General features: G+C 42.3%; 5 protein-coding genes across 5 annotated transcripts; 1 reads left to right on the top strand and 4 right to left on the bottom strand.

Annotated features, from left to right (window-relative positions):
* Nucleotides 1-13,981: 13,981 nt before the first annotated feature.
* On the bottom strand, nucleotides 13,982-24,695 carry LOC117509751 (hibernation-specific plasma protein HP-55-like). The gene is made up of 5 exons (XM_034169447.1): nucleotides 24,047-24,695; nucleotides 23,872-23,942; nucleotides 14,688-14,881; nucleotides 14,340-14,484; nucleotides 13,982-14,250 (listed from the first exon to the last, which is right to left on the bottom strand). The coding sequence occupies exons 1-5, from the start codon at nucleotides 24,657-24,659 to the stop codon at nucleotides 14,056-14,058; spliced, it is 1,218 nt and encodes a 405-aa protein (XP_034025338.1). The 5' UTR covers nucleotides 24,660-24,695; the 3' UTR covers nucleotides 13,982-14,055.
* A 22,621-nt stretch (nucleotides 24,696-47,316) lies between these two features.
* Nucleotides 47,317-66,462, bottom strand: LOC117510174 (alpha-1-antitrypsin-like protein CM55-ST). Its single transcript, XM_034169795.1, has 6 exons — nucleotides 66,386-66,462; nucleotides 57,205-57,835; nucleotides 57,028-57,098; nucleotides 52,755-52,951; nucleotides 47,648-47,795; nucleotides 47,317-47,562 (listed from the first exon to the last, which is right to left on the bottom strand). Exons 2-6 carry the CDS (start codon nucleotides 57,827-57,829, stop codon nucleotides 47,377-47,379), a joined length of 1,227 nt encoding a protein of 408 aa, XP_034025686.1. The 5' UTR covers nucleotides 57,830-57,835; nucleotides 66,386-66,462; the 3' UTR covers nucleotides 47,317-47,376.
* Nucleotides 66,463-72,087: 5,625 nt separating this feature from the next.
* LOC117509925 (alpha-1-antitrypsin-like protein CM55-ST) lies at nucleotides 72,088-102,350 on the top strand. The gene is given in 7 exon segments (XM_034169540.1): nucleotides 72,088-72,240; nucleotides 88,120-88,188; nucleotides 88,191-88,265; nucleotides 88,267-88,717; nucleotides 88,840-88,910; nucleotides 89,039-89,232; nucleotides 101,735-102,350. Coding segments are annotated over 7 exon segments (1,629 nt in total).
* Nucleotides 102,351-114,166: 11,816 nt separating this feature from the next.
* LOC117510173 (alpha-1-antitrypsin-like protein GS55-MS) lies at nucleotides 114,167-122,307 on the bottom strand. The gene is made up of 6 exons (XM_034169794.1): nucleotides 122,268-122,307; nucleotides 118,123-118,753; nucleotides 117,946-118,016; nucleotides 116,041-116,237; nucleotides 114,499-114,646; nucleotides 114,167-114,413 (listed from the first exon to the last, which is right to left on the bottom strand). Exons 1-6 carry the CDS (start codon nucleotides 122,301-122,303, stop codon nucleotides 114,219-114,221), a joined length of 1,278 nt encoding a protein of 425 aa, XP_034025685.1. The 5' UTR covers nucleotides 122,304-122,307; the 3' UTR covers nucleotides 114,167-114,218.
* Nucleotides 122,308-137,031: 14,724 nt separating this feature from the next.
* Nucleotides 137,032-143,816, bottom strand: LOC117510171 (serpin A3-5-like). Its single transcript, XM_034169793.1, has 5 exons — nucleotides 143,198-143,816; nucleotides 143,004-143,074; nucleotides 142,670-142,863; nucleotides 137,370-137,535; nucleotides 137,032-137,288 (listed from the first exon to the last, which is right to left on the bottom strand). Exons 1-5 carry the CDS (start codon nucleotides 143,808-143,810, stop codon nucleotides 137,049-137,051), a joined length of 1,284 nt encoding a protein of 427 aa, XP_034025684.1. The 5' UTR covers nucleotides 143,811-143,816; the 3' UTR covers nucleotides 137,032-137,048.
* Nucleotides 143,817-144,179: the final 363 nt, after the last annotated feature.

Below are 144,179 nucleotides of genomic sequence, written 5' to 3'. Positions count from 1 at the left end.
ACTCATCACAGTTAAAATTTTAAACAAATCACACAATGCATGAAGGAGTTATGACATGTTGATGGTTCATCCACTAGTGGGCGCTCAGTGTACAAACAGAGGGGCCAGGTGTGTTCAGGGGCCAACTGTCATCACACGTGAAGCTTCAACTCAGTCAGGCAAAGCATGAAGGAGTTATCATGACTTGATGTTCCATGGTGAAGGGTCAAAATGGCGGCGCCATAGCGACCACACCCTTCAACATAGAGAAAAGCTTTCGATAACTTTTGGTCAGTATCATCTCTGGATGCTGTGAAACAAATTAAGTGCATTGGACAAAATCCCTAGGAGGAGTTCGTTCAAACACAACATGTGGAAATCACGCCAAAATGACAAGAAAATTCAAAATGGCTGACTTCCTGTTTGGAGTAGACCCATGGTGCAAGAGACTTTTTGTACATCTATGCAAGACGTGTACCAATTGTCATCACCCTACTCCAAAAAAAAAAAACCCCTATGAGGAGGGTTTTTTGAAAGTTTCAAGGGGGTGCTATTGAGGCATTTTGCCACGCCCATGGCTGACGCCCCTATGAATTGTAAGAGGTTGTCGTGCTTGACCTGTGTATCAATTGTCATGATGATGTGACAAAATTAAAGCCGTCAAAATGAAGAACGTAATTTCATGGCGAATGGTCAATATTCGGCATGCCGCCACACAGACGCCGTTACTCATAAGTTCACGGCGATCATCGCCTATGTTCACCAAGTTGTTCTGCATGTTTTAGAAGTGGAAGGAAGTTGATGGTGTTAAGTATGTGAAATCAGTACCTGTTTAAGTATAATGTTCCATGGCGAACGGTCAAAATGGCGTTGCCATAGCGGCCACACCCTTCGGCATAAAGAAAAGCTTTCGATAACTTTTGGTCAGTATCGTCTGTGGGTGATGTGGAAGAAATTTGAAGTGCATTGGACAAAATCCCTAGGAGGAGTTTGTTCAAATACAACATGTGGAAATCACACCAAAATGAGAAGAAAATTCAAAATGGCCGACTTCCTGTTTAGAGTAGACCCATGGTGCAAGAGACTTTTTTGTACGTCTATGCAAGTCACACGTGTACCAATTTTCATCTCCCTACTCCAAAAAAACCCCTATGGGAAGGGGTTTTTGAAAGTTTCAAGAGGGCGCTATTGAGGCATTTTGCCCCGCCCATGGGCGAAGCCCCTATGAATTGTAAGAGGTTGTCGTGCTCGACCTGTGTATCAATTTTCATGATGATGTGACAAAATTAAAGCCGTCAAAAGGAAGAACGTAATTTCATGGCGAATGGGCAATATTCGTCATGCCGCCACACGGACGCAGTTACTCGTAACTTCACGGCGTTCATCACCTACGTTCACCAATTTGTTCTGCATGTTTTAGAAGTGGAATGAAGTTGATTGGGTTAAGTATGTGACATCAGGACCTCTTAAAGTAAAAATAGGACATTTCCTGCCACCACCGGGGGGCGCTATGGCGCAGGTGGGAACTTAAGATATGTAGACGTTCAGGGCGGAGCCCTCATCATGTCCAGCAAGTTTGAAGGATCTACGATGAAGTATGTGGGCGTGACAGCCGTTCGAAGTGAAATGGCGTGCTCCGAAAAGCTCGCCAAAGTTTGACGACCCCTAGCAGCCACGCCTTTTGACTTAATTAGAATCTTTTGATAACTTTTGATCACCTTTGTGTTGTTATGATTTTGACCAAATTTGAAGACAATCGGATGAAATCCCTAGGACGAGTTCGTTGAAATGTAAGTAGTGGAAATGGCCAAAAATGGCAAAAATTTGCTCAAAATCGAAACTTAAAATCAAAATGGCCGTCTTCCTGTCGATATTTCACCATGACAGTAAGAGACTTTTTCGTGCGTCCTGGCATGGTAAATATGTGTACCGAATTTCGTGAGGCTACGACGAAAAAGCCCAATGCGGAGGGGTTTTTGAAAATTTCTAGGGGGCGCTATTTCACAATTTATCTGCGACCATGTGCGAGGCCCCCAAAATATCGAATTTCGGATCCGGCCGGACGACTTTGGAAAGTTTGGTGAGTTTTTGAGGATGGGAAGAGGCCGAAATTTCGATTTCAAGAGTGGCAAGAATAATAATAATAATAACTATGACTGCAAGCAGTCATATACGGGTCCTCGTTCCGCGCAACCGTCTACCCAGGCCAGTGGGTGCCCTTGTGAGCACATGTGGGCATGTGCATGCAGGGTCAACCACTCATCACATAGTTAAAGTTTAAACAAATCACACAGTGCATCAAGGAGTTATGACATGTTGATTTTTCATCCACTAGGGGGTGCTCAGTGTACAAACAGAGGGGCCGGGTGTGTTCAGGGGCCAACCGTCATCATACATGTGAAGTTTCAAGTCAATCAGGCAAAGCATGAAGGAGTTATTATGACTTGATGTTCCATGGCAAAGGGTCAAAATGGTGGCACCATAGCGGCCAAACCCTTCAACATAGAGAAAAGCTTACGATAACTTTTGGTCAGTATCAACTTTGGATGTTGTCAAAGAAATTTGAAGTGCATTGGACAAAATCCCTAGGAGGAGTTCATTCAAATACAACGTGAGGAAATGATGGCAAAATGACAAGAAAATTAAAAATGGCCGACTTCCTGTTTGGAGTAGACAAATGGTGCATGAGACTTTTTTGTACGTCTATGCAAGTCAGACATGTACCAATTTTCATCTCCCTAGTACAAAAAACCCCTATGGGGAGGGGTTTTTGAAAGTTTCAAGGGGCGCTATTGAGCCATTTTGCTCTGCCCACGGGCAACGCCCCTATGAATTGTAAGAGGTTGTCATGCTTGACCTGTGTATCAATTTTCATGATGATATGACAAAATTAAAGCCGTCAAAAGGAAGAACGTAATTTCATGGCGAAAGGGCGATATTCGGTACGCCACCACACAGAAGCCGTTACTCGTAAGTTCATGGCGATCATCGCTTATGTTCACTGTTGTTCAGCATCTTTTAGAAGTGGAAGGAAGTTGATGGTGTTAAGTATGTGATATCAGGACCTGTTTAAGTATAATGTTCCATGGCGAAGGGTCAAAATGGCGGCGCCATACCGGCCACACCCTTCGACATAAAGAAAAGCTTTCGATAGCTTTTGGTCAGTATCGTCTGTGGGTGATGTGGAAGAAATTTAAAGTGCATTGGACAAAATCCCTAGGAGGAGTTCGTTCAAATACAACATGTGGAAATCATTTCAAAATGAGAAGAAAATGCAAAATGGCCGACTTCCTGTTTGGAGTAGACTCATGGTGCAAGAGACTTTTTTGTACGTTTATGCAAGTCACACATGTGTACCAATTTTCATCTCCGTATTCCAAAAAAAACCCTATGGGGAGGGGTTTTTGAAATTTTCAAGGGGGTGCTATTGAGGCATTTTGCCCCGCCAATGGGCGACGCCCCTATGAATTGTAACAGGTTGTCGTGCTCGAACTGTGTATCAGTTTTCATGATGATGTGACAAAATTAAAGCCTTCAAATTGAAGAACGTAATTTCATGGCGAATGGGCAATATTCGGCACGCCGCCACACGGATGCCGTTACTTGTAACTTCACGGCGTTCATTGCCTACGTTCACCAATTTGTTCTGCATGTTTTAGAAGTGGAATGAAGTTGATTGGGTTAAGTATGTGACATCAGGACCTCTTAAAGTAAAAATAGGACATTACCCGCCACCACCGGGAGGCGCTATGGCGCAGGTGGGAACTTAAGATATATAGACGTTCAGGGCGGCGCCCTCATCATGTCCAGCAAGTTTGAAGGATCTACAATGAAGCATGTGGGCGTGACAGCCGTTCGAAGTGAAATGGCGTGCTCCGAAAAGCTTGCCAAAGTTTGACGACCCCTAGCAGCCATGCCTTTTGACTTAATTAGAATGTTTTGATAACTTTTGATCACCATTGTGTTGTGATGATTTTGACCAAATTTCAAGACGATCGGATAAAATCCCTAGGACGAGTTTGTTCAAATGTAAGTAGTGGAAAAGGCCAAAAATGGCAAAAATTTGCTCAAAATCGAAACTTAAAATGAAAATGGCCGACTTCCTGTCGATATTTCACCATGACAGTAAGAGACTTTTTCGTGCATCCTGGCATGGTAAATATGTGTACCGAATTTCATGAGGCTACGATGAAAAAAGCCCAATGCGGAGGGGTTTTTGAAAATTTCTAGGGGGCGTTATTTCGTGATTTTTCTGCGACCATGTGCGACGCCCCCAAAATATCGAATTTCGGATCTGGCCGGATGAGTTTAGAAAGTTTGGTGAGTTTTTGAGGATGGGAAGAGGCCGAAATTTCGATTTCAAGAGTGAGAATAATAATAATAATAATAAACAGCGCAATTACAATAGGGTCCTCGTAGGACGTTGCATACTCGGGCCCTAATAAACAGCGCAATTACAATAGGGTCCTCGTAGGACGTTACCTACTCGGGCCCTAATAATAATAATAATAATAATAATAATAAATAACTATGACTGCAAGCAGTCATATACGGGCCCTCGTTCCGCGCAACCGCCTACCCAGGCCAGTGGGTGCCCTTGTGACCACATGTGGGCATGTGCATGCAGGGGCAACCACTCATCACACAGTTAAAATTTTAAACAAATCACACAATGCATCAAGGAGTTATGACATGTTGATTGTTCATCCACTAGGGGGCGCTCAGTGTACAAACAGAGGGGCTGGGTGTGTTCAGGGGCCAACCGTCATACATGTGAAGTTTCAAGTCAATCAGGCAAAGCATGAAGGAGTTATCATGACTTGATGTGCCATGGCAAAGGGTCAAAATGGCGGCACCATAGCGGCCACACCCTTCAACATAGAGAAAAGCTTTCGATAACTTTTGGTCAGTATCAACTTTGGATGCTGTCAAAGAAATTTGAAGTGCATTGGACAAAATCCCTAGGAGGAGTTCGTTCAAATACAACATGTGGAAATCATTTCAAAATGAGAAGAAAATGCAAAATGGCCGACTTCCTGTTTGGAGTAGACTCATGGTGCAAGAGACTTTTTTGTACGTCTATGCAAGACACGTGTACCAATTTTCATCTCCCTACTCCAAAAAAACCCCTATGGGGAGGGGGTTTTGAAAGTTTCAAGGGGGCGCTATTGAGGCATTTTGCTCCGCCCATGGGTGACGCCCCTATGAATTGTAAGAGGTTGTCGTGCTCGACCTGTGTATCAATTTTCATGATGATATGACAAAATTAAATCCGTCAAAAGGAAGAACGTAATTTCATGGCGAAAGGGCGATATTCGGTACGCCACCACACAGAAGCCGTTACTCGTAAGTTCATGGCGATCATCGCTTATGTTCACCAAGTTGTTCAGCATGTTTTAGAAGTGGAAGGTAGTTGATGGTGTTAAGTATGTGACATCAGGACCTGTTTAAGTATAATGTTCCATGGCGAAGGGTTAAAATGGCGGCGCCATACCGGCCACACCCTTCGACATAAAGAAAAGCTTTCGATAACTTTTGGTCAGTGTCGTCTGTGGGTGATGTGGAAGAAATTTGAAGTGCATTGGACAAAATCCCTAGGAGGAGTTCGTTCAAATACAACATGTGGAAATCACGCCAAAATGAGAAGAAAATTCAAAATGGCCGACTTCCTGTTTAGACTAGACCCATGGTGCAAGAGACTTTTTTGTACGTCTATGCAAGTCACACGTGTACCAATTTTCATCTCCCTACTCCAAAAAAAACCCTATGGGGAGGGGTTTTTGAAAGATTCAAGGGGGCGCTATTGAGGCATTTTGCCCCGCCCATGGGGGACGCCCCTATGAATTGTAAGAGGTTGTCGTGCTCGACCTGTGTATCAATTTTCATGATGATGTGACTAAATTAAAGCCATCAAAAGGAAGAACGTAATTTCATGGCGAATGGGCAATATTCGGCACGCCGCCACACGGACGCCGTTACTCGTAACTTCACAGCGTTCATCGCCTACGTTCACCAATTTGTTCTGCATGTTTTAGAAGTGGAATGAAGTTGATTGGGTTAAGCATGTGACATCAGGACCTCTTAAAGTAAAAATAGGACATTTCCCGCCACCACCGGGGGGCGTTATGGCGCAGGTGGGAACTTAAGATATGTAGACGTTCAGGGCGGAGCCCTCATCATGTTCAGCCAGTTTGAAGGATCTACAATGAAGTATGTGGGCGTGACAGCCGTTCGAAGTGAAATGGCGTGCTCCGAAAAGCTCGCCAAAGTTTGACGACCCCTAGCAACCACGCCTTTTGACTTAATTAGAATCTTTTGATAACTTTTGATCACCATTGTGTTGTGATGATTTTGACCAAATTTGAAGACAATCGGATGAAATCCCTAGGACGAGTTCGTTCAAATTTAAGTAGTGGAAATGGCCAAAAATGGCAAAAATTTGCTCAAAATCGAAACTTAAAATCAAAATGGCCGACTTCCTGTCAGTATTTCACCATGACAGTAAGAGACTTTTTCGTGCATCCTGGCATGGTAAATATGTGTACCGAATTTCGTGAGGCTATGATGAAAAAGCCCAATAATGAGGGGTTTTTAAAAATTTCTAGGGGGCGCTATTTCGTGATTTTTCTGCGACCATGTGCGACGCCCACAAAATATAGAATTTCGGATCCGGCCGGACAACTTTGGAAAGTTTGGTGAGTTTTTGAGCATGGGAAGAGGCCGAAATTTCAATTTCAAAAGTGAGAATAATAATAATAATAACTAGGACTGCAAGCAGTCATATACAGGCCCTCGGTCCGCGCAACCGCCTACCCAGGCCAGTGGGTGCCCTTGTGACCACATGTGGGCATGTGCATGCAGGGGCAACCACTCATCACACAGTTAAAATTTTAAACAAATCACACAATGCATCAAGGAGTTATGACATGTTGTTTGTTCATCCACTAGGGGGCGCTCAGTGTACAAACAGAGGGGCTGGGTGTGTTCAGGGGCCAACCGTCATCATACATGTGAAGTTTCAAGTCAATCAGGCAAAGCATGAAGGAGTTATCATGACTTGATGTTCCATGGCAAAGGGTCAAAATGACGGCACCATAGCAGCCACACCTTTCAACATAGAGAAAAGCTTTCGATAAGTTTTGGTCAGTATCATCTTTGGATGTTGTCAAAGAAATTTGAAGTGCATTGGACAAAATCCCTAGGAGGAGTTCGTTCAAATACAACGTGGAAATCACGCCAAAATGAGAAGAAAATTCAAAATGGCCGACTTCCTGTTTGGAGTAGACCCATTGTTTCAAGAGACTTTTTTGTACGTCTATGCAGGTCACACGTGTACCAATTTTCATCTCCCTACTCCCAAAAAACCCCTATGTGGAGGGGTTTTTGAAAGTTTCAAGGGGGCGCTATTGAGGCATTTTGCTCCACCCATGCGTGAGGCCCCTATGAATTGTAAGAGGTTGTCGTGCTCGACCTGTGTGTCAATTTTCATGATGATGTGACAAAATTAAAGCCATCAAAAGGAAGAACGTAATTTCATGGCAAATGGAGCCCTCATCATGTCCAGCAAGTTTGAAGGATCTATGATGACGTATGTGGGCGTGACAGCCGTTCGAAGTGAAATGGCGTGCTCGGAAAAGCTCGCCAAAGTTTGACGACCCCTAGCAGCCACGCCTTTTGACTTAATTAGAATCTTTTGATAACTTTTGATCACCATTGTGTTGTGATGATTTTGATCAAATTTGAAGACGATCGGATGAAATCCCTAGGACGAGTTTGTTCAAATGTAAGTAGTGGAAATGACTAAAAATGGCAAAAATTTGCTCAAAATCGAAACTTAAAATCAAAATGGCTGACTTCCTGTCGATATTTCACCATGACAGTAAGAGACTTTTTCGTGCGTCCTGGCATGGTAAATATGTGTACCGAATTTCGTGAGGCTACGACGAAAAAAGCCCAATGCGGAGGGGTTTTTGAAAATTTCTAGGGGGCGCTATTTCGCGATTTTTCTGCGACCATGTGCGACGCCCCAAAAATATCGAATTTCAGATCCGGCCGGACGACTTTGGAAAGTTTGGTGAGTTTTTGAGCATGGGAAGAGGCCGAAATTTCGATTTCAAGAGTGAGAATAATAATAAATAATAATAATAATAAACAGCCCTAATGATTTGCAAATCCTCTTCAACCTATATTTAATTGAATACACCACAAAGACAAGATATTTAATGTTCAAACTGATAAACTTTATTGTTTTTGTGCAAATATTTGCTCATTTTGAAATGGATGCCTGCAACATGTTTCAAAGAAGTTGGGACAGGGCAACAAAAGACTGGGAAAGTTGATGAATGCTTAAAGAACACATAATTGGAAACAGGTGAGTGTCATGATTGGGTATAAAAAGAGCATCCCCAAAAGGCTCAGCCATTCACAAGCGAAGATGGGGCGAGTATCACCACTTTGTGAACAACTGCGTGACAAAATAGTCCAGCAGTTTAAGAACAATGTTTCTCTACATTCAATTGCAAGGAATTTAGGGATTCCATCATCTCCAGTCCATAATATAATCAGAAGATTCAGAGAATCTGGAGAACTTTCTAAACGTAAGCAGCAAGGCCACAAACCAATATGGAATGCCCATGACCTTCGATCCCTCATGTGGCACTGCATTAAAAACCAACATCATTGTGTAAAGGATCTTACCACCTGGGCTCAGGAACATTGTCAGTTAACACAGTTCGTCGCTACATCTACAAGTGCAAGTTAAAACTCTAAAGTGAAAGCCATACATCAACAACATCCAGAAACGCCGCCGCCTTCTCTGGGTCCAAGCTCGTTTGAAATGGACAGACACAAAGTGAAAAACTGTGCTGTGGTCTAATGAGGAGTACATGTTTCAAATTGTTTTTTGAAATCATGACGGTGTGTCCTCCAGACAAAAGAGGAAAAAGACCATTCAGATTGTTACCAGTGCAAAGTTCAAAAGCCAGCATCTGTGATGGTATGGGGTGTGTTAGTGCCCATGGCATGAGCAACTTACACATCTGTGATGGCACCATCAATGCTGAAAGGTACATCCAGGTTTTGGAGCAACACATGCTGCCATCCAAGCAAAGTCTTTTTCAGGGACATCCCTGCTTATTTCAGCAAGACAATGCCAAGCCATATTCTGCATGTGTTACAACAGTGTGGCTTCGTAGTAAAAGAGTGCAGGTACTAGACTGGCCTGCCTGCAGTCCAGACCTGTCACCCAATGTGTGGCACATTATGAAGCGCAAAATATGACAACGGAGACCCCGGACTGTTGAACAACTGAAGTTGTACAACAAGCAAGAACGGGAAAGAATTCCACCTACAAAGCTTCAACAATTAGTGTCCTCAGTTCCCAAAAGCTTATTGAGTGTTGTTAGAAGGAAAGGTGATGTAACACAGTGGTAAACATACCACTGTCCCAGCTTTTTTGAAATGTGTTGCAGGCATCCATTTTAAAATGAGCAAATATTTGCACAAAAACAATAAAGTTTATCAGTTTGAACTAGAGCCCGACCGAGATGGATTTTTTTGTGGCCGATTCCAATAACGATATTTGGATGAAAAAATGCCGATAATCAATAAATCGGCTGATTTGCCGATAGCCGATAAATCAGCCGATCAGTTGAATGTTTCAACCTCTTAGCAGTAAACAAAAGTTTTTCATGCTAGAAATAAGGTCTACACAACATGGGCTTAATAGAAAGTGTGACCGATGCAATGAAGCACATTTGACACATTACTACATAAACTGAGTTAATCAAACTGAGTTGAACTGAAACGGGAGAAATGTGGGGTGAATGTAATCAAAAAGTTATTACATGGTAACAGGAGTTGATTCCAAAAAGCTCTATTCTGGTCTTATCTGACCACATGACCTTCTCCCATGCCTCCTCTGGATCATCCAGTTGGTCACTGGTGAACTTCAAACAGGCCTGGACATGTGCTGGCTTGAGCAGGGGGACCTTGCTGCCCTGCAGGATTTTAATCCATGACAACATCATGTGTTACTAATGTAATCTTTGTGACTGTGGTCCCAGCTCTCTTCAGGTCATTGACCAGGTTCTCCTGTGTAGTTCTGAGCTTTCTCAGAATCATCCTTACCCCACAAAGTGAGATCTTGCATGGAATCCCAGACCGAGGGAGATTGACAGTCATGTTGTGTTTCCTCCACTTTCTAATAAATAATCATAACAGTTGTTGTCTTCGACCAAGCTGCTTGCCTGTTGTCCTGTAGTCCATCCCAGCCTTGTGCAGGTCTACAGTTTTGTCCCTGGTCCCCTTAGACAGCTTTTTGGTCTTGGCTATGGTGGACAGGTTGGAGTGTGATTGATTGTGTGAACAGGTGTCTTTTATACAGGTAACAAGTTCAAACAGGTGCAGTTAATACAGGTAAAGAGTGCAGAATAAGAGGGCTTCTTAAAGAAAAATTAACAGGTCTGTGTGAGCCAGAATTCTTGGTGGTTGGTAGGGGGTCAAATACTTATTTGCAGCAGTAACATACAAATAAATTATTTAAAAAAAATCATACATTGTGATTTCCGGATTTTTTTTTTTTTTTAGATTATGTCGCTCACAGTGGACATGCACCTCAGATGAAAATTTCAGACCCCTCCATGATTTCTAAGTGGGAGAACTTCCAAAATAGCAGGGTGTTCAAATACTTATTTTCCTCACTGTGTGTGTATATATATATATATATATATATATATATATATATATATATATATATATATATATATATATATATATATATACTAAAAACTAAAAAGTCACGTGTACATAAGTATTCACAGCCTTTGCCATGAACCTGTTGGGGAAAGTGTAGTGACACGGACCCACAACAGGGGGCGCAAATGAACGGTCAATAGATGAGCCAAAAGGTAACAATTTAATGTTGTGAATGTGCACGACGATTATACAGACAATCACAGAATCTGATAACAGTCAATACACAAAGGTGACATGTGAGCAGGCTCGAGGATAGAAGACGTCTGTCCTGAGAAGAGCCGGAACCACACGACTTCCACCGCCACAGAACCCGGTGAATACTGGAGCCGCCAAGTTCCGAATTCCCAGGTGATTACCGTCCCCGACCTTCGGATCTGGTACTGCTGGCGAGGAGCACAAACAGTGAGATGTGGGTGTGTGCATACCCAGTAACAAAACAGTCAGAAGCTGGAAAGTCACCTCCACCTCTAATCACACACTCGTGCAGCTCCTGTTAAACCACTTATCTGGATTGGGTGTGAAGCGTAGCCGTCGCTGATCACACCAAACGCCAATCCCACAAATAAGGCAACACCACAGGAAAACGGCTGCAACGAAGTTCAGACTATTAGTCAGCGTTAAATACAGCAGAGAAATTACCTTCACAGGTAGATGATATCTCGGCAGCGAGGTGGAGATGACGTCCGGCTTTTATGGAGTGGATTGATGAAGTGGAGATGGGTGACAGCTGTCATGAGTTGATGAGTGACAGCTGTCAACCCCGGCTGTGTCCATGGCGGCAGCACCCTCTCGTGCCTGAAGCCCGCACTTCAGGCAGGGCGCCCTCTGGTGGTGGGCCAGCAGTACCTCCTCTTCTGGCGGCCCACACAACAGAACCTCCTCTTTCCACTGATCATCCTTGATGTTTCTACAGCTTACAGTCCATCTGGGGTAAATTCAGGTGATTTGACACGTCTACATATAAGGTCCCACACCTGGCAGTGCATGCCAGAGCACAAACCAAGCATGAAGTCAAATGAACTGTCTGTACACCTCTGAGATGGGATCATTTTGAGGCACAAAGCTGGGTAAGGGTACAGAAACATTTCTGCTGCTTTGAAGGTCCCAGTGAGCACAGTGGCCCCCACCATCCCTAAATGGAAGAAGTTCAGATCCACCAGGACTCTTTCTAGAACTGGCCAACCATCTAAACTGAGCAGTCGGAGGAGAGGGCCCTTAGTCAGGGAGGTGACCAAGAACCTAATGGTCACTCTGTCAGAGCTCCAGCATTCCTCTGTGGAGAGAGGAGATGTTTCTAGAAGGACAACCATCTGTTCAGCAATCCATCAATCAGGCCTGTATGGTAGAGTGGCCAGATGGGAGCCACTTCTTGGTAAATGGCACATGGCAGCTCACCTGGAGTTTGCCAAAAGGCCTTTGAAGGACTCCCAGACCATGAGAAACAAAATTTGCTGGTCTGAATGCCAAGCATCATGTTTGGAGGAAACCAGGCACCATCCCTACCGTGAAGCATGGTGGTGGCATCATCATGCCGTGGGGATGTTTCTCAGTGGCAGCAACTGGGAGACTAGTCAGGATTGAGGGAAAGATGAATGTGGCAATGTACAGAGACATCCTGGGTGAAAACCTGCTCCAGAACGCTCTTGACCTCAGACTGTCAGCAGGACAATGACCTTAAAGCCTAGGTTACACATAGACGGTTTTGTCGGCAGGTAGTATGTAGACCGAAGTTCGCGGTAGTTCCAGCTGTTTTCGCGGTGGAAAGGGGTGGAGCATTTCGCCAGCGTTTCGAGCGCCGTACTAGCCGCAAATACACGGATAAAACGCCACTAAATCTGCAGAATAAAGCAGTGTTTTGACGTCGTAGCATCCGGCACACGTCAGGCAACGGGGGTTAATACCCAGTTCTATCCTTTACAATCGCAGGTTAAGACGCACGTGAGAACGGCGGTGTTCTGCTGCCGCCGATAATGCCCTGTGTACCGCTGGATTTATCCAGGCAAATCCTGCATTACTCCAGGAACTTTTGCATATAGGCACCGCCCCCAAAGTATAATAGCCTGAAGCAGCTGTCACTGCAGGGGGAGGGAGCTCATCTCTCAGCCTTTTCTTCTCCTTCCTTTTTCCACTCCTCAACGTGTTGCTCGTCTCCACCACAGGGCTACCCTCTGCTTCTGAACCAGACCTCTTGGTAAGTCCTTGCTGCTGCCAATTTGCTTTTAGGAGGCATACTGGAGCTTCTCTGCAAAAATATCTGGAGCTGGCCGTGAGTGAGAGGCCTGCATGCAGCGCGCTAGCATTTTTATACTGACAGCCGCCTATCGGCCATTTGGAACGTCGTTAACTGGGAGGTGGTGTTTAGAATGGCGTACTGTCCGCTAGCGCCGCTGTTTTGTCTGCCTCTGTTGCCGGTTAAAACACCTTTGAGGATGCCGATGTGGGCTCTTTCGCCGTTTTACACGCCATTGGTTAGGGATACAATGCCGGCCGCCAATTACGGCGGTGTAAACTGCGGCACTACAGAAAGGGGCAGGATGAAACGCCGATTAAAAAGTATCAAACACCGTTGTTCGCGTTGTCTCCGTCATCACGCGAATTCTCCGGGAGCGCTCCCGGAATTATTCGACATGTTGAATAATTTTTTTGACGATTCCCGGTAAAGCCGGAACTAAGCCACGCCCCCTAGTGCCGGCGTTGACAACGGCGTTTGATCCTTAAGACGGCCAAAAACTCTTCCGGGACGCTTCCGGGAGCTCTTACCGTCTATGTGTAAACGGGGCTTAAGCACACAGCCAAGATATCAAAGGAGTGGCTTCAGGACAACTCTGTGAATGTCCTTGAGTGACCCAGCCAGAGTCTAGACCTGAATCCAAATATAGGTGCACTAAGCTTGTGGCATCATATTCAAGAAGACTTGACGCTGTAATTGCTGCTAAAGGTGCATCAACAAAGTATTGAGCAAAGGGTGTGAATACTTATGTACGCGTGATTTCTTAGTTTTTTTTTATTTTTAATAAATTCGCAACAATTTACAAAAAAAAAAAAGCAAAAAACATAAAAAAAAACAAATAAAAAAAAATACATTTTTCATCTTGGCATCGGGTGTTGAGTCGAATTTTGAGGGAAAAAATTTTATTTATTCCATTTTGGAATAAGGCTGTAACATAAAATGTGGAAAAAGTGAAATACTGTGAATACTTTCTGGATGCACTGCATTGAACAAAGTGTTTTGATTGACTTATAATATCAACACACACACAGATTTGATTGGATTTAATGTCTTGTGAATGTTGTGCTTGAATGAACACAATGTTTCATCTTTCAGATGGTTGGGTTGACAATCTTGCCCATGAAAAGGATTTTTCCTGTGGATTGTTCAGTGATCAGGGCAATGAATGGTTGATTGAATTTCAGTACTGGGACAATGCGTAAGGACAGAAGCATTATGTTAACGCCTGTGGCAGCTGCTGCTGTGGCTCCTCCCTCATCCACATCCAGAGTGGCTTGATGCACAATCTACAGTCAAATATAAATGCAGGAGATGAAAGGGATTCAAACATGAAACTGTTATTCAACCATAGCTGAAGCTGTAGATCCATCCTTACGTCGGACACAACCAGTTTCTTCCCCTCTGAAATGCCACTCAAATCTGCGTCACCAAACATGTCTGTCATTCCCATTTCCTTCAACACATTGTTCAGCTCATAGCGAGTCTTAATGGAGAACTTGGGAACAAATACATCGTATTCACTAAAAATAAAAGGATAAAACACAGAGGGACTTTAACATGGATTATTCATTTACAAATGATCAGTTATTATTACTATTAATATTACGGATGTACTTATGTTGCTTCCTTTCCTTTCCATCTTTTGTTATCCTTTTTCATTCATTTCTAGCTCAAAATCATAAAACAAATAAACCATAATTTAAAAATTCAGTTATTCTACAACCTGGGTTTCATCCATTTTAGCCATTTGGTGACGTATCTTGCGGAAATGACGTCCTCCACTGCAGCCAAATTATCAGACAGCAGCAGCAGCATGGAGTAGGAGTTACTGAAGGGAAGGCGTAGCACCGACGTGTTAATTTGCCTGTCGATATAGACGTCAAAGTCCCCTTCGCTATTCATCATCGGAACTGGAACCTGTCAGAGAAAAGGAATGTATTTTAATGGCACAATATGTCTTAAGGATGTGTGATAAGGAGTGATGTTAATATATGACTCCATAATCAGAATATAACAAATGTGACTGTTATTTCAGTTATTAAGATATAATTGTAGTCGCAGGTTTGTAAAAATGGAAAATATAGTTTTTAAAACGAGCAATTGGAGATTTCTGACGTCACCTCCAAAATTCAGTGGAGTCTTCCATGCACTAATATCTATCTGTGGTGCAAAGTTGGTGAGAATCCTTGAAGTTTTGAAGTAATCCTTCAAAGACTATATAAAAGGAAATCTTGATCTGTATTCTGTATCCATATCTGGATAACCTCCAAAATTCAGTGGAGTCTTCCATGCACTAATATCTATCTATGGTGCAAATTTCATGAGAATCCGTGAAGTAGTTTTGATGTAATCCTTCAAAGCCTATATAAAGTGAAATCTTGATCGAGAATCTGGATCCAGATCACCTCCAAAATTTAATGGAGTCTTTCATGGCCTAATATGTATCTGTGGTGCAAGTTTTGTCAAAATCCATGCAGTAGTTTTGACATAACCCTGCTAGTCAGTTGTCTTCCGGGGGCCAGAGCAGGCGACATTGAAGGAAATTTGAAACTGCTGGCTAAGGCTAAGCGTAAATTTGGTAAGATTGTAATTCACGTCGGCAGTAATGACACCCGGTTACGCCAATCGGAGGTCACTAAAATTAACATTGAATCGGTGTGTAACTTTGCAAAAACAATGTCGGACTCTGTAGTTTTCTCTGGGCCCCTCCCCAATCGGACCGGGAGTGACATGTTTAGCCGCATGTTCTCCTTGAATTGCTGGCTGTCTGAGTGGTGTCCAAAAAATGAGGTGGGCTTCATAGATAATTGGCAAAGCTTGTGGGGAAAACCTGGTCTTGTTAGGAGAGACAGCATCCATCCCACTTTGGATGGAGCAGCTCTCATTTCTAGAAATCTGGCCAATTTTCTTAAATCCTCCAAACCGTGACTATCCAGGGTTGGGACCAGGAAGCAGAGTTGTAGTCTTACACACCTCTCTGCAGCTTCTCTCCCCCTGCCATCCCCTCATTACCCCATCCCCGTAGAGACGGTGCCTGCTCCCAGACCACCAATAACCAGCAAAAATCTATTTAAGCATAAAAATTCAAACAGAAAAAATAATATAGCACCTTCAACTGCACCACAGACTAAAACAGTTAAATGTGGTCTATTAAACATTAGGTCTCTCTCTTTTAAGTCCCTGTTAGTAAATGATATAATAATTGATCAACATATTGATTTATTCTGCCTTACAGAAACCTGGTTACAGCAGGATGAATATGTTAGTTTAAATGAGTCGACACCCCCGAGTCACACTAACTGCCAGAATGCTCGTAGCACGGGCCGAGGCGGAGGATTAGCAGCAATCTTCCATTCCAGCTTATTAATTAATCCAAAACCCAGACAGAGCTTTAATTCATTTGAAAGCTTGACTCTTAGTCTTGTCCATCCAAATTGGAAGTCCCAAAAACCAGTTTTATTTGTTATTATCTATCGTCCACCTGGTCGTTCCTGTGAGTTTCTCTGTGAATTTTCAGACCTTTTGTCTGACGTAGTGCTTAGCTCAGATAAGATAATTATAGTGGGCAATTTTAACATCCACACAGATGCTGAGAATGACAGCCTCAACACTGCATTTAATCTATTATTAGACTCAATTGGCTTTGCTCAAAATGTAAATGAGTCCACCCACCACTTTAATCATATCTTAGATCTTGTTCTGACTTATGGTATGGAAATTGAAGAATTAACAGTATTCCCTGAAAACTCCCTTCTGTCTGATCATTTCTTAATAACATTTACATTTACTCTGATGGACTACCCAGCAGTGGGGAATACGTTTCATTACACTAGAAGTCTTTCAGAAAGCACTGTAACTAGGTTTAAGGATATGATTCCTTCTTTATGTTCTCTAATGCCATATACCAACACAGTGCAGAGTAGCTACCTAAACTCTGTAAGTGAGATAGAGTATCTCATCAGTAGTTTTACATCCTCATTGAAGACAACTTTGGACGCTGTAGCTCCTCTGAAAAAGAGAGCTTTAAATCAGAAGTGCCTGAGTCTGTGGTATAACTCACAAACTCGCAGCTTAAAGCAGATAACCCGTAAGTTGGAGAGGAAATGGCGTCTCACTAATTTAGAAGATCTTCACTTAGCGTGGAAAAAGAGTCTGTTGCTCTATAAAAAAAAAGCCCTCCGTAAAGCTAGGACATCTTACTACTCATCACTAATTGAAGAAAATAAGAACAACCCCAGGTTTCTTTTCAGCACTGTAGCCAGGCTGACAAAGAGTCAGAGATCTATTGAGCCGAGTATTCCTTTAACTTTAACTAGTAATGACTTCATGACTTTCTTTGCTAATAAAATTCTAACTATTAGAGAAAAAATTACTCATAACCATCCCAAAGACGTATCGTTATCTTTGGCTGCTTTCAGTGATTCCGGTATTTGGTTAGACTCTTTCTCTCCGATTGTTCTGTCTGAGTTATTTTCATTAGTTACTTCATCCAAACCATCAACATGTCTATTAGACCCCATTCCTACCAGGCTGCTCAAGGAAGCCCTACCATTATTTAATGCTTCGATCTTAAATATGATCAATCTATCTTTATTAGTTGGCTATGTACCACAGGCTTTTAAGGTGGCAGTAATTAAACCATTACTTAAAAAGCCATCACTTGACCCAGCTATCTTAGCTAATTATAGGCCAATCTCCAACCTTCCTTTTCTCTCAAAAATTCTTGAAAGGGTAGTTGTAAAACAGCTAACTGATCATCTGCAGAGGAATAGTCTATTTGAAGAGTTTCAGTCAGGATTTAGAATTCATCATAGTACAGAAACAGCATTAGTGAAGGTTACAAATGATCTTCTTATGGCCTCAGACAGTGGACTCATCTCTGTGCTTGTTCTGTTAGACCTCAGTGCTGCTTTTGATACTGTTGACCATAAAATTTTATTACAGAGATTAGAGCATGCCATAGGTATTAAAGGCACTGCGCTGTGGTGGTTTGAATCATATTTATCTAATAGATTACAATTTGTTCATGTAAATGGGGAATCTTCTTCACAGACTAAGGTTAATTATGGAGTTCCACAAGGTTCTGTGCTAGGACCAATTTTATTCACTTTATACATGCTTCCCTTAGGCAGTATTATTAGATGGCATTGATTAAATTTTCATTGTTACGCAGATGATACCCAGCTTTATCTATCCATGAAGCCAGAGGACACACACCAATTAGCTAAACTGCAGGATTGTCTTACAGACATAAAGACATGGATGACCTCTAATTTCCTGCTTTTAAACTCAGATAAAACTGAAGTTATTGTACTTGGCCCCACAAATCTTAGAAACATGGTGTCTAACCAGAGCCTTACTCTGGATGGCATTACCCTGACCTCTAGTAATACTGTGAGAAATCTTGGAGTCATTTTTGATCAGGATATGTCATTCAATGCGCATATTAAACAAATATGTAGGACTGCTTTTTTGCATTTATGCAATATCTCTAAAATTAGAAAGGTCTTGTCTCAGAGTGATGCTGAAAAACTAATTCATGCATTTATTTCCTCTAGGCTGGACTATTGTGATTCATTATTATCAGGTTGTCCTAAAAGTTCCCTGAAAAGCCTTCAGTTAATTCAAAATGCTGCAGCTAGAGTACTAACGGGGACTAGAAGCAGAGAGCATATCTCACCCATATTGGCCTCTCTTCATTGGCTTCCTGTTAATTCTAGAATAGAATTTAAAATTCTTCTTCTTACTTATAAGGTTTTGAATAATCAGGTCCCATCTTATCTTAGGGACCTCATAGTACCATATCACCCCAATAGAGCGCTTCGCTCTCAGACTGCAGGCTTACTTGTAGTTCCTAGGGTTTGTAAGAGTAGAATGGGAGGCAGAGCCTTCAGCTTTCAGGCTCCTCTCCTGTGGAACCAGCTCCCAATTCAGATCAGGGAGACAGACACCCTCTCTACTTTTAAGATTAGGCTTAAAACTTTCCTTTTTGCTAAAGCTTATAGTTAGGGCTGGATCAGGTGACCCTGAACCATCCCTTAGTTATGCTGCTATAGACTTAGACTGCTGGGGGGTTCCCATGATGCACTGAGTGTTTCTTTCTCCTTTTGCTCTGTATGCACCACTCTGCATTTAATCATTAGTGATTGATCTCTGCTCCCCTCCACAGCATGTCTTTTTCCTGGTTCTCTCCCTCAGCCCCAACCAGTCCCAGCGGAGGACTGCCCCTCCCTGGGCCTGGTTCTGCTGGAGGTTTCTTCCTGTTAAGAGGGGTTTTTTCCTTTCCGCTGTCGCCAAGTGCTTGCTCACAGGGGGTCGTTTTGACCGTTGGGGTTTTTACGTAATTATTGTATGGCCTTGCCTTACAATATAAAGCGCCTTGGGGCAACTGTTTGTTGTGATTTGGCGCTATATAAATAAAATTGATTGATTGATTGATTGATTGATTTGATTGATATGCTTTAGATCTTCCATGTTGAGATATCCAAAAAAGGTGTTTTCGACCCAGATCCTTGACCTTTGACCAAACTACTCAAAAATCTAATCACCTCTAGATATTTATCCATGTAATATTCCCACTAGGTTCTTTATCCATCCATTCATTTTCTATATCCGCTTCTCCAATTAAGTGTCATGGGGGCTGTCTTCATGCCCACGGGTATTATTACCAATTTCTTTTAAGTTGAGTAACCTCACAAAATGTACATAAGCCATGTCTACATTAATACAGTAATTTCTACTCTGTTTCTATGGAACTGTGGAAGTACACACAAAAGTGCAAGGACAGAGAATAACATTCAGGATAATGTAAAGGCCAGTGAAGTATTCTGTCATTTTAGGGCTACATTTATAAAACTGAAATTAACTCAGCCACATGGGGTGTGCAGCCAGTACATTCTGAGTGCCGGTCCCAAGCCCGGATAAATGAGGAGGGTTGCGTCAGGAAGGGCATCCGGCGTAAAACAAGCCAATCCAACTATGCAGACTAAGAATCGAATTTCCATACCGGATTGGTCGCGTCCGGGTTAACAATGTCCGCCACCAGTCCTGTTGCCCAACAGGGTGCCGGTGGAAATTGGGCTACTGCTGGGCAAAGACGACGAAGAAGAGGAGGAGAACGTTTCCACAAACAGTGGGAGAAGAAGAAAACTAGAAGGGTGGAAATGAGAGTGGGGACTTTGAATGTTGGTAGTATGACTGGTAAAGGGAGAGAGATGGCTGATATGATGGCGAGGAGAATGGTAGACATATTGTGTGTGCAAGAGACCAAGTGGAAGGGAAGTAAGATCAGGAGCATCGGCGGTGGGTACAAGTTGTTGTACCATGGTGAGGACAGGAAGAGAAATGGTGTTGGGGTCATTTTAAAGGAAGAGTACATTAAGTGTGTTGGAGGTCAAGCGAGTGTCTGACAGGGTGATGAGTGTGAAGTTGGAAATTGAAGGGGTGATGATGAATATCATCAGTGCATATGCCCCACAGGTAGGTTGTGAGATGAAGGAGAAAGAAGATATCTGGAGTGTGTTAGATCAGGTGGTGGAGAGTGTTCCCAAGCATGAAAGAGTGGTGATAGGAGCGGACTTCAATGGGCATGTTGGTGAAGGGAACAGAGGTGATGAGGAAGTAATGGGTAGATGTGGTATCAAGGATAGGAAAGGGGAAGGACAGATGGTAGTTGATTTTGCAAAAAGGATGGAAATTGCTGTGGTGAATGCCTACTTTAAGATAAGGGAGGAGCACAGGGTAACATAAGAGTGGAGGAAGGTGCACACAGGTGGACTACATTCTTTATAGGAGATGGAAGCTAAAAGAAATCAGAGACTGTAAAGTGGTGGCAGGAGAGAGTGTCGTTAGACAGCAGAGGGTGGTTGTTTGTAGGATGACTTTAGAGGTAAAGAAGAAGAGACTGAGAGGTCAACAAAGGATCAGATGGTGGAAGCTGAAGGAGGAAGACTTGTGTAAAATTTAGTGAGCAGGTGAGAGAAGCACTGGTTGGAGAGGAAGCAGTTTTGGACAACTGGAAAAGTACTGCAAATGTGGAGACAGCTAGGACAGTACGGGGTATGACATCTGGACAGTGGAAGGAAGACAAGGAGACTTGGTGGTGGAATGAAGAGGTCCAGGAAAGCATAAGGAGAAAGAGGTTGGTGAAAAAGTTTTGGGATAGTCAGAGAGATGAAGAAAGTAGACAGGAGTACAAGGAGATGCAGTAAGGCCAAAAGAGAAGTGGCAAAAGCAAAGGAAAAGGCATATTACAAGCTGTACAAGAGGTTGAATAGTAAGGAAGGAGAACAGGACTTGTACTGATTGCCCAGAGAAAGGGACAGAGCTGGAAAGGATGTGCAGCAGGTTAGGGTGGTAAAAGATGTACATGATAATGTGCTGACAAGTGAGGAGTGTGTGCTGAGAAGGTGGAGGGAATATTTTGAAGAGCTGATGAATAAAGAAAATGAGTGAGAGAAAAGGCTGGATGTGGTGAGAGTAAATCAGGAAGTACAAGAGATTAGTAAGGAAGAATTGAGGGCTGCTATGAAGAGGATGAAGAGTGGAAAGGCAGTTGGTCCAGATGACATTCCAGTGGAGACATGGAAATATCTAGGAGAGATGGCAGTAGAGTTTCTAACCAGATTGTTTAATAAAATCTTGGAAAGTGAGAGAATGCCTGAGGAGTGGAGACGAAGTGTGCTGGTTCCTATTTTCAAGAACAAGCGTGATGTGCAGAGCTGCAGTAACTACAGAGGCATAAAGCTGATCAGCCACAGCATGAAGTTATGGGAAAGTACAGAGAAGGCCAGAAAGAGTTACATTGTGTGTTTGTGGACTTAGAAAAAGTGTTGTGAAAGTGTAGGAACACGGACCCACAACAGGGGGCGCAATGAACGGACAATGGAGAAGGTAAATAACAAGGTTTACTATTGTGAAACGAGCACAATAAATACAACAATCACAATTTGGGGTCGAATCCGCTGGTGTCGTGTGGGCAGGCTCGAAGGTAGGAGACGTCCGTCTCCGTCGAACCGGAACCACCCAGATCTCCTCTGCCACCGAACCCTGGAAATACTGGAACCACCAAGTCCCGAATTCCCAGGTGGCCACTGCCTCCGCTCGTCGGATCCGGTACTGCTGGCGGGAGAGAGCAACAACACACAGGTGTGGATGCGACCGCACCCAGTAACGGAGAGGGGAGAAGCCGCCTCCACCTCTTGTCAAAGTACAGCAGGAAGGTGAGTACTTATCCAAGCAATGAAGCTATCAGTAGTCAACAGTCCTGAAAAGGTTTAACAAGTTTAGCTGGTTTGTTCAGAATATAAATGCAGAGAATATTACCTCAGTCTTAGGCGATATCTCGGCACTGAGGTGGAGACGCCGTCCTCCAGATATACCTCTGTGCTGAGTGGAACAGCTGTGTCTGGTGATGGGTGACAGCTGTCACCCAGGCTACTCCCATAAGGCGGCAGCGCCCTCTGGTGCCTGGAGCCCGCACTCCAGGCAGGGCGCCCTCTGGTGGTGGTGGGCCAGCAGTACCTCCTCTTCAGCGGCCCACACAACAAAAAGCTTAAGATAGGGTGCCAAGAGAAGAGCTGTGGTATTGTATGAGGAAGTCTGGAGTGGCAGAGAAGTATGTTAGGGTAGTGCAGGACATGTACAAGAATAGTGTGACAGCGGTGAGATGCACAGTCGGAATGACAGACCCATTCAAGGTGGAGGTGGGATTACACCAAGGATCAGCTCTGAGTCCTTTCTTGTTTGTAGTGGTTATGGACAGGTTGACGGATGAGATCAGACAGGAGTCCCCATGGACTATGATGTTTGCAGATGACATTGTGATCTGTAGTGAGAGTAGAGAGCAAGTTGAGTCTAGTCTGGAGAGGTGGAGATATGCTTTGGAGAGAAGGGGAATGAAAGTCAGTAGAAGCAAGACTGAGTACATGTGTGTGAATGGGAGGGAGCCCAGTGGAATAGTGCAGTTACAAGGAGTTGAAGTGGTGAAAGTAGATGAGTTTAAATATTTGGAGAGTGTGGTAAAGAGGTGAAGAAGAGAATGCAGGCAGGGTGGAGTGGGTGGAGAAAGGTGGCAGGAGTGATTTGTGACCGAAGAATATCAGCAAGAGTGAAGGGGAAAGTTTACAAGACAGTAGTGAGCTATGTTGTACGGTTTAGAGACGGTGGCACTAACAAAAAGACAGGAGGCAGAGCTGAAGGTGGCAGAGCTGAAGATGTTGAGATTCTCTTTGGGAGTGACAAGAATGGACAAGATTAGGAATGAACATATCAGAGGGACAGCTCAGGTGGGACGGTTTGGAGACAAAGTCAGAGAGGCGAGATTGAGACGGTTTGGACGTGCAGAGGAGGGACCCAGGGTATGTAGGGAGAAGGATGCTGAGGATGGAGCCACCAGGCAGAAGAAGAGGGAGGCCAAAGAAGAGGTTTATGGATGTGCTGAGGGAGGACATGCAGGTGGTTGGTGTGACAGAAGAAGATACAGAGGACAGGGTGAGATGGAAACGATTGATCTGCTGTGGCGACCCCTAACGGAACAGCCAAAAGACAAAGAAGATTTATAAAACTGAAATTAACTCTGGCATTCTTCCTTTTATTTTGAGACATTTAAAACTGGTGAAATAAAAGCTGACTTTAGTTAAATGTTGAACATAATATAAATAATTTTTTAAAAAGGTGAAATCATTTTTTTTTCACACTAGTATAAAATAAGATCAGCTCAAATTGAAAAACAGGTGAAAACCTTCACACTTGGGAACACAGGCAAAATTAGGCTTTTCTTCTTTCTTAATTTGGTTAAATATTGTTTTATGTTGATTAAATACTACCATCATTGAAGGTGGCTAATTACAGTCATTTTTATTACATGAATAATTCACTGTTAAAACATTAACTGAAGAACTGTGAACCTTAGTGTTGGCATCAACATGGAATATCTCTTCTTTGGTGAGTTTTGGGTCAAACGGCGTTTCCCATTTTCCTATTTGACAGTGATGAACAGAGGAAAAAAAAACTGTAAAATTCTTAGGTGATTGATTGATTAATAACAAGAGAATCAAAGAAGATCTGGTGTCAGCCTCTTACCTTTGTAGTAAATGTAGCTGAGGAGATACATGACCGTTAATGGATCCAGGTCTTCAACCAGGTTGTCTATCTTCCCGTTGGTCTTCTCCTCCACATATTTGTTGATTTTGTTTGCACTGTCTTTTGTTTCAGTAAAGTTGACAGTGAACCCATCTGCCAAGTAAAACTTCTTGAGGTTCTCCAGGAACTCAGGCTTCACCTTGAAGTGGTCATCAACAAACACAGCAGTTCCTTCACTGACGTCTTCATGGCACGTCTTATTTTCTTTAACAAGAAGGCTGTGGAAGCTCTGATCTATATCTGCCTGTGTCAGCACAGAGTCATTGTATCCCAGACCACTGAAGATCTGATGGTGGGTCTGTCCCTTTGCTCCTGTAGCCAAAGCAGCCAGGGCCATGGACACACTTGCTGGGGAGAAGAAGACATTTTTGCCCTCTGACCCAGGCTGAGCAACCAATTTCCTGTACAGCTGGAAGGTAAACTCTTTGTTTGCCTCGTTGACTAGCGACAAACTGTTGGCACTGCTGTCAGGTGCAGTGTCTTGGTTTATTTGACCTCTGCCCACACAGATCACTGCAGAGAAGATCCAGACACTCAGACCTGTGTGCTTCATGGTGACCTGAGAGTAAAAAGGTACAACAGTACGGATCGTCAAGTAACATGTTTGCTTCATCACAACTTGTTGAGATTCAGAAGTCAGTTATGTTGTTACTTATGCAAAATAGTTTTTTTCTGTTTTTTTTTTTTGTTTGTTTGTTTTGGGTTTTTTTTTTTTTGGTGTTTTGATGACTCAGAATCTAACAAAATACTTTTCACAAAATTTTCTCAAAAAGGTTGAGTGGGCTGGATAAGAGGTGAATTCAGAAAATTTAAAAAAAATGTGATGTTTCTACATAACTTTATAAGTGTTGAATGCAGACTGGAACAGATACATCACATCTTTGCATATGTTCCTAAAAAGTACAAGTCAGGGCAATGGTACAATAATTACATTTCCTTACTCACCATGCTTCAGCTACAGAGAAACAAGGAAATGCAAGAAAAAAAACACCAGTATTCACAACATTTAGAATTACAGAATTCAATAGATTGTACATACCCTCCAAAAATAATGACAAAGTAGTGCATGACAACATAACAGTTCAACTCACATATTACATATCACACTACTTACCTATGTGTTTGTCTCCTCGGCTACAGACCAAGAAACACAGTCGACAGAAAGACAGAGGGACTTAAAAGCTTGATCAAAGTGCCTGAACTTTGGCTTGTTTATTCACTAAATCTCTTATGTTCTTGCAATATTTGTTTTGTGTAATCATTACTGACTAACCACAAGGCTTTAGGGGTGACTGTAACTCAGGTGGGAGAACTGACTAAGGGCTGTTTAATTCCTGTTTATTCCTGACTATGGGGCTCATTTAGTAAGATCCCAGATAACGAGTGCTGAATTACATACGTAATCCAAACTTTTGGGTGTTGGGTTGGAAACAGTTTTACGAGTGATTTACTAAAACTAAATGTGTAATTGATGGTCACATTGCATCTTTTTTGTTTTAAAGGTGGCAACATTCGTTCTTTTAGCTAATGCGCATCCAGTTCACCAGTGATTTTAAATTTATAAAGGCTTACATTGTCAGGACTCATTGCGTGGAATGAACCGAGTGCTGGACACAATATGTAGACTCACAGACTCAGGTGGTGAAGTAATAAAAAGGTTTTATCCAAAAATAACAGGCAAAAGTACAGTACACAGGTAGGCAGTCAGTGAGGCAGAAGTACAGATGATCGGCAGACAGAAGCGAAGTCATACATACAACAAGCTGGGTTCAAAATCACAGGTTGGCAGAGTTCATCGGCAGAGACAACAGCAAGGTCCAAAAAGCAAAGCGGGGTCAAACACGGGCAGGCAGTAAAACAAATACTAAACAAGGCTGTGGTAAGAGGCTGGAATGAAGACATAAAGTGCAAACTAACTGGCAGAGAAAATCATCTTTTTTGGATTTTGTTGGCAGTTTGCAAACCATTACTGTGCATTACATGTGACATGTTTAGCCGCATGTTCTCCCTGAATTGCTGTCTGTCTGAGTGGTGTCCAAAAAATGAGGTGGGCTTCATAGATAATTGGCAAAGTTTCTGGGGAAAACCTGGTCTTGTTAGGAGAGACAGCATCCATCTCACTTTGGATGGAGCAGCTCTCATTTCTAGAAATCTGGCCAATTTTCATAAATCCTCCAAATCGTGACTATCCAGGGTTGGGACCAGGAAGCAGAGTTGTAGTCTTACACACCTCTCTGCAGCTTCTCTCCCCCTGCCATCCCCTCATTACCCCATCCCCGTAGAGATGGTGCCTGCTCCCAGACCACCAATAACCAGCAAAAATCTATTTAAGCATAAAAATTCAAAAAGAAAAAATAATATAGCACCTTCAACTGCACCACAGACTAAGACAGTTAAATGTGGTCTATTCAATCAATCAATCAATTTTTTTTTATATAGCGCCAAATCACAACAAACAGTTGCCCCAAGGCGCTTTATATTGTAAGGCAAGGCCATACAATAATTATGTAAAACCCCAACGGTCAAAACGACCCCCTGTGAGCAAGCACTTGGCTACAGTGGGAAGGAAAAACTCCCTTTTAACAGGAAGAAACCTCCAGCAGAACCAGGCTCAGGGAGGGGCAGTCTTCTGCTGGGACTGGTTGGGGCTGAGGGAGAGAACCAGGAAAAAGACATGCTGTGGAGGGAAGCAGAGATCGATCACTAATGATTAAATGCAGAGTGGTGCATATTAAACATTAGGTCTCTCTCTTCTAAGTCCCTGTTAGTAAATGATATGTTGTGTGGGCCGCTGAAGAGGAGGTACTGCTGGCCCACCACCACCAGATGGCGCCCTGCTTGGAGTGCGGGCTCCAAGCAGGAGAGGGCGTTGGAGCCGCTGGAGGTGACAGCTGTCATCAATCAACCCAGCTGTCACCCATCACCACCACTATAAAGACCGGACTGCAACTCCACCTCCTCGCCGAGAAATCGTCTACCATACAGGTAATTTTCTCTGCTGACTTAAACTTTGAGTAATAGTCTGATCTCTTTTTGCAGCCGTTTTCCTGTGGTGTGCCTTATCTGCGGAGTTGGCGTTTGGTGTGGACTGCGACGGCTTCGCCTCACACCCCACTCAGATAAGTGGTTAATTCAGGAGCTGCACGAGTGTGTGATTGGAGGTGGAGGTTCCCCCTCCTTAACTGAACACAGACTGTGGGATTACTGAGTGTGCGGACTCACACTCATCCAGAACTGTTTCTGTTTTCTGCCAGCAGTACCGGGTCTGACTGCTGAAGACAGTGGCCACCTGGGGCGCAGGGCTTGGCGGCTCCGGTGTTCTTCAGGTCCGTTGGTGGTGAGGCTTGTGTGGGTTCCGGCTTCTCTCTCACCGGACGTCTCCTATCTTCGAGTCTGCCACACATCACCTTTTGTTGGATTGATATAACACATATTTGTATCTGTCTGTATCATGTTGTGCACCTTCTCAACATTAAATTGTTACTTTTTGGCTATTCCATTGTCCCTTCATTAACGCCCCCTGTTGTGGGTCCGTGTCACGACACTTCCCCAACATGATATAATAATTGATCAACATATTGATTTATTCTGCCTTACAGAAACCTGGTTACAGCAGGATGAATATGTTAGTTTAAATGAGTCAACACCCCCGAGTCACACTAACTGCCAGAACGCTCGTAGCACGGGCCGAGGCGGAGAATTAGCAGCAATCTTCCATTCCATCTTATTAATTAATCCAAAACCCAGACAGAGCTTTAATTCATTTGAAAGCTTGACTCTTAGTCTTGTCCATCCAAATTGGAAGTCCCAAAAACCAGTTTTGTTATTATCTATCGTCCACCTGGTCGTTACTGTGAGTTTCTCTGTGAATTTTCAGACCTTTTGTCTGACTTAGTGCTTAGCTCAGATGAGATAATTATAGTGGGCGATTTTAACATCCACACAGATGCTGAGAATGACAGCCTCAACACTGCATTTAATCTATTATTAGACTCAATTGGCTTTGCTCAAAATGTAAATGAGTCCACTCACCACTTTAATCATATCTTAGATCTTGTTCTGACTTATGGTATGGAAATTGAAGACTTAACAGGATTCCCTGAAAACTCCCTTCTGTCTGATCATTTCTTAATAACATTTACGTTTACTCTGATGGACTACCCAGCAGTGGGGAATAAGTTTCATTACACTAGAAGTCTTTCATTAAGCGCTGTAACTAGGTTTAAGGATATGATTCCTTCTTTATGTTCTCTAATGCCATATACCAACACAGGGCAGAGTAGCTACCTAAACTCTGTAAGTGAGATAGAGTATCTCGTCAATAGTTTTACATCCTCATTGAAGACAACTTTGGATGCTGTAGCTCCTCTGAAAAAGAGAACCTTAAATCAGAAGTGCCTGACTCCATGGTATAACTCACAAACTCGCAGCTTAAAGCAGATAACCCATAAGTTGGAGAGGAAATGGCGTCTCACTAATTTAGAAGATCTTCACTTAGCCTGGAAAAAGAGTCTGTCTGGCACTGTAGCCAGGCTGACAAAGAGTCAGAGCTCTATTGAGCCGAGTATTCCTTTAACTTTAACTAGTAATGACTTCATGACTTTCTTTGCTAATAAAATTCTAACTATTAGAGAAAAAATTACTCATAACCATCCCAAAGACATATCATTATCTTTGGCTGCTTTCAGTGATGCCGGTATTTGGTTAGACTCTTTCTCTCCAATTGTTCTGTCTGAGTTATTTTCATTAGTTACTTCCTCCAAACCATCAACATGTCTATTAGACCCCATTCCTACCAGGCTGCTCAAGGAAGCCCTACCATTAATTAATGCTTCGATCTTAAATATGATCAATCTATCTTTATTAGTTGGCTATGTACCACAGGCTTTTAAGGTGGCAGTAATTAAACCATTACTTAAAAAGCCATCACTTGACCCAGCTATCTTAGCTAATTATAGGCCAATCTCCAACCTTCCTTTTCTCTCAAAAATTCTTGAAAGGGTAGTTGTAAAACAGCTAACTGATCATCTGCAGAGGAATGGTCTATTTGAAGAGTTTCAGTCAGGATTTAGAATCCATCATAGTACAGAAACAGCATTAGTGAAGGTTACAAATGATCTTCTTTTGGCCTCAGACAGTGGACTCATCTCTGTGCTTGTTCTGTTAGACCTCAGTGCTGCTTTTGATACTGTTGACCATAAAATTTTATTACAGAGATTAGAGCATGCCATAGGTATTAAAGGCACTGCGCTGCGGTGGTTTGAATCATATTTATCTAATAGATTACAATTTGTTCATGTAAATGGGGAATCTTCTTCACAGACTAAGGTTAATTATGGAGTTCCACAAGGTTCTGTGCTAGGACCAATTTTATTCATTTTATACATGTTTCCCTTAGGCAGTATTATTAGACAGCGTTGCTTAAATTTTCATTGTTACGCAGATGATACCCAGCTTTATCTATCCATGAAGCCAGAGGACACACACCAATTAGCTAAACTGCAGAATTGTCTTACAGACATAAAGACATGGATGACCTCTAATTTCCTGCTTTTAACTGAAGTTATTGTACTTGGCCCCACAAATCTTAGAAACATGGTGTCTAACCAGATCCTTACTCTGGATGGCATTACCCTGACCTCTAGTATTACTGTGAGAAATCTTGGAGTCATTTTTGATCAGGATATGTCATTCAATGCGCATATTAAACAAATATGTAGGACTGCTTTTTTGCATTTGCGCAGTATCTCTAAAATTAGAAAGGTCTTGTCTCAGAGTGATGCTGAAAAACTAATTCATGCATTTATTTCCTCTAGGCTGGACTATTGTAATTCATTATTATCAGGTTGTCCTAAAAGTTCCCTGAAAAGCCTTCAGTTAATTCAAAATGCTGCAGCTAGAGTACTGACAGGGACTAGAAGCAGAGAGCATATCTCACCCATATTGGCCTCTCTTCATTGGCTTCCTGTTAATTCTAGAATAGAATTTAAAATTCTTCTTCTTACTTATAAGGTTTTGAATAATCAGGTCCCATCTTATGTTTGGGACCTCATAGTACCATATCACCCCAATAGAGCGCTTCGCTCTCAGACTGCAGGCTTACTTGTAGTTCCTAGGGTTTGTAAGAGTAGAATGGGAGGCAGAGCCTTCAGCTTTCAGGCTCCTCTCCTCTGGAACCAGCTCCCAATTCAGATCAGGGAGACAGACATCCTCTCTACTTTTAAGATTAGGCTTAAAACTTTCCTTTTTGCTAAAGCTTATAGTTAGGGCTGGATCAGGTGACCCTGAACCATCCCTTAGTTATGCTGCTATAGACTTAGACTGCTGGGGGGTTCCCATGATGCACTGAGTGTTTCTTTCTCTTGTTGCTCTGTATGCACCACTCTGCATTTAATCATTAGTGATTGATCTCTGCTCTCTTCCACAGCATGTCTTTTTCCTGGTTCTCTCCTTCAGCCCCAACCAGTCCCAGCAGAAGTCTGCCCCTCCCTGAGCCTGGTTCTGCTGGAGGTTTCTTCCTGTTAAAAGGGAGTTTTTCCTTCCCACTGTCGCCAAGTGCTTGCTCACAGGGGGTCGTTTTGACCGTTGGGGTTTTTCCCTAATTATTGTATGGCCTTGCCTTACAATATAAAGCGCCTTGGGGTAACTGTTTGTTGTGATTTGGTGCTATATAAATAAAATTGATTTGATTTGATTACTGCCACCAACTGGTTAGGAGTGGAGCATTACTGAATTCTGATGTACATTATCCTCTTAAGGAATTGTGAAGATGAGGGAGGGGAGGGGAAAAAAATCCGGTACTAAATTCTCTTTAATAACCCTGTTTCCTTTAGGGCCCCTTCACACACAGTACGAATGTGGTCAAATTGTGCATGAAGCAGGAATCGTATGCAATACGTGTAAAATCGAAGCTGCCTCCAATGCCTCATACACCTGTTGCTACAACTGTTTGCACACACCAGTGACTGAAAGACAGAGTGTACCCTGTGAGATCCCATTTGAACTGTCTCGCGGTAGGTGTTGGCCAAATTCCAGGTGACACACACAAACATCTTAGATCACTCACTTGGCAGTTAGAAAATGTGTGGCCATTCACACTATTAATACAAAAACAGTCAGTAGATGATCACTTTCGCTGCTCCTGGATGTCCCAGCTGGAGAACAGGTGCTGTGTTTTGAAGGACATGAACTTACAAGATTCCTCTGTGAGGCAGGTGTTTCTACCTGCTGTCCTCACGAGGAAATACATAAAACATCTTTCGCCTTTGTGCTGGGCTGCAGTGGCCACACACAGCACACCTTGTCCATGTCCTTGTTGATTTCAGGCATTTTTCTACACCATTTACAGGCCAGTGATGATAGCACAGTGGTAAAGTTTCTGGCTGGCAGTCAGAGCTTTTGTAAATTGCAGGTTCGAATCCCGTGGGTGGCATGTATTTTTTTTTTTTTCACAGCAGCTGGCGATGTGGTTACATACACTCAACAAAAATATAAATGCAACACTTTTGGTTTTGCTCCCATTTTGTATGAGATGAACTCAAAGATCTAAAACTTTTTCCCCATACACAATATCACCATTTCCCTCAAATATTGTTCACAAACCAGTCTAAATCTGTGATAGTGAGCACTTCTCCTTTGCTGAGATAATCCATCCCACCTCACAGGTGTGCCATATCAAGATGCTGATTAGACACCATGATTAGTGCACAGATCAAGATGCTGATTAGACACCATGATTAGTGCACAGGTGTGCCTTAGACTGTCCACAATAAAAGGCCACTCTGAAAGGTGCAGTTTTATCACACAGCACAATGCCAAAGATGTCCCAAGTTTTGAGGGAGCGTGCAATTGGCATACTGACAGCAGGAATGTCAACCAGAGCTGTTGCTCGTGTATTGAATGTTCATTTCTCTATCATAAGCCGTCTCCAAAGGCGTTTCAGAGAATTTGGCAGTACATCCAACCAGCCTCACAACCACAGACCACGTGTAACCACACCAGCCCAGGACCTCCACATCGAGCATGTTCACCTCCAAGATCGTCTGAGACCAGCCACTCGGACAGCTGCTGAAACAATCGGTTTGCATAACCAAAGAATTTCTGCACAAACTGTCAGAAACCGTCTCAGGGAAGCTCATCTGCATGCTCGTCATCCTCATCGGGGTCTCGACCTGACTCCAGTTCGTCGTCGTAACCGACTTGAGTGGGCAAATGCTCACATTCGCTGGCGTTTGGCACGTTGGAGAGGTGTTCTCTTCACGGATGAATCCCCGTTCACACTGTTCAGGGCAGATGGCAGACAGCGTGTGTGGTGTCATATGGGTGAGCGGTGTTCTGATGTCAGTGTTGTGGATCGAGTGGCCCATGGTGGCGGTGGGGTTATGGTATGGGCAGGCGTCTGTTATGGACGAAGAACACAGGTGCATTTTATTGATGGCATTTTGAATGCACAGAGATACCGTGACGAGATCCTGAGGCCCATTGTTGTGCCATACATCCAAGAACATCACCTCATGTTGCAGCAGGATAATGCACGGCCCCATGTTGCAAGGATCTGTACACAATTCTTGGAAGCTGAAAATGTCCCAGTTCTTGCATGGCTGGCATACTCACCGGACATGTCACCCATTGAGCATGTTTGGGATGCTCTGGACTGGCGTATACGACAGCGTGTACCAGTTCCTGCCAATATCCAGCAACTTCGCACAGCCATTGAAGAGGAGTGGACCAACATTCCACAGGCCACAATTGACAACCTGATCAACTCTATGCGAAGGAGATGTATTGTACTGCATGAGGCAAATGGTGGTCACACCAGATACTGACTGGTATCCCCCCCAATAAAACAAAACTGCACCTTTCAGAGTGGCCTTTTATTGTGGACAGTCTACGGCACACCTGTGCACTAATCATGGTGTCTAATCAGCATCTTGATATGGCACACCTGTGAGGTGGGATGGATTATCTCAGCAAAGGAGAAGTGCTCACTATCACAGATTTAGACTGGTTTGTGAACAATATTTGAGGGAAATGGTGATATTGTGTATGTGGAAAAAGTTTTAGATCTTTGAGTTCATCTCATACAAAATGGGAGCAAAACCAAGTGTTGCGTTTATATTTTTGTTGAGTGTATGTTGAGTGTATGCTCCAGCTGCTCACACTGGGCCTCATGTATCAATGTTGTGCACTTGTGGGTAAATTTACGGCGTAAACTTGAAATACACCAAAGTCGCCGTGACATGTATCAAGCAGTGCGCACCTGCCCATTTCTGGCGTACGCCTGACGTGATCTTGATAAATGCGGCAGGTGAAAACGACCGTAATTATAATAAACACGCCCATAAATATTCAGACTCCGCTTCAGACACACCCTCATTTTACGACATGGAAGCCAGGAAGACGGCAATGAAAAAGAACTTCACCAATCACGACGCGTGCCAATAGAGCGTCAAAAGCGGCCGTCGTATCGTAGTAGTTTGTAGTATATAATCAATAAAGTGTTACAGTGGTCCCTCATTAATCGCTGGAGTTACGTTCTAAAAAATAGCCTGAAATACGTGAAACCGCGACGTTAGGCAGCGTTATTTTTTACAATTATTATAGACGTTTCAAAGCTGTAAAACCCCTCACTACACAGTTTATACACTTTCTCAATCAGGCATGAACATTTTCTCACTTCAGTTCAAACCTTAGTAGGAAAATAAGACCAAACTGTTTTCAGGCCCAAACATTTGTTTGAGAAATAAAAATAGAAAGTTTTCCTATAAATAATTATGATGGCATTTAGAACTAACAAATTAATTTTAACGATCAATGAACGAGGTCGGACACATAAGAAATTATTAATAGTGACTGACCAGTATTTCACAGATCGGGCCTCTGCGTCCTGACGCCGCGCCTTTTTCCACTCACACCTGGCTGCAGGTGTTTGTTTCCGAGTGACAAACACAGTTATGAGTAGTTGTTGGCGCTCTTTTTTCTTCTGGGCGACAAGATTCTTATAAACAGATACGCAGAACACAGAACGCTGTAAAAAAAAAGGCATGCAAAATTGGACTAAATACTCCGCGAGACTCCGAGGCCACAACAGGTGAACGGCGTTATAGCGAGGGACCACTGTATTCTCTTTTCACGTCAATAATTCTTGACATGTGGATATTTGCTCGCTCAATTAATAAGATGCCTAATCTGTCAGATTTCTTTATTTTTTAAATGTATTTCTGTATTTATTTTATTGTGACAACCGAATGGAGACGACAAAACCTGGTTGCAGCACGGGCGAATTAAGGGAATGACAAAACTACAGTTGTTATTATCAATTTCATTGTCTAAAATGATCACACCACATTAAGTTAAGCTCATCGCTGCTCTGGCTCCAGGCTCGAAGTCTGGAGAAAAAGGCGAGCAGCGCTTTCCTTCCTGTCAGCACTGTAGCCACGGATCGTGCTCCATAACAATCCCGCAACAGCAGGATTTGTATTGATTATTATGTAGTATAATCAGGAAAGTGTTATTTATGTAACATATGCATTGATTTGTATAATGGCACTGTTTATCATGTTGATCAGTTTCATTTTTATGTGCTGGTTCATTTTGGTGTATAATTTACAGCGCTGGTTCATTTTGGTGTATAATTTACGCCACCTCTCGACCTGGTGTATATTTTCAGCGCAGCGTACGCCAACAACCACATTGATAAATGCCAAGTAGCGCAGCTGTTTTGGTGTACACCCCATATACGCTCAAATATCGCCGTACGCAACGTTGATACATGAGGCCCATTGTGTTCTCGCTGTGATGGTTTCATGCATGAAACCGTCACAGTGGGATTGTTCACGTCTGCCCATCGGCTCGATATTTTCGTGGTTCGCTCATACGCCCTGATTTGTACTATGTGTGAAGGGGCTCTTAGATATGTGAGTACATGCCTCGAAGCAGGTGGTGTAATTGTAGGAAAGGAAAGTAATATTTGAAGCGTTAACTGTTCTGACACTGTCTTGTAGAATTCTTCGCTGTCTGTTTGCCTGACACTCTCGCAACATGTGCTCCACACTCCCTCCTGCTGCACCTCAGTTTCCAGTGACCAGTTTCATGTTTTCCAGTGATGTTGAGAGTGTGATTTAAACCTGTGTGACCTATACGTAGTCATGTGATTATGTCTTCTTCCCTGCGACTCCATCTCCCCTGCCTCCTTGATCCAACCTGCGCCTGAATTTTATAAAAAACAATCCCTAGATTCTCTGTCCCACTGCTTTTTTCATGCTTTCTTCATTTCTGTCTTGACAGTTGTTTTTACTTCAGATTTAAGAACCCTAAGAACCCACATGAAACATTCTGTTGCTGTAGTTTAAATAGGCTTTGAAGAATCTCACTGACCAGTTCTGGTCTGCAAACAGATTTGCCATTTGAGATGCTGAGCAATGCTGCCATTGAATCTGAACAGATGACCTGACGACTGAATTTAAACCACCTCCACCCACCACAGCGCAAGCAGGATCGCTAGCAGTTCCACCAAAAAGACAGCTAAATGATCTGGAAGTGTTTTTACAATAGACTAATTCATGCATTTATTTCCTCTAGGCTGGACTATTGTAATTCATTATTATCAGGTTGTCCTAAAAGTTCCCTAAAAAGCCTTCAGTTAATTCAAAATGCTGCAGCTAGAGTACTAACGGGGACTAGAAGGAGAGAGCATATCTCACCCATATTGGCCTCTCTTCATTGGCTTCCTGTTAATTCTAGAATAGAATTTAAAATTCTTCTTCTTACTTATAAGGTTTTGAATAATCAGGTCCCATCTTATCTTAGGGACCTCGTAGTACCATATCACCCCAATAGAGCGCTTCGCTCTCAGACTGCAGGCTTACTTGTAGTTCCTAGGGTTTGTAAGAGTAGAATGGGAGGCAGAGCCTTCAGCTTTCAGACTCCTCTCCTGTGGAACCAGCTCCCAATTCAGATCAGGGAGACAGACACCCTCTCTACTTTTAAGATTAGGCTTAAAACTTTCCTTTTTGCTAAAGCTTATAGTTAGGGCTGGATCAGGTGACCCTGAACCATCCCTTAGTTATGCTGCTATAGACGTAGACTGCTGGGGGGTTCCCATGATGCACTGTTTCTTTCTCTTGTTGCTCTGTATGCACCACTCTGCATTTAATCATTAGTGATCGATCTCTGCTCCCCTCCACAGCATGTCTTTTTCCTGGTTCTCTCCCTCAGCCCCAACCAGTCCCAGCAGAAGACTGCCCCTCCCTGAGCCTGGTTCTGCTGGAGGTTTCTTCCTGTTAAAAGGGAGTTTTTCCTTCCCACTGTAGCCAAGTGCTTGCTCACAGGGGGTCGTTCTGACCGTTGGGGTTTTACATAATTATTGTATGGCCTTGCCTTACAATATAAAGCGCCTTGGGGCAACTGTTTGTTGTGATTTGGCGCTATATAAAAAAAAATTGATTGATTGATTGATTGACTTACAAAACTGAGGAATATAAACTGCCGCACCTGTCTTTCCTGTGACTGGATCTTTTGATCCATCAATAAACACGAATCATGTCCGTATATTTCATAGCAAGGTACCGCTGAACTAGATCGTCCATCCCACCATACTTGTCACTGCCCATTGACAGTTTCTCCATCTCAAAAGCTACCTGGGGCATAGAGAAAAGCCAAGGGGGAATAATAGACAGTGGTACTAGGCAGCTGTGCGTTAAGCTAGACAAGCCTACTTTCTGAGCCTGAGAGTTTCCTACCCAACCAAAACTATTAGATGTAATTTCACCATGCTCCCATTAGGTGTTCAAAACTGATTTGGTTGGGTGTGTTTGACTGTGACCCTGTAAATTCGTCCAATACCCCATCGACAATTGGAGACACCTCAAGGTCAAAGGTAATTTTCTGACCTCTACCTGAAGAACCGGCATTGAGGATGTCTTAAAAGCTCCACAACATACCTGGAGGGCCTGAGCTTGTCTCCCATCAAGCTTTTGTAGATGAGATTTTGCAGCTGAGTTACACACAATACATGCATAATCTAATGCAGATCTTATTATGCCAGTATAGATTTGTTTGAGAGACTCCATGCTAGCTCCCCAGCTACTTCCTGCTAGACACTTCATTATATTTACTGCCTTTTTACATCTTGTGACAATTCTGTGGATATGCTCACCAGGTGTTAGTTTACAGTCCATCCAGGCACCCACAAACCGTACCGTTTGAACCTGCTTAATTGTCTGCACATACAGATTAATTGGAATTGATGGATTATTTCACTTTTTGGAAAAACAAATGGCCTGCGTTTTATCCACTAAAAAACAGAAACCCCACATATTGCCCCATCTCTCCACTGTGTTACAAATGCAGCATTACGACCCTTAACCCACAAAGCATCATCATCTGCATACAAAGACCTTCCCAGACTGGCCTCAACCTCTGAGAAAATATCATTAATCATGATATTAAACAATAAGGGACTGCACACACTCCCTTGTGAAACTCTGTTGTCTGTTGGATAAATCCTGGAGTAGGTTACTCCAACTCCAACTGGGGAGATGGCTGTCATTACATCATCAATAAATGCACAAGTTTATGTTGATATTTTGGACACTTTTCTTATCCCATCAATTGAAAGGATGTTTGGGGATGATGAAATCATTTTTCAAGATGATAATGCATCTTGCCATAGAGCGAAAACTGTGAAAACATTCTTTGCAAAAAGACACATAGGGTCAATGTCATGGCCTGCAAATAGTCCGGATCTTAATCCAATTGAAAATCTTTGGTGGAAGTTGAAGAAAATGGTCCCTGATAAGGCTCCAACCTGCAAAGCTGATCTGGCAACAGCAATCAGAGAAAGTTGGAGCCAGATTGATGAAGAGTACTGTTTGTCACTCATTAAGTCCATGCCTCAGAGACTGCAAACTGTTATAAAAGCCAGAGGTGGTGCAACAAAATACTAGTGATGTGTTGGAGCGTTCTTTTGTTTTTCATGATTCCATAATTTTTTCCTCAGAATTGAGTGATTCCATATTTTTTCCCTGTGCTTGGTCTAAAAAAGTAACCGTTACTGACTGCCACAATTTTTTTTCCTGATTTCTTATAGTTTCTTAAAGCCAGAAAGTTGCCATTTGAAATGACTTTAGTTTTGTGTCATGTCTGTGATCTGCTTTTTTTCTACAAAATTAAACAACTGAATGAACATCCTCCGAGGCCGGTGATTCCATAACTTTTGCCAGGGGTTGTAATCTTTTTTCCTCCAACATTTCTTCAATTACACCTCCTTTACGGCCCGTGTTGGTACTACCCCAGAGGGTGCTATGGGCATTAAAATCCCTACACCAAACAGTTTTATGAATTCCATCACCAGTTAAATTTTCAAACACTTCTTTGTTCAGCCTTTCACAGGGGTTATAAAAGTTCACTATCCATAAATTAGCATTACCTATCCATACCTCAACTAAAAGTGCCTCAGCTTCCCTGAACCCTATAACCCAGTCCCTGTTGGACAAAGATAGCTACTCCCCCACCAGGACCATTTTCCCGATCCCTACGCATGGCTACATAATCATGAATAACAAAATCTAAACATGGCCTACGCCAAGTTTCTTGTATACAGATTACATTTGGTTTCTCATTCCTGTCTGCAATAACTTTCTTAAATTCCTGCCCATTAGAACAAAGGCTTTGGGCGTTCCACTGTAAAACAGTAAAAACCATTATGATCCTCCACAGGATGCCTGTGTGTCTTGTATTCCTGCTGTAAGAATCTCATTTATTTCCTCTACTGTTACTTCCCTTGAATCAAGGTATTCTCTCTGTACCTCAGCTGCTTGTTTGTGTGCCTCACACCGTTTATATGCAGCACTGTGCTTTCCTCCACAATTGCAGCACCTATCCTTGGTCCCTTCAGGACACACAGCTGCCACATGCCCAAATCTCTGACACTTAAAGCACCTGAGGGGTGGCGGAACATGTGGTTGAACTGGAAAACACATGAACCCGACTTTGATTTTCATTGGTAATATCTTCTCCTCAAAAAGTAACAAGATGGACAGACTCTCTTTTTTAACCTCGTCTCTGGTGTCCATCAGTCTTTTAGCTTTCACTGTCTTGGCTCCTGTTACATGGTTCAGAATCTCCTCACTCGTTATATCCATTCAAACCCCTGTGATCACTCCTCCCACTAACTTCTTTTGTTCCCACTCAGAACACTTCACCTTCTTTCCTGCCAAAACCGTCAGCTTCATCAAACTGTCTTGTTGTTTGGAATCACTACACATAATCACTAAATTCCCGTCCCAAAGCAGTTTGACATTCACGGTTCCTACTTTTTCATGTAAAGCTTTAGTTAGCTTCAAAGGGTTGATGGAGCCGGGAGAAACAAACTGTACTTTTACCTTCAGCTCCTCTTTGTCTCGCTGTATACTGCTTTTATTGTCCAAATCAGAATCACCAGCAGACAGACTACTGTAGTGTTTTTGCTTTTTATGTTTTCGAGTTACCGTGTACCAGTCTGCACTGTTGGTTTCTTCCGCGTCTCCATCTCCCATTTCCATTATCCATCACCCAACATCAACATCATTTTGTGAAATAACCACATGCAATAATATGTCCACAAATCATGTGCAATAACAACTTGTTTACAAATCCCAGCAGTAGTGTCATCTTATCACATCTAAATTCCACTTCACATATTGTAAATAAGATGCTCCTAATTTTTAATTCCAATCATGTTTATATATATGCATATATACTTATATATATAAGTGTGTGTATATATATATATATATATATATATTCTGTTTCTACTTCAATTTCTTATTTTATTGTATTATTATTATTATTATTATTATTATTGCTTATCTTTGTTCACGCTGTTTGATGCACATCTTCCTCCACTCGCACTCATCTTGTGTGTTTTTTAAGAGCTGATGTAACATGAATTTCTCCACTGTGAGATCAATAAAGTCTTATCAACATCACTTCCTACCATCTCCAACCTCCCCTGGCAGAGAATAAACGACAAGCAGGGTTTAAATACACTGGTGATAATTAGGGAAAAATTAGACACAGGTGTGGAGAACATTCAGGAAGGGGGTGTGGCCGGATGAATCAAAGATGATGGAAGACAGGACGCAAGAGAGTGCAGTCAGGATTGGGCTTTGTTTGCTGTGCTTCTTGTCTTGGTTTGTTGATTCTGTTATGTTTAGTCTCTTGTTGGGGTTTTTCTGTTGGGTCTGTCTGTCCCTTTCTCTCTTGTCTGTCTCTGCTGACTCTTGGTGGTGAGCATTTCTCTCTCCCTCTGGTCACGCTCTCCTTCTGGTTCATTCCACGTACACCTGTTTCTAATCAGCACTTCATCATCTGGGTGTATTTAAGCTCCTCCGTTCCTTTTGCCTGTATCCTCGACCACGCCTTTGCCTGATGTTTTTGATTTTTATATTCTTGTTGGACTGCTTTACTGTGTACCGGACCCCATTTACTGTTTCAGTAAACAATTTTTACCTACAGAGCTTGTTGTCAGAGTCCTACATTTGCGTCCAGCTGAACCAGTTATCCAGACCTGATACAGAGCAGACAGAATTAGAATGAAGGTGAGAGAAGTTGGTGCAAGATAGTGCAGTTAGACAAATGCAAAGTGAAGAGGACCTGACAAAAAGATGAATCTAAAAAAACAGTGATCAAAATAAAATACCAAAACCAAAGATGAACAAAACCCAAGTCCTAATAAATAAGAAATAAAATAAAGAAGACCCAACAAAAATGAACAAAGAATTAACCAGAAAACAAATATAACAACTGAAAACGATCGACAAGAAAATAAAGATTAAGACTACAGTAGAATGGAACTCACTTAAGGCAAAAGTGAAATAAACAGATGATTCAAAGACAGTGGATAAATGACAAATGAAAAAGCAAGCAAGGGCAAAAGCCTTGGCATAGACCAGAGCATAACATGCATCGCATCAAAGTTGAACTCACATGTATGTCACATGTCTGCCTCTACTGCACCTGTGTATTGTCTTGACTCTCTTCCTCTTGTGCTTTCCCCAGTGTTTCTCATTAGTTTAATTATGTTCTGGTCTACAACCCCAATTCCAATGATGCTGGTGTTGGAGTTATTCTGTAGATACACTGTTTTATTTTATCATGCATGTTTTGTGTTGTCTGCTCTGGTAGAATGTAGTTCTCTCTGCTCTGATAAAGTGTACTGTACTGATGTGATGGGTGAAGGTTACTTAAGATATGTGACATGAAGTGTTTCTGCAAGTTGTGGTATCTCTGTGTGCACGCTAAGCTCTTTTTCAGGATATGTGAAGATGACCCAGGCAGAATGCAGCCGTAAGCGGAGCAGTGAGATAAAGAATAGAGAATTGAATGTTCCAACCACAGTGTGATTATGATACATTAGTCCTTGTGTCAGAAGAAGTGTGATTAATCGATAGATGTCTTAAACACATCTTAATCGAGCCCAAGATTAAAAAGGTTCTGAACGTCCTGAATGTATTGTGCAATCAGCGGTTCTGCGGCAACAGCTCACGCGCTATCACTCCTCCCCTTAGGAGCTGTACCGCCCATGTATGTAGGGAAGTCCTTAATAAAAAGAGCGGGAGCGCAGGCCAGACTTTAGTGTAGCTTTGGTGTACAGCCTGACTGCACTCCTCGCGAGCTAAAATTGACATTCTGTCTCACTGGTGTTTCTTGACTCTGTTTGTCTTATCAAGGTTTTAAGAATTATTGGAGGAGAAAATACCCAACAGCTGGGACGTTGTGTAAAATGTAAATAAAACAGAATACAATGATTTGCAAATCTTCTTAAAACTATATTCAATTGAATAAACCACAAAGACAAGATATTTAATGTTCAAACTGATAAACTTTATTGTTTTTATACAAATATTTGCTCATTTTGAAATACATCCCAGCAAATATTGCAAATGCCTCCAGACAGCTTACAGCATATGGGATTTGTTTTTTCTTTTGTGTTAGAAAAAACAAATCCAGCTGGTAAGATAGTTCAAAAACAATTCTGACGATGTTGTCTGTGATGACATGTACTGACTTCGTGTACAGACTGCTGTATGCTTTCGTCAGTCCATTGAAAAATCACGTCCAAAATTTGTCCAGCTTTTCATCCTCTTCATCCAAACAGCTCTTCATGCCTCCAGACGAATATGGGGTAGTGTATTTGTTTTGTTGTAAGAATTAGCACTGTCAATTAGCTCATTCAAATCATTGTCCATCAGCAAAACAAACTCCATGTTTAGCTAAATGCCGCCCTCCAGTCGTGTGTGCATGCACAGTCACAACATGCAATGGTTAAAAAATGGATTGAACCAAATTTGCATGGTAAATGGAACCATATAAATAAATAAGTAAATGCAACGCAACACAAATGGTCCATGTCACGTGACATACAAAGCACAAATCAAAGCACAAGTGATGACCAGTGATGCACACCAAAATGTAAGTCTCTTGTTTATAAATTCATATTAAAGTTTTGGGCATTATATAATACAAATAATGAATGTTTTTCATTCATTCAGTGGTTTCGAATACCATTCTGTGAAAGACGGAATGTTCCATCTTTCACCTTCATGAAATATTTGTACGATTGCACTCATAAACATTCATTATTTGGATCAAAGAAACTGCACTTGTCCAATTCAGACAACATAAAAGCATAACCTTGTTTTCCAAAGAGGTTTTCTATGTTTCTCGGGCAACCCTTAACACTATTCAGGACTTTTGGGGTCCACTGGACCCCATGGCAATTACTTTCTCCATACTGTACTCACTAAAGTCCTGAATAGGGTTAATATTGAACCCTCTGAGGCATTGTGTTTAAGAACGATGCCATGCTAACTGATACAGCTAAGGTTGCCAACTCCCTGAAATGAAAATAAGGGACACCTATGTGCTGGCTTGGCTGACCAGGTGGCCTTTAATTGGTCAAGCCGGCTGAACAATTTGACCTTTTATATTCTCAATTTTCCACACTATTTGAGCTATTTTGCGGGGCAGATTGTTTCAAACCCTATCCATTCCATACTATATTCATAAAAAAATGCAATTGCTTCAAACATTTATCACAGATATCTATAATAGCCTTATATACTAAGACACTCAAAGCTGAATTTTATTAGATTCATGTTTTTGAGTGCTAGGAATACATGGAAAAAAAAATTATCATTCAACAATTTGTTTTGTCAATGCTGTAATGAAATATGGCTTCAAAGTTAATATATACCAATAAAATACCATAAGGTTTTCTCTTCCCAAACCTTCCCAATGGCTGATGTTTAAAGTGAAAGTACACTCTAAAACATGCAGTTGCCTTTAGTTTTGTCCACTTGCTACCTCTCTTTAACATAAAGAGCTCTTAGAAGTTTTGGATGTTGAACTCTACAAGTTGAGTTGAGTTGTAAAGTTGAGTTCAACATCCAAAACATCTAAGAGCTCTTTATATTAAAGAGAGGTAGCCTTAAGTGGACATAACTAAACATGCTGCAATGTTTTAGAGTGTACTGTTATAATTTGACCTGAAGATTACAGTTCCACCTAGGAATGTCTCCTGAATCTCTCCTTCAACCCTCAGCATGTCTCCAGAGTGATCATTGGTCATAATTCAGTTCTTCTTCAAAGGTGTTCCTGAAACCAGTGTCAGTCAAACTCCAGTCAGTGTGAGTTGTTATGACAGGCAGTGGTGGGCACACTTCCGATAATCCAATAACAGATAATTATCGAAGATAATGTTTTCAGTATCGGATTATCTTTTTAGATAACTTTAAAAACCATTATTGGACCAATTAATTTTTGTCTGATAACTTTTAAACCGATAAACAAAGCTGAACAGCGACAAGCATTTTTAAAATTAGTTCAGCACCCACCTGTTAAAAGTTTTGTAACAGACACATAGTTATAACCTTTGCAAACAGAAGAGAACTGCTTGTATAAAAAGCATCTCAATCCTCTGCAAACAAAGGAAAAACAGCCCCCCAAAAAACATTTCCTTTAACACCGTACTGATATATGGGCAATATGACCTAAGTCATCCAGAGGCATACATTTTTAACTTATGGTTCAAATTTTAACCAAATTAATTTTGGACAAGTTATTTAAAATTACTGTCATGTCTGAAGTTTCATAAAGTAAAAATATCAGATATATGTTTTAGTTTTAAAGTAATGTGCTAATTTTTAAGGTTTTGTGAGCACATGCTCTGCCCCACAGTGCATTTTGGGTAGGATGATGTAATCTCAGTACGTCACAACAGGACAAATGCATTTCAGACACTCTGTTCAGGCTCCACGGACAACAGCATTAAACTCTAGTGCCTAAAACTCTCTTGAATATATTCTCTGCGTTTATAAGATGTTGATTTTTTTAATTGTGTTTGATAAATTCCACGCATTTTAAATGTGAGCAGACAGGGATTATCTAGAATTTGTTTTGAAAGCCTCTACTGCCATCTAGCATCTACTGGCCATTAGTGTTCATGGCAGTGTCTGGGGACCAGTAGATGGCAGTGTTCTATTTATTTTGACCCCGGTTATGTCAGATGATTGTCAAGTCAACTTTTTTGCACAGGCACAGTGCGAACGGTTGGATGCTGCTTGTAGCTTTCAGCAGCAGGATAACCTCACGACAGACGACCACAATAATATATCAAACAGGTTTGATTCTCATTCAACCATACGATCGGCGATCAGGAGGTGGACGTCAGATGTTGACTGCAGCATTATACTCCATGAACACTACACGATGCAGGACGCACGATTAACCTGAAACTTGGTCCAAAAAATTCCTGCATAAAAAATCATCTCACACACTGTAAAGCACGTTTTACAACATCAAATGAATGTTGTAAAGAGAGAATGTGGAGAGAATGTGCGCAAACATGCACATTCTCTGCACATGCAAAAAAGTTTGCGATGACACTTCCAGGGCTCCGTAAAAATGCCTGTTTTTACAAATAAAAAAAGGAATATTTTACAAAAGCACATTTAAACACCAACACACGACAGACATCACATTAACGTGTTGGTTTACATAATGAATGACTGAACCAATCAGTGTTTAGCAGAGGCACGTTTACCCAGAATCCTTTGCGATCTGTCTCTTTGTTACAAAACATCAGAATTAGTGCATTGTTCAACATTAAAAGATATGTTATATTTTAACTTTGTACAAATGACAGAATTGACATTAATGGAGTTATTCTATTGGTATTAATGTTATTTATAAATCAACACCATAACTCAATATGACTTTATTTTTCAAGACCTCCGCATGACCGGAGCTTTGTCGTTGATAGAGAGCTGGCTTTACGGCTGTTATCAGGGTGCCTCTGTGTTGGGAGGGCTGTAATAAACAAGAGCTTCCAGCAGGGGGCGAATGTTGAAAGAAAAAAGTGTGGTCTTATTGTTTGGGTCTGGGGGTGTTTCTGTGCTCGGATCGCTGTAGTAAAGAAGAGCTTCCAACAGGGCCAGACTGTTGAAAGAAAAAACTGTGGTTTTATTGTTTGGGTCTGTTATTTTTAATATTAAATTTGTTTTACTAGTAGTTGTAAATGTGCCAGAGATAATATTGGAATTTATCTGTTATCGGTTATCTGTAACTTCCGATACATTTTTGGGTGGTTTATTGTTTTATCTTTATCGAAGATAACTTTTCAGTTATCTGATTATCTGTTATCGAAGTTCATTTTTTGGTTACCTGTGCTCACCACTGATGACAGGTAATATGTATATGCCACGGACATGAAAAGGTGAAGCTCTTCAGCAATTCACCATGTCATTTAGGTCCTTCAGACTTTTTTCAGTAAATGCTTCTGGGGAGCATTGGCATGGCTAAAAACCTTCATCCCCCAGACCTCCCAACAGCGGCCCTCTTAACCCCTTGCCATTTTAAGCATTTTTCTTTATTTGTATCTCACATGCCTAGAAAGTCCTCACCATCTCATTTAGGTCCTTCACTTATTTTTCAGTAAATGATTCTGGGCAGCATTAGCATGTCTAAAAAAAAACTCTAAAAAAGCTTCATCTTCTGGGGCACTTCTCCCCATAGTCCCCCACCTATGGCCCTCTTAACACCCTGCCATTTTAAGCATTTTTCTTTATTTTATCTCACATGCCTGGAAAGTCCTCATCACAGTGGTGGCGCCAGAGTTTTTTCCTGCAGGTGCTATGGGGTATGAGGTTGCTATGAAATCAGGGCTTGTGCGTTGTGACGGCGCTCTGCTATACCTCTGCCACATTAACAGGTATGTGTACACATAACCATGTTCTGATCTGTGACAGTCAATGATGACATGCAGAGTGAACAAAATCACACACAAACTTAGGCTACTGTTCAATACAAATATTCACAGACCTCCACATGTGGCCTATAGTCTCAGGGAAAAAAATGCCAACAGCAGGTAGAGAAAAAATCTTTCCCCTACCATTGATGTCTTCATAACAGCACAATGCGCCTGTTGTTGTGGTTAAGAGCAAAAGCATCAATGATTTGGTTGCTGTCTAAGGCCTGTGTTCTCCGAAGGTTAAGTGCCAGGAGTGCCAGGTCACTAGTTTATCCATCCCCACTGCTGTTCCTCAGGTAGTTCTTTAGGCAAAACAGACTTCACTTCTTTCCATTTCCACTCATGGATGTTTGGCCAGCAAAAACTGAACCATTTCAGCAACTTCAAAGAGACTACTCTCGGCAGCGGTGGTGAACAAGTGGTTTGTGCACTTGGTTTCAGTACACAAGGTTCCTCAAACCCCACCCCTGCCACATTTCTCCATGTAATGTGCAGTTGCGTCAAGAAGGGTATCTGGTCTGGCTTGGACTCTGAGCAACTGATCGAGCCTGAATGCTCCTGTTTTGGATCCGATGAACTCACCTCAGTCATTTTATCCTGGATATCTGAATCCTACATTTCGTGCAATGAGGCCCTGCTCTTTGTTGTTAGGTTTGTCTTTTTTTGTTGTTGTTGTTCCTACCTTGTCCATGGCTGCTGCCTCTGCTTTATCAGTCTTTTGGTTCTGCCCGTGTTTTGTTCACATTAAATTATTCTGTACTTGGTTGCTTTTGAAAAGTGTTTTCTGTAGAATGTCCCCTTCACTGACAAATTCATGATTTTATTTTAAGAGTCAGTGAATCTTCAGTCATTTAAAACTAACTGAATGGGTTCCTGCCAGGTTAATAATTTTATTCAAAACTGCAAACACACTCAAACAACAAAATACTGTACTCAGAATTTAATGTGTTGTGCTTGAATGAACACAGTGTTTCCATTTTCAGAGAGTTGGGTTCACAATCTTGCCCATAAATAGGAGATTCTTTGAAGAATTTTCATATATCATGACCACAAATGGTCGATTGAACTTCAGCGGAAAGAAAATGGTCTTTCCCATGGCCACTCCTGTGGCAGCTGTCGAGGTGGCTCCGGCCTCATCAACATCCAGAGTGGCTTTATGTGTAACCTAAAGGAGAATGAAAGCAGAGTGAAATGAAAATCAGAAAACAGAAAGACGTGAAACTGCTGTTTCAACAAAACTATAGTTGTACCTCCGTGACAAACAGATTCTCAGACTCTGAGATGCCAGTAAAATTTGCTTGAGAACCAAACATGTCTGTCATTCCCATTTCACTCAACACGGCTGGCAGCTTGTATTCAGTCTTGATGGAGAATTTGGGAAGAGATACGTCACACTTTCTATAAAAAAAAGAGGCAGAAAATAAGATAACATACAGCAATGATATACAGTGGGGAAAATAAGTATTTGACCCCCTGTCAGTTTTGCAGGTTTTCCCAAAGAATGTTGAGGTCTGTAATTTTTATCGTAGGTACACTTCAACTGTGAGAGACAGAATCTAAAAAAAAAAAATCCAGTAAATCACACTGTTTGATTTTTAAATAATTCATTTGCACTTTATTGCATAAAATAAGTATTTGAACACCTACCAACCAGCAAGAATTCTGTCTCACACAGACCTGTTAATTTTTCTTTAAGAAGCCCTCTTATTCTGCACTCTTTACCTGTATTAATTGCACCTGTTTGAACTTGTTAACTGTATAAAAGACACCTGTTCACACACTCAATCAATCACACTCCAACCTGTCCACCATAGCCAAGACCAAAGAGCTGCCTAAGGACACCAGGGACAAAACTGTAGACCTGCACAAGGCTGGGATGGACTACAGGACAACAGGCAAGCAGCTTGGTAGAAGACAACAACTGTTATGATTATTTAATAGAAAGTGGAAGAAACACAAGATGACTATCAATCTCCCTCGGTCTGGGATTCCATGCAAGATTTCACTTTGTGGGGTAAGGATGATTCTGAGAAAGTTCAGAACTACACAGGAGGACCTGGTCAATGACCTGAAGAGAGCTGGGACCACAGTCATAAAGATTACATTAGTAACACATGATGCTGTCATGGTTTAAAATCCTTCAGGGCAGCAAGATCCCCCTGCTCAAGCCAACACATGTCCAGGCCCATTTGAAGTTCACCAGTGACCATCTGGATGATCCAGAGGAGGCATGGGAGAAGGTCATGTGGTCAGATGAGACCAGAATAGAGCTTTTTGGAATCAACTCCACTTACCATGTTTAGAGGATGAGAACAACACAAGAAAACCCAACCGTGAAGCATGGGGGTGGAAACTCTGGGGGTGCTCTTTTGCACCGTATTGAAGGGAGGATGGATGGGGTCATGTATTGCGAGATTTTGGCAAACAACCTCCTTCCCTCAGTAAGAGCATTGAAGATGGGTCATGGCTGGGTCTTCCAGCATGACAATGACCCCAAACACACAGCCAGGGCAACTAAGGAGGGGCTCCGTAATAAGCATTTCAAGGTCCTGGAGTGGTCTGGCCAGTCTCCAGACCTGAACTCAATGGAAAATCTTTGGAGGGAGCTGAAACTCCAAACCTGAAAGATCTAGAGAAGATCTGTATGGAGGAGTGGACCAAAATCCCTGCTGCAGTGTGTGCAAACCTGGTGAAAAACTACAGGAAACGTCTGACCTCTGTAATGGCAGACAAATGTTTCTGTACCAATTGTTGAGCTCTGTTTTTCTAGGGGGTCAAATACTTATTTTATGCAATAAAATGCAAATTAATTATTTAAAATCATACAATGTGATTTACTGGATTTTATTTTTAGATTCTGTCTCTCACAGTTGAAGTGTACCTATGATAAAAACTACAGACCTCTACATTCTTTGTAGGTGGGAAAAGCTGCAAAACTGACAGGGGGTCAAATACTTATTTTCCCCACTGTATATCCTCCTGACTACCAGGACACACACACACACACACATATATATATATATATATATATATATATATATATATATATATATATATATATATATATATATATATATATATATATATATATGATATTTCCAGAGTATAATTCATACCGGCCCACAAATGCCCCTTTAAGAAAAAAAGTACAGAAGTTGCACCGGAGTAAGTTGCATTTACCACTTCATACAACAAAAAGCAAAATGGATTTAATCATGGAATTATTTAGTTATAAGGTTATAAGGGACACAGCTAATGAGCAAATTAATGTTACTATACGAGGCAAAAACATGAGTAAACTGCTGCTTTCATCTCCTAAACAGACGATCATGACGTGAACGTACAACGCAATGAAATGTTTGAAAACCTTTTTCTTAGTACATTTTTAAAAGATAGGCAGCCAGTCTGCTCTGTATCAGCCTGATCCCATCAGATCTCAGAAGCTAAGCAGTGCAGGATCTGGTTACTACTTGGATGAGAGACCTCTTTGGATCACCAGCGGTTGTCTGTGTTTATCCAGGTAAAATTGGAGTTGCATCAGGAAGAGCATCCAGTGTAAATCTTATGCCAAATACCAATGCGAATCTGGCTGTATCTGCTTTCATAACCCTGAACAAAAATGGGAGCAGCCGAAAGGACAACATTTGTAAAAGATAACTCGGCATCAAGTTATTCCTGTTGAAAGAGTTGTCCTTGTATGTCCAAATAAGGTTTCATCCAAATAGAATATTTCACAAATAATGAATGTTTATGAGTTCAATGGTACAAATATTTCATGAGGTGAAAGCTGGAACATACCATTCAACGAGGCGAAACCGAGTGTGATGCTAGGTTACACCACACTCATGGGGCACTTAGGCGCTTTTCACAAACAGCTCAAATGTGGTCACCTGCTGTCTATTCTTGTGCAGGGAACACAAATAGCCCCACTTTTTCTAAGTGCCCGGTGAGTGGTGTTAGATGTTCGTGTGTGGCACATGGAATTTGGCCGACACCTGCCGAGAGAGGGGTCAAATGGGCACTCACAGGGCATTTGTTGTCTTTCAGCCATTTGTGTGCACAAACGGTTGTGGCGGCTGCTGTACGAGACGTTTGAGGCGGCTACGATTTTTCACGAGTGGCATGCAATTCCTCCTTTTTTCATTGGCTTCAATCGTGTTATGTGTTTAGGGGCCTTAAATGCAATGCAACACAACTGAGGCAAATAAGCCATGTCACGTGGCATACAACGCACCAATCAAATGACAAAGATCTACTCAGCCGTTACATAAAAACAAATATATAATAGTCCCTCTTGATTCAAAGTGTGGTTTTAAGCCCTGGTCAGACTGAATAATAAAGCCACGAATAATGAGCCACAAATGGATTTGTCAGAAATTTCAGTGATTATTTGAACAATGAGCCATGTACGAGGTCTGTTAGAAAAGTATCCGACCTTATTATTTTTTTCAAAAACCATATGGATTTGAATCACGTGTGATTACATCAGACATGCTTGAACCCTCGTGGGCATGCGAGAGTTTTTTCACGCCTGTCGGTTACGTCATTCGCCTGTGGACAGTTTTTGAGTGAGGAGTCGTCCACCCTCTCGTCATTTTTTCATTGTTTAGGAATGGCTCAGAGACTGCTGCTTTGTTTGATAAAAAATTTTTCAAAAGCTGTAAGGCACAACTGAGTGGACACCATTCGATAAATTCAGCTGGTTTTCGGTAAAAATTTTAACGGCTGATGAGAGATTTTGGTCTGGTAGTGTCGCTTTAAGGACGGCCCACGGCGCCTGACGGCGATCTGCGCTTCGAGGCAGCAATCTTCTCTGTTCTCTCACGACGTCCTGGGTGAATTAAGCCTTAAATTAGGATGTTTTCAGGTCGAAACAGGCCGACGACGGCGGAAGCGCTGCGCGACATCCCGCTCTGTGGGAAGTCCTTACAGCGACATAAACACCCCATAATCTCTCATCAGCCGTTAAACTTTTCACCGAAAACCAGCTAAATTTCTCGAATAGTGTCCACTCGGATATTCCTCACAGGTCCAGAAAAATTTTTGATAAAGCAACGCGCGGCGTCTCGAGCAGCGTGTGAAACAAAGGAATTCAGCAGAGAGGGCTGAACCACATCTCACTCAAGGCCTGCCCACAGGGAAATGACGTCACCGACACACGTGAAAAAACTCACGCATTCGCACGAGGGTTCAAGCATGATTGGTGTAATCGCACGTCATTCAAATCCATATAGTTAAAAAATAAATAAAAGTGTCGGTTTCTTATCTAATAGACCTCGTATATTATGTTCTTCTGAAGGAATTGCAGAAAAAAAAGGCTTGTTTGTCCTTGTAATACCCTGTATGCAAATCGCCCCACGCTATTTTTGCTAAAGTTTGAACTTCACAAAATTAGCGCCACGCTCAGAGATGAGGTCTGACCAGGGCCAAGAATGACCAAGAAAGTTTTTTTTTCTTTGCCTTTCTTTTATTTATTTATTTATTTTTGTTGTTCTTGTGGTCCTTTGACTGCTGTCTTCCGTTTAAGAAGATTCGGGCTGGTGTGAGAAGTGGGACTGGGAGAGCCGCCCTCCCTCCCCCCTCCAGCTGGTGGGGGGCACGGGCCACCAGGCCCACTTCTCAGCTGCCTCAGCAGAGGGTGGCTGGGGTCCGCAGGGGAACGGGTCCAGCAGTGAAGGCGCTGGACACCCAATGGGGCCTTCTCGCAGATCATCCCATCTATGGTGCCCGCCAAGACCCCCATTTTGTGAATGGAAGACACACTCGATTTTAAGTGAGTCTCTTTCCACAGTGGAGTCAGCTGTTGGTGAATTTTCTACGCACAAGACACAGTTTGTGTCATTCGACAGCACGTTTCGCTGTTTGGTGAAGACATTTATTCATAATTATTTGCTTGAAATGAGCATGAGTGCTTATTGTATTTTATATCTGGAGCCCGATGATCGCCAAAGACTTATGGAAAAGCTCAAAATAGTGAAGCCATCACGATGGATCATACAACAAGTGCTTTAAGTGTTATCTGACTCTGTTTTTAAAGGTGCGAGTAAGACTCCACCTCTCTCATTTATTTCAAAAAAAAAAAAAAAATCAGTTTCATGTTGTGTTTCTTGTTTGAACTGTAATGAAAATTAATGTTTGGGAATTGTAACTTTTTTCAGAAAATAAGTTGAATGACCTCTCAAACTAGTAAAAAAAAAAAAACATGACTTGTACTCTTTAAAATACAATATATATATATATATATATATATATATACACACACAACCTGACATGTTCCAACATGCAGCAGCATTGGTGTGTCTGTAGATTACATTATCAAACAGTTTGAATCACTTCAAAGAGAGTTTGATGCTTTACTTTGTGGTTGTTTTTTGTAGACATTCGGTGAAGCTGTGTTGACACAGGGCTTCTTTCTCCAGTTTAGCCATGTTTTCAGGCAGCAGCAGCAACATGGAGAAAGAGTCATTGAAGGGAAGGCGTAGGACAGACGTGCTGATATTGTCCACGTAATGGGTGTCAAACTCATCTATGACATTCATCATCTGAACTGGAACCTGAAGATAACAATATGAAAATGAAGAGCCTTTCAATGAAAAAAGTAATAAAAAAGAACAGAGTTATGTGTTTTGTTTTGTTTTTTCAATATGCCAATTTCTTTGTAATTGCTCAATTAATGGTTTATAGTGGACTACATATTTTTTTTAAACATATTCATAAAATTTTTTTATGGTTAGCATAGTATTGTCTCATGTTAGCTACATTTAGCTTTGTTGCATATGGTAATGCTAATGCTATCTCAAAACACTAACCACAGATGCAGTGACCACGTGCCAATATTCACCATCAAGATTACATATGGTAAGAACAATTAGTGTGACCATATTTGCTAAATGTTATCATTGATTTGGAGCCAAAGCCAAACAACAAGCCATTGGCAGTTTCATTAGAAGGACTAAAACATGTTCAAAGAGGTTTAAAAAAGTTAAATTGAAAATTAGCTTATAACCTTGTAATGCAACAGTTTGAAACCAGTTACAACCAGTTTCTGAAAAAGTAGCAGATTCTTACACTTTAAGCTGGAGAAAGATAATATGTGACATGTCATGGTCTGCCTTTGTCTGCCTCTCTCCTTCCCTTTTTAACCTCTTGTGTGTAGTTTGTCTGTTTTATCCTCCAGGTGGCGCACTGCAGAGCCAAGGAATACCTGTAGCTCATCTTCTCCTCACAGCTGACGCTCATGAGCTCCTGATCAGGAGCCGGCTAGTTAAACCCCGGCTCTGAGCTCAGGCTTGACCAGAGTTTTCCATGACCCTGACCAGCCGGATTTGGCTCTTCCGTGAGCCTTCCATGGCCTTGACCATGCCAGATTCTATACGTTGTCATTCCTGCCGCTTTCTGAGCTTCCCACAGCTCATCTCCAGGTAACCTGGCCATCTCTAATATCCGTATTAGAGCTCATTGATCTTTTGGTGTTTCCAGACAGTTTCCTGCACGGCTCCCATGCTGCATGCTCCTGGCTCCCACGCCACTCTCTGCCACTCTCTGGAAGTCATCTGGTCTCTGGCTCACAAGTGCACAGCTCTGTCAATGTTAAGCTAGGTCTGTGAGATCCTGTTCTCATACAGTTCCTGTTTGTGACTGTGCATGACTAAGAACTGTTTCCAAGAACTGTATGAACTCTGATGCAGAACTTTCCAAGTCGTTTCTAAAGCCAAGTCCTGCTTAATTGTAACTGCGTCACCAGACCTGCAGCACTTGACCTCTGAGGATAATTCATGAACTGTGAACGTTCCTGCCTTATGCCTACAGTGAACTGTTTGTTGTTAAAGGCTTCATTGTTATGAGTGCAATCACTCACCTCTGTTCTCCTCCGTCCTCCTAGTTCCTCTTCCTCGGCTCTCTGCGTCCCACCTGGCTCCGGTTCCAGCTCCATATACTCCAGGACTCCAGCTCATTCTCAGATTCCCAAGTCTAGCCCTGTGAGCACTGTGGCTCCCCAACTTCCACCACTGTATGTGGGCCTGGTCTCAGCTCAGCACCTCAGTTATTTAGTGTTGTAAAGAAAGCTCTTTTCGTTCACAACCTGTTCTGGTTCTTGCTCCCAGCATTTGAGTCCATCACCTTGGAATGGTCCCGTCCCGTCAAGACCTCTAACCACAACAGGAGACTCTGGCCATAAATATGGAGTCAGCAGGAGTAGACCCAGTCCAGCAAGCTCTCAGCCTTCAAGGGAGATTCCCGGGAGAAATACCACAATCCATGGATTCCATTGGGAACTGTGTTCAGAACCTCTCAGCCCAGGTTACACACTCATCTCTCAACTCACTGTCACTCAGTCAGACACTCGCATGACTCAGCCAGCCGCACAATTCTCATTCCTCCGCCACACCGGCTTCTGTGTCTCCATCTGCCATGCAAGTAGTTCCCTCGTCCACTTCTGTTAGTCTGGCTTCCGAGCCATATATATTTGTCATCCAGAACCTTATGCCGGTTGTGTAGAAATGTGTGCAGTTTTTTTTATGCAGTGTGCTTTTGTCCCCCCCAGAGACCCTTGCAGTAATCACAGGGAATTAATTCCAGGTCCGCATTTTTCTGTCTGTCTTTAGTTCCTTAAGAAAATTGTTTTTAGTAGTTTCTGGGTTTTTGTTCCCAGACCAGTTCCGGGTTTTTGTTCCCGTGGTTCCTAGACCAGTTATTTTTTTGTTAGGGGTCCTGGTGAGTTGAGACATTGGCTGGTGGGTGCTTCAGTACATTTCTTAGTCTGGACTGTTTCTTCGGGCTCCTAATAGTCGCACAGCCTCTGTGTTCTCCGCTGTGGATTTAGAAGGGTCAAATGCCTAAGTTCCCATTCCACTGTGGGCCCTGGAGGGTCGCATGGCCTCTGTGTTCTCCGCCGTGGGCTCTGGATGGTTCTGTCCTGCCCCGTTTAGTCGCCAGGAGGCGCCCTTCCAAACAGGACTGTTTTTCGGACTCCTATAGTCGCACGACATCCGTGTTCTCTGCCGTGGGCTGAGAAGAGTCGCATGCCTCGGATCCTGCTTCCCTGTGGGCCCTGGAGAGTTGCACGGCCTCTGTGTTCTCCACTGTGGGCTCTGGGTGGTTCCGTTCTGCCCTGTTTAGTCACCAGGAGGCGCCCTTTGGGGGGGTACTGTCATGGTCTGCCTCTCTCATTCCCTTTTTTAACCTCTTGTGTCTAGTTTGTCTGTTTTCCCTCCAGGTGGCGCACCGCAGAGCCGAGGAACACCTGCAGCTCATCTTCGCCTCACAGCTGACGCTCTTGAGCTCCTGATCATGAGCTGGCTACTTAAACCCCGGCTCTGAGCTCAGGCTTCACCAGAGTTTTCCATGACCCTGACCAGCCAGACTCGGCTCTTCCGTAAGCCTTCCATAAGGAATCTGTGACCTTGACCATGCCAGATTCTACACGTCATCATTCCTGCCACTTCCATGCACTCTAATGTCTAAGCTTTCCGCAGCTCATCTTCAGGTAACCTGGCCATCTAATTCCCATATTAGAGCTCATTGATTTTTTAGCATTTCCAGACACTTTCCTGCGCGGCTCCCATGCTGCATGCTCCTGGCTCCCACACCACTCTCTGCACAACGTCTCTTTGGAACTCATCGGCTCTCTGCCTCAGAAGCGCACAGCTCTGCCAGTGTTCAGCTAAGTTCCTGCATGTCTGTGAGATCCCGTTCTCACGCTGCTCCTGAACTGTATCCAAGAACTGTTTCCAAGAACTAGTACCAAGAACTGTATGAGCTCTGATGCAGAACAACTAACAACTTTCCAAGTCGTTTCTAAAGCCAAGTCAAATGGATTGCATTTATATAGCGCTTTTCCATCTGCATCAGATGCTCAAAGCGCTTTACAAATAATGCCTCACATTCAACCCGATGTGAGGGTGCTGCCATGCAAGGCACCCACTACACACTGGGAGCAATAGGAGATTAAAGACCATGCCCGACCGAGGATCTTCTGGTCTCAAGCCCAGCGCCTTAACCACTAGACCATCACCTCCCCTGCTTAATTGTAACTGCGTCCCCAGACGTGCAGCACTTGACCTCTGAGAACAATTCATGAACTCTGAATGTTCCTGGCTCATGCCTACAGTGAACTGTTTGTGGTTAAAAGCTTCAGTGTTATGAGTGCAATCACTCACTTCTGTTCTCCTCCATCCTCCTAGTTCCTCATCCTTGGCTCTCTGCATCCCACCTGGCTCCGGTTCCAGCTCCATGTACTCCAGGACTCCAGCTCATTCTCAGACTCCCAAGTATGGCCCTGTGAGCACTGTGGCTCCCGAACTTCCACCACGACATGTGGGGCCGGTCTCAGCTCAGCACCTCAGTTATTTAGTGTTGTAAATAAAGCTCTTTTTCGTTCACAACCTGTTCTGGTTCTTGCTCCCAGCGTTTGAGTCGATCACCTGGTAATGGTCCGGTACTGTCCGGACTAACCACAACATGACCTCTGCTCATATATATGACTTTTTCAGTTAACAGATGATTTTTAGAGCTGACTGACTAATATTTCAGCTCTGTCTGTTTATATAATATGTACTGACTGATAAAGATCAACTTTACTTATCACGAAGGAACTTGTCTAAAACTAAAAAGTAATTGAACTTCAAACCTGATGGGTGGCATTAACAAAAAATGGCTCCTCCTTTGTGTTTTCTGGTATGAATGCAGTTTTCCACTGTCCTTCAAAACAGAGATGAGAAAAAAGCACGATTGGATGATTAAAAATTACAAAAGTGTATTTGATATAAATAGTGATGTCAGTGGTTTAAGACACACAGTCTCCTACCTTTGAAGTATATAAAGCTGAGGAGATACATGATTGTGTTTGGATTCAAACTTGTAAGAAACTGGTCTATCTTTCCGTGGGTCTTTTCATTCACATACTTGTTGATTTCATTGACAGCTTCTTCTGATTTGGTGAAGTCAACATTGAACTCATCTGCAAAGTAAAACTTCTTCAGGGACTCCTCAAACTCAGGCTTCACCTTGAAGTTGTCATCCACGAACACAGCGGTTCCTTCATCGATGACATCATGGGATGTCTCGTTTTCGAAAACAAGGCTGTCATGAAAGGACTGATCTACATGTTTTTGTGTCAGTCCAAGTTTCTCGTAGAACAGACCACTGAAGATTTGTTGGTGGGTGTTCCCCTTTGCCCCTGTAGCCAAGGCAGACAGGGCCATAGACACGCTCCTTGGTGAGAAGAAGACATTCTTACCCTCTGACTCAGGCTGAGCAAGCAACTTCATGAACAGACTGCAGGCAAACTTGTTGTTTGCTTTGTTGAACAATGGCAAACTGCTGGTATTACTGGGATGTGCAGAGTCATGGTCATGGTCTGTGCCTGAGTGCCATCTGCCCATGCAGATCGTTGCTGATAAGATCCAGACACACAGGACTGTGCGCATCATGGTGACCTGAAACAAATATTAGTGCAAATGTTAATTACTGAGTTAAACAACATCTATTATAATGCATGAAGGTCACATTGACAAGAATGTAGTGACTTTTGTTTCTTCTTATTCACTTCATTTGGGACAAGCAGGGGTGGTGGCCATGTGGTTAATATAATTGGTTTCAGTGTGGAAGGTTCCTGGTTCAAACCCCACCCCTGCCACATTTCTCCATGTAATGTGGAAGGGAACCCGGCATAAAATTTATGCCAATTCCATCTCAGATTTGGTATGGTGACCCACTTGCAAAACAAGGGAGCAGCTGCAGGGACTTACTTTTAGGAACAAACAATAACATAATTACATGAAATTTTCATTCATCAATTATTAATTATGACTTAGTATATTCCCACAAAAGCAACAATGGTGTTCTGGATATCTTTTTTTTTTTTCTGGCTGAACTGATATCTGTAAATTTGGGGACGGGGGGATTAATCCTCCTGCACCATTTTTGTAGTTTTGTTCGGCTCATTTGACTGGCCTGACTTTAAATTCAGCCAGTTTGATAGGAAATGTGTTCTGGACTGCACTGTTTGGTCTGTGTCTGCAGAATAAATGTCTTCCTAACACGATATCAATGTGTTTGTATTCCATTGTGGAGTTTTGGGCAGGTCTTTGTGCTGTGTCGACTAAATTAAGTATTCTTATAGTTGCTGCATTCATCATGAAGGCATTGTGATAATTTAAGGGTCCGGTCACAGGGCACAAGGCTTTAGCTGAACGAAGGAAACAAAGTCCCAAAGACACAAATCGTCAAGAAAAAGTGGACAAATGAGCCTGGACTTCTGCCATCACCAAAAAGCCTACAAATGCAGAGCGCATGAAAGGCTGAAACGAAACCGAAACTAACAAAATGAAACGAACAGCAACCTTGATGCTTTAAACAAAATCAAAAGGAAGCACCAGCATGTGATCATTTCTGCAGCACGTCTGTGATGTCCACAGCCACCTGCAACTGTGTTGTCTTGACAACATGTGTGCGCACACGCACGTTGCAGCCAGAGACGTTGAGTGGCTGGAGACAGAGAGAGGCTGGAGGTTTGACAAAATTGGACGACAAACGGAATGTTGACGGTAGGTGAATTACGCAAATGATGAGGAACTGTAAAGACAGAAAGCAAAACAGAATATGGATGAATTGGGGTTGTCATCAGGACTGGTTCAGATTTTTCAACAGCTTGAAAATTTTGACAAAGCACCATGGATGAAGCTGGACGATGGTTAAACGATGTCTGAAGCCAAAGGGCATTTAGTAGGTGCTGATTGTATTTTCAACCCAGTCTCACGGATTGTCATGATTCAGCAGCACAAAATATACATTAATCTTTTGGTTCGTCATATTGTCACAAAAAGTGCAAAATTTTCATCATGGCAGCACAAATTCATTCTAATTCATTCCGTGATGGCTGCACAAAATTAAAAGTGCAGCGGGGGGTCAGGGCTGGTTATGGTTAGGGTTAGGGTTAGGAGTAGGGTTAGGTTATGGTTAAGGTTAGGGTTGGGGGTAGGAGTAGGGTTAGTAATAGTGAGTTAAAAAAAAAAGCCTGTTTGTACATCCGGGTCATTGCAGTGACGTCCGGCAGAAGACGGAGCGCTCCCGTCTTCAGTCTGATCCCACATTGAAATTGATTTTATCTGTTAGTAATGTTACTGTTATACACATCCTGGTTTCAGCATCCAAAAGTAAGCAGCAATGACTGTGAGATACAGCTCTGCATGCTCAGATCAGCGGCGACATCGATAGAGGGCAACATTCTTCCCCGACGCCTCGCTCTCTGCCTCCGCTGCGCTTACTGAGTCTGCGTGCTCGATAAATGCCGGAGTGGGCCACTCACATCGCCCCCGTGTCTGCTGTGCAGCCGGCATCACTTCCCTGTCTACTGAATGGAGGTGCAGCCAAATAGGCAAAAGTCCAGAGAATACGCTCACTGTTTTGATGCGGAGTGGCCGGTGACACCTGTTGCTGCAAGAACAGACTTTCCGCAGCGCCACACGTCTCAGTAATCGGAGCCGCAGAGCTCCATGGCCGCTGAGAGAGGTTTATATCTTTTTAATGACTTGGATTCTTTGCGGGTCCCGCCTCCGTACCCCGCGACGGTAACACCGCAGGCGAAAGACAGTAGATTTTCATTGCGACACCACTCAATCAAATGGGCGTATGAAAAAGTCCCCCAAAATAATTTTCAAGCACAAATAAAAGAAATGTGTACTCACCAAACATGCCGCAAGACAATATGAAGTTTTAAAAAAGTAGATCCTTCCGTATAAGACAAGAAAAAGGTGCAGATGCAAACTGACGTAAATCCACAAATTACAGTTGGCGCGCGCAATGCATGCTGGGATAGGGTCTTTTCCCTGACATCTCGGCTGTGTCCCGGATGTGCTGACAGTTTTGCGGAGGGCTAAATTTTAGCTGTAAATTTGTCATTTTTAAATGAAGATTTCTCCGTTGAATGACAGATCTGGGCTTGCAGATTTACTTTACTACATTCAGAAGGATCTTATGTGTAAATATAAGTCATTTTTTGGTCCAAAGATCTGACTGCATTTATTTCAATGCAGGTCTACTTTAAAGGGTCCCTGCCACGCTATAACGTTTTTACATATTCTTGAAGAATAAAAAAAGTTTTTTTTTCCACATGTTGTCTTTGTTTTTTTTTTTTTACCATAAAATTACACTGAACAAGTATTTAGACGTTTCGTTATCCATCTGAGAATTAGAATTTTCCGCCTCTGAGTTGACCTACGTTTTCGCTGCGACGGCTGTGACGTCATTCGAGTAGATGTCTCGCAGTGCCGCTCTGTTTACCAACACGGCAGACACGGACAGCGAAGGCATAGTGCGCGATTATAGCGAAGATTTAAGTGACATATCGATTGTTTTTGAAGAAGATGAGGAAGTTTCTGATGAAAGGAAGCCATGGTAAAAATAATGGGTGGCTCCAAACCGTGTATGTTCCAGCCGAACGCAACAGACAGAGGATGTCAGCTGACAGCAGCAGCGTTGAGGAGGACGATATAAGCTGCTGAATGGTTTGTTCACTCACCACTTTCTTATAAATGATCATTTATTCCTGGCACGGTGTGTTTGTGTATGAAAAAGAATATTTGAGCAGCACAGCGTGCTTAAATTCAGGAGTTTGTTCTAAAATCACTGAAAATAAAGTTTCTGTACATTCTGTACATATTTAATCATTTATAAGTCAATTTCTTGTGATTGCTAATTCTACACTTTTTATTCAAAGCAAATGATTGCAAATCTTTATCTGAAAAGCTGTAGACCCACATGGGATGGGAAAAAAAGGTTTCTAAATAAAAGAAAATTTTACTTCTATATCTGTTGTCAAATTTTATCAGGCATAATATTGTAGAAAAATGTTTATGCTAAATGGAGACTTTCCTGTCTAAAATACACATACAGAACATCTGTAATCATTTTGTTTATTTATTTTTTATTTTTATTTCCTTTATATAGCGCCAAATCACAACAGAGTTGCCTCAAGGCGCTTCACACAGGTAAGGTCTAACCTTACCAACCCCCAGAGCAACAGTGGTAAGGAAAAACTCCCTCTGAGGAAGAAACCTCAAGCAGACCAGACTCAAAGGGGCGACCCTCTGCTTTGGCCATGCTGCAAACGTAAATTACAGAAATAATTCACAGAACAATTCATGGACAAATATATAAGAATTGCTGTTGGTGCACAGGACAGGAGGATCACCAACACAAACACAACTACCATCTCTGGATGGAGCTGCACCTTAAACAGAGAAAAAACAGAATCAGGCATCAGAAAGACAAAAAATACTGTATAATTTGCCAGCATTAATCAACAAGAAAAACAGAAGAAATACTAAGGTGATCGCCGGCCACTAGCCCTAAGCTTCACTAAAAGACCCAGAATTTAGGTGAAGTTGAGGCCGCGACCCACTCCAATTATTAATAACATGAATTAAAAGAGTAAAAAGCGTAAAACAAAATTGTACCAGTATGCTAGCCATATGAAAGGGAAAATAAGTGCGTCTTAAGTCTGGACTTGAAAGTTTCCACAGAATCTGATTGTTTTATTGATGCAGGGAGATCATTCCACAGAACAGGGACATGATAAGAGACAGCTCTGTGACCCGCAGACTTCTTATTCACCCTAGGGACACAAAGTAGTCCTGCACCCTGAGAACGTAAAGCCCGGGCTGGTACGTAAGGTTTAATTAGGTCAGCTAGGTAGGGAGGTGACAGTCCATGAATAGTTTTATAGGTTAGTAGCAGAACCTTAAAATCTGATCTCACTGGGACAGGAAGCCAGTGAAGAGATGCCAAAATGGGTGTAATGTGGTCAAACGTTCTGCTTTGTGTCAAAAGTCTAGCTGCAGCATTCTGAACCAATTGGAGACCCCTAATGATCGACTGCGGTAAACCAGAAAATAGAACATTGCAGTAGTCCAATCTAGAAGAGATGAACGCATGGATCAGGGTCTCAGCATCAGCCATAGACAGGATGGGACGAATCTTAGCTATATTTCGCAGGTGGAAGAAAGCAGTCTTAGTAATATTTCTAATATGGAGACCAAAGGACAACGAAGGATGAAAAATTACCCCAAGGTTCCTCACTTTGTCAGTGTGATGTATGACACACGAGCCTAGGCTGAGTGTTAACTGGTCAAATTGATGCCAATGTCTCACTGGACCAAGAACCATCATTTCAGTCTTTTCAGAGTTTAAAAGTAGGAAGTTTCTAGACATCCAACTTCTCACTGCTGCAAGGCAATCTTCTAAGGATTTTATGTAAACGAGATTACCAGCAGTTATCGGCATATATAACTGAGTATTGTCTGCATAGCAGTGAAAGGTAATACCAAAACGCCGCAATATGTGCCCAAGCGGTGCTATATAAAGGGAGAAAAGCAGGGGGCCTAAGACAGACCACTGAGGAACCCCAAATTTCATGTCACTAAGGTTAGAGGTACTGTTACTGTACAAAACACAGTGAGAACGACTGGTCATGTATGACGTCAGCCAAGCAAGGGCACTCCCAGTAATCCCAAAAAGATTTTCCAGCCTATCAAGTAGAATATGATGATCCACTGTATTGAATGCAGCACTGAGATCTAACAGCAACAGAACCGTAGTGGTGTCTGAATCCATTGTAAGCAGAAGATCATTCACCACTTTAGTGAGAGCCGTCTCTGTGGAATGATATCTTCTAAAAGCAGACTGCAGCGGCTCAAAGAGATTATTCTCAGTAAGATAGTCTACAAGCTGCCGTGACACCACTTTTTCCAGAATTTTAGAGCAAAATGATAGATTTGATATCGGCCGATAGTTTTTCAATACACTAGGGTCAAGATTAGGTTTCTTAAGTAATGGTTTAATCACTGCATATTTGAAACATTTAGGAACAGATCAAGAAGTTAAAGAAAGATTAATAATTTCCAGCACAATCGGCCCAAGAGTGGGTCACAGGTCCTTAAACAGTTTTGTTGGTATAGGATCAAATAAACAGGTTGTGCTTTTTGTTGACGTTACAGGTTTCGTCAGCATGTCTAGTGAGATACCATCAAATTCTGTAAATCTAGGTAATACCTCAGTAGTTGCGCCCACCTCAATAGCAGGGTGGCTGGGTTAAGGCATGCTGGGATATGTTCAACCTAATGTCATCTATTTTCTTCTCAAAGTAATCCAGGAAATGTTGTGCTGTAAAAGGAGAGCGAGCTACAGGTGGATGTCCATGAATAAGTGTTGCCACCGTGTCGAACAAGAACTTTGAGTTATGCTTATTTTTGTTTGTACCATTATTTTCTGACAGTCTGGCCCCTACTGAATCCAAAATTTTACCACAAAAATCTTACAGGAATTGTTTCATTGACATACTATACCATCCAGTTAGGTCTGGAGAAAGATGTGCCTTATTAGTAAATCTTCAGCAAAACTGTCTCCACCCCAACATCTCCATAAAAAGTATTCACCCCCTGGGGTTTTGTCACATTGCAATTTGTTTATGCCATTTTAGAGCAGTTCTGTTATTACGTCCACCAAGAACAGAATAAAATCATCTGCGTTTATTTGTCTGTCTGTCTGTTAGCAGGATAATGTCAAAACTAGTGAACGGATTTTGATGAAATTTTCACCAAAGATAGCTATTAGGCCATAGAAGAACCCATTAAATTTTGTAGGTGATCTGGATCTGGATTCTGGATCAAATTTCACTTTACTGTATATAGTCTTTGAAGGATTACTATTAGCAGGATTATGTCAAAACTACTGCATGGATTTTGACGAAATTTTCAACACAGATAGATATTATAGGCCATAGAAGAATTCATTCAATTTTGGGGGTGATCTGGATCAAGATCCGGATTCTGAATCAAGATGCATTTTCTATAGGGTTTGAAGAAATTACTTCACGAATTCTCACCAAATTTTCACAACAGATTTATATACTAGGCCATGGAAGACTCCATTAAATGTTGGAGGTGATCTGGATTCTGAATCAAAATTTCACTTTATATTATATGCTTTGAAAGATTACGTCAAACGTACTTCCCATATTCTCACCAGATTTGCACCACAGATGGATATTAGGCCATGGAAGACTCCACTGAATTTTGGACGTGATCCGGATCCAGATCTGGATTTGGATTCTGGATTTATATAGGCTTTGAAGGATTACGTCAAAACTGCTTCATGGATTCACACCAAATTTCCACTACAGATAGATATTAGGCCATAGAAGAATCCATTAAAGTTTGGAGGTGATCTGGATCTGAATCTGGATTCTGGATCAAGATTTCTCTTTATATAAGCTTTGAAGGATTACATCAAAACTGCTTCAGGCATTCTCACCAAATTTTCACCACAGATAGATATTAGGACATGAAACACTCCATTAAATTTTGTAGGTGATCTGGATCCGATTCCGGATTCTGGATAAAGATTTCACTATATATACGCTTTGAAGGATTATGTCAAAACTGCTTCACGGATTCACACCAAATTTTCACCACAGATAGATATTAGGCCAAAGAATAATCCATTAAAGGTTGGAGGTGATCTGGATCTGAATCTGGATTCTGGATCAAGATTGCTCTTTATGTACGCTTTGATGGATTACTTCAAAACTACTTTACGGATTCTCAACAATTTTGCACCACAGATAAATATTAAGACATGGAAGACTCCATTAAATTTTGGAGGTGATCTGGATCCAAATATGGATTCTGAATCAAGATTTCACTTGATATACGCTTTGAAGGATTACTTCAAAACTACTTCATGGATTCTCACCAAATTTGCACCACAGATAGATATTAGTGCATGCAAGAGTCCAGTTGGAGATGATCTGGATCCGGATTGGCAGATGTCAGAAATCTGTGATTGCGCTTGTTTCATAAATGCAAGATTTCCAACCCCATGTCAGAAAGTCTTGGGGCAATATGTAAAATGCAAATATTAAGTCCCTTCGACTGCTCCCTTGTTTTGCACTTGGGGTCGCCACAGCAAATCCAAGGTGGATCTGCATGTTGAATTGGCACAAGTTTCATGTCGGATGCCCTTCCTGACACAACTCCACATTACATGGAGAAATGTGGCAGGGGTGGGATTCAAACCGGGAACCGGGATCCATCCACACTGAAACCAAGTGCATTAACCACTTGGCCACCACCCCTGCAATATTTAAAATGCAAAAAAAAAAAAAAACCTTTTTCTATTCCCAGTATCTCTACTCATATCAACAGAAGCCTATAATTCCCTCAGCTCAGAGTTGTCTTGGTGGCTTCCCTCACTAGATTCCTTCCAGCATGGTCACTTGTTTTTTGAGAAGTGCCTGCTTGATGCAGATTTACCCAACAGTACCAGACTGTTTGTATTTCTTCATGGCTGATATAAGACAACCCTGACTTGTATCAAGAAGACTGTAAAAATTATAATTTAATGCTTATATTTTGAGTAAATCACCCCATCCCAGTTTTTTTTGGAAAGTTTTGCAGACTTTAAATGCAAGTATGCAGGTATGTACGTATGTATACTAACAAATGCAATGAAGTTGACCAAACAAAATATGACAAATGTGGTCATTCTGTCTGCAATGAAAGTCAAAGAAAATGTAAGGATCAATATGGGGGCGAACACATACATGCACACACAAAATTATAGTCTTGGGATTGTAAACAACAAAAAGCTGTAGAATGGCATGACCTCTATCTATATGTATGTACGAGGGTGGAAGAAATGTCTTTTTTGACACTAAAGGTTGTGTCTCTGCTCTACCTTAAATGTCTACCTGTCTGCCTTATAACAACAGCGCCGTCGGGTCTGTCACTGTGCCGTGCAGTTTTGTTATGAATAGTTATGTCACGTGAAATCTCTCTCTACAGGTAGCTGATTTTGTTGCATTGCTGAAACAATTCAGGCATATTTATTGGATTTATAGATTTTCAGCATGATGGACAGCCAATGTTGGTGGAACATTTAAACAAACATGATGGATCTAAAGGTCGTGTCACATGTGCCAGTCTTACCTTCTTGTCTGGACGAGTCTTCTGCTGACAACACAGCACATAGAAGATGAGCTCTTCTTAAATACTTTCATATCAAATGAACTTTGGTGTGTTTACTCATTTAATATTTGATTGGACTTTGCATTCTTTATTCTGTGCAATCATGAGTGGGAAATCCAAATGAACCCACATCAGCATGCAGATGGATTGTGTAAGGTCAGGTCTGGGAGCATAGACTGATGCTGCATACACTACACAACAAAACAACCCTGGGTTATAGATAGCTAATGGGAAAACAGAAAACCGGCCCATCCACACTTCTCAAACGTAGCCATCTTTTGGTCACAGCCAGGTAAAACACAGTTATATGGTTTCCGAACCACCTTTTCCAAAAATTTGGATGAAATGCTCAACACTGAGATGAGTCTGTAGTTTCTGGCATCTGTTTTTGAGTTCTTTTTGTGTATAGCAATTATTCAAGCATATTTTCGGTCTTTTGGAATAGTGCCTTTATTTACTGAGAGGTTAATTATGTGTGTTAAAGGGCAGGTTATGTACTTGGATCCATGAAGTACAAATTTATAAGGAATTTTATTGAGACTGGATGATTTGTTTGGATTTAAAGTTTGTTTCTATAATTTCTGGACTATAAGCCGCTACTTTTTTCACACACTTTGAACACTGAAATAAAGCATTTACAGTACGTATTTAATTAACAGTTCAAAAATCTTTCTGTCTAACATCTTTCTGTGTAAATATCTCATGTTACAACGTGGAGACCCACAGCTTATAGACAAGTGTGGCCTCTTTTTTCTTTTTAAAATTGGTGGGTGCGGCTTATATTCAGGTGCGCTCTATAGTCCAAAATTTATGGTACATTCTTCCACCTTGTTTGCTTGCATAATATTCTGATTTAGCCTTTGCCAAGTTGTAGTGTACTTGATTTCTATAATATATAAATGTACTATACCACTCTGGATCTTTGGTTTTCCTAAACTTACGACTGGTGTTGTTCCGCTCGCTTACAAGGTGGATGATCTTGCCATCAATCCATGTATCTGAGCTGGACTTAATGAGGAATATCTTCACCGGAGCAACTGTTAAGGTTTGGTGTTATGGAGGAATAATTGATACCCAATAGCAGGTCTGCCCAGACATGAAGCTGAAGGTAACATCAACAACAACAACAATTTATTCATCAAAGGTGAGTACAAACACTTGAGTGACTGGATTCAACTGAGGAAAAAAAATCTTCTCTTCATTAAACGTGAGTTCAACTGAAATACAATACTACCCACTCGGGGTTAGGGGATCTCAGGAGACACAGAAGACAAGACGTCAACAACATTCAATAGACCAGCCAACTAAAGACAAACAAGAGTGACTTTAAATAACAAAGCTCATTAGTGGCAGGTGCAGTATCCAGGCAGGTGCAGGTAATCAGAGACTAAATGTGTAATAACCTAAACAAACACCAGAGAGTGGTAAAACCAAAACTAACACAAGTGACTGAATATAGCCAAAAAGAGACAATGACTCATATTAAGAATTACCCTGTAACTCCTACACCCGATGACAATGAGACAAGAAAAAACGATGAGATGAAGGATGAAGATGAGACGACACAAAGACCATGATAAGAACAGACAAGATACCTAAGAGAGATGATAAGGTGTGACAGAAGATATGAAAACAAAACAACACAAAGACAATAAGCGAAGTGCACATCTCAGGCCGCGCAGTGCATTATGGGCAGGCTAAAGTTTTCAGCTACCAACCCACAAGCTATGCCGGCGGAAAACAGCGAAGAGTGCTGTGATTTGGATCATTTCAACAGCTGGAAAGTTGACGATTTAAAGCGTTTTTGTAAGCTCCGCGGATTGCCTGTTACAACCAGGACTATGTACAGCAGTGGACAGAAATGTAAAGAAGAGCTGGCTGTGCTTGTGTGTGCTGTATCTATACAGACAGTACCGTTAGTGCCGACAAAGGAGGAAGAGCGTGCTGCTGTCAAAAATGACCCGTGCTTGTTGATAGTTGGAGAAAAACAAATTTCTGACCCCTTGAAGGCAACTGACAGATGGTTAGACGAAGTCCAGAGACTGAAACTGTGGATATCGCAGAATATTTGCTAAGCAGGGATGAGAAATTGCTACTCCACCGGCTTCGTAATGACGACAATGACGGTGAGTCTTACATATAACCTCTTTGGTGTCACATTTGTTTTGATAAGTTGACAGACATACAATATGTGCATGCATGCAGTTTGTTTATAGAACATGTCAATTTTACAATATTACGCGCCACATCATTCATGGCGCGACATTACAGTCATATGCCGATGCACGAAAACGGCGGCACGGTTTCAGGATATTGACAAAATAAATGTGCAAGAAACTTACAATTTTAGTCCGTCTTTTACGTCCGTCTGGATCGTTCTTTTCTGTGGCAAAATTGTGTAGAATGAACGGAGTTTTACGACCACATTTCTTCTTCTTTCCGTCTTTGTTTGGACTTGGCGGAGGTTTGCAATCGTGTGTTTTCAGCCAACTTTCAAGCCTATAAATTCCGTTCAAGCATTTGAAAACAGCACAATGCGCCCCTGTCATTGTATGTGTCGCTTAAGGCTTAAAGCCTTTGAAACAATCCCTGTAAGCCTTAACTTTTACAGTCCACTAACGCTACTGTATACGAAATTCAATGGGAACAGTGTGAGTGTGGTAGCTGGGATTTTTGCCCCCGTTTGACCCATGCATGCGCAGATGCGATGCGCACTTTGCTTATAGTGGGCACAAGCCGGATAATGGGGCGAATTGACAGGTACTGCACATGGCCAATCGGATTCTATGGCGACCGCACGTGGTGGAACTTTCACCACACTCTCGGAGCCCACACACACACACACACACACACACACACACACACACACACAAGCAGACAAGAGATGAAACAGACAGAGAGAGCAAGAGAGGCACGGTCACTCACCCTCTCTGAACACAGAAAGATGGTGTGCCTTACACAAAAGGAGGGCAGGCCAGGCACATACATCCCCACTCACAGACCAGACAGGACAGGTGAAGTGAACAGAGGACCTAAAAGGCAAGAGGAGAGGGAATACATGAACAGAATACTAAAAATAACCCAACCAGAACAGAACCCTAACAGGAACCTCACCAATCACACTAAGAAACTTACACTTGAATAATCAGGACTGTTCACCGATTCACAAAATAGCACATTACTCCAGTCAACATTTTGTAGTTTTTGTTCAAACAACTGTGTGATATAATTTTTCATGGACCTAACGGTTTTAGCCGTGATTTGATTAACAACATTTTTATGTACCTTTCTTGTTCAATGTATTGTTCTTGTTCAAGATTATAATCACTGACCGCTATAGGTGACAACCCACTATTGGAGATTTTACAGGGGATCTGATACTATGATGAGATCTATCGTGGTGGGAGTAGTGGAAGTCACTCTAGTGGGGTCAGTGATAATTTGTGTAAGATTAAACATTGATTTAAAAAAAAAGATAAGTTTTTCAGTGGTTGATCTAATACACCTTTCTTTTGTAAATCATATTAAAATCACCCAAGACTATACACTCTGTGGATACAAAACCATCGTAAGCTAAACAACAATAAAAGAAAAGGAAAAAAATACTTCTGTAAGAAGTACAGGAGTCAAATAGACAAACAGACAAAACTATGTTCACTGTTAAATAAATATAGTGGAATGGGGCTGTACAAAAGCATGCAGATGTACAGTGCCTTTCGCTGTAGGGATGATCAATCTGTACTTTGCTGAGGTGTGGTGGGGGCAGGGTAAAAGGGGTCTGTGACATTATATATAAGTCTAACTGTGGATGAAAAGAAGCTGTTTTTGTGTCTTGAGGTTTTAGTCTTGATGGATCTCAGCCGCCTGCCAGAGGGGAGGGTGACAAAAAAGTTTGTGTCCTGGTTGAGAGGGGTCAGCCACAATCTTCTCTGCTCGCCTCAGGGCCCTGGAGCTTTACAGGTCCTGTCGGGATGGCAGATTGCAGTCGATTACCTTCTCTGCTGCGTGGATGATACGCTGAAATCTGCTCCTGTTCTTAGCAGTGGCAGCAGCATACCAGATGGTAATGGAGGAGATGACAAACTCAATGATGGCAGTGTAGAAGTTCACCATCATTGTTTTTGGCAGGTTGAACTTTGTCAGCTGCCACAGAAAGTTGTTGGATGTTGTCTGTTTATGGGGTTTTTATGGGAGTTTGGTGTTTTGTTCCTCTGAATCCCCTTTGTGTTTTTGAGTGCGTGTGTCTCTGATCTCCGCTGTCTTGGGGGCGTGTCCTTCTGTGCACTCTGACTGTCTGGTGGACACGCCTCCTCGGGCTGTCAGTTACAGGGCTGCAGGTTGGATGTGTGTGTGTTTGCACCGATCATCTCTCCCTCTTGGAGACGTTTTGTGTCAGGCACGTTTTGCCTCCTCCTGTCTTATTTGTCTGCATCACCTCTGTCTGTGGTTGCTGCTTTCTTTCTGTGTTTCACCTCTGTCTCTGTCATTCAGTCATGTTTTGTGTTAATGTGGGCGTGGGGTTTTTGAATCAGTCACATATTTGCTTTTGTGATTGTTTTATTTTATTGTGGCTACTAGTCAAGTCTTTGTGTCAGGTTATTTATGGTGAGTGTTTCTTTACTCATTTTTAGTGGGTTGTTTTTATTATGCATTTCAGTCGCAGGTGTTCTGTCTTGTCTTGCTGGGGTTGTTGTTTTCTGTGTTTGTGGTTGCTGCCCTCTAGTGTTGTCTTTTGGTTAATACATGTCATTATCTCAATCTGTATCACCTGTTCCTCTGTGTCTTGGCTGTCTATTTAAACCTCATTTGTCTGGTCTTCCGTGCGGACTCATTACACTGTGTATGGGTTTCCCTGTGTCGTGTTCAGTACATTTTCCCATGGTTGTGGGTATTTCTGTTTTGATTTTGTTGGACTTTGTACTTTTTTTACCTTAGCTGTTTTCCCCCATCCCATGTGAAGGGTTGAAAGTGTATTTTTGTTCTTGATCCTGCACTAGCCTCTCCTAATGTTGGTTTGACACTTGGACATTAATTTCTTGTATTTTGTTGGAACTTTATTTTCCCCCACTCCCTTGGTCGGGTTTGTAATTGTACCTTTGTTATTCCACCTGTATTAGTATTTTTGATTCACGTTTGGACATTAAACTTTTGCATATTTTTGGAACTAACCTTTGAGTCCAGCTGACCTGCATTTCTGGGGTTCCCCAGGTAGCGGAAGGACTCCACAATGGCGGTTGGGGAGTCACATAGGGTGATGGGGTTGACCGTTACTGGAGTCTTTCTGAACTCAACAACCATGTCCATTGTCTTGAGGGCATTGAGCTCCAGATTTGTTCTGTTTTCACCAGGACACCAGGTGATCGATCTCCCATTTGTAGGCAGACTTGTCCCCATCAGAGATGAGTCAGATGAGGATTGTGTTGTCCGCGAACTTCAGGAGCTTCACAGACTGGTGACTGGAGGTGCAGCTGTTGGTGTACAGGGAGAAGATTTGAGCGGAAAGAAAGCTGCCTTGGGGGGATCAGGCACTGATGGAGCATATGTTGTAGACATGCCCTTCCAGCTTCGCATGCTACCTCTTGTTGAACAGGAAGTCAGTAATTCAACTGCAAGTGGAGTTGGGCACACCAAGCTGAGAGAGCTTGTCCTGCAGCAGGGCCGGCATGATCGCATTGAAAGCAGAGCTGAAGTCCAAAAAAAAGAATCCTGGCGTAAGTTCCTGGGGAGTCCAGATGCTGGAGGATGAGGTGGAGGGCCATATTGACAGTGTCATCTACCAACCTATTGACTCTGTAAGCAAACTGCAGGGGATCCAGGTGAGGGTCAGAGATGGCCTTGAGGTGTGTGAGGACAAGGCGCTTGAAGGTCTTCATCACCACAGAGGTCAGGGCGACGGGTCTGTATCATTAATTCTTGAAGTTCTTTGTTTTTTGGGGATGGGGATGATGGTGGAGGCCTTGAAGCATGCTGGCACCTGGCATATCTCTAGTGAGTTGTTGAAGATGCCTATGAACACCAGGGGCAGTTGGTTTGAAACAGTTCTTCAACATGGATGGGGAGACAGCATCAGGTCTGGCTGCTTTGCGTGGGTTCTGTCTCTTGAAGAGCCTGTTAACATCTCTCTCATGAATGGAGAGAGGCTTGGTGGGGGAGGAGGTGCTGGTGGGTTGGAGCTGGTGGTTGTCATTGGGAATGGTAGTGGGACTGTGTAACCCGGCTGGAAAAAAGATAAATAATTTATTTACTTAAAATATTTATTTAATAATTTTCCTTGCGTTGATGTGACGTTGTCACATTTCCAAGTCTTACAGTCACGTGACGTAAAGCAGCTAATCGGTATGGCATATTACCCGGAAGTGATTTACTACCGGTAGATGCGAGGGACGAGTCGGAGGGAAGGTCGCTGCAGGGCGGTACCACATCAAAAGGTTTTGTTTAAACCGCGGAATTGGTAAGTGCGCAAACGTTAGCTTAGCGGATTTGTGTATTTACTATGGACGCGTACTTAGCTTCGTGGCCCATTCATTTCTTATGGAGTAGCACTTAGCATTGTTTGTTGGTGCCTGTTTCTCAAGTATACACCATGAAATGTGATTGCATTCATATTATATATTTAATTAGTCATTCTTTGGTTGTGTTGTTTACTTGTATATGTATTTGAAGGCATTTTAAAGCCCAATTTTTAATATGGGTTGCCTATTTAATACACTGTGAGAAGCACAATGCACTTTGATGTTTCTATTGAAATATCCTACACTGTTATTTATGAGAATATTTTTTGATATATTGAGAAGACTATCCTTGATACATTGAGACTATTTTTGATACTGTTGATGAATATTGTGACATAACAAATATTTATAAAAAAGATTCAATTTTCTTTGAATAATATAATGTACAATATTTAACACTTTTGAATGCAATGTTGTTTATTATGTGACTTGTATTGGAATTTTGTAGATTTGTACACATGGATTTATACTGGTCCTGTTTTATGTATAGGCCAGGTACGGATGGTGAGCTAAGGAAATGGCCCACTGCTCTCAAGTAAAAAGGGAGCTTGAAGTTTGAAGCCCAATTCAACCAGAACTCAGCCGCTGACCCTTCCCTGCTCTGGTCGGGCCGGTAGGAGGCTTTGCAGCCGCCCTTTCCTTTTATATATTGTCCCTCTGCAACTCACTGCTCGCGGCTCACATATAAACTCAAATCACTTTTTTGCACTCGTGGATTCTCTGGACTTTGCTCATTTTTTGGAGCCGTTGAACTGGAAGTGTTGCATACAATGGACTGCTGTTGCAAGACCCCCTACGGACAATATTGTTCAAAAGGGCATGAATTGAACTGTTGGGTTAAACCCAGATCTGAATTGTGAAACACTGGCTTTTATGGTTCACATTTTTGTTTTTTGAATGGCCATTCATGTTTGATATTGTCTATTGTCTTTTGTTTGTTTGTCCTTTCCCTTGAAAAATATATTGTACCAGCATAAAAAAAAACAATTCTTGTGTCGGTCTGTCACTCCGCTCCTAGAGACGAATCAGAACTTCTGAATCTGGCCTGTTAATTACTTTAATCTCATGGGGCTTTCACAGTGGCGTATTCGTAGAGCTGCTCATTGCAGCGTTGTTGTTGTTGTGTGGGCCGCTGAAGAGGAGGTACTGCTGGCCCACTGCCAAAAGGCGCCCTGCCTGAAGTGCGGGCTTCAGGCACGAGAGGGCGCTGCCACCTCACAAGAACAACCGGGGGTGACAGCTGTCACTCATCAACTATGACAGCTCTCACCAATCACCAGGTCGTCAACCACCCTACAAAAGTCGGACAACATCTCCACCTTGTCGCCGAGATACCGTCTACCTACGAGGTAAACTCTCAGCCGTTGATATACCAAACAGAAGTAATCTTTCTTGAACTGTTTACAGACGTACCTGATCCATACGTGCAGCTGGAGGCTGGGGTTTGCAGCCGGTGATTGGAGTGACGGACTTCACTCCTCACGCCGAACTCTTTGAGTGTGGTTCAGGCGAGGTGTCTGTGGTAATTGGTGTCAGAGGTGGAGGTGTCTTTCCCACCTTAAAAGAAACTGTTGTTCCAGCTGACTGTTTACTGGGTGTGTTTCCACACACTCATTATATCTGTTTCTCTGCTTCCTGCCAGCAGTACCAGATCCGACAGTCGGAGACGGTGACCACCTGGGGACTCAGGACTTGGCGGCTCCAGTATCCTTCGGGTTCGGTGGCAGTGGAAATCGTGTGGGATCTGGTTCTTCTCGGGACGGACGTCTCCTACCCTCGAGCCTGCCCACACGTCACCTTGTACATTTTGATTGTAATCCAAATTCTGTATTTGTGCTATATTCTGGGTTTGTGAGGGAGTTCAGAACAGTATTTGATCACCCAAACAGAGGCGAGACCGCTTCAACAGCGCTGCTGTCAAGGAGACAGGGGCGTCGGAGTGCAGCTGAGTATGCGGTCGACTTCCGCATCGCGGCTGTGAGGTCCGGCTGGAATACCGCTGCACTCAGCGCCGCCTTCGTAAACAGACTGTCGTCAGTCCTGAAGGAGCATCTGGTGGCTAAGGATGAGCCGTGGGATTTAAATGGGCTTATTGATCTAGTTATACGATTAGACAATCGGCTTGAGGAGCGCCGTCGGGAGCGAGACGAAGGACGTGGCCGGGTACGCTCCGTCCCTCTCCCTTCCGGGTCTGAAAAGGCTCCGCCCTCCCCACGCTCCACTGCCTCAGCGTTCTGTGTGGCAACAGTTCCCCCTGCTGACGATGCTATGGACACGAGCAGGGCTAAATTCAGAACTACTAACAGACAAAGGAGACTGGCCCGCGGGGAGTGCTTCATCTGCGGCTCAAGCGAGCATCAGTAGAGAGACTGCCCCAAACGGTTAAGCACCAACGCCCGCTCTTAGAAACTGGGCCAAGGGTGGGGCAAGAAATTCACGTGGGACAAACCCGTATTTCTGCATGGCTCCCAGTTACGATCCTGAGTGGGGATCTAACCCTTCAGGGCCCTGCACTGGTGGACACGGGGTCAGAAGGAAATCTGCTGGACAGCAGATGGGCAAGGGAGGTAGGGCTCCCCTTAGTGGCGCTTCCTTCCCCATTGAAGGTGCGAGCACTAGATGGCACCCTTCTTCCCTTAATTACACACAAGACACTACCAGTTACTTTGGTGGTGTCTGGGAATTACCGGGAGGAGATTGAGTTTTATGTAACTCCTTCTACCTCCTGTGTAATTTTGGGCTTCCCATGGATGCTAAAACACAATCCCCGGATCGATTGGCGGTCTGGGGTTGTGGCTCAGTGGAGCGAAACCTGTCACCGAGAATGTCTAGGATCCTCGGTTCCGCCCGGTTTGACCGCTAACGAGGAGGCTAAAGTCCCCCACAATCTCACGGCGGTGCCTGAGGAGTACTACGATCTCGCTGATGTCTTCAGCAAAGATCTGGCACTCACTCTTCCCCCACACCATCCGTACGATTGCGCCATTGATCTGATCCTGGGCGTTGAGTACCCATCCAGCCGGCTGTACAACCTCTCACGTCCGGAACGTGAATCTATGGAGACCTACATCCGGGACTCGTTAGCTTCCGGGCTGATCCGGAACTCCACCTCCCCGATGGGTGCAGGTTTCCTTTTTGTGGGTAAGAAAGACGGCGGCCTCCGTCCATGCATCGACTACAGGGGACTGAACGAGATTACGGTTCGCAACCGATACCCTCTACCGCTGTTAGATTCGGTGTTCACGCCCCTGCATGGAGCCCAAATATTCACAAAGCTCGATCTTAGGAATGCGTACCACCTGGTTCGGATCTGGAAGGGAGACCAGTGGAAGACGGCATTTAACACCCCATTAGGTCACTTTGAGTACCTGGTCATGCCGTTCGGCCTCAAAAAACGTCCCTGCGACGTTTCAGGCCTTGGTGAATGACGTCTTGCGGGACTTCCTGCACCGATTCGTCTTCGTGTATCTGGATGATATTCTCATCTTTTCCCCGGATCCTGAGACCCATGTCTAGCACGTACGTCAGGTCCTACAGGGGTTGTTGGAGAACCGGCTGTTTGTGAAGGGCGAGAAGTGCGAGTTCCACTGTGCTTCTTTGTCCTTCCTGGGGTTTATAATCTCCTCCAACTCCGTCGCCCCTGATCCGGCCAAGGTTGCGGGGGTGAGAGAGTGGCCCCAACCTACAAGCCGCAGGAAACTGCAACAGTTCCTCGGCTTTGCGAATTTCTACAGGAGGTTCATTAAGGGCTATAGTCAGGTAGTTAGCCCCCTGACCGCTCTGACCTCCCCCAAAGTACCATTTACCTGGTCGGATCGGTGCGAGGCCGCGTTTAGGGAGTTGAAACGCCGGTTTTCAACTGCACCAGTTCTGGTGCAGCCCAATCCTAGCCGCCAGTTTGTGGTTGAAGTGGATGCCTAGGACTCAGGGATAGGAGCCGTGCTGTACAAGAGCCAGGAGTCCGATCAGATTCTCCATCCTTGTGCCTATTTTTCACGCAGGTTGACCCCGGCTGAACGGAACTATGACGTGGGCAATTGGGAACTCCTCGCGGTGAAGGAGGCTCTTGAGGAGTGGAGACATCTGTTAGAGGGAGCCGCGGTACCATTTACGGTTTTCACGGACCACCGGAACCTGGAGTATATCAGGACCGCCAAGCAGCTGAACCCCAGGCAAGCCCGCTGGTCATTGTTCTTCGGGCGTTTTGACTTCCGGATCACCTACTGCCCCGGGACCAAGAACCAAAGATCGGATGCCCTGTCCCGGGTTCACGAAGTCGAAGTCAAAACAGAGCTGTCGGATCCGCCAGAATCCATCATCCCGAGTCCACTATCGTGGCCACCCTCACCTGGGACATGGAGAAGACCATCCGGGAGGCCCTGGCACGGAACCCGGACACGGGGACGGGCCCAAGGAACAAACTTTACGTCCCACCAGAAGCCAGAGCTGCAGTCCTGGACTTCTGTCACGGTTTCAAGCTATCCTGTCATCCAGGGGTGCGAAGGACCGTGGCAGTAGTCCGGCAGCGCTTCTGGTGGGCGTCCATGGAAGCCGACGTCCGGGACTATGTCCAGGCTTGTACCACCTGCGCCAGGGGTAAAGCTAACCATCAACGGGCACAGGGACTCCTCCAGCCGTTACCTGTGCCCCATCGCCCCTGGTCCCGCATCGGCCTGGACTTCGTCACGGGCCTCCCGCCGTCCCAGGGCATGACTACCATCCTCACGATAGTGGACCGGTTCTCCAAGGCAGCCCACTTTGTGGCCCTCCCGAAGCTCCCTACGGCCCAGGAGACAGCGGACCCCCTGGTCCACCACGTCGTGTGTCTGCATGGGATACCTACTGACATCGTCTCCGATCGTGGTCCCCAGTTCTTCTCTCAAGTCTGGAGGAGTTTCTGCTGAGAACTGGGGGCCACCGTGAGCCTCTCATCCGGGTATCACCCGCGCACCCGATGGCCTGGAGTGAACATCTGGACTGGATCGAGTACGCGCATAACAGCCAGGTGTCCTCTGCCACCGGCCTCTCCCCGTTTGAGGTGTGTCTGGGGTACCAGCCCCCATTGTTTCCCATGGTGGAGGGAGAGGTCGGTGTGCCCTCGGTCCAGGCCCACCTGCGGAGATGCCGTCGGGTGTGACACACCGCCCGTTCTGCCCTGTTGAAAGCCCGGATGAGGGCTAAAGCCCATGCAGACCGCCGGCGTTCCCCGGCCCCTGCCATACCATGGCTATCCACGAAAGACATTCCTCTGCAAGTGGACTCGCCAAAACTCAAGGACAGATACATTGGACCGTTCAAGATCCTTAAAGTCCTCAGTCCTGCCGCAGTGAAGCTCCAGCTCCCAGCTTCACTGTGGATCCACCCGGTTTTTCATGTTTCCAGAGTTAAACCATATCACACCTCACCCCTCTGTGCTCTCGGACCGACGCCGCCTCCTGCCCGGATCATCTACGGAGAGCCGGCTTGGACTGTGCGTCGGCTCCTGGACGTCCGCCGGAAGGGCCGGGGTTTCCAATACTTGGTGGACTGGGAGGGATATGGACCTGAAGAATGCTCCTGGGTGAAGAGGAGCTTCATCCTGGACCCGGCCCTCCTGGCCGATTTCTACCACCGCCATCCCGACAAGCCTGGTCGGGCGCCAGGAGGCGCCCGTTGAGTGGGGGGTCCTGTTGTGTGGACCGCTGAAGAGGAGGTACTGCTGGCCCACTACCAAAGGGCACCCTGCCTGAAGTGCGGGCTTCAGGCACGAGAGGGCACTGCCGCCTCACAAGAACAGCCGGGGGTGACAGCTGTCACTCATCAACTATGACAGCTGTCACCAATCACCAGGTCGTGAACCACCCTACAAAAGCCGGACGACATCTCCACCTCGTCGCCGAGATATTGTCTATCTACAAGGTAAACTCTCAGCCGTTGTTATACCAGACAGAAGTAATCTTTCTTGAACTGTTTACAGACGTACCTGATCCATACGTGCAGCTGGAGGCTGGGGTTCGCAGCCGGTGATTGGAGTGACGGACTTCACTCCTCACGCCGAACTCTTTGAGTGTGGTTCAGGCGAGGTGTCTGTGGTAATTGGTGTCAGAGGTGGAGGTGTCTTTCCCACCTTAAAAGAAACTGTTGTTCCAGCTGACTGTTTACTGGGTGTGTTTCCACACACTCATTATATCTGTTCCTCTGCTTCCTGCCAGCAGTACCAGATCCGACAGTCGGAGACGGTGACCACCTGGGGACTCAGGACTTGGCGGCTCCAGTATCCTTCGGGTTCGGTGGCAGTGGAAATCGTGTGGGATCCGGTTCTTCTCGGGACGGACGTCTCCTACCCTCGAGCCTGTCCACACGTCACCTTGTACATTTTGATTATAATCCAAATTCTGTATTTGTCTGTATTCTCGTTGTGCACATTTCACAACAGTAAAGTGTTGTATTTTGGCTCATCTATTGTCCGTTCATTTACGCCCCCTGTTGTGGGTCCGTGTCGTTACACTTTCCCAACAGTTGTGTTTCATTTAAATACGCCCGAAATGCACGCGTACTCAGCCTTTAACAGTGTTCGTTCATACTTGCAGCTGCGTGTGTTCTTGTTTTAATATGTGCACACAGTTGCGTGTGCCATGCCGCACCAGTTTCAGTGCTATTTTCTGCCTCGGTGGAAGTGCGCTGTGTTCTCTACTGCATGGCGTAGTGCGGCTCAAAAACAGTCATTTAACATTATTATTATTATTATTATTTATTATTATTTTTTTATGCAGCGAGAGCGTTTAATTTTAGAGTCACAACTCTTTTCAGCTTTGATCAGACTGATCGATCAGGGCGTCTGATGAGCGCACCGACATGCAGCGAGTGCGCGTTTATTTTAAAGAGTCACAGCTCTGATGAGAGAGAGAGAGAGAGAGGTTTTATTTTAAGGAGACTCGGACTCCTTAAAATAAAACCTCTCTCTCTCGCTCTCTCTCTCTCTCTCTCTCTGTGACAGAGAGAGAGAGCGCACGCGAGAGCGCTTTTATGAAACGATGCGACACAGTGAAACAGTCCTCATATAATGAGTCCTGTATGATAAAGTGAAGCAACGCTCTTGCAGTATCTATAGCTCCAGAAGAACAACAGGGAGATGTGAAATGTTCAGCAGAGCGGTGTTCTGCTGTATCTGTTAGCTGTTTGAACTGAGCTGTTTGAGTTCTTTGAATTAACAGTCTTTTTCAAGACTTTTTTACTTTTTTACTTTTTTTTACTTTTTCACCGTGCTCCAACGCCTAAGGAAGACCTCTAACGGTCGAAGCATCGCGACAGAGCTCTTTTATCAGCTGGCCTTCATCAGCGTTGGCAGGCTAACTAGCTTGCTAACGCTTTCGTTTTTATTTTTGTTTTATTTTTTAGCACTGTTGTCGTGCTGCTCCACAGCTTGCCTAGTGGATTTTTATTTTATTTTAGCACTGTTGTCGTGTGTTACCTGTGCTGCTCCACAGCCTGTTCAGTGGATTTTTATTTTATTTTTTAGCACTGTTGTCGTGCGTTACCTGTGCTGCTCCACAGCCTGTCCAGTGGATTTTTATTTTATTTTTTAGCACTGTTGTCGTGCGTTACCTGTGCTGCTCCACAGCCTGTCCAGTGGATTTTTATTTTATTTTTTAGCACTGTTGTCGTGCGTTACCTGTGCTGCTCCACAGCCTGTCCAGTGGATTTTTATTTTATTTTTTAGCACTGTTGTCGTGCGTTACCTGTGCTGCTCCACAGCCTGTTCAGTGGATTTTTATTTTATTTTTTAGCACTGTTGTCGTGCGTTACCTGTGCTGCTCCACAGCCTGTTCAGTGGATTTTTATTTTATTTTTTAGCACTGTTGTCATGTGTTACCTGTGCTGCTCCACAGCCTGTTCAGTGGATTTTTATTTTATTTTTTAGCGCTGTTGTCATGTGTTACCTGTGCTGCTCCACAGCCTGTTCAGTGGATTTTTATTTTATTTTAGCGCTGTTGTCATGCGTTGCCTGTGCTGCTCCACAGCCTGTCCAGTGGATTTTTATTTTATTTTTAGCACTGTTGTCGTGCGTTACCTGTGCTGCTCCACAGCCTATTCAGTGGATTTTTATTTTATTTTTTAGCACTGTTGTCGTGCGTTACCTGCGCTGCTCCACAGCCTGTTCAGTGGATTTTTATTTTATTTTTTAGCACTGTTGTCGTGTGTTACCTGCGCTGCTCCACAGCCTATTCAGTGGATTTTTATTTTATTTTTTAGCACTGTTGTCGTGTGTTACCTGCGCTGCTCCACAGCCTGTTCAGTGGATTTTTGTTTTGTTTTTTGGCACTGTTGTCGTGCGTTACCTGTGCTGCTCCACAGCCTGTCCAGTGGATTTTTATTTTATTTTTTGGCACTGTTGTCGTGCGTTACCTGTGCTGCTCCACAGCCTGTCCAGTGGATTTTGATTTTGATTTATTTTTTTTAGCACTGTTGTCGTGTGTTACCTGTGCTGCTCCACAGCCTGTCTAGTGGATTTTTATTTTATTTTTTACCACTGTTGTCGTGTGTTACCTGTGCTGCTCCACAGCCTGTCCAGTGGATTTTTATTTTATTTTTTAGCACTGTTGTCGTGCGTTACCTGTACTTCTCCACAGCCTGTCCAGTGGATTTTTATTTTATTTTTTAGCACTGTTGTCGTGCGTTACCTGTGCTGCTCCACAGCCTGTTCAGTGGATTTTTATTTTATTTTTTAGCACTGTTGTCGTGCGTTACCTGTGCTGCTCCACAGCCTGTTCAGTGGATTTTTATTTTATTTTTTAGCACTGTTGTCGTGTGTTACCTGTGCTGCTCCACAGCCTGTTCAGTGGATTTTTATTTTATTTTTTAGCGCTGTTGTCATGTGTTACCTGTGCTGCTCCACAGCCTGTTCAGTGGATTTTTATTTTATTTTAGCGCTGTTGTCATGCGTTGCCTGTGCTGCTCCACAGCCTGTCCAGTGGATTTTTATTTTATTTTTAGCACTGTTGTCGTGCGTTACCTGTGCTGCTCCACAGCCTATTCAGTGGATTTTTATTTTATTTTTTAGCACTGTTGTCGTGTGTTACCTGCGCTGCTCCACAGCCTGTTCAGTGGATTTTTGTTTTGTTTTTTGGCACTGTTGTCGTGCGTTACCTGTGCTGCTCCACAGCCTGTCCAGTGGATTTTTATTTAGCACTGTTGTCGTGCGTTACCTGTGCTGCTCCACAGCCTGTCTAGTGGATTTTTATTTTGTTTTAGCACTGTTGTCGTGCGTTGCCTGTGCTGCTCCACAGCCTGTCCAGTGGATTTTTATTTTTATTTTATTTTATTTTTTAGCACTGTTGTTGTGCGTTGCCTGTGCTGCTCCACAGCCTGTCCAGTGGATTTTGATTTAGCACTTTTGTCGTGCGTTGCCTGTGCTGCTCCACAGCCTGTCCAGTGGATTTTTATTTTGTTTTAGCACTGTTGTCGTGCGTTGCCTGTGCTGCTCCACAGCCTGTCCAGTGGATTTTTATTTTTATTTTATTTTTTAGCACTGTTGTCGTGCGTTACCTGTGCTGCTCCACAGCCTGTCTAGTGGATTTTTATTTTGTTTTAGCACTGTTGTCGTGCGTTGCCTGTGCTGCTCCACAGCCTGTCTAGTGGATTTTTATTTTATTTTAGCACTGTTGTCGTGCGTTACCTGTGCTGCTCCACAGCCTGTCTAGTGTCGGATTCCCTGTTTGGGAATCCGCTAGCTTAGCGTAGCTACTAGCTCTTAGCCGTTTTAGCATGGCGGCTTCTCCTGTCTCTCCCGTACTTTTCTGCTCTGGGTGTGAAATGTTTAGTTATTCCTCGGCCTCTTTTAGCAGTAACGGTACTTGTAATAAGTGCAGCTTATTCGTAGCTTTGGAGGCCAGGCTGGGCGAATTGGAGGCTCGGCTCCGCACCGTGGAAAATTCTACAGCTAGCCAGGCCCCTGTAGTCGGTGCGGACCAAGGTAGCTTAGCCGCCGTTAGTTCCCCCCTGGCAGACCCCGTGCAGTCGGGAAGGCAGGCTGACTGGGTGACTGTGAGGAGGAAGCGTAGCCCTAAACAGAAGCCCCGTGTACACCGTCAACCCATTCACATCTCTAACCGTTTTTCCCCACTCGATGATACACTCGCCGAGGATCAAACTCTGGTTATTGGCGACTCTGTTTTGAGAAATGTGAAGTTAGCGACACCAGCAACCATTGTCAATTGTCTTCCGGGGGCCAGAGCAGGCGACATCGAAGGACATTTGAAATTGCTGGCTAAGGCTAAGCGTAAATTTGGTAAGATTGTAATTCACGTCGGCAGTAATGACACTCGGTTACGCCAATCGGAGGTCACTAAAATTAACATTGAATCGGTGTGTAACTTTGCAAAAACAATGTCGGACTCTGTTGTTTTCTCTGGGCCCCTCCCCAATCAGACCGGGAGTGACATGTTTAGCCGCATGTTCTCCTTGAATTGCTGGCTGTCTGAGTGGTGTCCAAAAAATGAGGTGGGCTTCATTGATAATTGGCAAAGCTTCTGGGGAAAACCTGGTCTTGTTAGGAGAGACGGCATCCATCCCACTTTAGATGGAGCAGCTCTCATTTCTAGAAATCTGGCCAATTTTTTGGGATCCTCCAAACTGTGACTGTCTAGCGTTGGGACCAGGAGGCAGAGCTGTGGTCTTATACACCTCTCTGCAGCTTCTCTCCCCCTGCCATCCCCCTATTACCCCATCCCCGTAGAGACGGTGCCTGCTCCCAGACCACCAATAACTAGCAAAAATCTATTTAAGCATAAAAATTCAAAAAGAAAAAATAATATAGCACCTTCAATTGCACCACAGACTAAAACAGTTAAATGTGGTCTATTAAACATTAGGTCTCTTTCTTCTAAGTCCCTGTTGGTAAATGATATAATAATTGATCAACGTATTGATTTATTCTGCCTAACAGAAACTTGGTTACAGCAGGATGAATATGTTAGTTTAAATGAGTCAACACCCCCGAGTCACACTAACTGTCAGAATGCTCGTAGCACGGGCCGGGGCGGAGGATTAGCAGCAATCTTCCATTCCAGCTTATTAATTAATCAAAAACCTAGACAGAGCTTTAATTCATTTGAAAGCTTGTCTCTTAGTCTTGTCCATCCAAATTGGAAGTCCCAAAAACCAGTTTTATTTGTTATTATCTATCGTCCACCTGGTCGTTACTGTGAGTTTCTCTGTGAATTTTCAGACCTTTTGTCTGACTTAGTGCTTAGCTCAGATAAGATAATTATAGTGGGCGATTTTAACATCCACACAGATGCTGAGAATGACAGCCTCAACACTGCATTTAATCTATTATTAGACTCTATTGGCTTTGCTCAAAAAGTAAATGAGTCCACCCACCACTTTAATCATATCTTAGATCTTGTTCTGACTTATGGTATGGAAATAGAAGACTTAACAGTATTCCCTGAAAACTCCCTTTTGTTTGATCATTTTTTAATAACATTTACATTTACCCTGATGGACTACCCTGCAGTGGGGAATAAGTTTCATTACACTAGAAGTCTTTCAGAAAGCGCTGTAACTAGGTTTAAGGATATGATTCCTTCTTTATGTTCTCTAATGTCATATACCAACACAGAGCAGAGTAGCTACCTAAACTCTGTAAGGGAGTTAGAGTATCTTGTCAATAGTTTTACATCCTCATTGAAGACAACTTTGGATGCTGTAGCTCCTCTGAAAAAGAGAGCTTTAAATCAGAAGTGTCTGACTCCGTGGTATAACTCACAAACTCGTAGCTTAAAGCTGATAACCCGTAAGTTGGAGAGGAAATGGCGTCTCACTAATTTAGAAGATCTTCACTTAGCCTGGAAAAAGAGTTTGTTGCTCTATAAGAAAGTCCTTCGTGAAGCTAGGACATCTTTCTACTCATCACTAATTGAAGAAAATAAGAACAACCCCAGGTTTCTTTTCAGCACTGTAGCCAGGCTGACAAAGAGTCAGAGCTCTATTGAGCTGAGTATTCCATTAACTTTAACTAGTAATGACTTCATGACTTTCTTTGCTAACAAAATTTTGACTATTAGAGAAAAAATTACTCATAACCATCCCAAAGATGTATCGTTATCTTTGGCTGCTTTCAGTGATGCCGGTATTTGGTTAGACTCTTTCTCTCCGATTGTTCTGTCTGAGTTATTTTCATTAGTTACTTCATCCAAACCATCAACATGCTTATTAGACCCCATTCCTGCCAGGCTGCTCAAGGAAGTCCTACCATTATTTAATGCTTCAATCTTAAATATGATCAATCTATCTTTGTTAGTTGGTTATGTACCACAGGCCTTTAAGGTGGCAGTAATTAAACCATTACTTAAAAAGCCATCACTTCACCCAGCTATCTTAGCTAATTATAGGCCAATCTCCAACCTTCCTTTTCTCTCAAAGATTCTTGAGAGGGTAGTTGTAAAACAGCTAACTGATCACCTGCAGAGGAATGGTCTATTTGAAGAGTTTCAGTCAGGTTTTAGAATTCATCATAGTACAGAAACAGCATTAGTGAAGGTTACAAATGATCTTCTTATGGCTTCGGACAGTGGACTTATCTCTGTGCTTGTTCTGTTGGACCTCAGTGCTGCTTTTGATACTGTTGACCATAAAATTTTATTACAGAGATTAGAGCATGTCATAGGTATTAAAGGCATTGCGCTGCGGTGGTTTGAATCATATTTGTCTAATAGATTACAGTTTGTTCATGTAAATGGGGAATCTTCTTCACAGACTAAAGTTAATTATGGAGTTCCACAAGGTTCTGTGCTAGGACCAATTTTATTCACTCTATACATGCTTCCCTTGGGCAGTATTATTAGACGGTATTGCTTAAATTTTCATTGTTACGCAGATGATACCCAGCTTTATCTATCCATGAAGCCAGAGGATACGCACCAATTAGCTAAACTGCAGGATTGTCTTACAGACATAAAGACATGGATGACCTCTAATTTCCTGCTTTTAAACTCAGATAAAACTGAAGTTATTGTACTTGGCCCCACAAATCTTAGAAGCATGGTGTCTAACCAGATCGTTACTCTGGATGGCATTTCCCTGATCTCTAGTAATACTGTGAGAAATCTTGGAGTTATTTTTGATCAGAATATGTCATTCAAAGCGCATATTAAACAAATATGTAGGACTGCCTTTTTGCATTTACGCAATATCTCTAAAATCAGAAAGGTCTTGTCTCAGAGTGATGCTGAAAAACTAATTCATGCATTTATTTCCTCTAGGCTGGACTATTGTAATTCATTATTATCAGGTTGTCCTAAAAGTTCCCTAAAAAGCCTTCAGTTGGTTCAGAATGCTGCAGCTAGAGTACTGACGGGGACTAGCAGGAGAGAGCATATCTCACCCGTGTTGGCCTCCCTTCATTGGCTTCCTGTTAATGCTAGAATAGAATTTAAAATTCTTCTTCTTACTTATAAGGTTTTGAATAATCAGGTCCCATCTTATCTTAGGGACCTCGTAGTACCATATTACCCCATTAGAGCGCTTCGCTCTCAGACTGCGGGCTTACTTGTAGTTCCTAGGGTTTGTAAGAGTAGAATGGGAGGCAGAGCCTTCAGCTTTCAGGCTCCTCTCCTGTGGAACCAGCTCCCAATTCAGATCAGGGAGACAGATACCCTCTCTACTTTTAAGATTAGGCTTAAAACTTTCCTTTTCGCTAAGGCTTATAGTTAGGGCTGGATCGGGTGACCCTGGACCATCCCTTGGTTATGTTGCTTTAGACGTAGACTGTGTTTCATAATTATTGTATGGCCTTGCCTTGCAATGTGGAGCGCCTTGGGGCAACTGTTTGTTGTGATTTGGCGCTATACAAGAAAAAAGTTGATTGATTGATTGATTGAAATGGCGCACAGTACTGTGTTGAAGTGTTGGCGGGCTCACAATAGCGGACAGTAGCACGGCGCTGCGTGTACTCGCGTGTACTCGCGTGAAGGCTCCATGCTGTGCTGTACGCTGAAGAAAATTAAACAGGTTTAATTTCTTCCAGCCTACACACGTAGCCCTCAACATACTGCTGCATATTGAGAAAAAACTCGTGAAGTGCGCGGAGAGCTGCTCATTATAGCATAGATGATATGCTGTAATAAGCAGCTCTACGAATACACCACTGTGAAAGCCCCTTCATAATACTGGTTACAACTGTCCCATTGTCTTTCAAATCTTCAGTAAAATTCATTCAATTGATTTGCTAAATGAGGGCCCTTGGCAGAGTGGGGGAGGTTTGGTTTGTAGGTGGTGATTTGTCTGAGACCTTTCCAGACAGAAGTGGCTGCCGTTTGCTGAGAAGTGATGTTGGAGTTTCTCAGAGTACAGATGTTTAGCTTCCCGTTTAGCTTCCGAGAAGTTTAATCTCCCTGAGCTTCGGTGATAGGCTTCTGACATTTACGTGGAGAAATGTCAATCGACGCAAGTCATAAGTTGCCTGGTTATCCAACATGGTCGTCTGGCTATCATGGGGCTGGACGGTTGCCTCACAGGGACTTGGGTGTTGATGAACTTCACAGTGCGAAGTGCACCACACTGTGCAGCTTATGTGGAATAAATAAAAAATACAAACCAGCCGGTACCTGTGGGACCACATCTCATCACAAAAGTATCACGAAACATAGATTAATTTACTTTTCATAATGCCATCACAACCTGCCGTGTGATCCTAGTTGTACATATTAGTAACGTTTTACACAGGCAGGGGACATAGAAGCTATCCACTTTGTTTCTGTGTAGGCTCTCAGTTGTCCAGGTGGTTTCCATAGTAGAGAAGGTTGAATCTTCGAATGGACTGGGTTGCTTGACGCGAGGACGTTTCGCTTCAAATAGCAGAAGCTTCCTCGGCTAAAATTCTTGCTCTCAGACCACCAGAGCAAGAATTTTAGCTGAGGAAGCTTCTGCGATTTGAAGCGAAACGTCCTCACGTCAAGCAACCCAGTCCAGTCGAAGATTCAAGCTTCTCTACTAAAGCTATCCATTTGTTTTGATATAAAAATATTTCAACCAGCAATCCATTTTAGATGTTACTAACAAACCAATCAAACAGGAGAGAACACCATATGGCAGATAACTTTTTTGACATCTGGCTCATGACTGTTTGCTGAAGCAAATATTTTGTAACTTGATGATCAAGGCTGTATAAATAATTGCCTCAGGTCACCATGATCCATACAGTTCTCGGCATGGCTCTTATCTGCAGTGATCTGCGTGGGCAGAGGTCAAACAAACCAAGACACTGCGGACCTGACAGCAGCACCAGCAGTTTGTCATTAGTCACTGAAGCAAACAAAGAGTTTATCTTCCGTCTCTATAAAGACGTTCGCTGCTCAGCCTGGGTCAGAGGGCAAGAACATCTTCTTATCAGCAAGTGTGTCCATGGCCCTGGCTGCTTTGTCTACAGGAGCACGAGGAGAGACCCACCATCAGATCTTCAGTGGTCTGGGCTACAATGACTCTGTGCTGACACAGGCAGATGTAGATCAGAGCTTTCACAGCCTCCTTGTTAAAGAAAATAAGACATCTCATGAAGACATCAGTGAAGGAACTGCTGTGTTTGTTGATGACCACTTTATGGTACGGCCACAGTTTGTGGGGGATCTGAAGAAGTTTTACTTGGCAGATGTGTTCACTGTTGACTTCAGCCAAACAATGGACAGTGCCAACACAATCAACAAGTATGTAGCAAACAAGACCAACGGGAAGATAGACAGTCTGGTTGAAGACCTGGATCCATTAACAGTCATGTATCTCCTCAGCTACATTTATTACAAAGGTACGCTGAAAGGAGATCTTGTGTCTTAAGGATTCCTGTTCTATCCTATTGATATCATTTACATAAACAGGAAGTAAGATATGTTTTGTCAGTCATCTGTTGTTTTTTTTCTATTAAAATAGGAAAGTGGGCAACTCAGTTTAATGCCATGCTCACAAAGGAGGATGAGTTCCATGTTGATGCAAACACCAAGGTTCAAAGTTGTGTTGTCTGTAAATTTAGTTTCTGTCATGATTCTTGCACATTTTTCAGCAGTTTTTAAGTCTACATCATGCATCATGAATACTCTTGTTTATCCAAGTTTTCTTATTTCTCCTTCAGGTTGAAGTTCAGATGATGAATATGCAGAACATGTTTGACATCTATATTGATGGACAAACTCAAACATCAGTCCTACGCCTTCTTTTCAGCAACTCCTATTCCATGTTGCTGTTATTGCCTGGTGATATGGAAGCACTGGGGAATATCATTTCCCCAAATATCATCACTGCTTGGCTAAAACAACTAAAGTCCAGGTTGATGACAGCATTATTGCTGACATAGTATTATTTCCTACTCTCTGATAAGATAATGTTTTGCGACGTCAGTGGGGCTGACAAAATGTGCACCAGCAATGAATTCATCTCCTATGTTCTAAATGGCTGGGAAAGAAAGGTATAGATTATTAATTAAATAGAATTAAGAGCATGGTCAGGAAGGGCATCCGGTGTAAAACTTGTGCCAATTCAACATGCAGATCCACCTCAGATCTGCTGTGGTGACCTCGAGTGAAAACAAGGGAGTAATGTACATTTTTGCATTAATATTCTTATTTTTAAATCTGCAAAGGTTGATCTCCATATTTTCCTTTTATTAATTAGAATTTTTACAACACAACCGGTCTGGACATGGGACTTTAACGGTTAGCACTGCTAGCTGTTAGCAACATCCGTGTTTACTGGCTTATTGACAGTGGCTGGACAAATTAAAGTATCAAAAGATTTAAAAGTATTGCTTACATTCAAGCTACTATTACAACAGATGGCAATCAGATGTTTCATGACCATCACGTGGAACTTGTGGATCTCTGACATACATAAGTTAGGGAGCCCCGTGAACCAGGAAGCAGCATCGGACAGCACGCTGATACTCATCTTCAACAGCTTAAGGCTCACAGTGGGGCTCACATGGCGTGAGGCAAGGTAGACCCTGAACAGGACGCCAGTGAGTGCAGTTATACTTTATACTTCCACGATGTAGGCGTAGGGCATGAAAATGACAACTGTGTCCGTTGTTAATTACCAGTTGCACTGTGCTGCTTTGTGTCAGGTTGAAGATCAGGCCCTCTGTCTTTTACATGTAGTATGCAACATTCAACCCAGTTGAATTTATATATTTTGTGCTGTTTTGCACTTCACCCTGAGAACGTACGTGTTATTCAACCTTGTTTTAGCTTTGTCTTCTTTCTCATGAGAACGGAGATGTGCTGTTTTGCACCTGTCTTAATGCAATCCTGAGAATTCAATTTTGTTTTAGCACTCTGGGGTCAATCTGAACTGGGAATGAAGGACTGGATGTACTTATTGTTATAACATAACTTTGTTTTCGTAGCCGCTAACGACTGGGAGTAAAAGAACTGAAGGTTGAATTTTGACTGATTGTGATGCTTAGTGTTCCAGGCAGATGCAAAACAGCTGATAACTGCAACAGACGAACGAGATGTGCTGACCTGAAGTGTTCTTCCTTACAGCTGCACTTGACGTATGCGTTTATGTTATGGGAAGAAACTTGTCTTGCGTCATTACCCCCACCCTTAGGACAAGTTTCTTGTTTATGTGATGAGGGCGTCTCTTAATAAAAAGAGCGGAAAAGCAGGCCAGACTTTAGTGTAGCCTTGGTGTACAGCCTGGCCGCACTCCGCGCGTAATATTTGACTTTCTGTCTCACTGGTGTTTCTTGACTCTGTTTGTCTTGTTAAAGGTTTAAAAATGTTTGGAGGAGAAAATACCCAACATTGACTGGGGGCTACGTCCGGGATCTCAACAATACCGGAGGTGTCCAGCGGAGGTCGTCAAGTCCAGACGAGACAACTGCATAACTGACACAGTAGCATTATTATGTTTCTTATTTGATAATGGCCACAAAGTGAGTAAAAACAAAGTTCAGTTGTGTAGGGATAAAGTAAAATATTTAGGACATGAATTATCAGCCACAGGGCGCACAATCCTGTCTGACAGGAAGGAAGCAATTTTGCACGCTCCAAAACCACAAACCAAAAAGCAAATGATGTCATTTTTTGGACTGACTAATTACTGCAGGGCATGGATTCCCTGCTATGCAGAATTGACTAGTCCACTTTCTGATTTGATGTACAAGGATGATATTTCAATGTCAACCGTGTTGGAATGGAACAAAGATGCTAAGGAAGCTTTTGTAAAAGTAAAACAAACAGTGTCATCCACAGTTTTGGCACTACCAGATTATAGTAAACCATTCATTCAAACAGTTGATTGTAAGAATAAGTTCATGACTAGTGTTTTGGTTCAAGTGTATGGCTCAAAATTGAGGCCAGTTGCCTACTACTCATCTAAATTGGATGCAGTAGCAAGTGCTCTACCACCATGTGTACAGGCTGTTGTTGCAGCCTCTATGGCTGTTCAAAGTAGCAGTAATGTTGTTCTATTCCATCAGTTGACACTGAAAGTTCCACATGCAGTCTCTGCACTTCTGTTGCAGACAAACATGAGCCTTTTGTCCCCAGCAAGACATCTTTCGTGTATGTCCTTGCTATTATCACAACCACATCTTACGGTAGAGCGATGTACAACATTGAATCCATCCACATTGATACCCTTACCTGAGGATGGTGAGCCGCACAATTGTCTTGATGTAGCTACGGTCTGTACGAAAGCACGTCCAGACCTCCAGGACACACCCATCCCAAACAGTACAATTGTGTATGTGGATGGTTCTTCCACTAAAAACGCTTATGGACAAACACAATCTGGATATGCTGTTGTCACAAATTCAGAAGTATTGGATTCTGCTTCATTGCCATCCTCATTTTCAGCACAAGCAGCTGAATTAGTTGCTTTAACTGCAGCTTGCTATCTGTTTAAAGGTACGGCTGTATCAATTTATACAGACAGCCAGTACGCTTTCAGTACGCTGTGAAATTGCCTAACCAAATTGCTATATGCAAATGTGCGGCTCACACCAAAGGCTCTGACAGTGTTTCAAAAGGAAATGACGTTGCTGACAAAACCGCAAAGGCGGCAACAGCTCTTTCTATTTTTCTCCTATATGACACCCCTCCGGATATGACCACAAAAGAAACCCATATTGCCAAAAAAAAATATGTTTAAATGGGCAGCTATTATGAGCCATGGCGTGACGCATGTCTCATCAGGGGGTATGATATCGCAATTGCAATCTATTTTTTGTCTTTATGGGTTCGATGCATATGCAAAACAGCATTGTAGAGCATGCATGACATGTGCAAAACACAACTCACAAGGCAATTTGAGACCCCAAAGAGGTAAATTTCCAACACCACAATATCCCTTTCAAGTGATTCATATGGATTATATACAGCTGAGTAAACATGAAGGGAAGGAATTTTGTTTAGTCATAATTGATGCCTTCTCAAAATGGGTAGAATTGTTCCCTACAAAACATGCAGATGCACTTACAGTGGCTAAGGCATTGTGCAAAGACATCATTCCATGATTTGGAATACCAGAAACAGTCTATTCAGATAATGGAGCGCATTTTGTTAATACAATAGTGCAATACGTAGGAGAAGCGCTACAGGTCAATCTCAAAACTCATTGCGCTTATCATCCACACAGTGCCGGATTAGTGGAAAGGACAAAGGGCACAATAAAAATAAGATTAAGGAAATGTATAGAAGAGACAAAACGAACCTGGATTGAATGTTGGACCTAGTAAAATTGTATATGAGAATAACACCAACACCATCAGGGTTAACACCATTTGAGATACTTTATGGACGACCATATCGTCTACCAATTTTGACATGGATACTAAAACAGCAGATGAGGAACAAACATTAGCAAATTTTATGAAAAAGACATTAACACAGAAAGAGATAACTTAAACACATTTACTGCCGAATAATTTTGATCTTCCACAGGACGGCCTTCCAGTAGTCTAGCCAGGAGACTGGGTGTTCATCAGAGTGATTAAGAGGAAGAACTGGTCCAGTCCTCGTTGGGAAGGTCTATACCGAGTGCTGTTAACAACACCAACTGCAGTAAAGATAGCGGAGAGATCAACGTGGATACATCACTGTAAGATACAGCGTGTGTTGGCGGCCTCCACAGTGTAAGGGGAAGTCTGGCTACAAAGGGAGTCTATTTAATTAGCAATAGATTGTCTCAATGCCAGTGAAGCAGGGAGATCCTTGCACTATTAGGTGAGGTGGTTAACAACACTGTATCCTAGCAATCATGACTGAACTACAGCAGACCCCGGAGCGGCGTGCTCAGCGCCGCCGCTGCCGGACTGTTGGTAGGGCAGCCGGTTGTGTTGTGATCTTAGTGTGTTTCGTGCTCCTCGGATTCCTGGCCTGGTGGTTGACCCAAGAATTGCAGCTCACTGTGGACCGAGCCAGAGAACAACGCAAGCAACATCAGAAGAGGTTTATTCATAATGTGAACGAGACAGATGGACACCCTCATATATACCATACTAATATGTGGTACAGATATGTTCATTTATTGGCTATGGAATTACGTTACTAATTATTATGTTTGTTCGCAAATACCTATATCCTCAACACACCCAGCTCTGACGGCTAAACCGTACCCTGCTAGGGTGACAGAATGTCTTATCATACGGATGCATAATCAAACTGTATTTCGGGGGCAGCAGTTCTCAGCAAATCTGATAAGATGTAACACCACTTGCCTCAGTGCAACCACTTATATGATAGGGATTTCAACAGAGGACGTACAAGCGTGCCCAAGTGCTGCTCCATTGACTAGACTGAAGGGAAACGCAAAAATATCATCACGTTAAATTGTCATCACAACGGCCATTCCCAATTTGCTTTTACGGGACAGGGAATAAAAATGTAGGTAAAATTAAGAAACGTCTGTGTACCCAAACGTATGTTTTATCAAATAATTTAAGCCTAACCAAAACATAATATGTGGATGGTACTTATCTTCATCACATTGGACGGGGATGTAATTATACAGGCTCCTGTCCATGGGGAACGGATGAATCATGTGCTTATGTTAGTAAGTTTTGCTACCACCTGTAAATGGTACTCCGGTGTATGATGACATCTATTGGCTTTATGGTTCCAGACTGTACATGAGTCTCCCACCAAATTGGGGTGGTGTGTGTGCACCTACCCAGGTGACTGACCATACATATGTGGTAAGACCTCCACAGAGAAGAATGGCAGCACCAGACGGAGGAGATTGATATACCCAGATGTGTTACCACATAATCACATGTGGGGCTCGGATGTACTAAAGGACCAAAAAATTGTGGTCTGTAGGAGATAAAATAGCACATTCATTGTTCCCCTGGATAGGAGTGGGAAAAAATTCATTAATGATTGAAACTCTGAATTATTGATTGGGTCTGTTCATGAATGTAACAAAAAAAATAGTAGCAGCTCAAAACACTGAAATAGATGCTTTACGTACCATGGTGATGCAAAATCGCATGGTTTTAGACTTGCTTACTGGTTCACAGGGAGGAGTTTGTGTTCTGCTGAACACAACATGCTGTACTTTCATCCCAGACTCCATTCATTCAGTGGATATGCAGGACGCATTGGAGGAGCTGAATGAACTTCGTGATGCAATGCATAAAGACACCCTAGCCGTGAACCGGTGGAATCCCTGGTCCTGGTTGACTTCAGGACCATGTTGGCAGTTACTATTGAAAATGGTGTCAAATACATTTGTACAGCGTAATCTGGCCTTCCAACAAACTATGCCAAAATATCAAGCATTGAAACAGTCAGACCTTAGTGGAGAAAACTGTAATGACTGTACTGAGAATTATGATGATATTGAAAAGCTCACAACTCCAGTTCAAGCTTGAACTGTTGACGTGATGAGTTAACACACTCTTAGCCTATGAAGCTTTAGCTGAAAAAGTAATAAGACAAGTGGTGTAGTCGAATAATACAGAAAAACGGTTCATTTATACCAGTCGGTAGGAGTGATGTATGGTGGTGGTGTGGTGATAACAGAATCTTTGATAGACTGCCACGAAATGTGTCAGGTTATTGTGCATTAATATCATTATTGTTACCCATGACCCCTGAAGACGTTACGACATATGCAGCCTCTTATTCCTGAGGATTGGCAGAAAGGCATAGCCAGACATAGAGTAAAAAGAGATTGGAAAGGAGTAGGAAATCCAACATATATTGACGCAATAGGAGTCCCCAGAGGAGTGCCTGACGAGTATAAACTGGTTGATCAAATAGCAGCTGGATTCAAATCTTCCATCTGTTGGTGGTGTTCAATTAATAAAAACGTGGACAGAATAAACTAAGTTAATAAACTAACTAACTAAGCTGGGTGATGCCTGCTATACGTTTAACAGGTGATAAACAGGTGGGAAATGTTAAGGATTTTATATATATATATATATATATATATATATGTTATCACTGTTAAACATTTGTAGCTTTGTCTTCTTTCTCATGAGAACGGTGTTGTGCTGTTTTGCACTTCACCCTGAGAACGTACGTGTTATTCAACCTTGTTTTAGCTTTGTCTTCTTTCTCATGAGAACGGAGATGTGCTGTTTTGCACCTGTCTTAATGCAATCCTGAGAATTCAATTTTGTTTTAGCACTCTGGGGTCAATCTGAACTGGGAATGAAGGACTGGATGTACTTATTGTTATAACATAACTTTGTTTTCGTAGCCGCTAACGACTGGGAGTAAAAGAACTGAAGGTTGAATTTTGACTGATTGTGATGCTTAGTGTTCCAGGCAGATGCAAAACAGCTGATAACTGCAACAGACGAACGAGATGTGCTGACCTGAAGTGTTCTTCCTTACAGCTGCACTTGACGTATGCGTTTATGTTATGGGAAGAAACTTGTCTTGCGTCATTACCCCCACCCTTAGGACAAGTTTCTTGTTTATGTGATGAGGGCGTCTCTTAATAAAAAGAGCGGAAAAGCAGGCCAGACTCTAGTGTAGCCTTGGTGTACAGCCTGGCCGCACTCCGCGCGTAATATTTGACTTTCTGTCTCACTGGTGTTTCTTGACTCTGTTTGTCTTGTTAAAGGTTTAAAAATGTTTGGAGGAGAAAATACCCAACACCAGTCTCACGGCGTGTTGTGATTCAGCAGCACGAAATATACATTAATCTATTGGTTTGTGATATTGTCACGAAACGCACCACATTTTCGTCACGGCAGCACAAATTCATTCTCATTCGTTCCGGGAAGCTGCACGAAATTAACAGTGAAGCAGGGGGTCAGGGTCTTGGTAAGTTGTCATGTTTTCAAGTGGATAGAACAATAATGACCCTATATTTTAAATCTTGTGCAGAATCGATTTTAACTTTTTCGATGATGTGCTGGTACGGAAACCTCAGCTTTAAAGCAAGGAAGCCACTTCACAACATTGTAAAATTGTGCAGCAAGATCTTGGGGGCCCAGCAGACCTCAATGTCTGACTTGTTTTCCAGACAGGTGAGGAGGAAGGCTCAGGGGATCTTATCTGATTGGGCCCACCCTCTCCATGGTGAATTTTGTTATTTGCCATCTGGAGCGAGGTTTAGGTTTCCTACATTGAGGAGCAGCAGTACTCCTTTGTACCTGTGGCTATCTCTGTTCTGAATGCTGACTAGAGGAGAGAAGCAGGTACTGAAGGTTGATGGTAAATCGCGTTAGGTAACTCGGTTCCATTTCCATCAATTCAGGTCTGTACTGTGTCCCCCTTGTGTATTGAATGTCTGTTGTGTTTTTCTTTTCTTTTTATTTTGTATTTTTCTGTATACCCATTGCTGTACAGCTCGTTGCTCCTTTAGAGACATTGAATAAATAAAGTGAAAGTGAAAGTGAAGGGTGGTTATGGTTAGGGTTGAGGGAAGGAGTAGGGTTCGGTTACGGTTAATGCTCGGGTTGGGGGTAGGAGTATTGTTAGTAATAGTGAGTTAAAAAAAACAGTCACGAAAATTTGACTAATTTTGTGACGGGAGCACGAAAAAAAATGTGATACTGGGCTACACTGGATATATCCACCTATGCAACCTCCTGTTACAATCCTTTCACAGCATCAGAGATCCATGAATCTCCATATCATCACTGGATATGCTCTTATCTAGCCAGGTCGCTGCCACGCCAGTCACAGTCAATCACGCTTGGTTTCATAAGCGAGAAGTTTAACCTCCCTGAGCTTCGGTGATAGGCTTCTGACATTTATGTGGAGAAATGTCAAACCTTTTTGACGCAAGTCATATGTTGCCTGGTTATCCAACATGGTCATCTGGCTATCATGGGGCTGCACGGTTGCCTCGCAGGGTCCTGGGTGTTGATGAACTTCACCAGCCAAAAGAATAAGCAGTATGAACAGATACAGACCGCCTTTCACTGGGCGCTGCCATGTTTGTTTACACTGGCGATGACAGCCATGGTCACTGCGATGAAATGGCCCCATAACAACAAGCAAACTAGCACCCATTGTTTAAACCATGATAACTGAGTTCCCGCACAAATGTTGAGATAATTATCTCCTAAGGCACTTTTGAAGCTTTTTACTGAGAAAACACTTCTAAGGGCCCCTTCACACATAGTGCGAAGTTTGGTCAAATACAGCAAAACAGCACGAAACAGTTTGAATTAGCGCACCACGAAACAGCGCACCGACGAACAGGTGTACACAATCCCAGTGCGAGAGTTTGCGCATACAATGGTGTCTCTCGAGCAGGAACAGTGCGAGGTGCACCACATCGCACCGCTTATGTGGAATAAATAAAAAATAAAAACCAGCCGGTACCTGTGGGACCACATTGCGCTGCTTATATGGAATAAATAAAAAATAAAAACCAGCTGGTACCTGTGGGACCACATCACGCTGCTTATGTGGAAAAAAAAATCCCACAGGACTCGAATCTGCGCCTTTCAAAAGCTCTGACTGCCAGTCAAAAACTTTACCACTGAGCTACAGAGCTGTCCTTTGAAATGAGCTGTCCTCTGAATCTGCTTCATATCAGGAATGATATGTAAGTACAACAAAAATATTTAAATCACATACCATATAAAAACACCGCATTTATCAAGTGAGCAATACAAATATGATCATCTGTTCCTCTGTAGATGACCCATGGTCACTGACATACAGTCATGAAGTGACATGAATGAGAAGCAGTGAGCTGAGTCACCTCGTGCACGTTCTGCCCGACACTCATGTCTTGTGGATGGCGCATCGCAGCACAGACACCATGTCATGTGGAACAGAGCTCACATGGGTGATGTGATGGTCAGATTGCCCGCTGCGTGTTCTGATCTGACAGTCCGTTTCAACTTGACAAGCTGTCAATGTCTGCTCTGTGTGCAGTCTTGCTCGCTGCAGCTTGTCGCCACGGCAATATATGTTTTTATTTATGTCCACGTAAATACAGTAATCAGACACATGCGCCTTACAGTGGACAGTTGTTAGTCGATGACTGTCCAAACACATTAGATGATGTCCAGCTGGGATGTCTAGAACGACAGATCCCCACAGCTGCTTCTGTCGGAAGCCACACCTCCTGTCAGTGGAGCGCACACACCCACGTTTCAGTGTCTGTGTTTGCAAAGTCACACTTGTGGGGGACAAATTTCACTGCAAGTATGACAGTGATTGTCTGCAGTCTGTTGTCATGCCAAGTGTGTGACTGGTCACACATTTTCTAAGTGCCATGTGAGTGGTGTTAGATGTTCGTGCGTGTCTCCTGGAATATGGCCGACACCCACCGCGAGAGGGTGTGATAGGTTCGCACAGCGCACACTGTCTTTCAGCCACTGGTGTGTGCAAATAGTTGTAGCAACAGGTGTACGAGGCATTAGAGGCAGGTATGATTCTACATATTTTGCATACAATTCCTGCTTCGTGCGCACATTGACCAAACTCAGCACTATCTGTGAAGGGGCCCTAAAATTTAACACAATTATGAGGGCCAGAAATGAAAAACGTCCTATTCCCATATTTGGCACAAGCTTACCAACACTCAACAGGCTCCGGCGGCAAGAGAGCTTAGCATGCTGTAGCAGAAGGAGAGCTAGCAAGCACAGACGGGCCTGGTGGTAGCTGGGACCTGACCTGGTGATGGATAGCTGTAGATAGTAGAGGTGGGCGGATCGATCCTAATGTCGATACCAACGCTGGTATTGATATTGAACGATCCTCGTGTAAAAAGATCGATACTAAACTTTTTTCTCTCCCGCACGCACTGACTGCTGCACACGCAGATTCATCAAAGTCTACTCTCTGTAAGAGCAGCGCTGCACTATGTCACACAACACGGAGGAGCACACCCTTGTATTGTGGTTTGTCAGCCCTCTACCTCAGGAGATTTTGTTTTAAGTTGTGTTGAGTGATATTTTTTTGGCTCTATGAAGTTTAAATATGAAAAAGTATCGGTATCAATATCGGCGATACTGGGACTGTATTTACTTAGTATTGGATCAATACCAAAATTCCCGGTATCGCCCACCTCTAGTAGATAGAGCTTGGGCCTGCTATTTATTGTTCCATGCAAGTACAGCCCCAATTCCAGTGATGACATTGTGTAAAATGTAAATAAAAACAGAATACAATGATTTGCAAATCCTCTTCAACCTATATTCAATTGAATACACCACAAATACAAGCTATTTAATGGTCAAACTGATAAACTTTATTGTTTTTGTGCAAATATTTGCTCATTTTGAAATGGATGCCTGCATCACGTTTCAAAAACGTTGGGACAGTGGTATGTTTACCACTGTTACATCACTTTTCTTTCTAACAACACTCAATAAGCGTTTGGGAACTGAGGACACTAATTGTGAGTGTCATGATTGAGTATGAAAGGCGCATCCCCAAAACTTTCAGCCATTCAAAAGCAAAGATGGGGCGAGGATCACCACTTTGTGAACAACTGCATGAAAAAAATAGTCCAACAGTTTAAGAACAATGTTTCTCAATGTTCATTTTCAAGGAATTTAGGGATTCCATCATCTACAGTCCATAATATAATCAGAAGATTCCGAGAATCTGGAAAACTTTCTACACGTAAGCGGCAAGGCCAAAAACCAACAATGAATGCCTGTGACCTTTGATCCCTCAGGCAGCACTGCATTAAAAACCAACATCATTGTGTAAAGGATCTTACTGCGTGGGCTCAAGAACACTTCAGAAAACCATTGTCAGTTAATACAGTTTCTCAGAAGCCTGTATTACCCTCATTGCAAAGACAGGAAAGGATCCTATTCAATGTTCCTCTTATAGACCAATCTCCCTCATAAATACAGATACCAAAATCTTAGCCAAGGTTCTTGCCCAGAGGTTGGAAAACATCCTTCCTTCTGTTATATCTAAAGACCAGATTGTTTTTGTTAAAGGTAGACATTCCTTTTTAATATCAGACGTCTTTTTGATATCATCTGCTCCCCATTCGACTGAGGTTCCAGAATGTGTCATCTCCCTTGATACTGAGAAAGCATTTGACCGTGTCGAATGGGACTACCTATTTAATACCCTTAGCAAGTTTGGCTTTGGCCCCAATTTTACTTCATGGGTACAGCTTCTCTACGCACACCCTACTGTAACCATTCGTACCAACTCCCAAATCTCTAAACCATTCAGTTTGCATCGGAGAACCCGTCAGGGCTGTCCACTAAGCCCCTTGCTTTTTGACTTGGCAATTGGACCTCTTGCTATTGCATTACATACTTTTGACACAATATCAGGAATCTGGAGAGGTGATGTGGAGCATAGGGTCTCGCTTTACGCCAACGACCTCCTGCTCTTCCTCTCTCATCCAACTGATACATTGCCCTCTGTTTTATCATTGCTTGAGGAATTTGGAAAACACTCTGGTTATAAATTAAATTTAAGTAAGAAATTGAAGTGAAATTTTCCCCATTAATATCCTGGCGCAGGATCTGGACTATAGTAATTGGCCTTTTCAAATTAAGAATTCTAAATTTTCTTACTTGGGAGTTACAGTTACAAGAAGATATAAAGATTTATAGCAAGAAAATTTTATCTCTCTGCTGAACCAAACCAACCAGGATTTATCTCGATGGTCACCGCTCTCCATATCACTCATAGGCTGCATCAATCTAGTCAAGATGATAACTTTGCCTAAATTTTTGTACCTTTTTCAAACCACTCCCATTTTTATTCCAAGGTCATTCTTTGTGAAGCTGGACTCCATCATCTCATCTTATTTGTGGCAGGGGAAGCGCCCACGCTTAAGTAAGACACACCTTCAAAAAACTAAGGCCGCCAAATTTCCGCTTCTATTATTGGGCAGCAAATTTGCGTTGTCTTGCATTCTGGTCATTTTGCTACAATAAACCTGACTGCCCTGACTGGGTGGCGATGGAATCACGCTGTGGGGAGTCGTCCACCCTGGCCTTTTTGGGATCCCTGCTCCCGCTTCCACCACTCATATCCAGTACAAACCCAGTTGTGAAACATTCATTAAAAATCTGGGCACAATTCCGGAAATGTAATGACCTTTCTAATCTTTCTCTTTATAGCCCTATCATGTCTAACCACCTTTTTAAATCCTCATCTCAGGACTCTGTCTTTAAAGAATGGCAGGAAAAGGGCATAGCACGCTTCAAGGACATGTTTTTTAATAACACATTAGCATCATTTCAACAACTAAGTGAAACATTTGGCCTTCCCCAGTCCAATTTCTTTAGATATCTTCAAACACAGCATTTTATCACTACTCATTTTTCTAGTTTACATATCCCTACAGACACAAATATGGTTGATATTGTTCTCTCCTTAAACCTTAATAAAAAACATCTTATTTCGCATATCTACAGCAAACTATTGGACTTGAAGCATGCCTCCTCAGACAAACTCAAACCTGCCTGGGAGGAGGATCTGGGTTCGTCTATTTCAGAGGACTCCTGGACCTCCATACTCAGATTGGTGAGCTCCAGCTCTCTGTGTGCGAGACATCGTTTGATCCAGTTCAAAGTGGTGCACCGAGCTCATATCTCCAAACTGAAACTTTCCTCCATGTATCCTGACGTCAGTCCATACTGTATGAGATGCAAACATGTTGAAGCTTCCCTCATTCATATGTTCTGGTCCTGTTCATGTCTGAACAAATTCTGGAGGGAGATTTTCCAGACTCTGTCTCGTGTGCTGGATACGCATTTGAGCCCTGACCCTCTGATTGCACTCTTTGGTGTTGCAGAAGGAAGAGCCAATCTAAATAAGAACAAACAACACATCCTGTCATTCACCTCTCTTCTAGCCAGACAAGCCGTTCTGCTCAGGTGGACAGATGCCTCCCCACCCACTCACACTCAGTGGGTGGCTGACATCATGTCCTGTTTAAAACTGGAGAAAATCAGATTCTCACTTCAACAAAAAGAGGGTAAATTTGAAAAGGTCTGGAGACCGTTCCTGAAACTATTCCAGTCTCTTTGACAACACAATCAACTTTGAGTAATGCAACTTCTTGGCTACTGTTATCCAGTATGTCCTTTTTTTTTTGGCAGTGATGGGGAGGGGGCCGTTCTTCTATCCTATTTACTTATTTATATTTGTTGTTCCAATGTTCGTATCGTGGTTACTTTGACATTGATTTAATTTGTTGATGTCTCATTCATGTCTACACTGTTTCTCAGTGTCTATTTTTTTCTTCCTGTTCTGTTTTTTTTTTTCAAAAAAATAATATGAAAATTAATAAAGAGATTTTTGAATTAAAATTATTATTATTATTATTATTATAAGGTGCTGAGAGGTGCAGAAAGGGTGATTCGCCAAGCTTCAAACAAGCAAGCTTCAAATGTCACACACATGGTCCAGGAGGAGACTGGAACTGATGATGTTTTTCTGCTTGGAGAACACTGAGGAGACACAGTTCGGTATCGATAACCATCTTTTCAACTTGTTGTCGTTGGTTGTCTGTGTTTCTCAAGGTAAGGCACCACGTTGCCAAACTCACCTCTCATGACCTGCAGAAAGGGAGCACGACAGAAGCTCTGCAAAACAATTCTCTTTCAGGGTTTTTAGCTGGAAAGCTATCACAAGAAAGTTTGTACATGTGTAAATATGGTTTGGGGTGACGACGTAATGTTCTTGATGTAACTTGAGAATTTACATTTACGTATGTAATCATTTAAGTAATCAGCCCCTTTTGTAGAATAATTGTAAATACTCAATTTCATTGTCAGTTTTCTTCAAACAAGTCAGGGGATGGATACATGGACATTTCCAAGTCACTGATTATGTCTTGAACTTTACTGACATCAGTTGTGAAGAAATACGAGGGCTGTCAATAAAGTTACGGTCCTTTTTATTTTTTTCAAAAACTATATGGATTTCATTCATATGTTTTTACGTCAGACATGCTTGAACCCTCGTGCGCATGCGTGAGTTTTTCCACGCCTGTCGGTGACGTCATTCGCCTGTGAGCACTCCTTGTGGGAGGAGTCGTCCAGCCCCTCGTCGGAATTCCTTTGTCTGAGAAGTTGCTGAGAGACTGGCGCGTTGTTTGATCAGAATTTTTTCTAAACCTGTGAGACACATCGAAGTGGACACGGTTCGAAAAATTAAGCTGGTTTTCAGTGAAAATTTTAACAGCTGATGAGAGATTTTGAGGTGATTCTGTCGCTTTAAGGACTTTTCACGGTGCGAGACGTCGTGCAGCGCTCTCAGGCGGCGTCATCAGCCTGTTCAAGCTGAAAACCTCCACATTTCAGGCTCTATTGATCCAGGACGTCGTGAGAGAACAGAGAAGTTTCAGAAGAAGTCGGTTTCAGCATTTTATCCGGATATTCCACTGTTAAAGGAGATTTTTTTAATGAAAGACGTGCGGACGGGTCCGCGCGTCGGGACGCAGCCGACGCGGTGCGGTGGCACAGGAAAAACACCTCCGTGTTGATAACCATTTGTAAAATCCAGGCGGCTTTTGATGGCTTTCAGTGGAGTGAGTATATGAGAAATTGTTTAACAGGCAGGACATGTTCCAACTTGTCCTTAAGGCTTTCAACAGAGGTGTTTTTCCTGTGGCGGAGCGTCGCGGCGGCTGCGTCCCGACGCGCGGACCCGTCCGCACGTCTTTCATTAAAAAAATCTCCTTTAACAGTGGAATATCCGGATAAAATGCTGAAACCGACTTCTTCTGAAACTTCTCTGTTCTCTCACGACGTCCTGGATCAATAGAGCCTGAAATGTGGAGGTTTTCAGCTTGAACAGGCTGACGACGCCGCCTGAGAGCGCAGTGCGACGTCTCGCACCGTGAAAAGTCCTTAAAGCGACAGAATCACCTCAAAATCTCTCATCAGCCGTTAAAATTTTCACTGAAAACCAGCTTAATTTTTCGAACCGTGTCCACTTCGATGTGTCTCACAGGTTTAAAAAAATTTTGATCAAACAACGCGCCAGTCTCTCAGCAACTTCTCAGACAAAGGAATTCCGACGAGGGGCTGGACGACTCCTCCCACAAGGAGTGCTCACATGCGAATGACGTCACCGACAGGCGTGGAAAAACTCACGCATGCGCACGAGGGTTCAAGCATGTCTGACGTAAAAACATATGAATGAAATCCATATAGTTTTTGAAAAAAATAAAAAGGACCGTAACTTTATTGACAGCCCTCGTACAAACAGTATGGCACTCTATGGTAAATCTGTGTGGAGTAGACATTTCTCAAAAACTGAGTGACGGTGCAAGAAGAAGAGTGAGGAAAGCCACCAAGACACCCAGACAACCCAGAAGAAGTTATAGGCTTTTGTGGCTGTGACTGGAGACATTGTGCATAGTGCATGTTTTGCATTTTCTATCCCCAGTTATACAGCTTCATGATGAAGTGGTACAAAGGAGGATTTTCTTTCACCAAAACATTAAATCCAGGCTTGCATCTCAGCGGTACCTTCTGACAAATTGTAGCTGAACTTTCAGGTCTGCTTTTTAATACAACTCACACACACACACACACACACATGCAGTAGTGTTCAGAATGTGACTAAAAAGATTAATCCAGGTTTTGAGTATATTTCTTATTGTTACATGGGAAACAAGGTACCAGTAGATTCAGTAGATTCTCACAAATCCAACAAGACCAAGCATTCATGATATGCACACTCTTAAGGCTATGAAATTGGGCTATTAGTAAAAAAAGTAGAAAAGGGGGTGTTCACAATAATAGTATTGTGGCATTCAGTCAGTGACTTTGTCAATTTTGTGGAACAAACAGGTGTGAATCAGGTGTCCCCTATTTAAGGATGAAGCCAGCACCTGTTGAACATGCTTTTCTCTTTGAAAGCCTGAGGAAAATTGGACATTCAAGACGTTGTTCAGAAGAACAGCGTAGTTTGATCAAAAAGTTGATTGGAGAGGGGAAAACTTATACGCAGGTGCAAAAAATTATAGTCTGTTCATCTACAATGATCTCCAATGCTTTCAAATGGACAAAAAAAAAACCCCAGATGCGTGGAAGAAAACAGAAAACAACCATCAAAATGAATAGAAGAATAACCAGAATGGCAAAGGCTCACCCATTGATCAGCTCCAGGATGATCAAAGACAGTCTGGAGTTACCTGTAAGTGCTGTGACAGTTAGAAGACGCCTGTGTGAAGCTAATTTATTTGCAAGAATCCCCCGCAAAGTCCCTCTGTTAAATAAAAGATGTGCAGAAGAGGTTACAATTTGCCAAAGAACACATCAACTGGCCTAAAGAGAAATGGAGGAATATTTTGTGGACTGATGAGAGTAAAATTGTTCTTTTGGGGTCCAAGGGCCGCAGACAGTTTGTGAGACGACCCCCAAACTCTGAATTCAATCCACAGTTCTTAGTGAAGACAGTGAAGCATGGTGGTGCAAGCATCATGATATGGGCATGTTTGTCCTACTATGGTGTTGGGCCTATATATCGCATACCAGGTATCATGGATCAGTTTGGATATGTCAAAATACTTGAAGAGGTCATGCTGCCTTATGCTGAAGAGGACATGCCCTTGAAATGAGTGTTTCAGCAAGACAATGACCAAAATCTTGGTTCCAAACCAACAAAATTAATGCCTCGCAGATGTGAAGAAATCATGAAAAACTGTGGTTATACAACTAAATACTAGTTTAGTGATTCACAGGATTGATAAAAAAGCAGTTTGAACATAACAGTTTTGAGTTTGTAGCGTCAACAGCAGATGCTACTATTATTGTGAACACCCCCTTTTTTTTTTTACTAATAGCCCAATTTCATAGCCTTAAGAGTGTGCATATCATGAATGCTTGGTATTATTCTGAACACTACTGTATATACGACGTCTGTTAGAAAAGTAGCCGACCTTTTTATTTTTTTCAAAAACCATATGGATTTGAATCACGTGTGATTGCATCAGCCAAGCTTGAACCTTCGTGCACATGCGTGAGTTTTTTCACGCCTGTCGGTTGCGTCATTCGCCTGTGAGCAGGGTTTGTGTGAGCAGTGGTCCACCCCTCTCATCGGATTTTTATTGCAAATAAATGTCTGACCGATTTGGAGCTTTGCTGCATCAATTTCTTCCAGAAACTGTGAGAGACCTCCAGGTGGACACCATTCGGAAAATTCGGATGGCTTTCAGGGACGATTTTATGAGGATTACACAGATTAAGGAGTGCTCCAGCCGGTTTAAAGACCGCCCACAGCTGCTGAGAGCGCGCCACGCTCCAAGCGCCGATCAACAGGCTGAATCAACCAGATCATTTCCAACGTGAAGGCTTTGTTGATCCGGGACGTCGTCTGACTTACACAAAAATGGCAGGAGACGTGGACATCAGTACTTTTTCGGCACATTCCACTGTTACAGGAGTTTTTTTCATGGAAAGAGAAGCGGAGGGATGCACCACGGAGCCGTTCATGGCGTGGCACAAAACCACCTCCGTGTTGGTCTCACAGGACGGCTTTGAGATGGCTTTCAGACGGCTTTCGGTGGCTTTTCAGTTGTGTCAATATCCGAGAAATTGTCGATGAGCCTGGACATGCTAGAACATGTCCTGTGAGGCTTCATCATGGCGTTGCTTTCCGCCATGCGGCACCGCCGCGACGTGCAGAATTCCTCCGCTCCTGTTTCCATGACAAAAACCCCTGTAACAGTGGAATGTGCCATTCATTTCCAAACTGGATGCTGTGTTTTATCTGGGACGTCCTCTGACTAGCACAGGAATTGCGGAAGACATGGACATCAGCACTTTTTCGGCACATTGAGACAGACATGCGGAGGAATTCCGCGCATCGCGGTGGAGCCGCATTGCGCAAAGCAACGCCGTGATGAAGCCTCACAGGACATGTTCTAGCATGTGCAGGCTCATCCACAATTTCTCGGTTAGTCACACGACTGAAAACCCACCGACAGCCATCTGAAAGCCATCTCAAAGCCGTCCTGTGAGACCAACACGGAGGTGGTTTTGTGCCGCGCCATGAACGGCTCCGTGGCGCATCCCTCCACTTCTCTTTCCATGAAAAAAACTCCTGTAACAGTGGAATGTGCCGAAAAAGTACTGATGTCCACGTTTCTTGCCATTTTTGTGTAAGTCAGACGACGTCCCGGATCAACAAAGCCTTCACGTTGGAAATGATCTGGTCGTTTCAGCCTGTCGATCGGCGCTCGGAGCGCGGCACGCTCTCAGCAGCTGTGGGCGGTCTTTAAACCGGCTGGAGCACTCCTTAATCTGTGTAATCCCCATAAAATCGTCCCTCAAAGCCATTTGAATTTTCCGAATGGTTACCACCTGGAGGTCTCTCACAGTTTCTGGAAAAAATTGATGCAGCAAAGCTCCAAATCGTTCAGACATTTATTCGCAATAAAAATCCGACGAGAGGGGTGGACCACTGCTCACACAAAGCCTGCTCACAGGCGAATGACGCAACCGACGGGCGTGAAAAAACTCACGCATGCGCATGAAAGTTCAAGCTTGGCTGACGCAATCACACGTGATTCAAATCCATATGGTTTTTGAAAAAAATAATAAGGTCGGATACTTTTCTAATAGACCTCGTATGTATATATATATACACATATATATATATATATATACATATATATATATATATATATATATATATATATATATACATATATATATATATATATATATATATATATATATATATATATATATATATATATATACATATATATATGTTCTCCACTCAGATTGCAATAGCCAATCACAGATTAGCCTTTCTGTCCATCATTTACCTGTATTTTGGCATGCTTGGCGACAGAAAGTTATGTTGGATCCAAAAGGAACCAAACAGGCTGGGATCAAAAGTTATACTGGATCGGTTCCCACTGACCAATAGTGTTAGAGCTTACTGGCAACAGCTAGCCAATCACCCACCCGGAAGCGAACATTTGCAAACATCAAACAAATGTTCATAGAATGTTTGTTTACTGTTCAGCAAGTTTGTGAACATTCATGTAATGTTTGTGATGTTTGTCTAATGTTTGCATGGAGGCGAAAATTTGCGATCAACTGAACGTTCATAGAATTTTCATTTACTGTTCAGCAAGTTTGCGAACATTCATATAATGTTTGTGATGTTTGTCTAATGTTTGCATGGAAGCAAACATTAGACAAACATGTAAGGAAACATTTGCAAAAATCAATCAAATGTTCATAGAATGTATGCTTAATGTTCAACATTACATAATGTTCATGTTGTATGTGTAAAGCTTGCCTCTCTCTCTCTCTCTCTCTCTCTCTCTCTCTATATATATATATATGTAAAATTTCACATTATAGGAAAACATTAAATATCATTTACGGTATAAGAAAGTTAATGTTGGACTCCATTTAAATTATGCGCGCAAACATAGGTAGAATGAACAATAGGAAATAATTTAAGCACTCTACCATAACCAAGAATTTGTCGATTTATGATTTATTCAGGCCTACTGTATATACTGTATAATTTCAAGATTACTGTAATAAACTGACAGAGCTAACTCCAAAACATGTCTTGGTGCAACTTGCATAAACATGCACTCTGTTAATTGGAATTAATTTTTGCAAAATAATTTACATCACTACAGACTGTGATTGTCAGCTACCAAAATATGTTTTTTATGGAAACAGATTGCAATGGCATCTTATTATCCAGACGTTCCACAGACCTGAGTTACATACATTTTGCCAACCCTTACCAAAAAATAGTACTTATAAGTATATAAAAAGTAAACTAGAAGTATACTTAAAACATACTTGCATATACTACTTTTTGGTAAGGAAAATTAAAAAAAAAGGCTATCTTTAGCATTTTTGTAAATAAGGAAAAATACATTAAAGTTATTAAAAATTGATTTACAAAATAATGTTTTCAACATGCATGAGCAGGAAGCATTGACATTTAAATAAAACAGCTCACAGATAAATAATATTTTTTACTGGTCACTTCACAAGTTTGATGCAAAGTTGATGCACTACATCCTTGGACCATCCCTGAAAGTGTCGGTTCCCAGACATACCAGGAGAGAGAACAATGTGGACGCTGCTGACACGATTATCCGAAGGTTGGCCAGCTAACCCAGAAGTGTGTGCTTGAGCCAATTACAAGCAGTGCCTGGAAGTAATGGGGCTTCCAGTAAAGTCACTCAAAGAAGTGAGTTAATGTGTTTTCTGTTTGTTAGATCCTCTTCACTTCATTAAAGTTTTGCCTTTTTTTTTTTTTTTTACACTGTATTATAAACATGCTGTATTTATGGAAACTAGTAACTAAAGGGCCTGTTATGTGTCGGACGCAGCTCGGAGAACCGACCAGCGTTTGAAGGACCCAGTATGAAATAAGCAGAGCACGGTACAAAGGCTAACTGAATTTAATACATAACAGTGATATAAAAAACAACAAAAGAAAGTGCGGTCTGGCGTGGTGCGCTCCCAGCAGCGCTAACGGTCTGGAGCCAGAAGCTGTTCGGACCCAAGGACCCCGCCGACACCCCCCAGGTGGCCGCAACAAACCGAGTCTGTGAAAGAAGGAACCATTATGTGAGTCCACACTCTACACACAGAGAGAACACTTAAAGGTGTACAAACAGCAAACACTTCCTGGCTTGATTACTAATCAGCTTCCCAACCTGCAGGCATGGAACATCCAGTTCACAAAACTCCACTGCAGTGGAAGCCGATACATGACTAACATACAGCTCAATATAAAAAGGTGTGAGGGACACCACATTTACTGACTGTATAAATGTTAGTCACAAAATCTAACATACCTCAGGAAGTGTGCTGACGAGCGTGAGACCTCACCCCCTCCTCTTTCACAGACCGTGCATCAAACCCTGGACGTTCTCTGCATCCACTGATGATGAGATGGCTCCCGAGACGACGATCTCACCCGTCTGGTCACAAGGTCGAGTCTCTGGCAAATACACACTGTATACTCCAGTCTTAAATGCCACCATGTTCCAATCCATATAGATGCACCTCAGCTGACGAGCCGCAGGTGATCAGGGTGAGGTCCTGATAACCTCAGCAACACAGCCACTGGAAGGAAAAACAAAAGACAGAAACAAAAAGGCAGCCAGGCCCCCCAGCCATACAACAGGGCCTTTCACATTGCATGCTTTATACGCGTCAGGCAACAACTCCCAATGTGTCGTCAGTCATGTTGTGTCAACGCCTCCCTACACCCTATATGTGTGTGTGTGTGTGTGTATACACTTTGCACTGGGATACCAATTAAGTAATTATTAAGAAGACAATCCTCATACGGCTGAGGGTATTTTAGCATTGTGTTTATATTTCATAATATCAAAGCTTATGAGCAGATTAGCAGCAGCATTTAATTTGCCTTGTACATGGAATATTTTTGATAAAAATTTTATTTTACTTCCGGAGAAACTTTTTCTCTGGTGATCAAACATTAATTTAAATTAATAATTTTTTATTATTTTTGTATATTTTTTTATCATGAATTTCCTCAGGAAATTTTATTGTAATGTGTTTGTGTTAAAACTGTTCAATTTTGCTTTAAAAATTGTGTTCAATTATATTGTCGTATCTGACTGTCATACTTCTATGTGATAAAAACTTAGTGTTTTGTCATGTGAATTTCCTCAGGAAATTTATTGATTGTAATGTGTTTGTGTTAAACTGTTCAGTTTCGCTCTTAAAAATGTGTGTTCAGCAAGTTGCATTGTCGTATCTGACTAATGTCATACTGAGTCTTCAAATCTGTGATTAAAAACTTTATATTAATATTTTTTCATAGGTAATTTGAGAGTAATGTTTGTTTTAAAACTGTCCACAGTTTTGCTCTTAAATATCATAAAGTATTATTAACTGTATGTAGATGTAAGCTGAATTTATTTTTGCTCCTAAAATGTGTAGTTGGTTGTAGATCAATAGATGAATGTTTTTTAGGTTTCATTATTATTTCTCGAAGATTTATTCTTTTGTCTCTACATCTTTTAGAGTAGTGTCGGTGGTATGCCATGTAAGAAATCTTTTGTAAAGTTGAAAATTTTTCATTTTATGTGCTTTTTTATTTTTGAGCATGATGTTTAATTCTGTAAAGATGAATTCCATCATTAAATCTGTAAGTGATTTCAAAAGTTTCTGCATTATTGATTTTATATGTGAATGCCATGAATACATCGCAAGTTACTATTTGAATAAAACCTGTTGAATTTTAAAACATTTATAAAGTTTGTTTTACGTCATTTTTAGTTCTCAATAGGAAAAATCACAACAAAATTGTAGCTATATTGAGCAGGAACATTGCACGAACATCATATGAACAAAGAATGAGGACAGGTAATGTTAGCATTTGAACATTCTACAAATGTTTATTTAATGTTCTGGTTCAGCTGTTCACATGATGTTTGTGAACATTTGTGAATGTTTGTATAATGTTCATTGAATGTTTGCATGCAAACATTACCTGTCCTCATTCTTTGTTCATATGATGTTCATCCAATGTTCATGCCACGTTTGCAAACGTTCTCATGCAAACGTTCAATGAACATTCAAAGAATGTTCAGAGCGCGGCATACAAACGTCAGGAACTAGCTGACAGACGCTGGTTGAAAAATGGCAACAAACATGTCAACAACAGCAGAAAATCTTCTGCCAACAAGGTTTGCTGAGTTCACAGAGGAGGAACTGGTGGAAATATTGAACTCCAAGGATGTCAAAAACACTAAGAAGGTACTCTGAATCAATCATTCTGTTCACAACAAAATAAATTGATCTAATTTACTTGACTCTCTGTTGTTTGCTTGAGAGAGGGGTGGAGAACATAACAATTGATGGATGGTGAGGAGTCCAACATAGAGAAATATTGGATGAAGAAAAGTTATATTGGATGAGGCGTAGCCTTACCATCCATTATTTGTATAATATTATTTGTATAATATATTATATATATATCATTCTTTTCAAAATGCTCATACGGGACCCTGATATACTCAACAAAAATATATACACTTTTGGTTTTGCTCCCATTTTGTATGAGATGAACTCAAAGATGTAAAACTTTTTCCACATACACAATATCACCATTTCCCTCAAATATTGTTCACAAACCAGTCGAAATCTGTGATAGTGAGCACTTCTCCTTTGCTGAGATAATCCATCCCACCTCACAGGTGTGCCATATCAAGATGCGGATTAGACACCATGATTAGTGCACAGGTGTGCCTTAGACTGCCCACAATAAAAGGCCACTCTGAAAGGTGCAGTTTTGTTTTATTGGGGGGGGATACCAGTCAGTATCTGGTGTGACCACCATTTGCCTCATGCAGTGCAACACATCTCCTTCGCATCATCCGTGAAGAGAACACCTCTCCAACGTGCCAAACGCCAGCGAATGTGAGCATTTGCCCACTCAAGTCGGTTACGACGACGAACTGGAGTCAGGTCGAGACCCCGATGAGGACGACGAGCATGCAGATGAGCTTCCCTGAGACGGTTTCTGACAGTTTGTGCAGAAATTCTTTGGTTATGCAAACCGATTGTTTCAGCAGCTGTCCGAGTGGCTGGTCTCAAACGATCTTGGAGGTGAACATGCTGGATGTGGAGGCCCTGGGTTGGTGTGGTTACACGTGGTCTGCGGTTGTGAGGATGGTTGGATGTACTGCCAAATTCTCTGAAACGACTTTGGAGATGGCTTATGGTAGAGAAATGAACATTCAATACACGAGCAACAGCTCTGGTTGACATTCCTGCTGTCAGCATGCCAATTGCACGCTCCCTCAAATCTTGCGACATCTGTGGCATTGTGCTGTGTGATAAAACTGCACCTTTCAGAGTGGCCTTTTATTGTGGGCAGTCTAAGGCACACCTGTGCACTAATCATGGTGTCTAATCAGCATCTTGATATGGCACACCTGTGAGGTGGGATGGATTATCTCAGCAAAGGAAAAGTGCTCACTATCACAGATTTCGACTGGTTTGTGAACAATATTTGAGGGAAATGGTGATATTGTGTATGTGGAAAAAGTTTCAGATCTTTGAGTTCATCTCATACAAAATGGGAGCAAAACCAAAAGTGTTGCATTTATATTTTTGTTGAGTGTATATTCATTTTTGCTTGATGGTGAGAGCTGCTTAGCTTCTTAATAGGCTTCCTGTGTTCAGTATTTGTCAAAAAACAAGTGTGTAGGTTGTGAATGTCATGCTGTCAGCAGAGGTGAGCTCCACCTTTTTACATCAGAGTGTACGTGATGTTCTGAGCTCGCAGCATGGCGGCCTCACACAATACACTGTCTCTGCGTGTCTCCACGTAAAGTCCAGTCATCTGTAGTGTTATTTCTTTTCTGTGTTCATGTTGTCTGATGTGACGGCATGGGAAATCCCTGCCTAAAGGGCCTATTTACACGAAATTGCATATTTAAATGGGGCGTGGCCAGGGAGGAATTTGGTTTCACGTTCAGTGGGATGTACAAACAAAACGTGCATGGATCCATGCCTATGCACACTTTGATACATCTGAATATTTTTGTGCTTACGCTAGTTTCTGGGTTTTGACATGTGCCACGTTTCAGTAGGAAATCCACGCAAGTCTTGTGCATGAGGCCCTGGCTGCTGCCTCTGGTTTATAATCAGTCTTTTGGTTCTGCCTGTGTTTTATATGAATTAAATAATTCTGTAATTGGGATACTTTGAAAGGTGTTTTCTGTAGAATGTCCCCTTCACTGATAAATTAATTATTTTAGGAGTCAGTGAATCTTCATTCATTTGAAAATTACTGAATAGTTCCTGCCATATTAACCATTTCATTCAAAACTGCAAACACACTCAAACAACACAAAGCTGTACTCAGAATTTAATGTGTTGTGCTTGAATGAACACAATGTTTCCATTTTCAGAGAGTTGGGTTCACAATCTTGCCCATAAATAGGAGATTTTTTGAATCATTTTCATATATCATGACCACAAATGGTCGATTGAATTTCAGTGGAATGGGAGGACTGAAAGCCGTAGTTGTCATGATCACGCCTGTGGCACCTGTAGCGGTGGCTCCGGCCTCATCAACATCGAGAGTGGCTTTATGGGCAACCTAAATGTGAATGAAAGCAGAGTGAAATGAAGATCGGAAAACAAGAAGACGTGAAACTGCTGTTTCAACAAAACTGAAGTTGTACCTCTGAGACAAGCAGTTTCTCAGACTCTGAGATGCCAGTAAAATTTGCTCGAGGACCAAACATCTCTGTCATTCCCATTTCACTCAACACGGGTGCCAGCTTGTACTCAGTCTTGATGGAGAATTTGGGAAGAGATACATCACACTCTCTTAAAAAAAAAAAAAAAAAAAAAAAAAAAGACAGAAAATAAGATAAAGTACAGCAATTTTCTTTGTATGTATGTATATATTTGTACTTTCTAGAGTATAATTTGCACCGGTCCACAAGTGCACCTTTAAGAGAAAACGTATATAAGTTGCACCAAAGTATAAGTCACATTTACCACTTCATGCAACATAAAGCAAAATGGATTTAATTGGGGAATTATTTATTTATTTATAAGGGACACACAGTGCAAAGGAGCACAGCTAATGAGTTAATTAATGTTACTATATGAGGCAAAAAATATGAGTAAACTGCTTCTTTCGTCCAATGAACAGACGATCATGTGAGGTGACCATACAATGCAATGAAACGCTTGGAAACCCTTTTTTTTTTTACATTTGTAAAAGATAGACTCTGCATCAATTTCTTCTTGTTAAACGAGCTGTCCTTGTACTTTCAAATAAGTCCATCATTCTTCTCAATAGAATATGAATAAATATATAAAAGTGTGGTCTTACAGTAGAGTAGAGTAGTAGTAGTAGAGAGCGCTTCGCTCTCAGACTGCAGGCTTACTTGTAGTTCCTAGGGTTTGTAAGAGTAGAATGGGAGGCAGAGCCTTCAGCTTTCAGGCTCCTCTCCTGTGGAACCAGCTCCCAATTCAGATCAGGGAGACAGACACCCTCTCTACTTTTAAGATTAGGCTTAAAACTTTCCTTTTTGCTAAAGCATATACTTAGGGCTGGATCGGGTGACCCTGAACCATCCCTTAGTTATGCTGCTATAGACTTAGACTGCTGGGGGGTTCCCATGATGCACTGAGTGTTTCTTTCTCTTTTTGCTCTGTATGCACCACTCTGCATTTAATCATTAGTGATTGATCTCTGCTCCCCTCCACAGCATGTCTTTTTCCTGGTTCTCTCCCTCAGTCCCAACCAGTCCCAGCAGAAGACTGCCCCTCCCTGAGCCTGGTTCTGCTGGAGGTTTCTTCCTGTTAAAAGGGAGTTTTTCCTTCCCACTGTCGCCAAGTGCTTGCTCACAGGGGGTCGTTTTGACTGTTGGGGTTTTTCCGTAATTATTGTATGGCTTTTGCCTTACAATATAAAGCGCCTTGGGGCAACTGTTTGTTGTGATTTGGCGCTATATAAATAAAATTGATTTGATTTGATTTGATTTACAGTATGTCTTCAGAACAACGATTTTTTTTCTTTGCCGACTGCTGTCTTCTATTTAAGAAGCATGGCTAATATTTTAGCACAGGCTAAGTCAGATTCTTAACTTCAGGCTGGTGTGTGAAATGGAGCCTGAGCAACCTGACACGTTCCAACATGCAGCAGCATGGGTGTGTCTGTAAATTACATTATCAAACAGTTTGAATCAGTTAAGAGTTTGATGCTTTACTTTGTGGTTGTTTTTTGTAGACATTCGGTGAAGCTGTGTTGACACAGGGCTTCTTTCTCCAGTTTAGCCATATTTTCAGGCAGCAGCAGCAACATGGAGAAAGAGTCACTGAAGGGAAGGCGTAGGACAGACGTGCTGATATTGTCCACGTAATGGGTGTCAAAGTCATCTATGACATTCATCATCTGAACTGGAACCTGAAGATAACAATATGAAAATGAAGAGCCTTTCATTGAAGAAAAAAAAAAAAAAGATTTGGATTCAGAACAGAGTCACACTTGTTTACAAAATGCCAATTTCTTTGTAATTGATCAATTAATGGGTTAGTGTATAACATATTTTTTAAAATGTATTCATTACATTTTTTTATGGTTAGCATAGTATTGTCTCATGTTAGCTACATTTAGCTTTGCTGCATATGGTAACGCTATCTCATAACATTAACCAAAGAAGCAGTGACCATGTGATTACATATAGTAAGAGCCATTAGTGTGACCATATTTGCTAAATGTCATTAATTTGGAGCAAAAGCCAAACAACAAGCCACTGGCAGTTTCATGAGAAGGAATAAAACATGTTCAAAGAGGTTTTTAAAAAGTTAAATCAAAAATTACCTTATAGAGGGTTTTCACGTGACATATCAGTCACGTGATTTTACGCCCCGCGGCCATTGTGGATTACAACATGGTGGCCGCTGTGATACGCTATGTGCATTTGGCAAACAACTGCAGAAGCTTCAACAATGGTCAACTTTTTTGCTGTCGTTGGTTGTTCAAACAGAGTTGATAAAAAATGAGGCAGGTTGCTCATTTTGCAGGCTACCAGAAGTTATTGTGCATCAAGCAGTGGAGTGTTACGAGCTTTCTAAGCGAGACAGAAACCTGGCTCAGCAGAACAGGCAGAGCAGATCTGAAGGAAGCTTTAATATGGCCAGAACCAAGCAGACTGCCTGTAAATCCACCGGAGGAAAAGCTCTGAGGAAGCAGCTGACGACCAAAGTCGCCCGGAAGAGCGCTCCGGCTACCAGCGGTGTAAAGAAAGAAGCCTCACTATTACAGGCCTGGCACCGTGTCACTGAGAGAGATCCGTCGCTATCAGAAATCCACCAAGTTGCTGATCTGTAAGCTACCCTTCCAGCACCTGGTGAGAGAAATCACTCAGGACTTCATGACCAACCTCCGTTTCAGAGCGCCACTGTGATGCTCTGCAGGAGGCCAGCGAGGCTGACCTGTTCGGCAGCTTGTGGATCAGCAACTCGATTTCTGGTAGCGGCGGATCTCTCTCAGCACCATGGTGCTGGGCCTGTAACGGTGAGGCTTCTTCACAGCAATGGTAGCCGGAGCGCTCTTCCGGTGGCTTTGGCAGCCAGCTGCTTCCTCTGAACTTTTCCTCCGGTGGATTTACAGGCAGTCTGCTTGGTTCTGGTCATAGTAAGTTTACGCTGTGAAACTGCCGGCCACTTTGTTACATCGTCATTAAATTCATTGCTACACATTGATCATGATACACAGCTTTATCTCGAGGCTTTAAAGCCTTGTAATAAGCTTTCATTCTCGATGTTTTCTTTCACGCGCCAGTCGTGTAGTAATACACGATGGAGACGGTAAGTAATCGGTCACGTGATTGAAAACCCTCTATAACCTTGTAATGTTAACAGTTTGAAACCAGTTACAACCACTTTCTGAAAAAAGACTAACAAAACCAGGAGTAAAGAAGTAGATACCCAGTCTTTAAGCTGGAGAAAGGTAAAATGTGACCTCTGCTTATAGATATGACTTTTTCTGTTAACAGATGATTTTTATAGTTGACTAATATTTCAGCTCTGTTTGCTAATATATTCTTATTCTTCTTCTTCTTATTATTATTATTATAAATTAACAACTTCTATGTAATGGAGCTTCAAACCTGATGGGTGGCATTAACAAAAAATGGCTCCTCCTTTGTGTTTTCTGGTATGAATGCAGTTTTCCATTGTCCTTCAAAACAGAGATGAGAAAAAAGCACGATTGGATTATCAAAATTTACAAAAGTGTATTTGATACAAATAGTGATGTCAGTGGTTTAAGACACACAGTCTCCTACCTTTGAAGTATATAAAGCTGAGGAGATACATGATTGTGTCGCGACTCAAACTAGTAAGAAACTGGTCTATCTTTCCGTGGGTCTTTTCATTCACATACTTGTTGATTTCATTGACAGCTTCTTCTGATTTGGCGAAGTCAACGTTGAACTCATCTGCAAAGTAAAACTTCTTCAGGGACTCCTCAAACTCAGGCTTCACTTTGAAGTTGTCATCCACGAACACAGCGGTTCCTTCATCGATGACATCATGGGATGTCTCGTTTTCGAAAACAAGGCTGTCATGAAAGGACTGATCTACATGTTTTTGTGTCAGTCCAAGTTTCTCGTAGAACAGACCACTGAAGATTTGTTGGTGGGTGTTCCCCTTTGCCCCTGTAGCCAAGGCAGACAGGGCCATAGACACGCTCCTTGGTGAGAAGAAGACATTCTTACCCTCTGACTCAGGCTGAGCAAGCAATTTCATGAACAGACTGCAGGCAAACTTGTTGTTTGCTTTGTTGAACAATGGCAAACTGCTGGTATTACTGGGATGTGCAGGGTCATGGTCATGGTCTGTGCCTGAGTGCCGTCTGCCCATGCAGATCGGTGCTGATAAGATCCAGACACACAGGACTGCGCGCATCATGGTGACCTGAAACAAATATTAGTGCAAATGTTAATTACTGAGTTAAACAACATCTATTATAATGCATGAAGGTCACATTGACAAGAATGTAGTGACTTTTGTTGCTTCTTATTCACGTCATTAGGAACAAGCAGGAGTGGTGGCCATGTGGTTAATGTACTTGGTTTCAGTGCAGAAGGTTCCAGGTTCAATCCCCACCCCTGCCACATTTCTCCATGTAATGTAGAGTTGCGTCAGGAAGGGCATCCGGCATAAAACTTGTGCCAATTCAATATACAGATCCACCTCAGATTTGCTGTGGTGCAGCAAAAGAAGGGAGCAGCTGAATGGGGACTTTTAGGAACAAGCAATAACATAATTATCTGAAATTCTAATCCAATTACATTTTTCCACAAATGTGATTGGTTTATCGTGTGAGATTTCAGACCGTATAATATCGGCTGTAATGTTGCAAAATATTAGACGTCTCACATTTAATGTATTAATCTGCATCCTGACTGGCTGCGCTGCTACACAGATGTTAATAATGGCGCTGTCAGCTGAGAGTGAGAGAAAGTTGTGTACTGCTGCCGCTGCCAAAGTGGGTGAATTTAAAGCTGCATTTACACATAATGACGACAAGTCACAAATGCCACGAAGTATACATTCTTGGCCGCTGATCACGAATGTGATTATTTGAGGCAGAGGTGTCAGGTGTCCTCAGGAACTGCTGCAATCTGTTACCACGCGTTACAATTAATGGCACATGTTGCTGGAGAATTATCATGAACCATTACGCATGGTCAAGAATATGTTTCCGCTATCGCGCATAACAGCGCATCGTTAAGTTCTGTCACATTGTGAATGAGGCAAATTGTCTCCACACACACCCCCATATTCATCCAACCGTCAGTTGCTGAACAATTCAGATCACTCCAGTTTGCTCCTCAACAGCCACAGCAGAAGAACTTTGTGACTGCATGCTTAGTTGGGCTCTGTGCCATGGAGTGGAGCAGAGAGGAGGAGGAGACGGAGAGAGCCAGATTGTGGCTCCACACGGCTTTCGTCTCGCTCGTTTTCCTAAACAAGAGGCACATGCAGCAGGTGGAACACCTGCAGGAGCGCACTCAGGAGCATTGGAAGGAAACTTTTCGCCAACTCGGCATCACTGTGCTTTTTCAGCATATTGCAGCAATGAAACTGAATGCGGTGCAGCAGGGTTTAATTGTGCGCACATCAGAGAAGAACGCTGTCACGCTCTATTAAGGATCACCACCAATCAAGACGGATCAACAAGCTCAAGTTATGACCTCCACAACATGAGGCGAAATGAGGGTGATGCGTGACATTTGTGGAAGATTTTATTAACAGCCAAAAACATGCTCCACGAAAATCACGAATATCACACACCAACATGCACTATTAAGAAACCTATTCAGATGCATTAAGTCACGTTAAGAACATCAGGAATGTGCCAAGAATGACACAATTATGACATTCGTAACGCGTCTTGCCTATGTTTAAACGCAGCATAAGCTACTATACGAAAGTATTGATGTGGATTCTGATACAGAATTACTGTGTCACATCTGATGGATTTTCACATTTGATGGATCCACACCCTGACTACTGTTGGAGTGACACTGCCTCAACAGTAAGCTGGGCCAACCAAATTACCTACAGAAAAATAAACCATGCAAATGATGGAACTGGATCAGAATGGGAATAGCCCTCTTGTGTCTGATGATTTGCAGATGTTCCTTGTGGATTACGGTCACAAATATAACATAATAAAACTCCTTTTTACCGCCGGCCAGTAAAGCTCAATTTGCGACCGCATAACCAGCATGAACGTCTGTAAATCATCAGACACGACAGGGTTGTTCCCTAATTTTTATTCATTAGTTATTAATTATGACTTAGTATCTTCCCCCAAAAGCAACAAAGGTGTTCCAGATATGGTCAGATATCCAGCTCAAATGATTGTTGTACAAAAATTTCAGATATCTGTCGCTGAGATAGATGATGACTAGAGTGCAGTTTTAAGAAGAAACGAGGTGATAATCAGTGAACCGCTGCTGATGCTTTGAAATGACGCATGCAGGTGATTCTTTAACTACAGGCACTATTGGCCTTGTAAATGTAATTTCCACCACACCATTGCCTTACAATATAAAGCGCCTTGAGGCAACTGTTTGTTGTTATTTGGCGCTATATACATGTGCTCTGATGTCACTGTTTATCTCCATAGAAACTACCCAAACAATCTTTCATACAAACTGTTTAAAGAGACATTACAGTGTTGTGGTGGAAATTACGGCAATAGTGTGGGACAATTACATTTTGTTTAAAAAAATCAATCAATCAATCAATCAATCAAAAAATCAATTAAAAAAAAAACAGTTGTATGACATTGAATACCCCAATTATGTTTTGATTATTTTACTGATATTTTATTGAGATATTTTAAAACATTAGAAAAAACGTTTCTTTACCATTCATTTTTATCATTGAAGATCAAAAGTCTGGGTGTGGGACAAGCACAAAACGGCAATATTTGCATATAATGATGCTGAAAAAAGGTGAAAAAGTCATCATAGACTACTAGAACAAATTTCTTAACACACTTTCATTGTAAAGATAACTATAAAAGTGTGAAATTTCCCCTTTTTTCTGTTTTTCATACAATATGATCAAAGGACATAATAAGTGCCCGTAGTCTAGAATCACCCATGCGCAGTATGCAAAAGGGGACCAATCAGACTGTGACACCGGTAATGAAATCCTCAAATGATAGTCGCAGTTTATTTAAAGATGAAAAACAATGAAAACCAGGCCATTTTCATGACTTGTCCTGGGAAAACAGGAAGTTTGGTCACTCTAGCTTACTCGAGACAGCTTTACCATACTGTTTATATTAAATGATGTAAAGATTTTAAAATGTGTAAAAGCCCAAGAGGATGAAGACTTTTATAGGCACTGTAAATGCTTGTGTGTACATGCTATAGGTCCTGGGCTGACTGGAACAGTTAAATAAAAAGTCCACACATTTATAACCCATCCAGTTTTTTTTTTTCTTTTTTTTTTTCAGGAGTTAAGCACAAGAAATGTTAGCGAGCCATTTCTCTTTATCTTGCTCAGTTTTTTTGGTCTTATCACCCTGATTCTTAATTACTGATGGCACTCTGATAAATGGATATTTTCTGGCTTGTTTGTGCACTAAAATACAACACAACGTGGGATTTTTGCACCTTTGATTTACCTTAAATGTCGACCTGTCTGCCTTATAAAAACAGCGCGGTCGGATCCATCACTGCGCCGTACAGCTCGGCTATGAATAGTGATGTATAAATTCATTCAATTCATTCATTGATGTCACATGAAATCTCTCTACAGATAGTTGATTTTGTTGCATTGCTGAAATAATTCAAGCATATTTATTGGATTTATAGTTTTTTCTGCATGACAAACAGTCAATGTTGGTGGAACATTTAAACAAACATGACAGATTTAAAAGTCATGTCACATGTGCCAGTCTTACCTTCCTGTTTGGACGAGTCTTCTGCTGACAGAACATAGAAGATGAGCTCTTCTTAAATACCTTCATATCAAATGAACTTTGGTGTGCTTACTCATTTAATATTTGATTGGACTTTGCATTCTTTATTCTGTGCAATCAAGAGTTGGGAAATTCAAATGAACTCATCTTCACCACACAGATGGATTATGGCAAGAACAGATGGGTTGTGTAAAGGTCTGGTCAGCTCAGGTCAGGTCTAAGAGCATAGACTGATACTGCATGTTGCTGCATCCACTACACAACAAATCTGCCCTGGGTTCTGGATAGCAAATAGGCAAGCAGAAAACCACTCCATCCCCACTTCTTAAATGTAGCCACCTTTTGGTCACAGCCATGTGAAACATAGTTATCCTCCTAGCCTTTTGGCAGTTGCTTGAGTCCTCAGCACTGACATTTCTGCATGCTGGACAAGTGCACCACACAGGGGTGCCAAAAAAGAGGAGAATAAGCAGGATTCTAGGGGCCCATGGTTGACAGGGGCCCAGAGAGGTGTTTAATACAATTATAATACTGCCAAAATGATATGACACTCAGTTATAAACTTACAATCACACATATATTTTATTTCCAGTGTATTGGTAACACTAACTTTATTTGTTGTGGAAACATTTCTCAACAGCCTCCTCCCCTGTGTTTACATAAAATGGTTCATACCATTTGGTTCACCTGCTCCCTCAGATTGCTGCAAAATAGAAAAGACAAAAGCTTAGATAGGAGAAAGAAGCGAAAGGTTGACAGTATATCAGCCAGTACTTTCATAGGCAAGGTGGGTCATGTGTGTGTGTGTGTATATATATATATATATATATATATATATATATACACACACACACACACTCAACAAAAATATAAACGCAACACTTTTGGTTTTGCTCCCATTTGTATGAGATGAACTCAAAGAACTAAAACTTTTCCACATACACAATATCACCATTTCCCTCAAATATTGCTCACAAACCAGTCTAAATCTGTGATAGTGAGCACTTCTCCTTTGCTGAGATAATCCATCCCACCTCACAGGTGTGCCATATCATGATGCTGATTAGACACCATGATTAGTGCACAGGTGTGCCTTAGACTGCCCACAATAAAAGGCCACTCTGAAAGGTGCAGTTTTATCACACAGCACAATGCCACAGATGTCGCAAGATTTGAGGGAGCGTGCAATTGGCATGCTGACAGCAGGAATGTCAACCAGAGCTGTTGCAGAGCTGTTTCTGCACAAACTGTCAGAAACCGTCTCAGGGAAGCTCATCTGCATGCTTGTCGTCCTCATCGGGGTCTCGACCTGACTCCAGTTCGTCATCATAATTGAGTGGGCAAATGCTCACATTCGCTGGCGTTTGGCACATTGGAGAGGTGTTCTCTTCACGGATGAATCCCGGTTCACACTGTTCAGGGCAGATGGCAGACAGCATGTGTGGCGTTGTGTGGGTGAGCAGTTTTCTGATGTCAGTGTTGTGGATCGAGTGGCCCATGGTGGCGGTGGGGTTATGGTATGGGCATGCGTCTGTTATGGACGAAGAACACAGGTGCATTTTATTGATGGCATTTTGAATGCACAGAGATACCGTGACGAGATCCTGAGGCCCATTGTTGTGCCATACATCCAAGAACATCACCTCATGTTGCAGCAGGATAATGCACGGCCCCATGTTGCAAGGATCTGTACACAATTCTTGGAAGCTGAAAATGTCCCAGTTCTTGCATGGCCTGCATACTCACCGGACATGTCACCCATTGAGCATGTTTGGGATGCTCTGGACCGGCGTATACGACAGCGTGTACCAGTTCCTGCCAATATCCAGCAACTTCGCACAGCCATTGAAGAGGAGTGGACCAACATTCCACAGGCCACAATTGACAACCTGATCAACTCTATGCGAAGGAGATGTGTTGCACTGCATGAGGCAAATGGTGGTCACACCAGATACTGACTGGTATCCCCCCCAATAAAACAAAACTGCACCTTTCATTATGGACAGTCTAAGGCACACCTGTGCACTAATCATGGTGTCTAATCAGCATCTTGGTATGGCACACCTGTGAGGTGGGATGGATTATCTCAGCAAAGGAGAAGTGCTCACTATCACAGATTTAGACTGGTTTGTGAACAATATTTGAGGGAAATGGTGATATTGTGTATGTGGAAAAAGTTTTAGATCTTTGAGTGCATCTCATACAAAATGGGAGCAAAACCAAAAGTGTTGCGTTTATATTTTTGTTGAGTGTATATATATATATATATATATATATATATATATATATATATGATTCGAACCTGCAATGTACAAAAGCTCTGGTTGTCAGCCAGAAACTTTACCACTGTGCTTCCATCGCTGTCCTATAAAAGGTGCGGAAAAATGCCTGAAATCAACAAGAATATAAATGTATTTTTTTAAAAAGAGAAAAAAACTGTTATGCTAACTGACCAAACAGCATTTGTTACAGAGTATCTCTGGATACATGACTGAAAGTGCCGTATTTGTCGCACTGTTGGCTTGTGATATAGTCCTGTGGTGCGGCGCTCACAGGACATGCATGTCCTGTCAGACAGACATGACCTTCAGATCACCTACTGCATGTCCACATGAACTGACGGTCCATTTCAGCTAGGACAGCCTGTCAATGTGTGCGCTCTCCAGCCCGTCGCAAAAGCAATATATGTTTTCATGTATTTCCATATGAGGACAGCAAGCACACACATGCGTGTGTCTGTCAAAACACGGTACATGTTCTGCAGCTGTTCCGACCAGCCAGCCAGGCTCACTGTCTGGTCAGCGCACAGACTAAGGTGTCTGTGATCACATGAGAGGCACGCATACCACACGCACGCAAGTGTTGGGGGAGAGTGGGGGGAGCGCATGAAACACATGCACACATGTTGTGGGGGGAGCCAACACTGGTACGCCGCATGTGTATTTGGCAAATCCACAGTCATGGGGGCACTCAGACAGATTTCACCACCAGCTCGAAAGTGATCGTCTGCTGACTGTTTTCGTGCTAACAGTGCAAATGGCCACACATTTTCTAAGTGTCAAGTGAGCGGTGTTAGATGGTCGTGTGTATCACCTGGAATCTGGCCGACACCTGCCGTGAGAGGGATCAATTGGGCTCTCACAGTGCACACTTCGTCTTTCAGCCGCTGGTGTGCACAAATTGTTGTAGCAACAGGTGCATACGATTCCTGCTTCATGCGCAATTCATGCATAATTCAACCATTTTCGTACATTGTGTGAAGGGGCCATAAACAAGGTCACGGGGCTGCACAACATAGTTGTACAACGTTACAAGGGTCAGAAATGTCACAATGTTCACACATGTTGTGAAGACAGCCTGTGAAAAACAGCCTCGTGTGTGAAACTTTTCAGCAAAAGATGCATTGTTAAATCCATTGTCCACTCTGTTGATGCATAGATGAAAGCTCTGATCAAATTCGATTATAATCTGTCAGAAAAAAGGTGTTTTTTTGAATAGTCAGTCAATGCACTTTAAAAAAATGTCCATCATGTCACTCCAGAGGGTCGACACACTTTTAATATGCAGTGAGGCTATTTAAGATCATCTGTCTCACTGTTAAAGAACATGGAGTTGACAAAAACAAACACTGAACTCTCTCTGCAGGTGCACACAAACTCTAGACCCACAGAAGCAAGGGGAGAGAAAGCCCCCCCCACCGACCAAACCCCTTAAAAGGTCCACTTTTGTAGCCATTTTAAAGACATTTTTAGCACATAATAATAATAATAATGATAATTACTAGAGCACAGTGCTCATAGAGCGCAAACCTCCACCAACACTGCTTTCCATTTCCAAATCTTTACCTTGTAAACTTTTTCACGGTCAAAGTGCTGTTAAAAGTGGGTTTTCATACACTAAAATATAATACAAAAAATATAGATCAAGAGGGCTTTTAAATGTTAAAATCAAATAGCCGCTAAATCCGCAATAAGGATCAGAGGTAATAATAATAATAATAATAATAATAATAATAATAATAAGAGCAAACCAAGATTTCTGATGTCCACCAATCTAGATCCAGATCACCTCCAAAATTCGGTGGAGTCTTCCACGGCCTAATCTGTGGTGAACATTTGGTGAGAATCTGCGAAATAGCTTTGTAATCCTTCAAAGTCTATATAAAGTGAAATATTGATCCAGAATGCGGATCCGGATCACCTCCAAAATTTAATGGAGTCTTCCATGGCCTAATATCTATTTGTGGTGAAAATTCTGTCAAAATCCGTACTGTAGTTTTGACGTAATCCCGCTAAAGGTCAGACAAGTAAATGTTGATGATTTTATTACATCCCTGGTGGACATAATAATAATAACAATAATAATAGTAATAGTAGTAATAATAATAATAATAATAATATGAGTGAAGCGGCGCGCAGCGGCGCAAAGCTCACTCATGGTACAGGGCGTCCTAAACAGGAAGTGCCATGGAATCTCGCGGGAACTCAGTGGCAAGCTCACACTCAAACAGGAAGTGCTGAATTCTCACAGTGAAACAGGAAATGTTGAACACTTCCTGGCATGGGTGGAGCTAGAGTGGAGGCCGGGGTTTCACTGGACTCTCCTGAAATCTGTTTGGACACAGATGATTGACATGTCACAGCACCACACGTCTGTTTGAAAGACCTGCATTTTCAAATCCGTGTCACATTGACTGCTAGGTTCCTCCTGTCCAGTAGTTTGTGCTGTGTACCACAAAAAGTTCTAATCCACCTTAGTAGAAGAAAAATATTTGCTTCAGATTGGAACCGAACATGTCTTTTGAACTATGGACTTGTAATCACACCAAACTTATACTGGTGAGTAAACAACCGTATTTTATTTCAGAAATGAGGTCCAGGTTGTTAAAAGCAGCATTTCTCCTTTAATCAGGTTGTCATGTCTGTCTGTTAGGTGTTTAAGAGTGCAAACATGTTTAAACTAACAGAAAACAGCTGGTTCTCTGTTGGCTTATTTGTGCAGAAGATAACTGAAACAATCCTTCAAATGGTGATACAAGCATCAAATTCAGCGCAAATACAGCTGGAGCAAAATTAATGGAACAACTTTAACTTTTGACCCCTGTACAAACTGAAACTGACCTTTGTCACCATCCTCATCACTTATGTTTCCATCCCCCGACTTGTCTAAAGAAAACTGGCAATAAAACTGATTATTATTTACAGGTATGATCAAGTTTTAGAGATCTGCTTTCAGTTTGAGGAAGATAATTTAGAAATTTTTATTATTTTTTTTGTTTGTTTTTCTTGTATTTAAAATGGCATAAACAAATTAAAATGTGTGAAATTCCAAGTGTTCCAATACTTTTGGAGGGCACAGTATCCTAACCTTATGATGAGTGCAAAATGAGTGTGGTATTATTACTGTTTAAGAATGTTTAATTTTCACTGTTGCTGCACTTTGTGTCAAATCATAGTCATATCGTATATCATATTGATATGAAAATTCAGTAAGGTACATCTTCTATTATCCATTCCAAATCTAAGGTGGAACTCTACTAGTGTTTACTAAGGTACACATAAATATCTTTAAAAAAAGAGAGAGAGAGAGAGTAGAGCCACTTAGGTGCCTGGTCGTGAGAACCAGGGATGGTAGGTTGAAAAGCTTTTTTATCCCATGGGAACTCTCCCTACCCACCTAAGCGGCTCAAGAATATGGACAGCATGTATATAAGTGACATTTACATGACAATTTATATGACAATATTGAGATACGATAATTTGGCCATATTGTACAGCCCTATTGTCAACTAGCTATTAATTTACATCTACATTTGAAAAAATGCTTAAAGTGGCAGGGGGTTAAGAGGGCTGTAATTAGGGGGGTCAGCTGAAAAGCAAAAAAGCAAAATGCTTAAAAAGGTGGGGGGGTCTGGAGCCCTCCCAGAAGCTGAAAGGTTTTTGCTATGCTAATGCTCTGCTGAAGCATTTACTCAAAATAAAGTCTGAAGGACCTAAATGACATGGTGAGATGCTGACAAGCTTTGCTCATTCATGTCCGTGACATATGCATATTATTAATAATAATCAGATTCTAATACTTTGGAAAAATAAGATATTATTCATTAATCAGAATATATTATTAACTCTGCCACATGGGGTGTGCAGCAGGGTGGGCAATCATGTGCCATGAAGGGCAGAGACAGTGCAGGTTTTCCTCGCAACCAATCACCTCAGCAGGTGATTTCATTAATGATCAGGTGTTTATGTTCAGGGGAGAAGCTCACCAGCAAACCCACCTGCTGAGGTGATTGGTTGCAACAAAAGCTTGCACTGTCTCGGTCCTCATTGCCCACCCCTTAGCCAGTACAATCCAAGTGCCAGTTCCCAAGCCTGGATAAATGAGTAGGGCTGTGTCAGGAAGGGCATCCTACATAAAACAAGCTAAAAACAAAGATGTAGAGTACAAATGGAATTTCCAGAACAGATCGGTCAAGGCCCAGGTTATCAATGACCATCATTGGTGCCATTGCCCAATAAGGTGCCAGTGGAAATCGAGCTACTGCTGGGTGAAGAAGAAGAAGGTATACAACGATTCCTGAACGAAGGGAAAAAAGTAAAAAAGTCGCAATTTGTTAAGAAAAGGTGGACGAACAAGCTTTATTACTGAATAGCCTGCGAACTAAGAGCGCAAAAGGGATGAAAGAGGAACTAAATGAAACTGAAGCTAACATTGATCTCTGCGCTTTAAATGAAACGCGCCTGGACCCACAGCTGGAGCAGTGTGTGTCTGCATCTCTGAGTTCCAGGACTCTGCGCTGGGACAGAGCTCATAGCGCCTGAGTCTTGGAGAAACTGCAAACAGAAGCTGTGGAGATCTGTGCGCACATTGGTGGACCCACCTGCTCTGGTTTCTTATCCAGAACAAAAGAGGTATTATCTGCTCATCATCAGAACCCTCACTGTCTGACAACATGCTGGGCACTACGTCTTGCTCCAATTAAAAAAACAAAAACAAAAAACGCTGTTGTGCCGTGGTGATTGCTATATCAGATATATATATATATCAGATATATCAGAGCAGTAAACTGGTCAGTCTGCGTGAACACGCATTGATTCCACATGTGTGGTTATTCCACGAGCTGCTAGCGAGTATTTTATTTGCAGGACGTTTCTCCTGGTATGTAAATTCTCAGCCAATCACAAAGTCAGTACCCACTACGTCATTCACACGATTAGCATACGATTAACATACTGAAGCAGCAGGACCTTCGTGGCCGGGACGAAGGTGGGGGATCGAACCCATGCGGCTCGCACCAAAAGACCGTTCCTCTACCAGGTCAGCCAAAGGGGAACTCCCCGTTAGCCAAGCTAGCGGGAACGTCTTTTCAATTGGGACCCGGGACTTTCATCCCGCTACAATACCAATGCGCATGCACCGAAAAGTATAGTCAAGATGTATTGAGGTTCATTGAATCCCTCGTCTCGAAATGTTTGCTGAAGCATAGCTACAACATCATTTTTGCGACCAGTATTGACTGTTGTGTCAGAGATGATCATCTGAATACTGTTCCATGCATTGTACTCATCAAGCAGGTCCTGTAGTGGTATATGTCTGCAGCAGTTCCACTGTCACTTGCCAAAATGCCAAGTTGTAATGTTGTCATTTTTCAAGCACACAACTTGGTACTCCTTATTGTCAATTTTCTTACCATCAAATTGTAGACAAATTATTTTGGTATATATTTTGTTTGTATATATTTTCTTGTTATTTCTTGATACTTCTTAATTCTTTTCTTATGTTATTTTAAATAGTATTGTGTAAACTTGTATTCTTTAAAAGTTATGTGGTGCTAGGTGCGGGAGGTTTTCTCATGATCCAATGAAATAAACGTCACAAAAGTTAACTATGGGTAAAGGTTCATCAAATGCAACATCAGGAAAATTAAAGTTTTGAAAAATGTTTTGTAGTCATAACCCTAATGTCCACCACTTCAAGTTGCACTTGTGCGTGCGATAATGGGTCCATTGATGACCCCAATTTCGCACAATTGAAGGTAAATACCGCTTGTTTGCCTCGCGTTCACTTAACCAACAAATGCTAGTACTAGCACAGCAAACACTATGTCCACAACTTCAAGTTGCACTTGTGAGTGTGATAATACAACCCCTAGAAAAAATTATGGAATCACCGGCCTCAGAGGATGTTCATTCAGTTGTTTAATTTTGTAGAAAAAAAGCAGATCACAGACATGACACAAAACTAAAGTCATTTCAAATGGCAACTTTCTGGCTTTAAGAAACACTATAAGAAATCAAGAAAAAAAGATTGTGGCAGTCAGTAACGGTGACTTTTTTAGACCAAGCAGAGGAACAAAAATATGGAATCACTCAATTCTGAGGAAAAAATTATGGAATCACCCTGTAAATTTTCATCCCCCAAATTAACACCTGCATCAAATCAGATCTGCTCATTGACATTGACCCTATGTGTCTTTTTGCAAGGAATGTTTTTGCAGTTTTTGCTCTATGGCAAGATGCATTATCATCTTGCAAAATGACTTCATCATCCCCAAACATCCTGTCAATTGTCCAAAATATCAACATAAACTTGTGCATTTATTGATGATGTAATGACAGCCATCTCCCCAGTGCCTTTACCTGACATGCAGCCCCATATCATCAATGACTGCGGAAATTTACATGTTCTCTTCAGGCAGTCATCTTTATAAATCTCATTGGAAAGGCACCAAACAAAAGTTCCAGCATCATCACCTTGCCAAATGCAGATTCGAGATTCATCACTGAATATGACTTTCATCCAGTCATCCACAGTCCACAATTGCTTTTCCTTAGCCCATTGTAACCTTGTTTTTTTCTGTTTAGGTGTTAATGATGCCTTTCGTTTAGCTTTTCTGTATGTAAATCCCATTTCCTTTAGGCGGTTTCTTACAGTTCGGTCACAGACGTTGACTCCAGTTTCCTCCCATTCGTTCCTCATTTGTTTTGTTGTACATTTTTCGATTTTTGAGACATATTGCTTTAAGTTTTCTGTCTTGACGCTTTGTTGTCTTCCTTGGTCTACCAGTATGTTTGCCTTTAACAACCTTCCCATGTTGTTTGTATTTGGTCCAGAGTTTAGACACAGCTGACTGTGAACAACCAACATCTTTTGCAACATTGTGTGATGATTTACTCTCTTTTAAGAGTTTGATAATCCTCTCCTTTGTTTCAATTGACATCTCTCGTGTTGGAGCCATGATTCATGTCAGTCCACCTGGTGCAACAGCTCTCCAAGGTGTGTTCACTTCTTTTTAGATGCAGACTAACGAGCAGATCTGATATGATGCAGGTGTTAGTTTTGGGGATGAAAATTTACAGGGTGATTCCATAATTTTTTCCTCAGAATTGAGTGATTCCATTTTTTTCCTCTGTTTGGTCTAAAAAAGTAACCGTTACTGACTGCCAATCTTTTTTTTTTTCCTGATTTCTTATAGTGTTTCTTAAAGCCAGAAAGTTGCCATTTGAAATGACTTGAGTTTTGTGTCATGTCTGTGATCTGCTTTTTTTCTACAAAATTAAACAACTGAATGAACATCCTCTGAGGCCGGTGATTCCATAATTTTTGCCAGGGGTTGTAGGTTCATTGATGACCCCGACTTCTCACAACTGAAGATAAATACCAGCTGATTTGTTTGCCTAGCGTTCACTTAGCCAACAAATGCTAATACTAGCTAGCATGCATAGAGTTTCCTGTCTGCTATTAACAGTGCCGAGGTGTACATTCATCATAATGTGTTGAGAAACCTTAAGTTTGTTCCCATTGGATGTCAGTTGAGTCCTGATGACTGTTTTCTCTACACTGCTGCCATAAAGCAGCCCTATTTTTCATTTGACTTTGAATCAATATCATGGGTATAATTTTGGCTGAGTCTGTAATTGTTTAGGTTATGTCATACTAGGTTATGTATTGAAGGAACAGGTCCTGGCAAAATGTATAAAACAAACCTGCAACTGCCAGATATTTAAATGCAAGGAACATACAGTTTTTACAGTTTTACATTTATCTTTATTTCTTTCTTATTTCCATTACAGTGGTTTTCATCATTCTTCTTCAATATTTATTTTTCATTTAAAAGAAAAACAGAAAAGCAGAAATGAATATATTACAAGACATTGAATGAAAAGGAGCAGAGGGAAGAACAAGTCATATTTTCTGCCCCTTTTTACAATACAATCTTTCAATTTTAAGCATCATTCAACATTATTTAACAGATTACATTTTTTGACTTTGTCACATACCACTGACGTATTTCATAATTTTAGCCATTATTTAAAAGATTACATTTTTAACAGGTTACATTTTAGACTTAAAACATTTTAGACATTATTAACAGATTACATTTTAGACTTTGTCACAACCCACTGACTTATTTCATAGTTTCATACTTAATACATCTAGTTTAATGTTTTTTAAAATAATTTAAGCGACCTTGATTCTTTGATTTCTTTGTAGAGGTTGTTCCATTGAGAAATCATAGTAGCAGTGTCACTGTGGAACACGGGCAGAATGATGACTCCCTCATTTCTGAAGATTTTCCACCAGCGTAAATGCCCCCAGTCACTTCACTTGGTGCTGTCTCTTCAGCGACCACAGCCTAGACAATCTCCAACTTGCGAAAAGCAGCCCTGATCTTCAGTGGAAATTGCAAAACCAGTTTGACTGTAGAAGTGCTTGCTCCTCAGCAGTACATAGAGGCGAGACCATATCCAGATATCATACCCTTGATTCTGGCTCCACGGTTCAAGAGATCAAAGAAAATTGGATGGCATTCAGTAACTCATTGAGCAATGTTCAAAATGATCCAGCCACATTCCTACCCGCTGCCAAAACCTTTCTTGTCAGCTCACAGCAACTGAAGACAGACTTGGCTCTGATTTTAGCATTGCACACATTTGGCAAATATTCTGGTGCAATCAGTGTGATTAACAGCAAAACCAGGTTGTCAGGTTTGAAACGAATACAACCCCTGGCAAAAATTATGGAATCACCGGCCTCGGAGGATGTTCATTCAGTTGTTTAATTTTGTAGAAAAAAGCAGATCACAGACATGACACAAAACTAAAGTCATTTCAAATGGCAACTTTCTGGCTTCAAGAAACACTGTAAGAAATCAGGGAAAAAAAAAAATTGTGGCAGTCAGTTAACGGTTACTTTAGACCAAGCAGATGGAAAAAAAAAAAATATGGACTCACTCAATTCTGAGGAATAAATTACAGAATTATGAAAAACAAAAGAACGCTCCAACACATCACTAGTGGGTGATTCTTAGACTACGGGCACTTATGTCCTTTGATCATATTGTATGAAAAACAGAAAAAAGGGGAAATTTCACACTTTTATAGTTATCTTTACAATGAAAGTGTGTTAAGAAATTTGTTCTAATAGTCTATGATGACTTTTTCCAGCATCATTATATGCAAATATTGCCGTTTTGTGCTTGTCCCACACCCAGACTTTTGATCTTCAATGATAAAAATGAATGGTAAAGAAACGTTTTTTCTAATGTTTTAAAATCTCAATAAAATATCAGTAATCAAAACATAATTGGGGTATTCAATGTCATACAACTGTTGATTTTTTTAAACAAAATGTAGTTGTCCCACACTATTGCCGTAATTTCCACAACACTGTAATGTCCCTTTAAAGTTTGTATGAAAGACTGTTTGGGTAGTTTCTATGGAGATAAACAGTGACATCAGAGCACATGTATATAGCGCCAAATCACAACAAACAGTTGCCCCAAGGCGCTTTATATTGTACGGCAATGGCGTGGTGGAAATTAAATTTACAAGGCCAATAGTGCCCGTAGTTAAAGAATCACCCTTAGGTGGTTTCTTACAGTTCAGTCAGACGTTGACTCATTTCCTCCCATTCTTTCATTTGATTTGTTGTGCATTTTTGAGACATATTGCTTCAAGTTTTCTGTCTTGACGCTTTGATGTCTAACTTGATTGGTTTACCAGTACGTTTGCCTTTAACAACCTTCCCAAGTTGTTTGTATTTAGTCCAGAGTTTAGACACAGCTGACTGTGAACAACCAACATCTTTTGCAACATTGCGTGATGATTTACCCTCTTAAGAGTTTGATAATCCTCTCCTTTGTTTCAGTTGACATCTCTCGTGTTGGAGCCATGATTCATGTCAGTCCACTTGGTGAAAAGCTCTCCAAGGTGTGTTCACTCCTTTTTAGATGCAGACTAACGAGCAGATCTGATATGATGCAGGTGTTAGTTTTGGGGATGAAAATTTACAGGGTGATTCCATAATTTATTCCTCAGAACTGAGTCCGTATTTTTTTCCCTCTGCTTGGTCTAAAAAAGTAACCGTTACTGCCACAATTATTTTTCCTGATTTCTTAGTGTTTCTTAAAGCCAGAAAGTTGCCATTTGAAATGACTTTAGTTTTGTGTCATGTCTGTGATCTGCTTTTTTTCTACAAAATTAAACAACTGAATGAGCATCCTCCGAGGCCGGTGATTCCATAATTATTGCCAGGGGTTGTAGGTGTACAACCAACTGCTGTAGCACGCCGAAAGAAGGCTGCACTTGGAGGTCGTAAGTGCCAGTCCAGTGGAAGGCCGACAAAAGAATCATTGGTAGAGGAACATGGCTACCACAAGGCAGCTCCCAAAAAGAAAGCAAGAGTTGACCTGAAATCTGGTCTCCCACCCAGGAAGAAGTCTGCAGCCCCACATAACCAATCTGAATGTGTTAGCAGGAATGAGAGTCTTGGGAAGACACACAGTAAACAATAGGTTACACAGTCTTTGGTGTGACATTTTTACAGGTGTGTATCAACCCGTGACATACATGTGCTTTGTTTTTCTGAATACTACAGGGTGGGACAGAAAAAGTACATCTTGAACAACAGTAAGTGTTATTTTTTGCCTTTTTTGTTTGTTTGGAAATTGACTTTTGAATCCTGATGGTTCTCTTTATAGTTTATATTTCTTTTGTTTAATAAAAGAAGATTAATTTGATTATATCAAATTTCACTGTTGAATGTATTAGCAGGAATGTCTTTGGAAGACACACAGTAAACTATAGGTTACACAGTCTTTGCTGTGAATTTCTTAGTGTTTATAATTGTCCACCTGTGACATACATGTACTTTGTTTTTCTGAATAGTACAGGGTGGCAAGAGTACGTCTTGAACAATAGAAAGTCTATTGTTTTTGCCTTTTCTGTTTTCTATTTGTTTAGAAATTGACTTGAATCCTGGTGGTTCTGTTGCTGTTTATATTTGTTTAATAAAAGATGAATTTGATTCCATCAAATTTCACAGTTGAATGTCTTTTGAATTGTGATGATTCTGTTCATGGTTCTGTTTCTAGTTTATATTTCTTTTAATAAAATAAAAATCTTAAACTGCTAACAGCAAAAAACAAACAACAACAACAAAAAAAACAAGTGCTACAAAACAAATGCACGTCTGCTTCTATATTTATAAATCATGACGCAAACAAAATGTCAACACATGGTAGGCGCAATTTGGAGTGGTGGCCAGTCTTTTGCATTTTTTCATCTTGTGGCGCAGTTTTTATGGAGTGATACGTTAATTTAAATAAGTGATACATGAGTTCAAATAATTTAATCTATCTTTAAATTATCTATCTTTAAAAAATGTATCTCTAAACTGTTTCACTCCATAAAACTTTTTTTTGTGGAGTGATACGTTTGTTTAAATATATAAACGCACAAGTCAGACTCCAGAAAAAAGTCTCAAGCATTAAATTGTCTGATTTTTGTGAGCAAACAGGAGAAATTTTGGGGATTATTCCAACATTACAACACTCCAACAGCACGAAGCTTGGCTTTTTGAAGCACATAATACAACTTAATTATCAGCACATTTTACTTGCATTGGTCCAACTTAGTGGCCAGTGTTTGTTCACCTTTCGGTACATGTGCATAGGTACTGACTTTGGGATTGGCTGAGAATTTACATACCAGGAGAAACATCCTATGAATAAAATACTCGCAAGCTGCCACTGATCCACATGAATTCTGCCTTCCAGAACAGCTCTTTATATAATCATCTGACTCATCTACCCGTTGCCACAGTTACATAAGGGCTGGATTGTCATTCCTACACTCATATTGTTATATTTAATAAAAAATAATAATTGCACGCAGGAGGTGATGGCTGCCGCTGCATTCAAGTATCGTCGGAAATTACACAGCTTTTTTTGTTGTTTCAAATTCTGCAGCTGCTTGTGGCAAAATAATTAATTGTATCCACACAATAGATGAATTCTGGCCTATATAAGGTGCCGGAGCCCAGTGAAACTAACCCCCCCCCATTTCAGATAAAAAAATTCCAAGCAAACAGGCTGAGTTTGCCCTGTAATTTCCGAAGGTACATCAACGCAGTGGCAGCAGCAGCACTCAAACAGCTTCTGTACTGTGTGAAAACATTCAGCTGGTCGAACGAAGTCAAACTAAATGCTAACGTTACACAAACTAAGCAAACGATAAAAAAAACATCAAGGACGACAGCAAAACGAAATGAACTGAGGTATTCGGTGGCATTCGTTCAAATTTTCAGTTTAAAAATCCTGACGAAGCGCCAGCTGCAGGAACGATGCCAACAAAAGTCCATATTTATTGTTTTGTTTGGGCTTTGTTGCCCTTCAATAAGTGCCGTGTTACTGGGCCATAAGATGAATTATTGAAATCATCAGTACAGTAAAAACACAGACAACAACAGTGCATTCAGGATTTAATGAATGTTTGAGTGTTTCCTCCTGTAACTGGTTGGTTTTGCAATCTTGCCCATAAACAGAATGCTTCCTGTATCATCTGCAGAATCTTCCAAGATGAAGACCATGAATGGACGATCAAATCTCAAAGTGGGGACATAATTGTCAATAGGCATAGCACGTTCTGTTATCTCAATGCCTGTAGCAGCTGCAGCAGTGGCTCCAGCCTCATCAACATCCAGAGCAGCTTGATGCACAACCTTGCAAGAGAATAGATAAGTCGATGAAAGGGGAATGAAATTGCCTTTAGAACATGAACAGAACATGCGCTTCATTCTTACCTTTGAAACAACTAGCTGTCCTTTTTGCTGAAATTGGCCACTTTCAGGAATGCCACTCAAATCTGCTTGATCACCAAACATGTTTGTCATTCCCATCGCAGTTAACACATCTTTCAGGTCATAGCGAGTCTTGACGGTGAATTTAGGAATGTAAACTTGGTACAATCTAAAAAAAGAAAATTAAAAAGAATGTGTCACTGATTAATTTTTTACAAACAAGAAATGCTACTTGGAATCAACAGTAACATAAACAAGGCAGGAATTCCTAATTCATGAGTGAAAAATGTGAACAAGAGAAGTATGCTATACAGCATCAAGATAAAGGCAGAAGGCAACATCCGAGGTGTGTGTGACAAGTAACGGGACTGGTGTCACAAACAATTTCAATTCCAAACAACAATGTACATGGTTTATCCCTTTCAAGTCTAATGCACTTTTCCATCCTTCTCTGACATGCTTCTATGCACTGCTGGAATGATTCTTCTGGAATGCCCCTCAGCTCCGTCGTTATGGCCCTCCTGATGGCCTCCTCATCTTCAAAACGGGTCCCCTTGATGATCCCCTTGAGCTTGGGGAAATGAAAAAGTCACACGGAGCAAGATCAGGTGAATAGGGAGGTTGTTCCAGCACGGCGATGTTCGTCTTGGCCAGGAACTGTCGGATGCTCAGGGCATTGTGAGCAGGTGCAATGTCCTGGTAAAACAGCCATGAGTTGTCCTGCCACAACTCTCATCGCTTCTCGTGCACTGAGCGGATGTCACAGGATCTCTCTGTAGACTTGTTGATTGATCGTCTGGTCCTGTGCAAGAACTCACTGTGGATGATGCCTCTCACATCGAAGAATATGATCAACATGACTTTCACTTCTGACTATCCTGCTTTCTTTGGCCTCGGCGACATCGGAAGCGTCCACTGACAAATCTGGCGCTTGGTTTCTGAGTCGTACTCAAAAATCCATGTCTCATCACCAGTGATGACTCCTCTAAGCAGTTCTGATTCAGTTTGAAGATGGTGTCCTCATACACTCCTTGTGATCATCATTCAGCAACCGTGGCACCATTTTTGCAGTTTTTCAGCATGCCAAAATCTTCAGTGATAATCTTCCAAACACTGTCCTTTTTCATGTCTAGCTGACTTGCGATCATTCGAACAGTCAACCGAAGATGCAGACCCGGCGCCACGAGGGGGCGTTTGGGGGCGACGCCCCCTCACGTCATCAACCCCGCCCCTCGGATGTGACAGTTATCAAAAAATAAAAATAAAAATAAGAAATACTGGAAAATATAGCAAAATATTAGTTATTCAATAATATCATGTATTTAAGAAATAAACCAAATTAATTAACTAAAGTAACTAATTTTAAAACAAACAGATATGGCATGTGTTTGTGTTCAAGCAATTTGATAGGTTGAGGGTTGCACTTGTCAGTGCGGCAGAGGGCAAGGATCCTGAGTCCAACAATTATGGCAAGGTGGACGAACTAAAGCATGCTCGATTTATTCAAGCAGTGTCAGAGCTGGAATTCCTGGGATTCGTCAAGTCCAACAAGCAAAAGGCAGATCATGCAGCACGACTCACTTGGGGAGGGTGTTAATGCTGCGTTTACACATGATGACAAGTCATGAATGCCACAAAGTACACATTCTTGGCCGCTGATCACAAATGTGATGATTCGGGGCAGAGGCGTCAGGTGTCCTCAAGAACTGCTGCAACCTGTTACCACACGTTACGATTAATGGCACGTGTTGCTGGAGAATTATCAGGAACCATTACGCACGGTCAAGAATAGTGTTCGGTGTTGTTGCGCGCTATTGCGCGTAACAGCGCATCGTTAAGTTCTGTCACGTTGTGAACGAAGTGAATTGTCTCCACACACACCCATCCAACCGAATTCAGATCACTCCAGTTTTTCAGAAGAACTTTGTGACTGTATGCGTAGTTGGGCTCTGTGCCATGGAGTGGCGCACATGCCCAATTGCGCTGCGTTTGCGCTTGTGATGGAGGGCTGGATGTGGGGTTAATCTACTGTCTCGTGTCGTTTCTCAGATCAGTTGTTGGTTTGGTTTTGTGGTATGCAGGAGATCACTTGACTGAGGGTCTATACGTTCAAATAATAATAAAAAAAAATACTGTCATCACTCTTTACTCTTAGTCTGTTACAACGGTGTAGCCTAAGGGCCCTGTCCCACTGGCGTTTAGCAGGATTTGCGGATGGAATGCGCACAAAAGTGGCCCACATCCGCCAAGCAACCGCAATAACCGTGTAACATTCCTGTATGAGTTGGCCGCCATCTGAACACGTCCATGATCATCCGCAGAGGCACGCATGTCCGCAGCCAGGATTTCTGAGCGGCTCAAAAATCCTGCTGCGGATGAGATCCGCATCACTGCCTGAACACATACTGAAGACATACGCAGGACATACACAACCAACGCGCCGCATATGCCCTGTCATCCGCTGATATCCGCAACCGACGAGTTGGCGCGGCTTGGCGGCGGACCGGGACAGCGTGCAAAACATATGACGCGTGACCAACACGGCCACATCACGGTCGCAAATGGTATGTCGCGCATGCAGACAGAGTGAGCACGGATGAAGCGAGTGCATCATGGCCGCTGTGCCCCTCATGGGGGTGCTTCTGTGGTCGCCTTCGCTTCTGTTCCATTATATCCACTTTTCTTCCTCATGTATTCGCTGATCCACCCCGGGACATTTGTCATTTCCGCCCACCTTTGTTGCGGACGCTCAGCTTTTGTCTCATTTCATGCGCAAATCCTAAACGCCAGTGGGACAGGGCCCTAAATACATGAGCTTTCCAGGAGTGCACCCAATTCGTTACGCACACTCAGAGGCACGTCCCGTCCGGTGCGCACTTTTTTTTTGGGGGGGGGGGGGGGGGGGGCGACCCCGCCCCCTGTGATAAAGTCATCGCCCCCTTAATATTTTTTTTCTGGCGCCGGGCTTGCGAAGATGGCCACGCCCAACCTGCCTTACCCGCTCAACGATGACCTCAATCCTGCTCGTTAAAGGCCTCCTACTCCTGGAGTCATCTTCCATCTCCTCGTGCCCCTCTTTAACCTCTTGCGCCAATCAAAAACGCATGTTTGTGACATTGCTTTATCTCCATACACTTCCCTAAGCATTTCACGTGCTTGTGACAAGGGATGTCCCCAAGCGGACTACAAATTTCAGGTTGGTTCATTGCTCGGTGTTACTCGTTCATTCCTCAGTGCCCATCATTGAAAGAAAAAAAAAAAAAAGCCAAGACGACAGTTATACATTCCCATGATACCATGTCATGTTAGATGATAACAATTTGCCAATTCCTCTTTTGTCCGTAGCTCATACAGCACACCCAGTCCCATTACCGTTCCAATACAGCTCATACTTGTATAAAAATGAACCATGAATCTAATCAATACACAATGAAACCATCAGGAAATCGCATGCAGCCAGGGGACTAATAGGTTACTTGTCTGACATTTGCATAACAAGGAAGTAGCACATTTGAATGTTTGGCCATTTCCTCATCTCTAGCCATCTGCTGTAATAGTAGCTTGAATGTAAAGTGTACTGACACGAGCATGCCCGAGACTCACGCAGGAGCTTGAACATCGTCTTGATGCTCCCACTTGCTGTGTCCACAGCTGGATGTTCTTTGTTCCACTGGCTGCCACGTGCTCTGTGCTGAACGCTGTGTATATAAAATTATTTTGTGGTAGATTCGTCATTTTTTCTGCAAACTGGCTGTTGAAAATGGCTCCAATCGCTTCCTGCATCACAGAGGAGGCTGCAGCCAGAGCCGTTCTACCTGCAGAAAGCATTTTGAGCCGTCTAAAAAGGTAATTATTTGTCATGTTTACATTGTCATAGCTTGGTAAAACAGTTTGTTTTTTCCTTCTTGTGTGCAGCTGTTAAAGTATGTTGATAACAGATTTAACTTCTTGTTATAATCCTCCAGACGAGATGCGCTCTGATGCGATCCACTGACATCACCAATCGCTCTGTTCACTACTTCTTTACTCCACTTGATGAGCTGCAAGTAGTGTTGGAGATTAGATCGTGCCACAGAGCATGACGTTTGTGGGTGAAATATTTTTTGAACATTTCAAAATTCTCTGTGCACAATAGCACGCACCAGTGCCCCTCTGGTGTTCTGGCTGCACCAGTTAAAGACGAGTTTACTCTCCAGCACGACACAGTTTGTGCTAGTGCGAGTCAAAGGCATGCTTGTGTAAGTGCACCTTAAGCAATGTTGCATACTACATGTAAAAGATAGAGGACCTGATCTTCAACCTGGCACAAAGCAGCACAGTGCAACTGGTAATTAACAACCGACACAGTTGTCATTTTCATGCCCTACGCCTACATCGTGGAAGTATAAAGTATAACTGCACTCATTGGCGTCCTGTTCAGGGTCTACCTTGCCTCACGCCCTGTGAATGCTGGGACAGGCTCCAGCCCCACTGTGAGCCTTAACTGGAGTAAGCTGTTGAAGATGAGTATCATCGTGCTGTCCGATGCTGCTTCCTGGTTCACGGGGCTTCGCAACTTACATATGTCAGAGATCCACAAGTTCCATGTGATGTCATGAAACATCTGATTGTCATCTCTTGTAATAGTAGCTTGAATGTAAGCAATACTTTTTCATCTTTTGATACTTTAATTTGTCCAGCCACTGTCAATAAGCCAGTAAACACGGATGTTGCTAACAGCTAGCAGTGCTAACTGCTTTAAAGTCCCATGTCCAGACCACTGCTGGCCGGTTGTGTTGTAAAAATTCTAATTAATAAAAGGAAAATATGGAGATCAACCTTTGTAAGCAATGGGACCATGAATTGGTTTGACTGGAAAAAAAAAACAACCTGGAAGTTGACAAAGCAATGCATTCTGGGTTGATTTTTTTCCCATATACGGTAGGGAGAATTCTCCACTATCAAGACAATGTGGTGACATCTTTTACAACTCACAGGACATTTTAATTATCTGTGCAGATTTAAAAATAAGAATATTAATGCAAAAATGTACATTACTCCCTTGTTTTCACTCGAGGTCACCACAGCAGATCTGAGGTGGATCTGCATGTTGAATTGGCACAAGTTTTACACCGGATGCCCTTCCTGACCATGCTCTTAATTCTGTTTAATTAATAATCTATACCTTTCTTTCCCAGCCATTTAGAACATAGGAGATGAATTCATTGCTGGTGCACATTTTGTCAGCCCCAGTGACGTTGCAAAACATTATTTTATCAGAGAGTAGGAAATAATACTATGTCAGCAATAATGCTGTCATCAACCTGGACTTCAGTTGTTTTAGCCAAGCAGTGATGATATTTGGGGAAATGATATTCTCCAGTGCTTCCATATCACCAGGCAATAACAGCAACATGGAATAGGAGTTGCTGAAAGGAAGGCGTAGGACTGATGTTTGAGTTTGTCCATCAATATAGATGTCAAACATGTTCTGCATATTCATCATCTGAACTTCAACCTGAAGGAGAAAAAAGAAAACTTGAATAAACAAGAGTATTCATGATGCATTATAAAAATACTGTGTAGTCTTAAAAACTGTTGAAAAAATGTGCAAGAATCATGACAGAAATTAAATTTACAGACAACACAACTTTGAACCTTGGTGTTTGCATCAACATGGAACTCATCCTCCTTTGTGAGCATGGCATTAAACTGAGTTGCCCACTTTCCTGTTTTAATAGAGAAAAAAACAACAGATGACTGACAAAACTTATTTTGCTTCCTGTTTATGTAAATGATATCAATAGGATAGAACAGGAATCCTTAAGACACAAGATCTCCTTTCATCGTACCTTTGTAATAAATGTAGCTGAGGAGATACATGACTGTTAATGGATCCAGGTCTTCAACCAGATTGTCTATCTTCCCGTTGGTCTTGTTTGCTACATACTTGTTGATTGTGTTGGCACTGTCCATTGTTTTGCTGAAGTCAACAGTGAACACATCTGCCAAGTAAAACTTCTTCAGATCCCCCACAAACTGTGGCCGTACCATAAAGTGGTCATCAACAAACACAGCAGTTCCTTCACTGATGTCTTCATGAGATGTCTTATTTTCTTTAACAAGGAGGCTGTGAAAGCTCTGATCTACATCTGCCTGTGTCAGCACAGAGTCATTGTAGCCCAGACCACTGAAGATCTGATGGTGGGTCTCTCCTCGTGCTCCTGTAGACAAAGCAGCCAGGGCCATGGACACACTTGCTGATGAGAAGACGACGTTCTTGCCCTCTGACCCAGGCTGAGCAGCGAACTTCTTATAGAGATGGAAGGTAAACTCTTTGTTTGCTTCAGTGACTAATGACAAACTGCTGGTGCTGCTGTCAGGTCCAGTGTCTTGGTTTGTTTGACCTCTGCCCACGCAGATCACTGCAGATAAGATCCAGAAGCTGAGAACTGCGTGAATCATGGTGACCTGAGGCAAATATTTATGCAGCCTTAATCATCAAGTTACAAAACATTTGCAACAGCAAACAGTCATGAGCCAGATGTCAAAAACATTGATTATTAGGGATGTCCCGATCAGGTTTTTTTGGCCCCAATCTGATTCAGAGTCATCTGATTTTGAGTATCTGCCGATACCGAGTCCCGATCCGATACTTTAAAAAACTGAATGAACAATGAACAAATGCTAAATATTTTATTTTAATCACCTTATTTTATTATTTATCACTTAAACAGTGCACTTCTCCTTGAAGTAGCTTGAACAATCAAGTAATAATCTACCAGACTTAAAAAAAGTACAAATTTCCATGTTATTTTATTTGTCTAAAAATAA

The sequence above is a fragment of the Thalassophryne amazonica genome, chromosome 5, assembly GCF_902500255.1.
Source record: "Thalassophryne amazonica chromosome 5, fThaAma1.1, whole genome shotgun sequence".
Taxonomy (NCBI): Eukaryota; Metazoa; Chordata; class Actinopteri; order Batrachoidiformes; family Batrachoididae; genus Thalassophryne; species Thalassophryne amazonica.
This window is presented reverse-complemented; position numbering and strand designations above follow the sequence as displayed.

Excerpts from the sequence above, each read along its gene's own strand:
- LOC117509751 (XM_034169447.1), bottom strand. The coding sequence starts at position 24,659 with ATGAAGCACACAGGTCTGAGTGTCTGGATCTTCTCTGCAGTGATCTGT. Across the intron at positions 14,882-23,871 it reads ATGTTGATGCCAACACTAAG|GTTCCAGTTCCGATGATGAA; the intron begins GTTCACAGTTCT and ends TTTCTCTGACAG. Across the intron at positions 14,251-14,339 it reads AGAAACTGGTTGTGTCCGAC|ATTGTGCATCAAGCCACTCT; the intron begins GTAAGGATGGAT and ends ATTTGACTGTAG.
- LOC117510174 (XM_034169795.1), bottom strand. The coding sequence starts at position 57,829 with ATGATGCGCACAGTCCTGTGTGTCTGGATCTTATCAGCAACGATCTGC. Across the intron at positions 52,952-57,027 it reads TTGTTAATGCCACCCATCAG|GTTCCAGTTCAGATGATGAA; the intron begins GTTTGAAGTTCA and ends TGTTATCTTCAG. Across the intron at positions 47,796-52,754 it reads CTACAAAAAACAACCACAAA|AAAGTGTGACGTATCTCTTC; the intron begins GTAAAGCATCAA and ends TTTTTTTTATAG.
- LOC117510173 (XM_034169794.1), bottom strand. The coding sequence starts at position 122,303 with ATGTTCTGTCAGCAGAAGACTCGTCCAAACAGGAAG. Across the intron at positions 116,238-117,945 it reads TTGTTAATGCCACCCATCAG|GTTCCAGTTCAGATGATGAA; the intron begins GTTTGAAGCTCC and ends TGTTATCTTCAG. Across the intron at positions 114,414-114,498 it reads AGAAACTGCTTGTCTCAGAG|GTTGCCCATAAAGCCACTCT; the intron begins GTACAACTTCAG and ends ATTCACATTTAG.
- LOC117510171 (XM_034169793.1), bottom strand. The coding sequence starts at position 143,810 with ATGATTCACGCAGTTCTCAGCTTCTGGATCTTATCTGCAGTGATCTGC. Across the intron at positions 137,536-142,669 it reads CTAAAACAACTGAAGTCCAG|ATTGTACCAAGTTTACATTC; the intron begins GTTGATGACAGC and ends TTCTTTTTTTAG. Across the intron at positions 137,289-137,369 it reads GACAGCTAGTTGTTTCAAAG|GTTGTGCATCAAGCTGCTCT; the intron begins GTAAGAATGAAG and ends TTCTCTTGCAAG.